Here is a 144,179-nt window from a genome sequence, read left to right as displayed (position 1 = left end):
TTCGATGTTTTCTACATTAGCATTTGCCTCTCGTAGAAATTCAAGTAAGTCTTCCCAGCCATACTCAGCACAGCTCAAAGTGAGGAACCATGTGGGAGTTCCTAAGTTCCTCAGCATACATTTTAAATCACCATGACGACGGTACCAGTACTCATTAGTACCACGCTGACACGCCATGAGATTAATCAGGTGAGAATCCAAAATACTGTCTTGGACATTGACTTTATCCATAAAGTCACTTGCCGAGATGTTTTGCATGTGTATACCACTTTTCAAGATGTGGTTCACTGCATATGACAGTCCAGACAGATCGCTTTCAAACAGGAGATGAAACAAATAAGGAATGCATTGTCGAAACCTAGGATCTCCTGCATACAATCGCAAAGTCCGGTATTCAGAAGCAGGAATTTGATGAGGTCGCTCATCATATCTTCCTCCCTGACCTGTTGGAAAAAGCTGTGGGAAACACTGAGCTTCCAAACTTTCCTCCCAAACACTAATGGGACTCCCTTTCGCTTGTTTCATTTGAAACAACTCAATAGCATTCCCCATGACTTCCTTGGAATGCAAAGGATGAACACTATAATGTTCATATATTTCTTCACTAGTACAGGGTTCTACTTTCTCAATTTGACCAGCACACAAATCGCTATCCTCTTCCTCACTTACTTCCTCTTCTGCAACATATACATTTTTATAGTATTTATTATATTTTTTCAAATACAATGTTGCCCTTTTGACTTTCCTAACATCTACTAAATCTTGCCATATTTTCTTATTCTTTGTCGGAACCCCATTAACTAAGATAACAAGAGGTTCCTCTTCCACTTTTTCTACTCCAATTGTGTTAATGTTTTTCTTCAAATCTAGAGGCAAATAAACAACTCTTCCCTTTAATCCTCTCTGTAAATCTGATGGAGGCAATTTCCCTGTCTTTGGCTCCATTCTTACAATAGCCTGAAAGGGATGGATACTTTGAATCAAAATAGATTCATAAGTATTTAAATCCTTCAATTCAGAAGGAATCTCAACCAATTCCAGATTATTATGAACTGCTCTAGCAGGCATCTGGTTTTGATTTAATTTGTTACAACAATAAGTACACACACGTTGATCCAATCCCAAATCAAAACAATTTTCTACCATCAAGTATGTTGTAAAATCCTTCCATTCACTATTATTTTCCCTTTCACTTTTTGCATATAAATCCACTAACTTAGTCTGATTCTTATAATAAGTGCGTCGACAACACACACAAGTGAAATTTGGCCTCTCACTTGATTTCACCTCAAACGTCGCAATTTCCCTCTGGAAATTATCTGTACTGGAAACCTGTACACTATCTTCCACATTACTCTCTTCTTCTTGGTCAATTTCAACATTCTCCTCTTTACTTCCAAAGTAACAAAACTCAATTTCTTCACATATATTCTTCACATCTATTTCAGAACCATGCAAAAGAGCAGCGCATAATTGTTTAAGCATAATTGCTGGACTCTTAGCATAATACAACATTCTAACTAATTTCCTCACTTTATTATGATGCACTGCTAGCATCCTGAAATGATGAAAAACACTCTGGCATACTCTCCTGGAAAGACAAGCTAGTGAATGACCATGCAAACCTATCACTTCTCTCACTCTGCAAGGATCTAATTCTTGCAACAACTTCATTTTCTGCTTCAAACTTTTCTTATTAAATGACCGTATAAAATCACAAAGCAAATTGATGGAATCCTGTCGTACACTGCAAATACTACTACACTTCCAGGTGTACACAGGACCCTTAGGACGTCTCCCTAAAACCTCATTACCTAACACCTCTTCTATCTCTGTTGTCACAAGTTTTTCTTTTTCAACTGGACAACCATCTTTCACTTCATAACCTCGACCACTGGTGTCAACTGCATGCACCAAATCATTATCCTGGAAATAACTCTCCTCATTAAAAAATGCCTCAGAGCTTGAACTATGCATCCATTCTCCAGAAAAAACTTCACAAAAATTACTACGATTAACTATTCTCTTCCATCTACTATTTCTTTTGAAATCATAAATTGCCTTGTTTAGCTTCCTAATTCTATTGATTGTCAAAATAAATAACTTACGTTTAATTTCAAATGCCTGATCAATAACTTTCTCAACTATTTTTTTTCTCTTATAAAAAACCACTTTCTGTTGACCTTTCTTAATATTTTTTAACAAATTGCCAATTATCCTGTTGCGGAACATTCGTTTACGAATGTCCCTAAACTGTTGTTTCCTTCTACTTTCATGCATAGAGTTATCTCTTACTCTAGCAGTAAAATTTCTCATTGGCCTTTCCTTACCGTTTGAATTGCTTCTCCTTTTCTGGACTGAAACATTTTCTGTAGTAATATTTTTTTTACTAGATATATTTCTTATGAATGTTTTTGTACTCTTACCCGGTGCTTTCTTGGTGACTTGACAAATCTTTTTGTTAGAGGACTGCTGCTTTTTTTCATTCACCTGCTGTCTTTGACGTTTTGCAGCCTTTCTCACTCTTTCTTTGCTTGGCATCCTAAAATCTTGAAATAATCTGCAGTTGAATCTGTGGTAAAATATAATAAAAAATGTTATTAACCACTATTACCCAACAGTAAATTAATAACAGTCATCAAAAACTTAACACACTACTTTACATTTTTACATAGAAGAATTTTTTGTACATGGCAAATTTAGAATACAGAAATAGCAGAAAAGAAATGGAATTTATATTCATTTTACCTGTCCTGTTTTATATATGAATCTGATCTAATTTTATGACCATATTTTAATATTTTATTGAAGACACTACACATAACCTGTTTTTGAAGGTGTCTTTATTTTTAAATTAAACGGTTTACATATTTACTTTTTATTTATTATAAATTTATAAAATAAATGTTTATAGTTCCATAGGCTCAAGCAAGTCAGCTTCCCATCCTATGTCATACAATTCTGACAAATCTGCATCCTCATCACGTTCTTCTTCATCCTCAGGATTGAAATCATCCAAGGGATCAACATCCACTGATGTTTCAATTACGAGTTCAATGATGAGGTCGAAATCAACTGATTGCTGATTGTCGCTCATGTTGATGTTGTCTTTATCTTTAAAGAAAGATAACAACAATGAGATGTTGCACAGTAAGAGACAAATCTCAGAGATTATAATAGTAAAATTGTTTAACAAGAGTAACATTTTGCAGCTATTATTTAACCATGTCCAACGATGCTGAGGAGCAGAGGAGGTGAAGCCTATCTCCAATTTTTCACTGAACAGGACTCATCTCTTCTTAACCTTGGATAAACCTCACCGACTCTGTGTCCCCTGCACATAATTAAATGTAAAGGGGCAGATTTATATTAACTAGCACATCCCCAGGGATGCACCAGTTAACATGCACCGCTGCTCTGCCACCCACGGTGTGCCGCATTTACAATCAGATAGGACAAAGCTACATCAAAACCCTGCGCCTGCTTGAAGCAGGCATAGATCTTGACGCAGGTAGGCTGAAAGCTAAAGCAACAACTAAGTGTCGTGTGCAGAAGTTGCAAAAAAGGAAAAATGGCGTTTAAACCAGTAATGAGCCCATGCTAACTTAACACAGAGTAAAGATATCCAGGATCTACATCAGTTTGGGGTTCACGAACCTGGCAGGTACAAGGCACTGAGGCTTTGCACCGTGCATGTCTCATCCCAAATCATATGTTGTTTGTGAATGAAACAATTTCCCAGACCAAATGCTTTGGATTGGCTACTTCTAAAAAATTAAACACCCCTACTATCCCGGAGTTACAGGAATATGATGCTTGGAGTAATTTTACTCGTTGTCCATTAAAGATTTACAGGCCCTACTCCGTAATTCTTCCTTTAACATTTCCAGTATAAATCCAAAAGGTTGACTGCTTTGGCAACGTGCCTTATCCACGGTTTAATAACGCTGCCTTTTGCTTTATATAAGTTTTCAAATTGTATGAAATATATACCAATAGGTTGTTATTAACCTTTAGGTAGTGGTTTTCTTCATGAGGTCTGGTCGCTTCCATACACATACAGATTTTCAAAGATGATCAAGAAGTTTATCTGAATGGAGAGGAATGCACTGAGACGCCAGATCATTCACTAATGTGTAGGCACATACAGTTACACGGTTCATGCAACAAACACCGACCAAATATGGCTTGCGTGTTGCAAGGCACGCCAGTTCCTGCTATCATCCCCACGTTCAAGTTGTTGGAAAATGGTAGTTATTTGATGCTCAATAATGAAGATTGTTCTGGGTTAATTAAAAGTATTCCTTTTATCGTAACAGTAAGTGAACGGGTTCTTTGCTGCAGAAATGTTCTATTTCCTCCCACACATGAACATATGGAGTTTTCAATCTGGCCACAAATACCAACCTTGGGAGCACATTTCAACGGCATGGCAAGAATAAGAGCTCTTTTGTCTCAGAGAGAGGTGGCCTTGACTTCGGCCCGTGAAACTTTCGTGCTTCACATAGCGAACACCCGTACAGAGGTGCAGACCCTTTTAAATACAGATTCGCCTTTCCATTTCAGCAAGATGGTTCGGACTATCTCTAACGCGTCCTCTACAAAGGGCCTGGCGCACTTTTTTAAAGTTGTTACCAGTGGTCTTGTGACTTCATTTGAAAAAATCTTTGGAATCATCCCTGCTTTCTTTCATTCTATTTTTTCCACTGTGCTTGGTGGATTCCCATTTTTACTTGCATTACTAGCGGACGCTCTTGTGCTTTTTTACATTTTTAAATATGGATGTCCCTCCTGTGCAAGCTCCCGCCCTGCAGCTGCTCACGCTGTTCCGCAATCGCATGCTTGAATATTATGGCACAATGCCGTTGGCGATATTAAGCACGGCATATGGATTATCTTTTCGATTCTCCTACTTCACCTGTGTCCAGCCTGTATTTCACTGCCTGACCTGTGATTTCGATTGGGCCATTGATTTGTGTCTCTGCGGACCGGTTTCTCCTGACGTCGACTTTAATCAGCTGATGAGTCCTATCATTACTCACGAGTTGGTTTGTCCTGGCGAAAGGATTATGGCTGTGGCATTGATCCATGGACTAATTGGTCCCTGGAATTTACTGGCGGCAACACAGTCTTTCTTGGAACAGAGCTTTCTTGAAAACCCACCGAGCTGTCCTCTGATGGTGATAGAGGATCCGGTGCTGGGAGAGCACGTATGTTCTTTTCCGCTTTTAAATTGGATGGCTGAACTCTTTTCGGATGAAGCCGGTGACTTCCTATTAGAGGCTGTTGCAGCTTATTTTGCATACACAGTAATGTCATAGACCTTTTTCATGTTTGATATGCTGAGTACTAGCATTTCATTGACAATTCATTGACTTATCTGTCAAGTTTTTATTATTTAGCTTGCCTATTGGCTTAAGCCTCGATAAAGTAGTTGGCTGTTTTATTTTTCTTTAGCATTAAATTTTCCTAGTTTTTAATGTTTTACCTTGCGGACCGTCCACATATAAAGTTGCAATCTGCTCTCATGAGATGGCACTTCTATTATCTTATTCAGTTCGTTTCCGGATCATGGGGAGGTGTCATGTAGATCCTATATATCTTTACACCGTGTTAAGTTAGCATGGACTCATTACCGGTTTAAACGCCATTTTTCCTTTTTTGCAACTTCTGCACACAACACTTAGTTGTTGCTTTAGCTTTCAACCTAATAGTTCATCGTGATTTACATGAGAATAATATGTTATTGCTCTACTATCTGCTTTACTTGTTAAACTATATCTCTACAGCGAGTGCTGAAGTTTCAAGAACAACACGATACAGAATTGTTATGAGGTCTGATCTCCACGACTTCATACTCATAACATAAGTGCAGCTTCTGCCAATTCTGGGCATGAGGCGGGTTTTATATTGCTTTGCCAAACACACATACACAACACTTGATGCGGTTCACATGAAGAGAGAGCTGGTGTATGCTGATGTGATTCCTTCAAATCTAAGACACTAAAGTATGGGCACGCCCTAAACCAACACAAAGAGACCTTCTTAGCAAATAATATAATATGTGTATTAGGGAGGGTGAGATATAAGCAGCCGCGGGCCGTGGAGGGAGTTACGGTGGGGCAGGGAGGCGGGGAGGGGGAGGGGCAGGGTGGAGCCCTCTCCACCCTGCCCCTCCCCCTCCCCGCCTCCCTGCCCCACCGTAACTCCCTCCACGGCCCGCGGCTGCTTATAAGTGTTGCTAACTCTTATTCATTTACAGCATGTTAACATACTGTCACCATTCGCTTTTTATGTACTAGTAACTATGCTGGTAATTTTGCTACTGATAATATGTGTACTTGTATTATCTAAGATACTATGCCTGAGAAGACGGCATTAGTAAATAAACATTTCAAATACACATGTGTTCTTCTTAACTCCATGTTCTGGTTTCTAAGAAATATATAACGACCGACTGTTCATGAGTTCCACATATCCTGAGGTACTATAAGTTCATATTCTGGATTGTCTAAACATTGAGAGTTTGTTATATCCAATGTGACACTGTACCTAGCTTGCTAAGGGGTTTTTGATTACTAAGGTGAGTTTTGGGGCACCCTAATTCGCCGAGGTTCCAATCCTCTGTCCACAGTTCTGTGTGAGAACAGAAACCCTGCGACAGGGGCACCCCTGAGCCTTGCTGGAGCTTCATCACACTTGCGATACAACTCCAGCAATGCGCCACCTTTACGGCACAGATACGTCACGCATCTGTGCTGTTTTTGCCCCATGATGCGCCGCATTGTAAATGCAGCACACCATAGGTGACGGAACAGCGGCACAGAATGACTAACACATCCCTGGTGATGCGCCAGTCATCATAAATCTATCCCTATGCTTCTTATCTTGTTAGACATGAACCGCCATATGTATCATCAAAGTTTTTTGCATTTCCTAAATAGCGAACTTTAAGGAATAAATAGCGATTCTTTACCATTCCTGGTTTGCGATGAGCTATTTGCTAATTACAAATTACCCATTCATTTCCATGCAGCAGGAGGCCCATAGGAATGAAGGTGCAATTTGCGATTAGCAATTACCTCATCGCAAATTACGAATTTTTCCGAGGGTGCAGGAGTGTCTCAAGAACACCCTGCTGCACCCCTGAAAAAGAAATTTGGGGGCATATGGCGCACATAAATTTTGAAAACATTCCTTTACCTCAAAAACGATTTTCAACTCATAATTTGAAAACACTGCACATGGGGAAATGACTTAAAATGTCCTTAAGACACATAAAAGCGTTTTTTGATTGCCTTTGCAGCATGTTTTAGTCACCTTTAACATACCTATGTAACGCAAACATTCAAAATCTAAATTTGCCATGCACAGGTGGGAGCATATTTACAAGCAATTTGCTCCACAGACAAACTTCTTACATTGAAATGGGAAAAATAACATCAGAGACTCTCAATTACCTTATAAAGAAGCAGACACCATTATGTCCTTCTCATCATTATTAAAACCATTGCTTTTTCTCAAAAACGATTTAGAAGTCATAATTTGAAAACACTCCACAGCTCCTATGCACATAAAAACCCTGTCAGTACTAATACTTCACATTTTCTCCAATTACAATTTCTCAAAGAAACAAAATCTATTTGTAAAACACTTGAGACAAAGCAACATTTGAAAAACACAACTTTCTTCATAATTTTCTCCTTAAAGCACACTATTTTCTATCTAAATTAAAGAAATCTTTTCTCACCTTAGCAAATACTTTGAGTTTCAAAACAGTCTCAGAAACACACCAATTTGTCTTCAGCAGAGCAAAAGGTATGCACTCCAGAGTCTGCAGCTATCAAAAGCACAGAAATGCTGTAATTCCTCACACATATCTCTCATGTCACCCAATCAAAACTCTTCCCTCACTTTTTTTCAAAGCAAAACCCTTCCCCCCTCTGCCCCCTCTCTGCTTTTTCTGCATAGCAACCACCTCTTGCAAGACCTCTGGTGTTTCCAAGTTCACACAACAAAGTTGCAATTGAACTCTGAACTCTCAGTGCACCTGCATATCCAGTGCAATCTTTCATTTAATGATTTTTTCTTCGCCACTCAAAATACATCTTTCAACGAACTCATCCATGCACCCTAACTTTCTGTTTTCAGCAATCAAAATCCACCAATCACTCTTACTGCTTCATTAACACAGAAACTCCTCAGTTTTTTTCATTTTACACTCTCATTTTTTCAACTGCCATTTCATTGCCACACTTCATCTGACTGCAGGAGAACCTTCTCTCGCCATGTTTTCTGTCTGGATTGTTGGACATAGTTACATCTATTGGGCTCAGAGGTACGCTGAAAACAGGAATTTACCTAACCTCAATTTACAAGATGTGGAAATTAAGTGGTTTGGCCACAGAGGATTAAAATGTCACCAATTGATACCATTGGTGAAAACCTTTATGCATTTGCCAAAACCTGACCTATTAATTGTGCACTGTGGAGGTAATGATTTGGGCACTTTGACTGGGGTAGGTCTGGAAATGCTTTTAAAGGACACCTTTGAGCAATTGATGGCACTTTTTCCTCAGACTGCCTTGGTATATTCAAATATATGCCAAAGACAAAAATGGAGGTGGTCGAACCAATTTTGTCCACAAATTGAGAAATCGAGGAAGCATGTAAACAAATCTGTTTCAGCTTACATGAGAGACCATGGAATGGGCTCCCTGTACAACAATAACTTGCGTTACTACATGCAAGATATCTACAGAGGAGATGGAGTTCACTTCTCAGATGAGGGCAACAGAATTTTCACTCTGAATTTAAGACTGTGCATTGGTACCTACTTATAAGTACCTAAATGTACCATAAACCCAAAAGCTCTTCTCAGAGCTACCCTACATCTGATCACTCACAATTATTATTTTACTCTAACTTTTTTCACTAATTTTCAAGAAAGTACGCTCCCCAGAACGCTTCCCGGTTCGCGAACCGGGCGCACTCCACGCAAAAAAACAAAAAAAAGGTATCTTTTTTTTTTGCCCTGCGAGACCCTTTTAAAGCCTCCACATCAAACCTAGGGGGTCAGGGACGATCTACTATGCCCCCTTATGGTCATTTGCCCCTTCGCTTTGGCCTCCTCTTGTCTCTCGATCCTACCGAGAGACAAGATGGCGGCCGCTACGGACTGTTTGGAATGTTTACAGACGCCGAAGAACCAATCAGCTTCGCAAACCTCCGTAACGCGAAAAGTACGCGAAGCGGAGCGCTGTTACAGATATATATCTTTTTTTGAACGTTAATTTCTCAAAATCCACTGGAGCACATATATTGAGACCTAGCAAAGGCACATCGGGCTACCAGTCCCTACAATTTTGCCAAGTTTCGTGCAAATCCATTCAGCCGTTCGATTATTATTATTATTTTTTTTTTTTGCCCCGCGGGGCCCTTTTAAAACCTCCACATCAAACCTAGGGGGTCAGCGAGAATCTACTATGCCCCCTTATGGTCATTTGCCCCTTCGCTTTGGCCTCCTCTTGTCTCTCGATCCTACCGAGAGACAAGATGGCGGCCGCTACGGACTGTTTGGAATGTTGACAGACGCCGGAGAACCAATCAGCTTCGCTTCACAAAGCTCCGTTGCGCGAAAAGTACGCGAACTGGAGCGCTGCCCGGTCCGCTGTTACAGATATATATCTTTTTTTAAACGTTAATTTCTCAAAATCCACTGGAGCACATATATTGAGACCTACAAAAGGCACATCGGGCTACCAGTCCCTACAATTTTGCCAAGTTTCGTGCAAATCCTTTCAGCCGTTCGGGCTAAAAGTGAGGCCAACCGCCCTATGGAAAACTCAATGTTAAAAACACGTTTTGGGACCCCCCTTTTTTCTCGACCCCCCCTGGACGAACCCCCCCCCCAATTTTCAGGGGCTGCTCAGAAACAAAATGTGCCGTTTTCCTGAAAATTTCAGCCAATTCCGTCCACAAACGCCAAAGTTATTAGACATAGAATTTTCAAAAAACCCATAGAGAAAAAATCCTAACTATATATACCTACTGGCGACCGCCAGTAGGTAATATATATATATATATATATATATATATATATATATATATATATATATATATATATATATATTGTTCACCAAGTTGCCACCAGCTTTTACCAAAGCACTCGACATTGCTCTGCCATCCAGCCTTTCTTTCACAAGCATGCCTCCTGCTTCACATAACTTGGTTTGCCTGACGCGTTTCAGGGTCAAAGACCCCGTCTTCAGAGGCTGCAAAAATGACACTTGGAGATCTCTTTACTTTTCATTTCCGGCACTTTAATTAACAAGCCCCCCAGTGGGCGTTGGCTCAGTGCATCGTCAGACTGGTGATTGATGGTACTTGTAGGCCATAAAGAGAAGATTAATTGTTTCTTTCAGTAAGTCCAAGTATGCATTTCATATTATGCTTTAAAAATACCTTAGTAGGCTGTGTCACACGCGGCATGCTGAATTAATGTGGAGCGCTGTGCCATGTAATCAAAATCGTTTTTAGACTCAGGCCTCGCACTGCTGCATACAGTTTTTCTTCCAGCAGGCGATGGTGCTTTGGTCACGACAGGGCTGCCGTGCAGAAATTGTTCACCAAGTTGCCACCAGCTTTTACCAAAGCACTCCACATTGCTCTGCCATCCAGCCTTCCTTTCACAAGCATGCCTCCTGCTTCACATAACTTGGTTTGCCTGACGCGTTTCAGGGTCAAAGACCCCGTCTTCAGAGGCTGCAAAAATGACACTCGGAGATCTCTTTACTTTTCATTTCCGGCACTTTAATTAACAAGCCCCCCAGTGGGCGTTGGCTCAGTGCATCGTCAGACTGGTGATTGATGGGACTTGTAGGCCATAAAGAGAAGATTAATTGTTTCTTTCAGTAAGTCCAAGTATGCATTTCATATTATGCTTTAAAAATACCTTAGTAGGCTGTGTCACACTCGGCATGCTGAATTAATGTGGAGCGCTGTGCCATGTAATCCAAAACCGTTTTTAGACTCAGGCCTCCCACTGCTGCATACAGTTTTTCTTCCAGCAGGCGATGGTGCTTTGGTCATGCCAGGGCTGCCGTGCAGAAATTGTTCACCAAGTTGCCACCAGCTTTTACCAAAGCACTCGACAATGCTCTGCCATCCAGCACAGGGGGGCTTGTTAATTAAAGCGCCGGAAATGAAAAGTAAAGAGATCTCCGAGTGTCATTTTTGCAGCCTCTGAAGACGGGGTCGTTGACCCTGAAACGCGTCAGGCAAACCAAGTTATGTGAAGCAGGAGGCATGCTTGTGAAAGGAAGGCTGGATGGCAGAGCAATGTCTAGTGCTTTGGTAAAAGCTGGTGGCAACTTGGTGAACAATTTCTGCACGGCAGCCCTGGCGTGACCAAAGCACCATCGCCTGCTGGAAGAAAAACTGTATGCAGCAGTGGGAGGCCTGAGTCTAAAAACGGTTTTGGATTACATGGCACAGCGCTCCACATTAATTCAGCATGCCGCGTGTGACACAGCCTACTAAGGTATTTTTAAAGCATAATATGAAATGCATACTTGGACTTACTGAAAGAAACAATTAATCTTCTCTTTATGGCCTACAAGTCCCATCAATCACCAGTCTGACGATGCACTGAGCCAACGCCCACTGGGGGGCTTGTTAATTAAAGCACCGGAAATGAAAAGTAAAGAGATCTCCGAGTGTCATTTTTGCAGCCTCTGAAGACGGGGTCTTTGACCCTGAAACGCGTCAGGCAAACCAAGTTATGTGAAGCAGGAGGCATGCTTGTGAAAGGAAGGCTGGATGGCAGAGCAATGTCGAGTGCTTTGGTAAAAGCTGGTGGCAACTTGGTGAACAATTTTTGCACGGCAGCCCTGTCGTGACCAAAGCACCATCGCCTGCTGGAAGAAAAACTGTATGCAGCAGTGCGAGGCCTGAGTCTAAAAACGATTTTGGATTACATGGCACAGCGCTCCACATTAATTCAGCATGCCGAGTGTGACACAGCCTACTAAGGTATTTTTAAAGCATAATATGAAATGCATACTTGGACTTACTGAAAGAAACAATTAATCTTCTCTTTATGGCCTACAAGTCCCATCAATCACCAGTCTGACGATGCACTGAGCCAACGCCCACTGGGGGTCTTGTTAATTAAAGCGCCGGAAATGAAAAGTAAAGAGATCTCCGAGTGTCATTTTTGCAGCCTCTGAAGACGGGGTCTTTGACCCTGAAACGCGTGAGGCAAACCAAGTTATGTGAAGCAGGAGGCATGCTTGTGAAAGGAAGGCTGGATGGCAGAGCAATGTCGAGTGCTTTGGTAAAAGCTGGTGGCAACTTGGTGAACTATTTCTGCACGGCAGCCCTGTCGTGACCAAAGCACCATCGCCTGCTGGAAGAAAAACTGTATGCAGCAGTGCGAGGCCTGAGTCTAAAAACGATTTTGGATTACATGGCACAGCGCTCCACATTAATTCAGCATGCCGAGTGTGACACAGCCTACTAAGGTATTTTTAAAGCATAATATGAAATGCATACTTGGACTTACTGAAAGAAACAATTAATCTCTTTATGGCCTACAAGTCCCATCAATCACCAGTCTGACGATGCACTGAGCCAACGCCCACTGGGGGGCTTGTTAATTAGAGCGCCGGAAATGAAAAGTAAAGAGATCTCCGAGTGTCATTTTTGCAGCCTCTGAAGACGAGCTCTTTGACCCTGAAACGCGTCAGGCAAACCAAGTTATGTGAAGCAGGAGGCATGCTTGTGAAAGGACAGCTGGATGGCAGAGCAATGTCGAGTGCTTTGGTAAAAGCTGGTGGCAACTTGGTGAACAATATATATATATATATATATATATATATATATATATTCACTGAAAAAACCATAGGTTATAGACCATATATAGTTAGGAATTAGCATTTAAAAAACCTTATTTTACTCACACAAAACCATTGAAATTCCATATATAGTTAGTTGCACTAACTATATATTGCGCACCCGCAATCCACTGCTGATGATGTCACATATTACATCATTCATGACATGGTCAGTGACATCACTGATGACATCACTGATGACATCTCAAATGACATCACTGATGACATCACTGATGACAACATCCAGTGACTATGTTTCTGTAAAGTTAAAATATGTCTTACATATTGAAGAATGAGTGGATGTATAAGTGTCTGGACGAAGGATTTAGTAGGTGCATGACTGAATGTATGAGTGAGTGATTAAATGTGTCTCACTGAGTGCATGGGTTAGTGACTAAACTGTCTTAATTTGTGCATCATTATGTCTGTTGTTCTGTAAACTGCTGCATGTGTTGATCAGTAGCTATATGAGTAACTATATGGGTTATTGATTGATTGCCCAAGTATTTGCATGGGAGACTGAGTGTGTGTGTGGCTGGATGGGAGGTGTGTGACTCTGTACAGATCAATGTGTACTTGTATCAATGATTGTATAAGAGAGTAAGTATGTGTTAGTATATGGTTGAAAACGTAAGGTGCTCTATGTTTAACTGTATAGAGTAGAAAATGGAAGTGTGATTGATTCTTTACAGGACTGACTAGGTGTGTGAGTAACTCCATGGATGAGTGGCAGAGTGTGAGTGTCTGTATAGGTGTATGAGTGCATATGATTGTGTTGTAAACATGAGTGATTGTATGTATGAATGATTGTATGGGTGAATGAGTGAATGTGTGTGTAGACGTAGGAATCAGTGAGTACGTATGTAGTAACTAGTATTGGTGTGTCAATGGTTTCAAAAATTATACTCTGTTTTTAACACTGGGTGAAACAGAGGTTATATTAAAATGTGAGGAGATGCATTGTATTGTCACATGAATGATATCATCAGTGATGTGGTCATTGATGTCAAATGAGATGTCATCAGTGATGTCATCAGTGATGTCATTTGAGATGTCATCAGTGATGTCATCAGTGATGTCACTGACCATGTCATGAATGATGTAATATGTGACATCATCAGCAGTGGATTGCGGGTGCGCAATATATAGTTAGTGCAACTAACTATATATGGAATTTCAATGGTTTTGTGTGAGTAAAATAAGGTTTTTTAAATGCTAATTCCTAACTATATATGGTCTATAACCTATGGTTTTTTCAGTGAATTTTCAAGGTTTTGTAAATGCTAATTCCTAACTATATATGGTCTATAACCTATGGTTTTTTCAGTGAATTTCAATGGTTTTTTAATAGCAAATATCATAAGCTGTCGAATGTCAAGTACGTGGTAAGAATTTTTTTTTTCGTGTTTATGCACACTGATCTGCTTTGATTGCTGCCCCCCACCCCTCATTTCTATTAGGAGTACTCTCTCTTTGCAGATAGTGAAGGGTAGTTAATGCAGCCCTTTCCCCCTTTGTAATCCGTCGTGCCTGCTTCTCTCTCCATTTGATTGATTGTTCTCTTTGGTTCATTCTCTATTTACAAACAAGCACAGAGTCGCAATACTCTGTTTAGTCTTTGCAGATAGCGAAAAATCGTGTAAAAAAACAAAAGGAATCGAGCAAAATCAGTAGGCCACTAATGGGATCTCTTTTGACCTCGCTAAAATAGAAACATTAGGAACAACCTGTTGAAAATAGCAATGCGTATGTATATAAGCGGCGTTCATTTGTGTTCACAGTACCCCTTGTTGATTGTTTCAATCGAGCATTGAATTGTTCGAAGTTAATTCTCTTAACGATCTTCTCTACCTGCAAACGAGGAAGAATAGGAATATTCTATCTCCCTTTGCAGATAGTGAAGGGTAGGTAACGCAAGCCTTTAACACGTCGTACCTATTTCATTCCTCATTGATTGATTGATTGTCCGAACATTGACTGTTTGGGAATTAGTTCTTTTTGGAGGTATTCCCTGTTTGCAAATAAACGTAGGAAAATCTTTGCAAGTAGTGAAAGGGTACATAATGCGGACCGTTCTCCCCCGTTGTAATCTGTCATGCCTATCTACTCCCCACTGATTGATGCACCTTTTTCACCCGGACCATTTACTAGAGATACGTCATCTGGCCCGACCAGAGAGCACCCCTAGTGAAAAGGACATATGCAATAATAACGAAGTGATCACTGTATCCTGTTAACAGAAACTTTACCATGAAACAACCTGGAAAGAAAAAAATAGGAAAACGAAAATCAGTAGGCCACTGATGAACATGAACTTTTATTAAACAACGAACAAAGAAACGATAACATAACGTAATGATAAAACCTATTAATGTCCTAGAAACAAGAAAACGTTAAAATATGCCAGTGGTGAGAGACCAGAAAAACAGTAAGAGAAACCAAATCACCCCTCGCTGTCCCACCGCCTGCCACGCCAAAAAAATCGATAGACTAGGGAAAATGCAAGTCAGTAGAACATCCACCCCCACTCTGGAAACTTCCAAGGTGGGGCAGGGTTCCGGCTACGCCCAGCCGGGAGCAGCCCATATAAGGCAGGTTCTGCTGCCACGCCTCGGCCAGGAGATCCTAACGTAGGGTGTAGCCGGAGGAGAGGCCGAGACCAGCGGGACCCGGCCAGGGGATTGCCTTTACAACGCTGAACAGTTGCAGGGGGGGGGAATGTCTCCTCGACCCTCCCCTCTCTCTCCCAGTCCGGCCGCGGTGGCCCTTGAGAGTTGCAGGTAGTCCCGCCACATGCTCTTCCGGTCCGACCACCAACGGTCGGGGGGCCGAGGCCGACGGGATCCGGCTGCAGCCGATAAACCAAGAAACCCGTTCATGGGGCCAGAGCCAGGGGCGTCCGGCCGACATCCACCGGAAGCCCGGCCCGAAGACGGACGGGACACTTCTTTCTTTTATAATGGCTGCGACAACACTGGAGGGGGATGTCTTGCACATGCCTCCGACCCCCCCTCGTCCTCATCGCCTGGTCCGGCCATAACAAATCTCAAGCGAGACGCCGTGGGGTCACTGGGAGGGAGAGACGGTGCGAACAGGCCTCTCCCGCCTCCCCAGGTGGAGGCTTCCCAGCTGCACCCTCAGCGCTCCAGGCGGTGGCATCCTAACAACTCCAGTGCTGCACAGTTTCGGAACGACCTAGATAACGGTTCTTCCACTGTGGCCATGCTGCAACGTCTCGCCCGGCAGGGTGGAGCCCGTCCGCTCATGTGACCCCGCGATCGCCGGTAGCTGCCGAACTCTCAAAATGGCGGTCGACCTGGCAAGAGCGGGCCCAACATAAAGAAATGGCCCGGTCACTGGTTGACTCCACCACCGTAGTCCTCCACGACCTTGAAGATTCTAGAGGAGCCGCGGGAGTCTCCGACCCCCGATGGGGAATGACTGCCATGATCGCCCGTGGAGTGACGAAACTGTATCCGCGGGACGTCGGCGCTCCCATGCTGGCGCCAGCCTCACTTTGAATTACTACAATCCTGCAGACCTCACTTCCGGTGAAAGCACAGTGTGACCCGGTAGGAAAAATTATTGCACCCCCTCCCCTTTTTGACTGATAGTTCAAACCACCGATCCTTTCCTTTGCCCTTTTAACGGAACTTTGGACTGCCTCCCCCTCTTTTACATTTTCTAGAGAAAACAAAACATTAACCACTACATTAGCATAGCAGTTGACACCAGAACTGTTTTCAAATTGAAAACCAACAACATCTTCAACAGAATCCTTTTTGTTTCTGCTGTGACCCTGCTACAGCACAGGCATTGTCCCCAGCAGTAATTCTGCAATGCCGGTAAGAATAGCTGTGGTGCCTACTGGACTCACTCACCCCCGCGGCGCCCCACGCCGTTATTTGCTGGGCGGCAACTTGCTAGACATCACATTCGTGCCATCTAGATTTCAGCGCGTTCTGCTGCCTTGGAACTATTCGCACAACAGACCGCTACTGACAAGAATATTTCATTATTGGTGCTGTCAATTTCAATAAATCTATTGGATAATTAAAAAGAAATTGCCACGGTCTCTTCGTTGTTTAAATGTTTTTACTGTTTTTGTTTTGTTGTATATATTTATATGTTATTAAAGTTTTATATTCCTACTACTTTGTTGGAGTGCTATATATTTTTAATGTGACACATAATTGTAAAAACTTTGATGTACAAAGAGTCATTCCTGGAATCTTCCGCTTCAGGCTCGGTCCTCTCCCCAATCACAATACAGGATGGTTTTCAGATAGTAGGAACGCGTGTGCTGTGACGGATCACATCGGGTGTGGGCCTTGATCTACTATAACTCCTTTGAAGAGGGGTGATTCTTTACAGCTGGGGCCATAAACTACATCTGCAGGGCTAGCTGATAGCCTAGGACCGGCCTGGACATTCGGACACAGAGGAAGAGGAGTGTCAGAGGGTGCGGTAGTGAATAGGGCGAAAGGGAGGTGTCGGGCGGGCACAGAGTGTGATTCTCAGGGAAGAGCAGCGCAGATGGGGGAAGGTTTATTGCCCATGCATAAGACAGAGAGCGGTGGTGACCAGTGCCTGGGGGAGATGCTTACGAGGGTGAGGAGCCATGCTACGAATCGACAGCGTGCAGAGAGTGGGTCTGGTCAAGACATCTAAAATGGCTGCCGTGCACGACAAAAGTGTGGCATTTCAAAAAAGGCAAGATGGCGCAGACAATGTTTTTCAACACTTCCTCATTTCCTTCGAATCGAACGTTAACAGACGTTGGGGCATATTACCAAAGTTAAGCGATATTTATCGCTAACGATGCTTACCAACCAATTTTTTACCACTAAGCATCGTCAGAAATTATCGAAGATAAACCTTACTATTATCAAGGTTTATCGCAAATGCGATAATAAACGGCCGCAATGCATGAATATCGCTAAAAACTCAGCGATATTCATGCATTACCGAGCTAATACTCTTAGCCATGTTATCCACCTCCCATTGGATAACATGGCTAAGAACTGCTCAGGGCAGGTGTTACTTTTTGGAGATATTCGCGCTTAGCGCGAATATCTCCAAAAGTTGGTAATAGGAGATAGATATCTTGCATGTTGTAATGCAAGTTATTGTGGTATATGGAACTCATACCATAATCTCTCAGGAAAGCAGAAACTGATCCTTTTGGGACCGCCTAAAAAGGCCTAGGGGGTGAGGAGTACTCTACTTTGCCCCCTTTTCACGTTCCGAACTATTTTATTTTACTCTCTTCTGTAATTACACAAAATACCAGCGATAAGATGCATCGGAGACACACAGTGAGAGAAAGGAGGCCGGAGATGAAGAAGACATGTCAAATACACATTGGAGATAATATAGTGGCAGAAGGGAAGTAAATATGAGTAAACTTACCATGTAACATAAAAATGTTGCACTCTATACTATAAGTCTCATTTTATACTACAATCACTTCGCTACAACCTCATAAATTAAAAATAAAAATAAATAATGTCTCAAACAATTTTTGATTTCTAAATATAAATTTATTCTTCAGAATTTTCTAAATTTGAAACAACTACTAACATGTCCTCATCAGTAATTTCCTCTTCAATCATCTCATCTGGAATCTCCTCATTAAAAGTCTGCAATGATGATTCTTGTAACTCTATGGTCTCCAAACACTCGATAAATTCGCCATCAAGAGATTGATCAAAAAAATCATTCAAGTCATCTCCTCCTTCTGACAATATTTCATTATTGGTGCTGTCAATTTCAATCAATGTAGTGGAATCATTCAAGTCATCTCCTTGTGACAATATTTCATTATTGGTGCTCTCAATTTCAATCAATGTAGTGGAATCATTCAAGTCATCTCCTCCTTGTGACAATATTTCATTATTGGTGCTGTCCATTTCAATCAATCTAATGGAATCATACAAGCCATCTCCTCCTTGTGACAATATTTCATTATTGGTGCTCTCAATTTCAATCAATGTAGTGGAATCATTCAAGTCATCTCCTTGTGACAATATTTCATTCTTGGTGCTGTCCATTTCAATCAATCTAATGGAATCATACAAGTCATGTCCTCCTTGTGACAATATTTCATTATTGGTGCTCTCAATTTCAATCAATGTAGTGGACAATTCAAAAGAAATTGCCACGGTCTCTTCATTGTGAGCCATTTTATTTTGAAATTGCTTGCTGTAAATTGCAGAAAAAAATAATCACTTTCATTTATCGTTTTTAGTAATACATAATATAAAACTAACTTCATCAAGTATTTAGTATAACAGAAGGACAGCAAATAAATAACAGAAAACATTTTTCAAATTATCTTCAAGTGTACAACATAGTTCCCCTTACAAATTAACAACTCACCTTTTTAAAAGTAGCAGAAGTGTTAGTACTGTGTAAATCAAACACCAGAAATTCACCACCAAAAATTCCTCACAAATGTACCTCAGACAGTAGTATCACAAAATGGCTGTGGTTTCCTCTCATTTGACATATATACATAACCAATTAACTTTCATCACACACAAATACAAAACCAAAGTAACATTTTAATTGGTTCTAAATTTCAACACTTTCAAATGTGTTTTCCCCATGCAATTTTCCATAGGACATTTACATACGTCTACAGCCTGAATGGCTGAACGGAATTACACCAAACTTGGCAAAATGGTACATCAAACCTAAGAGGTCAGGAAGGATCTACTATGCCCCCTTATGGTCATTTCCCCCTTCGCTTTGGCCTCCTCTTGTCTCTCAATCCTACCGAGGGACAAGATGGCGGCCGCTACGGACTGTTTGGAATGTTGACAGACGCCGGAGAACCAATCAGCTTCGCAAAGCTCCGTAACGCGAAAAGTACGCGAAGCGGAGCGCTGTTACAGATATATATCTTTTTTTCAACGTTAATTTCTCAAAATCCACTGGAGCACATATATTGAGACCTAGCAAAGGCACATCGGGCTACCAGTCCCTAATATTTTGCCAAGTTTCGTGCAAATCCATTCAGCCGTTCGATTATTATTATTTTGGTTTTTTTTTGCCCCGCGGGGCCCTTTTAAAACCTCCACATCAAACCTAGGGGGTCAGCGAGGATCTACTATGCCCCCTTATAGTTATTTCCCCCTTTGTTTTGACCTCCTCTTGTCTCTCAATCCTACCGAGAGACAAGATGGCGGCCGCTACGGACTGTTTGGAATGTTGACAGACGCCGGAGAACCAATCAGCTTCGCTTCACAAAGCTCCGTTGCGCGAAAAGTCCGCGAACCAGAGCGCTAACCGGTCCGCTGTTACAGATATATATCTTTTTTTAAACGTTAATTTCTCAAAATCCACTGGAGCACATATATTGAGACCTACAAAAGGCACATCGGGCTACCAGTCCCTACAATTTTGCCAAGTTTCGTGCAAATCCATTCAGCCGTTCGGGCTAAAAGTGAGGCCAACCGCCCTATGGAAAACTCAATGTTAAAAACACGTTTTGGGACCCCCCTTTTTTCTCGGCCCCCACTGGACGAACCCCCCCCAAATTTTCAAGGGCTGCTCAGAAACAAAATGTGCCATTTTCCTGAAAATTTCAGCCGATTCCGTCCACAAACGCCAAAGTTATTAGACATAGAATTTTCAAAAAACCCATAGAGAAAAAATCCTAACTATATATACCTACTGGCGACCGCCAGTAGGTAATATATATATATATATATAGATATATATATATATATATATATCTATATATATCCTAGCATATTCTGAAAAACGGCATTGTCGGACCACAGAATGACGGACCACCAGGCAGCAAATAAGTATTTCAGGAAGATTTATTAACTCTTCTCACGGTTTTCTTCCGGCATGACGCGTTTCGGTTAACAGGTAACATTGATCACCTCATATATATATATAATTCTTTTTCCACCAACTGCCACTTGGAACTGCCTAACACATTCAAACGAGTGCTTCCGATGTGCGATTGGCCATACACATTATTTTAACCACCAACATTCCACTCAAAGGAAGCGTATCACTCAGGGGTCAATAGAAGTCCTTTTTAATCCCCAACAGATGTGTTTCGGCATCATTGCCTTTTTTCAACGTTCGTACTACGCTCAGAGTCTCATATTAGTGCCCTTAAAAAGGGTTCAGGGCCATCCCCATTGGTTGTTTCGCATCACCTCGGGTTGCCTCTGATTTATTGTTAGGCATGGCAGCCATTACAAAGTATGCATTTTCACTCAGTGCTGTTCCTTTTCAGAGTCCTCATTGCAGATGATATTGCTTCCGGTCCAGGGAAGACATGGCTTGGCAGTTCGGGCTGGACTGTTCCCATGAGGCACAGGGTCAGACTGATTTGCATATGGCCATGTCTGAACTGGGGTGGCGGAGTGAGCTAAAGAATGGTGATGGATTAAACCTAGATCAGTTGACTGGGGATGAGTGTTTGATTTGCTCAAACGCTCCGTCCATCATCCCCTTTTATATCGCTTTGATATTGCTTGAGTAGCAATCATTTCATGGTAACAGCTCTAATTTCTTGCATGCAGACTCGTTGGTTGATATTCGCAATCCGAATGTTAATAGGGAGTGGTCCAGGTTAAGAAAGTTCATACATTTCATGCCCCTCGTTGCTGCATTTACCAATTTCAGTGAGGGGACCTGGCTGCCATGTACAACAAGAAATCAGAGGCAACCCGGGGTGATGTGAAACCAACCAATTGGGATGGTCCTGAACCCTACTTAAAGACACTAATATGAGACTCTGACCCTAGTACCCACATTTTAAAAGGCAATGATGCCGAATCGCATATATATATATATATATATATATATATATATATATATATATATATATATATATATATATATATATATATATACAAGCTCCACTTGCACCTGCCTGTCGCACTCCTTGGCTGATGCCTGCTAGTCGGGGGTGCACCCGACGACAATATCAGCTCCAAAAGATCCTTCCCCGCAATCAAGCGGGAATCAGGAAGCAGCACTCCAGGGTAAATTCACGGTTCAGTTTATTAATTCAAAACGCGCTTTCGGCACTCGGCCTTCGTCACTGACGAAGGCCGAGTGCCGAAAGCGCGTTTTGAATTAATAAACTGAACCGTGAATTTACCCTGGAGTGCTGCTTCCTGATTCCCGCTTGATTGCGGGGAAGGATCTTTTGGAGCTGATATATATATATATATATATTACCTACTGGCGGTCGCCAGTAGGTATATATAGTTAGGATTTTTTCTCTATGGGTTTTTTGAAAATTCTATGTCTAATAACTTTGGCGTTTGTGGACGGAATTGGCTGAAATTTTCAGGAAAATGGCACATTTTGTTTCTGAGCAGCCCCTGAAAATTGGGGGGGTTTCGTCCAGGGGGGGTCGAGAAAAAAGGGGGGTCCCAAAACGTGTTTTTAACATTGAGTTTTCCATAGGGCGGTTGGCCTCACTTTTAGCCCGAACGGCTGAATGGATTTGCACGAAACTTGGCAAAATTGTAGGGACTGGTAGCCCGATGTGCCTTTTGTAGGCCTCAATATATGTGCTACAGTGGATTTTGAGAAATTAACGTTTAAAAAAAGATATATATCTGTAACAGCGGACCGGGCAGCGCTCCAGGACGCGTACTTTTCGCGCAACGGAGCTTTGTGAAGCGAAGCTGATTGGTTCTCCGGCGTCTGTCAACATTCCAAACAGTCCGTAGCGGCCGCCATCTTGTCTCTCGGTAGGATCGAGAGACAAGAGGAGGCCAAAGCGAAGGGGCAAATGACCATAAGGGGGAATAGTAGATCCTCGCTGACCCCCTAGGTTTGATGTGGAGGTTTTAAAAGGGCCCCGCGGGGCAAAAAAAAAAAATAATAATAATAATCGAACGGCTGAATGGATTTGCACGAAACTTGGCAAAATTGTAGGGACTGGTAGCCCGATGTGCCTTTGCTAGGTCTCAATATATGTGCTTCAGTGGATTTTGAGAAATTAACGTTCAAAAAAAGATATATATCTGTAACAGCGCACCGCTTCGCGTACTTTTCGCGTTACGGAGCTTTGCGAAGCGAAGCTGATTGGCTCTCCGGTGTCTGTAAACATTCCAAACAGTACGTAGCGGCCGCCATCTTGTCTCTCGGTAGGATCGAGAGACAAGAGGAGGCCAAAGCGAAGGGGCAAATGACCATAAGGGGGCATAGTAGATCCTCGCTGACCCCCTAGGTTTGATGTGGAGGTTTTAAAAGGGCCCCGCGGGGCAAAAAAAAAAAATAATAATAATAATCGAACGGCTGAATGGATTTGCACGAAACTTGGTAAAATATTAGGGACTGGTAGCCCGATGTGCCTTTGCTAGGTCTCAATATATGTGCTTCAGTGCATTTTGAGAAATTAACGTTCAAAAACAAGATATATATCTGTAACAGCGCTCCGCTTCGCGGAGATAAAATTATATCATTACGCGACAACGCAGGTACAGAATATAGTCAAAATGTCTCCACCAACCAGCGGTCGGAACACAACCCCTTTCAGCAGGCTAAATAGTTCTGTTAAATGACAACAGAAGGGACAGGCAACAAGAACCATCAGTCAAAGAGGGGAGGGCTAGTTCTTCTCTACCGGGTTACATTGGGGCGCTACCGGAACTGATCGAATTGGTAGTCTACAGTGTTTCTGGATGTTTCAGACTGAAGCTGGGGTTAGCATGAGAGCAGCACCATTTCGTAGCTCCGTCGTGGTCATTCCGCAACCAATCATGGCAGCCGTTCTTTATCGTTATTTTGGGCGGGGTGGGTGGCGGAGCCGAGCTGTTTTGCAGCCATCATTGTGTGGAGTTCAGTTCATTTCACTAGTTTTGTATTTGTCATGAGGGGTTGTTCCTAATGTTTCTATTTTAGCGAGGTCAAAAAGAGATCCCATTAGTGGCCTACTGATTTTGCTCGATTCCTTTTCTTTTTTTTTACACGATTTTTCGTTATCTGCAAAGACTAAACAGAGTATTGCGACTCTGTGTTTGTTTGTAAATAGAGAATGAACCAAAGAGAAATAATTCTAAAACAGTAAATACTTGGATAACAATCAATCAAATGGAGAGAGAAGCAGGCACGACGGATTACAACGGGGGCAAAGGCCTGCGTTAACTACCTTTCACTATCTGCAAAGAGAGAGTACTCCTAATAGAAATGAGGGGGGGGGCACCATTCAAAGCAGATCAGTGTGCATAAACACGAAAATGTTTTCACTTACCACGTACTTGACATTCGACAGCTTATGATATTTGCTATTAAAAAACCATTGAAATTCACTGAAAAAACCATAGGTTATAGACCATATATAGTTAGGAATTAGCATTTACAAAACCTTGAAAATTCACTGAAAAAACCATAGGTTATAGACCATATATAGTTAGGAATTAGCATTTAAAAAACCTTATTTTACTCACACAAAACCATTGAAATTCCATATATAGTTAGTTGCACTAACTATATATCGCGCACCCGCAATCCACTGCTGATCATGTCACATATTACATCATTCATGACATGGTCAGTGACATCACTGATGACATCACTGATGACATCTCAAATGACATCACTGATTACATCACTGATGACATCTCATTTGACATCATTCTTGTGCTAATACGATAAACCTCTTCAGACTCTAATATAACCTTAGATACACTCAGTGTATACAGACACTCACACACTGCCACTCATCCATGGAGTTACTCACACACCCAGTCAGTCATGCAAAGAAACAATCTCACCTCCATTTCTTCAACTATACAGTTAAACACACCTTACTTATTGAAACATATACTAACACATATTTACTCTCTTATACAATCCCTGATACAAGTTCACAATGATCGATACAACCACTCACTCATTCAGTGGCTCTCATGCACAGTTATTTATATATGCCAACTCTCACATGTACTGTGTTTTACATATGTACTTACTATGACATGTAGCATTGAGATATCCATTCACTCATCAATACACTCATGCACACAGTCAACTGCCCATGTAGCTGTTTCCACATGCACTCTTGAACTCATACACCTAGTGAATAAACTGCTCACACATCTATGCATAGAGTCACACACCTTCCAGCCACCCCCACACAGACTCAATCTCCCATAGAAATACTTGGGCAACCAATTAATAACACATATAGCCTCTCGTATAGCTAATGATCAACACATGCAGCAGTTTACAGAACAACAGACATAATGATTCACAAATTAAGACAGTTTAGTCACTAACCCATGCATTCAGTGAGACACATTTAATCACACACTCATACAGTAAGTCACGCACCTACTAAATCCTTCATCCAGACACTTATACATCCACTCATTCTTCAATATGTAAGACATATTTTAACTTTACAGAAACATACAGTCACTGGATGTTGTCATCAGTGATGTCATCAGTGATGTCATTTGAGATGTCATCAGTGATGTCATCAGTGATGTCACTGACCATGTCATGAATGATGTAATATGTGACATGATCAGCAGTGGATTGCGGGTGCGCGATATATAGTTAGTGCAACTAACTATATATGGAATTTCAATGGTTTTGTGTGAGTAAAATAAGGTTTTTTAAATGCTAATTCCTAACTATATATGGTCTATAACCTATGGTTTTTTCAGTGAATATATATATATATATATATATATACCGCGTCGTACTGGGAGGCTGTGTGTTTAGCTGCGAGGTCCCTGTGAGGTGATTGCCAAGTGCTACAGATACCCGTTACCTCCTGGGGGCTAGAGGCGGATTTGAGCATTACCGGACTTGAAGTCCCAGAGTCCCTGCTGGCCCACACCTGCATCTGCCACAGAGCTCCGCCCGCCGCCGGTCGGACTGAAAAAATTAACCTAGCCGCACCCGCTTCACGGGTGCCGCGTCGTACTGGAAGGCTGTGCGTTCAGCTGCGAGGTCCCTGTGAGGTGATTGCCAAGTGCTACAGATACCCGTTACCTGCTGGGGGCTAGAGGCGGATTTGAACATTACCGGACTTGAAGTCCCAGAGTCCCTGCTAGCCCACACCTGCATCTGCCACAGAGCTCTGCCCGCCGCCCACGGACTGAATAAATTAACGTAGCCGCGTCGTACTGGAAGGCTATGTGTTTAGCTGCGAGGTCCCTGTGAGGTGATTGCCAAGTGCTACAGATACCCGTTACCTGCTAGGGGCTAGAGGCGGATTTGAACATTACCGGACTCAAAGTCCCAGAGTCCCTGCTGGCCCACACCTGCATCTGCCACAGAGCTCTGCCCGTCGCCCACGGACTGAATAAATTAATGTAGCCGCGTCGTAATGGGAGGCTGTGCGTTTAGCTGCGAGGTCCCTGTGAGGTGATTGCCAAGTGCTACAGATACCCGTTACCTGCTGGGGGCTAGAGGCGGATTTGAACATTACCAGACTCGAAGTCCCAGAGTCCCTGCTGGCCCACACCTGCATCTGCCACAGAGCTCTGCCCGCCGCCCACGGACTGAATAAATTAACCTAGCCCGCTTCGTACTGGGAGGCTGTATGTTTAGCTGTGAGGTCCCTGTGAGGTGATTGCCAAGTGCTACAGATACCCGTTACCTGCTGGGGGCTAGAGGCGGATTTGAACATTACCGGACGCGAAGTCCCAGAGTCCCTGCTGGCCCACACCTGCATCTGCCACAGAGCTCCGCCTACTGCCCAATATTACTACTAAACGAGCTAGTGCACCCGCTGCGCGGGAGCACGCCGGGAGAAGCCCGGGAAAAGGGCAGGACTGTCTGCGGCCGTCTGAGGCCAGACGAGGCTGGGCCACCCCCTGACATGTAACTAGCAAGCAATAAGAACATTTAATACCTGGACTGTTGCAGTTGGCTGCAGGGGGGCTTTGCTTGTGGGTTACTATGCTTTAATTGTATAAGTATTGCATACCTGTAGAATGGATAAAAAGAGAGTGGGGGATAGGGTGGTGGGATCACTTGACACTTTTCTTGATAGAGCAGAATCTGTTTTGATCCATGAAATTGAGGCTACTGAACGTACACTCTCCCTTGATCCCACCTTCCTAAGGAGAGGATCGCTACCATACGCCCAGCTACCAACTACACAGATAGCCCCTGATATTGTTGCTCCTAGCAATTACTCGCTGTTTGGCTCACCTAGTTTGCTTCCACTCAGCCCGGAACATCGTACCTCCCGGCCCCCGAGTAAAGTTAATAGCCCTGCTATGGTCACCACAAGAGGGATGAAGGCCATGGGTGCTACTAGTAAAGAACCTCCATCTTAAAAAATGAAGGGAATAGGAACCAAAGTACTAAATACCCCTCCAGTTTCAAAAGGTGCGTGCGGGGTACATATATTTGGCATTACTAACTCTAACACCTATGTCAAATCCCCCGCTGCCACTGCCACTTCCCCGCTGTCTTCATGTGATATTAGCACTCTACTGAAAGATCAATTGACAGCTCTACTCGAGCCGATCCTTAAAAGGCTAGACTCAGAGGATAATAGACTCTTAAAGATAGAAGAGGCACTCATGAAACTACCCCAAGTAACCCTGTCAAATCCTGGCATACAGGTTCCACCGTGTACGATGCCAGTTAGTATAGGGGTTATCCACAGGGATCAGGGTGGTGCTAATACACATGTTCCAATGGTGGAGGGAGGTAATCACCATGTTGAGAGGTCTAGGAGTCCTATTATGGCAGCAGTAAGTAGGGATAAATCCTTACCCACATGAAGACCATTAGAACAGGAGGGGCGACAGAAGTTGGCAGCTAAGGGTAATGAGGGGTTAAATGGGAAATGCCATTTTCTTAACTTACCCCCGGAAGCTACCCCGTATACAGTAATTCTTGCCAATGTCCCACTGTTAGCACATGGAACTTTTGAACATTGGTCAACCCTAAAAAATAAAGCCCTTCATTATCTGAATAAACAAACTGGGCTGGGGGACGCCCTCTTCCAGGAGTTTAAAATGGTTAGACGTATAGAGTGGGTGGGCCATAGTACTAAGACCATTCCAGGGGACTGTATGGTCGTGAGTTTTAGATCTCCAGGCCTGGTTGGCCACATCTTTGATGTGGCTAGTTATGCTCACTTTGATAAGGTATTCTCCCCCTCGGATTAGCAAATGTTGTCAAAAGATATTAATTCTAGAAGAAACCCTGGAGTGACCACTTTAGTATAAAAGACCGTCACTCCCCCTTACAAAACAGAGGAGAATTCCTTCTAGGCTAGACAGAGACTCTGCAGACTGATCCTGCGCTAAGCCGAGACCTGACATTCCTTGTGGGTTGCCATCCTTGACACAGAGACGGGGTCCTCGTTCAGAACCATCAGGTGAGGTGTTAGCACTTCCCCAGGGGATACTTGGCTCCATTCGGATATATCCAAGCATTTACATACACATGCTTCACCTACATTTCCAAGCTAGGTACATTTAGGTAGGCTACGCATCATAGGAGTACGCCAATGCTATTGTTTTATATAATCTGCTTTTATTCATCTTACTAGCTCTATGGTAAAAATGTATCTGCTATTTACTATATTGATACTTGCGTTCACATTTGCCTGTTTCTGTCTTTTGATTGTCGCAGTGAATTTATTTCACACTAGACTGACACTTGACCAATAAATAATTATTGAAACAGTTCCAATCGTTATTCTATGTGTATTCTGAGAAAAGTAAGCACGAGTGACTGAGCAAAAGCTACCGTATTGTTTTCCATGATACCTGAGGAATCAGGGTTGACATGTTCAGTAGTTGCCAGAAACTTCACACACCACTGTAGAATTCAGGGGGGTGGTAGTGGCACCGTAGAGCAGCTGGTCTATCGGCTGACTCATCCTGTGGGGGTGTCCAGAGTCTGTCTGCACATCAAGCCCTCAGTTTAGGTCATCCAAAACTCGCAGGTGCTGGCGCTTCCTAGGAACTACACAACTCTAGATGGTTGTCCTTCTTTTGTGCAGTGAAACTTGGGTCAGTCAAATTACAACGAGCATGCTCCTGCTTAACCATAGGGTGGAAGCCACACCAAGCTTTACAGAGAATACTATTTTCAACTCAATATCTCTTCTTATGGAAATTTGGAGAGCTGAAGCTGTGGTTGCTGCCATATACAGCTCCGAACTTTGGGGCCATAGCAACGTTGAGCCATTGGGGGTTGCCGAGAATATATTATTGCAGCCACACTATGACTTCCTCAAACTAACCCATTAATAATTTTTTTAATGGATTTGGCCATGCAACCAATATTTGCTAAAAATACGGCTTAAGCCAATTTTGCATTGGTTATGGATGTGGCTAATTGATGAGCTAGAACCCTAATAGTCAGGGCTTAAAACTCCTCTGGCTGAAATACATTAAAATTATAATAAAGAAAGAAATCGTAATACATTAATCTCTTCCATGCTCCTATTGGCCAACGGCCGTCGCAAACACTACCTGGCTAGTTCTGTGCACATCCGTTGGCCGACGTGGCCCCGCCCACTTGTTAAAACCGCCGCACAGTGGCAGAATTCGCGCCGCGGTAAAGTGGTTAAACAGACTCTATTCAGACTGAATTTGCCAGAACTGTGGAAATATCTTGCATTCATCATCAGCTCCTCTACTGAACGAGTGAAGTTGATTTTCGGGGAAAATGAAAGGGGGAAAACTAATCAATCAATGGATCATCCTAGATTGACGGACAAGTTCTTAGAAATAAAGCCTCCATCAATGTTTAAGCTGTTACTTGATGAATTGACCTACCTCACATTCACTAGATCCTTTGACTTAAGATTCAGGCGGGGTCACAATCCCTTGCAATACTCACTAGTGAATGAAGGCTTTCTTCAGAGGGTTGCGCCCTCTGTCTTGTGTACAGGGAGGCAGATGAGTCAGAGGAACTTTTTTTGTTCTTCTGCCCTGCGTACATTAGACAGTGCAGTCATTGGATTGTGTCACTTTGCCAGTTTCTGAGAATTGACAGCACAAGTTGGCTCTAAGAATCTGAAGGTTTGACACCACACAATGTATGGTTTTGTCTAATTCAAAATATCTTGTATCTGTATGACCTATCCTAAGATGCTAACCCAGTTGGGCTTCTCCCCTTCACCCGCACACAAACAGCAGCTGTTTGCCAGCACAGACACCCTTGTGTCATTTTGCAAGGGTGTCTGCACTGAAGGGATGAATGTTTTGCGCAGGAACACCTTCATTGCACAAAAACAATCATTAAAGGCATTTTCCTTTTTCTATGCATGCTTCGGAATGTATCAATCATAGAAATAGGAAAAAACAAGATGAAATCTAATTATTAAGGAGGCTTAGGATTCTGAGGCATTTCCAGGTTCACAAAATGTTGTAAATCTCAGAATGCGTCAAGTTCCATTGAGGCTGCGTGGGAACCCCCACAGCAACTACCATGGAAATCACCCTTCATGCAGAGTTATGCCCGAAAGGTAAACATATTTACACGCCCATGAAAAGTCACACAGGTGGCTTTACATGACCTAGTTATTATGTGGAAGTTAATTGAGCTGCTGGCGCATCAATAAAAGCCTTCCTACTAAAGATATGCATTCACGCCAATGTCTTTTTCTGAAATTCCTCTTTGAGACCCTTCCTAATAAATGACCTTCCACACCAATGTGGTTAGAGTTCTAGCGGCATACTCACATAAACACAATCCTGTCCTTCCACTCTCTTGACACAAGCAGACAGAAAGGTCTCAGCCCATCCCTTATAACACATGGAATATGGGCCAAGAAGGAGCAGCTGGATTACTCATGCACACAGAGGATGACCAAGATGGATATATCTAAGAATATTTCCAAATGTAACATCTCTATTATTGCAATAAGGATTTTGCATCCAGTGTTTAACACTACTGGCCCTTAGAATCTGATTGGGTTTAATACAATTTAAAAGTTAAAACCTTGTCCTATCCTGCTAGCTACGGCACAAGAAGAAGACTTTGGGCCATATGTATCAAGCAAAATTGTGATCGCAAATGCCGAAATTCACAGAATTTCGGCGTTTGAGATCGTAATTTTTCTTTGTGGTTTGTATGAGGCAAATGTGCGTGCAAAATAAGGAATCGCAAAATTTGCGATTCCTTATTTTGCAATCGCATTTAAGGATTCGCACATTTTGCGATTCCTTAAATGCAATGTAAGAAGCACCAAAAAAGTGCAATTTGGCCTTAAGGAATAGCAAATTACCACCAACTTCAAGTTGGTAGTAATTTGTGATTTCTTTGAAAAATTTACTTTTTTGCATTTTTCAAAGTGCAATGTGAAGCACATACATACCCTTAGGGCATGTATGTGCGCCACATGTGCACCCATGCTTATTTCAGGGGTGCAACAGGGTGTCCTTTTGACACCCTTGAAATTTCATTCTCTATTTGCGATTCGCTAATTGCGAATCGCAAATTGAGAATGTCTTCCCATTCTTTCCTATGGGCCTCTAGGCCGATAGGAATGAATGGGGAGGTATTCCTTAATTGCGAATCGCAATTTGAGATTTGCAATTAAGGAATATGTAGGATTCGCCAAATTTATTGCAAATCCTACATACATAGCGTTTTGCAATGCTCAAATAGCGATTCGCAAAAAATCGCTATTTGAGAATCGCAAATGAGGATTTCGATACATATGGGCCAAAGAAAATTGTAAATGAGACATACAAGCAGCACCAAAATAGTATTCAATTAAAACTCCTAAGTAACATTTTCAAACCAATGTAGCAACAAGAAATAAAGAGAAATCTCCATTACAGGCAGATTAGTGAAGGGACATCAATGTGAAGATGATTGTTTTAAGGTCAGAGTCACCAATGCAACTTAAAGCAGACTGGGAAGGTTTCTGACAGAGGGTCTGGACCCTAAATATCGAATCGACAATATCAAATATAAACTATTGACAGGTAAGTAAATCTAGATTTTCCATACATAACTCCACATACATGTATCTATGTGGTATTTATGGAATTGGTAAAGTCATCTAGGACATAGGACAGAAGTCATCTGTCCATAAAACACAGAAGAAGTCCAATGTGTTGAGCCAAAGATGCAAATGATGAGGGTAAATATTGATGTCAGAAAATAATGGTTTAGATCAAATGGACTAATGAATGACCAGCTATGAAAAGGAAGACCTTTTAGAAGGAACAATGACTGTGTTGTGTTCCTGGCAGAACTGTATCTAAGCAGGGGTGCACGTGCAGACATGGGGGATTTCCAGGACCTCCCAGGAGGACAAACCCTATCTCTATATCTCAGTGCAGCAATGCTATTCACAATGGCACTCATCCTAACGGTATAATTAGGCACTACATTCTTCTCTCTTGAGAGCCGGAAATGCGTCACTAAAATGTACAGGAATTTCACGTTTCACCTGCTGAGTTGTTCTGCTTGCCTGCTTATATAAAGCTAGATAATGAAAAAATAACCTAACAATGAAATATTATGGCCTAAAGTTTTCAACTATTTCGATCTCTTATGTGGACCAAGTTTGCCATTGTTGAAAATAATTAGGGGCAGATTTATGTTAACTGGCGCATCCCCAGGGATGCGCCAGTTAATGTGCGCCACAGTGCGCCACAGCTCCGCCACCCATGGTGCGCCGCATTTACAATGCGGCGCACCATGGGGCAAGGCAGGGAAGATGCGTGACGCATCTTCCGGAGTACGGGCGGCGCATTGCTGGAGTCATAAGGAATTGACGTAGAAAGTGACTGAGTGAAATCTCATAGATTTCACTCAGCCACTTTTAGGAGGCGTTCCTGCGCAGGAACGCCCCCCCTGCGCAGGAACGCCCCCCCCTGCGCAGGAACGCCTCCTTATGGCGCAGGGCTTTCCAACGTGACGCATCTCCTAGATGCGTCACGTTGTAAATAGGGCGCATTGTTTGCGCCGCTGTTGCGTCAAATTAAGTGACGCAATTGCGGCGCAGAGAGGCGCAAGGGCCTCATAAATCTGCCCCTTAGCATTTTACACAATTCAAAATGAATGAACATTATTTCTTGTATATTCATATGTGTTTGTTTACATGAAGAACCTAGTCTATGCATGCAAGCCAAAAAATGTATTCTGGGGCAAGGGTGAATCTGCTGAAGGCACATATGTGGAAACGTATTTATTTCTTCAGGAAGGTCCCTTCCACTGCAACCGGTTGGAATGTTTTGCGGCACAGGTGAAGGGGGAAGGTGCAATGCATTCAGGGGAAAAGTATGCCTATTAAATGCATTCAGTATAACAGGAATTCATAGGTAGGGATTTGTGCCAAAAATCTTACGCCGTCTCAAGCCAGGCATAAGAAAGGAAAAAGCTTTAATTTCTGCTCATTTTTCCTGCTTTGCACGTGTGTTGCATAGTACAGCAGACATACACGCCGGTGAAATATTGAAGGATAATGTTTGCATGTGAAGGGTCCTCTTCCAAAAATGATTCCTTAGAGAATGGACAAACCCTTACCCTATGGCGCAAGGGTGGTTGTGTTGGGGTGTGGCTGCCTGAAGTGCACCAGTGCCTGGAGACGAGAAAACAGTGCTATATCTTAGTAGATATGCCCTGCCCTGCCCTCTCCCTCACACACAACACAGAGCAGCAGCATTGGTTGCTGCACTGCGTTGAAAGATCTGTTTCTAAATATGGGTCCAGATCGTTCTTTTTGTAAATATGCCCCCAGATTTTGCAAGAAATAAACAAATCAAAGCTACATGTGTTCATGAGTCCCAACTACTATCATGAGTGTGGTAGCATTCACCGGCACCTCCAAAAAAATCTCCCTAATGTGCAACAAGGCCTCAGTGTTGGACTGGCCTTTCGGGCAGCCTGCAGCCTGGAACTGCCAGATGGGCTAGTTTGAAAGGGCCAATGTGTGTTTTTTTTATTTTTGGTCTCATGGGCCGTGATAGGACCAAAGAGAAAAGACTACAAACTGGCCCTTTTGAGCTGGCCCATCTGTCCGACTGCCCATAAAGCCAACCCAAGCCAGCAAGGCTTGACTAGGCGTGAATGCCTCGCCTGGCTCCAGTCAGACTGTAAGTCCACTAACAGTTGTGGATTCATTTGGGAAGCAAGAATCGTTTCCATCGCCTTTGCCAAGAAAAGGGCCTCTTCAATTGATGGATAACTAGGAAGGTCAGGAAGCCTTCAATCCCATGAGATGTCAGCATTAGAAAGAAGCTGGGCACCACAGGTTCTGTGTGCTCCCTGCTTGGTTCTTCCTCCAGAACTGAAGGATTGCTGGAGCTGGCAGCTTCCCATATCTTTATGACCTTGTTTGAGAATAGCCTTGAATGCAGGAGAATATCTCACTATGTTTTGGCTATTAAAACATTTTGGGCCTCATTTATGAAAAGTGACGCATCGCTGCGTGAAAACAGCGATGCGTCACTTTTCACTGCGCCCTCCTTGCGAGATCAATGATGCGTCATATTTACACTATGACGCATCATGTCGCAAGGAGTTACAGATACGTCAGTATTTCTGACATATCTGTAAGCGCAAAAGTCACGCATTGCTGGAGTGTGTCACAAAAGTGACGCAACTCCAGCAATGCGTCCTTTCACATGGGGAAAGCCCCATGTGAAAGGGCTTGCGTCAGTCTTACGCCTACTGTGAGGCAGGCGCAAGATTTTGACGCAACAGCGTCCTAAAAGTGACGCAGTGAAATCTCATAGATTTCACTGCGTCACTATTACAAGGCTTTTTGCGGGGGAACGCCCCCTCTGCATACATTATACCTGCCGCAGGTATAAGTAGCGCAGGGGTTTACAAAGTGACGCATCTGCTTAGATGCGTCACTTTGTAAATAGTGCACATCAGGAGGCATGTTTTACGCCGCCAATGCGTCACAAAAAGTGACGCATCGGAAGCGCAAAACTCACGCAAGGGTGAGGCCCTTTCACTTTAAGAACTTCCACCAAGGCTCAGGACCACTTTTATACAATCAGAGGGGCAGATTTATGATAACTGGCGCATTCCCAGGGATGCGCCAGTTATCTTGCGCCGCTGCTCCGCCACCCATGGTGCGCCGCATTTACAATGCGGCGCACCATGGGGCAAAAACGGCACAGATGCGTGACGCATCTGTGCCGTTAAGGTGGCGCATTGCTGGAGTTGTGTCGCAAGCACGACGCAGCTCCAGCAAGGCCCGGGGGTGCCCCATCTTTGCAATGCTGCGTCAAGACCTACGCCTGCTTCAAGCAGGCGCAAGGTTTTGACGCAGCATTGGCCTGAAAGTGACTGAGTGAAATCTTATAGATTTCACTCAGCCACTTTTGCGAGACGCACCTTCGCAGGAACGCCCACAAGCGGCGCAGGGCTTTACAACGTGACGCATCTGCCTAGATGCGTCACGTTGTAAATCGGTCGTAGGGATGCGCCACGTTTACGCCGCCTTGCGTGACGCAACAGAGGCGTAAACGTGGCGCAAGGGCCTCATAAATCTGCCCCAGAGTTTTATTACAAGATGGCTTGATCACATCCACTGCCATGCACTGAGTAAACAATTCTCAAACTGGGATGTGAAAATGATGATTTTCTTGTGCTGAGGAAAGGATGCACCTGCAAACATGTGAAAATGATAGGACTGCAGTGATCTGCCATTGAGGACTTTACCCTGATGTTGCAGTGTCCTGGTGATCTGACAATGATGTGCTTGATGATCCCGCAGTGATGTTGCAATGACAATGTTAAAATAAGTCGCAGTGGTCCTTTCTGAAGTACAGGTAAGGCAGGTTCTATAATCTAGAACTGGGGCACTGGCAGAGAGGCGCCAGGAGCTTCAAGTGATGAGAGAAGCATGCACGGTTAACCCAGCACTGGTGACTGCGCCTCCCTCATTACTCTGTACTAATGAATTTAGCGGAGTCCCAGGATGCACCTCTCTACTATCCTGATCCAACAAGTCTTATAGTGAGCTGGGGATGGCTGAGAGAGCTGCACATGTTTTTAAAGAAGGCTTCAGAACGCTAAATGAGAAAGCAGCTTAAAGAATTGATGTACCCACTGGAGAGATATGTGTGTGTGCTCAGAACCTGAAGGTATCCCTCTCTCCCTCTCCCCCGCTCCCTGTGGGACATCGCAGCATACCAAAAGCAGTGTAATGGTATACTGATGTGCTGCCAAGAGTTGCCCGGATGCCTCCTTCCTGGTACACCAGTGCATGGTGCTCATCAAGATGGAGGAGCCTTGGGAGAGGCTCTTGGGTGTCTCTCTTAGTTCACAGGTACCAGAGTTCACTGAACTCAGTGCATAGATGAGCTCTGTGAGCGCTCTTTGCCGTGCGTGTTACTAGGGCGCATATGTACACAGTGTGAGCGCTCCAGCGTGCGTGTTACTAGGGCGCAGATGTGCACTGTGAGCGCTCTTTAGAGAATGTGTTACTAGGGCGCAGAAGTGCACTGTGAGCGCTCTTTAGAGAATGTGTTACTAGGGCGCAGATGTGCACTGTGAGCGCTCTTTAGAGAATGTGTTACTAGGGCGCAGATGTGCACTGTGAGCGCTCTTTAGAGAATGTGTTACTAGGGCGCAGAAGTGCACTGTGAGCGCTCTTTAGAGAATGTGTTACTAGGGCGCAGATGTGCACTGTGAGCGCTCTTTAGAGAATGTGTTACTAGGGCGCAGATGTGCACTGTGAGCGCTCTTTAGAGAATGTGTTACTAGGGCGCAGAAGTGCACTGTGAGCGCTCTTTAGAGAATGTGTTACTAGGGCGCAGATGTGCACTGTGAGCGCTCTTTAGAGAATGTGTTACTAGGGCGCAGATGTGCACTGTGAGCGCTCTTTAGAGAATGTGTTACTAGGGCGCAGAAGTGCACTGTGAGCGCTCTTTAGAGAATGTGTTACTAGGGCGCAGATGTGCACTGTGAGCGCTCTTTAGAGAATGTGTTACTAGGGCGCAGATGTGCACTGTGAGCGCTCTTTAGAGAATGTGTTACTAGGGCGCAGATGTGCACTGTGAGCGCTCTTTAGAGAATGTGTTACTAGGGCGCAGATGTGCACTGTGAGCGCTCTTTAGAGAATGTGTTACTAGGGCGCAGAAGTGCACTGTGAGCGCTCTTTAGAGAATGTGTTACTAGGGCGCAGAAGTGCACTGTGAGCGCTCTTTAGAGAATGTGTTACTAGGGCGCAGATGTGCACTGTGAGCGCTCTTTGGCATACATGTTACTAGGGCGCATATGTGCACTGTAAACGCTCTTTGGCGTGCGTGGTACTAGGGCGCAGATGTGCACTGTGAGCGCTCTTTGGCATACATGTTACTAGGGCGCATATGTGCACTGTAAACGCTCTTTGCCGTGCGTGTTACTAGGGCGCATATGTACACAGTGTGAGCGCTCCAGCGTGCGTGTTACTAGGGCGCAGATGTGCACTGTGAGCGCTCTTTAGAGAATGTGTTACTAGGGCGCAGATGTGCACTGTGAGCGCTCTTTAGAGAATGTGTTACTAGGGCGCAGAAGTGCACTGTGAGCGCTCTTTAGAGAATGTGTTACTAGGGCGCAGATGTGCACTGTGAGCGCTCTTTAGAGAATGTGTTACTAGGGCGCAGATGTGCACTGTGAGCGCTCTTTAGAGAATGTGTTACTAGGGCGCAGAAGTGCACTGTGAGCGCTCTTTAGAGAATGTGTTACTAGGGCGCAGATGTGCACTGTGAGCGCTCTTTAGAGAATGTGTTACTAGGGCGCAGATGTGCACTGTGAGCGCTCTTTAGAGAATGTGTTACTAGGGCGCAGATGTGCACTGTGAGCGCTCTTTAGAGAATGTGTTACTAGGGCGCAGATGTGCACTGTGAGCGCTCTTTAGAGAATGTGTTACTAGGGCGCAGAAGTGCACTGTGAGCGCTCTTTAGAGAATGTGTTACTAGGGCGCAGAAGTGCACTGTGAGCGCTCTTTAGAGAATGTGTTACTAGGGCGCAGATGTACAATGTGAGCGCTCTTTGGCATACATGTTACTAGGGCGCATATGTGCACTGTAAACGCTCTTTGGCGTGCGTGGTACTAGGGCGCATATGTGCACTGTGAGCGCTCATTGGCATGCGTGTTACTAGGGTGCAGATGTACAATGTGAGCGCTCTTTGGCATACATGTTACTAGGGCGCATATGTGCACTGTGAGCGCTCTTTGGCGAACGTGTTACTAGGGTGCAGATGTACACTGTGAGCGCTCTTTGGCATGCGTGTTACTACGGCGTAGAAGTGCACTGGGAGCGCTCTTTGCCGTGCGCGTTACTAGGGTGCAGATGTACACTGTGAGCGCTCATTGGCGTGCGTGTTACTAGGGCGCAGATGTGCACTGTGAGCGCTCATTGGCATGCGTGTTACTAGGGCGCAGATGTACAATGTGAGCGCTCTTTGGCATACATGTTACTAGGGCGCATATGTGCACTGTAAACGCTCTTTGGCGTGCGTGGTACTAGGGCGCATATGTGCACTGTGAGCGCTCTTTGGCGAACGTGTTACTAGGGTGCAGATGTACACTGTGAGCGCTCTTTGGCATGCGTGTTACTAGGGCGCAGATGTGCACTGTGAGTGCTCTTTGGCGTGCGTGTTACTAGGGTGCAGATGTACACTGTGAGCGCTCATTGGCGTGCGTGTTACTAGGGCGCAGATGTACAATGTGAGCGCTCTTTGGCATACATGTTACTAGGGCGCATATGTGCACTGTAAACGCTCTTTGGCGTGCGTGGTACTAGGGCGCATATGTGCACTGTGAGCGCTCTTTGGCGAACGTGTTACTAGGGCGCATATGTGCACTGTGAGCGCTCTTCAGCGTGCGTGTTACTAGGGCGCAGAAGTGCATTGTAAGCTCTCTATAGCATATGTGTTACCAGGGCGTAGGTGTGCACTGTGAGCACTCTTTGGTGTATGTGTTACTAGGGCGCAGATGTACACTGTGAGCGCTCTTTGGCATGCGTGATACTAGGGCGCAGATGTGCACTGTAAGCGCTCTTTGGCGTGCGTGTTAGTAGGGCACAGATGTACATTGTGAGCGCTCTTTGTCATGTCTGTTACTAGGGCGCAGATGTGCACTGTGAGCGCTCTGTCGTGCGTGTTACTAGGGTGCAGATGTGCACTGTGAGCGCTCTTTGTCTTGCGTGTTACTAGGACGCAGATGTGCACTGTGAGCGCTCTTTGGCATGCGTGTTACTAGGGTGCAGATGTACACTGTGAGCGCTCTTTGTCGTGTGTGTTACTAGGGAGCAGATGTGCACTGTGAGCGCTCTTTGTTGTGCATGTTACTAGGGTGCAAATGTGCACTGTGAGCGCTCTTTGTCTTGCGTGTTACTAGGGCGTAGATTGCACTGTGAGCGCTCTTTGGCGTGCGTGTTACTAGGGTGCAGATGTGCACTATGAGCGCTCTTTGGCATGCGTGTTACTACGGCGCAGAAGTGCACTGTGAGCACTCTTTGGCGTGCGTGTTACTAGGGTGCAGATGTGCACTGTGAGCGCTCTTTGGCATGCGTGTTACTAGGGTGCAGATGTGCACTATGAGCGCTCTTTGGCATGCGTGTTACTACGGCGCAGAAGTGCACTGTGAGCACTCTTTGGCGTGCGTGTTACTAGGGTGCAGATGTGTACTGTGAGCGCTCTTTGGCATGCGTGTTACTACGGCGCAGAAGTGCACTGTGAGCGCTATTTGGCATGGGTGTTACTAGGGTGCAGATGTACACTGTGAGCGCTCTTTGTTGTGTGTGTTACTAGGGAGCAGATGTGCACTGTGAGCGTGTGGTATTGTGGTATAGGCCTTACAATACTTTTGTTCAGTTGCAGAGGCATAGCTCCATTGGGGCAGCAGGTGCAGTGGCACTGGGACCAGAGGTCTGAGGGGTCCACTGAGCCCTGTTTATTGTTACTAATAGAATACTACTACTACAATTATTATTATTATTATTATTATTATTATTATTATTATTATTATTATTATTATTATCAGTATTATTATTATTATTATTAATATTAATACTATTATCGGTATTATAACTATTATTATTATTATTATTGGTATAATAATAATTATTATTATTATTATTTTTATTATTACTATTATTATTGTTATTAACAGTATTATTAATATAATATTATAGTGATATATATATTTATTATTATTAGCGTTATGATAATTATTATAATTAATATTGCTATTATTATTATTATTATTATTATTATTATTATTATTATCACTGTTAATATTATTGTTGTTGCTATTAATCTTATATTGCTGTCATCATAACCATTATTATAAGAATGATTATAACTCGTATTGTTGTTGTTATTGTTATTAGTATTATTATTGTTAATATTATTGTTATTATTATCATTATTTTTATTATCATCCTTATAAATATTAATATATTATTATCATTATAGTTGATATTATTGTTATTATCATTTTTATTTATTTATTTATAAGTACGAACATGACCCAAGTGGGTATCAGAGCGCTTTACATAAGTCGTAGAAGAAATAAGCACACAGAAATACATAACAAAGATAAATAGGGAGCAGGCTATGTGGCAGACGATAAATACAAGAAGCATCAAGAACAAAAGGGACATTATGGTAGGCAGCAGTGGGTTGCAATAGGTAATAGTAGGGATATTACAAGTCTTGCGTAAAGTGGAGCAAAGTTGCTAGATCAGTGCACTGTTCATTAGTAGTGCTTTAACTTCCCTTTTGAAGGTAAAAGTGGATGGAATAAGCCTTGTCTCCACTGGCAGGGCATTCCAGATTCTCGGGGCAGTGCCCGAGAATGTACGATTGTAGGTTTTAGCTTATTGAATTTCTTTGGTTTTAGTAGCAAGGTGCCGGTGCTCCTTGTGGGCCGGGAGCCCCCAGAAAGTTCCAGCTTTTTTGCCAGGTAGAGTGGGGTATTGAAGTGAAGAGCTCTATGGGTCATACAAGCAATCTTTAATTGGATCCTTGCCTCAAAAGGAAGCCCGTTGAGAGATTTCAGGTCTGGTGAGATGTGGTTGTTGGAGCCCGTGATGAGTCTAGTAGCCGCATTTAGTGAAGCTCTGATGGGGGCTAGGCTGAGTTTCGGTAATCCGCATAAAGTCGCACTTCCATATTCAAGTCTGGAGATGACTAGTGCTTGCACTGCCGATTTGAAGTCCTCATGGGGCAGGTAGGGTTTGAGTTTTCTTAGGATGGACAGCTGGAAGTTCGCTCCTTTGGTGGAAGCTCTGATGTGATCTTGCATGTTTAGGTTTTCTTCCAGAAGTATTCCCAGTGATTTCGTGGAGTCAATGAGGTGAGGAGTGCACTTGAGCTCAGTGAGATTAGAGAGATATTTCACAACAGTGGGGGTTGGTCTAGTCGGTTCAATGAGGAGGAATTCCGTCTTGAGGGCATTTAGTTTGAGGTGATTGGAGGTAAGCCAGTTTAGGGTTTTGAGCAGGGTATCGTTAAGAGCATTGATGTCTTAAGGGGAGGAAATGTTCATGTATAGTTGGGTATCATCGGCGTACATGTGATATTGGATGTTGGAGACTTTAAGAATTACTGTCAGTGGTTCCAGGAAAAGGTTAAAAAGCATGGGAGAGAGCAAGGACCCTTGCGGAACGCCCAGCATGCAGGGACTGGGGTTGGATAGAGTCTGATTGGATTTGACTCTTTGAGTTCTATTGCTGAGGAAAGAGGCAAACCATTTAAGGACCGTACCTGAAAGACCCATTCTGCATTCAAGGAATTGGAGAAGATAGTCATGCTTGACAGTGTCAAATGCAGATGAGAGATTGAGAAGAATTAGTAGGCAGGGTTCATTCTGGTCCAGTAAAGGGAGAGCATCATCCACTATGTGAGTGATGGCCGTTTTGGTACTGTGGCCAGTGCGGAAACCCGATTGGAATTGGTCAAGAAGCTGGAATTCTTCAATGTGTCTGCGCAGTTGTTCATGAACACATTTCTCCAGAAGTTTAGCCAGGGTAGGAATGTTTGTGATTGGTCTGTAATTATTTAGGTCTTCAGGGACATCCAATGTTTTTTTAAGGATGGGGAGCACTAGGTCCTCCTTCAGGTAGTCGGGGACCTCGTCTTGACCGAGGGAGGCATTTATGATCTTCGCCCAGAGTGTGGCTAAGGAGTCTATCATTTCTTTATAGAAGTTGGGGGGGAGGGGCTCATTGAAGTGGTTTGAGGGTTTAATGGTCGAGAGCGCGTTAAGGATGGTAATGTCATCGAGGGGTGTGAATTGACTCCATGAGGCAATTTTTTGGGAGAGCAGACAGACAGGCAGAGGGGGCATCATCCACTTGGGGGGGGTAGAGGGAGGAGGCAGGAGGGGGGGAGAGAAAGAGTGCAGCAGACCTTAGATCAGATTCGATCTTTTTTTTTTTTTTTTTTTTTGTCCTCATTAGCCACATATTCGTTCGAAGGGCGCTCTAGCCACAAGACCCGATCTCCTCTGTGACTCCGGGGGGCTGATGAGTGATCGCCCTGTGTGTACCAGAGGGCAGATAGGGTATCTCATGAAGAGAAAGAGCCCTGCGCGAGTACTCTCCATTCAAGCCTTTTGTAGGCAGCTGGTCCGTCAACTGTGCGGCGTGGGGTGCCTCCCATCGGACAAGGAGATTTTGGCCTAATCATTGGACCCGGGGGAAAAAAAAGAAAAAACCCGGGTCAGCTTACTGGTCCGTCTCCACTCAGTCAAGAAATCCCAAAATCTCACAGAACGGGGGCTGCATAGTCTGGCTAGGTCTACCTTCGATGTTGTATACAGTGAAGACAACCATTCTGCATGTGTCGGAGAGTTCATACTGACCCAGTTCTTACAAATTTCTCTTCTGGCTAATAAAATGGCAAAAACTAGAAATTCCCGTTCTAATCCCTTGATGTTTCGGTCTAGGCCAAAGATGATTAAAGACCATGACAGGGTGATGTGAATTTTGAGAATTGATTCAAGTGATACTTTAATTTCATTCCAATTGGTAGTAATACTCGGACACTCCCAAAACATGTGTAGATCTGAGGCAGCTGGGAGGGAGCATTTGCTACAACATTTCCCAGGTTGGAATTTTGAAAGTTTCTCAGGGGAGTAGTATGCCCGGTGTAGTGTAAAAAAATGGTTTCTCCGCAGCCATGCTGGTTTTATGATTTTATACATGAGGGTGAAAGAGTCTATCCATATGTCTTCTACCTGGAGATCTCCCTCGCCTCCCCACAGTTTTGCCGGAAGGTTGAGCTTGCGCTCTTCATCCTCAATGATATTCCAATAATAAAGTGCGACTTCCTTCCTTCCGGCGGGTTTCTCCACTAGGTTGTTTTCTAGTGAGCTCTGTTGGCCCAGTATCGTTTTTTTTTTTGTTTGGGTTCGGAGCCAGCTGGCTAATTGTGTATGTACTATCCAGGAAAGTGGAATTGTTGCTCTGGTTTTAAGTAATTCCCAGTCTATATGGGATCCTTCTACCACTGGCTCGCCCCATCGTGTTAGACCAGCGTCCGTGAGGACCTTTTTTAGCGTTTTAGAGTGTTGTAGTGGGAGCCCGGGTAATTCCCAAATCGGTGCATAGTTGGAGAGGTACCCTATCCCGGTTTTAGAACTAATTTGAGTCCATTCTTTAATGGGGCCTAATAGTGACTTTAGCCTGACTTTCTTGAAGAATTTTTGGTGGCCGAACTTGAATAAAAAGCCGTTCAGCGGAAGTTCGGAACCCGTTAGCATTGCCTTAAACATGTTGCCATTTGCATTGTCCAGAGGGATCTATAGTAGCATCCTGGAGTGGGTCAGATGGAACGCCCAGGCATAGTATTCCAGGTCTGGCAAGGCAAGCCCCCCTTTTCCCTTCTTCTTCTCAGTTTCTTCCATGCCAGTCTGCTTGACTTATAACCCCATATAAATGAATTGATGTTTTGTTGACATTTTGCAAGTTGTTTAGTCTCAAAAGTTAGTGGGATGGTATTAAAAACAAAAGTATACTTTGGTAGGATGCTCATTTTAACTAAACTGGTTCTCCCAAAGATGGTAAGCGGGAGGAAAGACCAGGATTTCATCAAAGCTTTAGTCTCACGGAAAATACGATCTAAATTGTTTTGGGACAGAAGGTTTAAGTCTTTGGTAACTGTTATTCCTAGGTATCTTATTGAGGAATTTACCTGGAGATGGAGATTTGTGATATTCCAGGCCATAATTTCGGTCTTCCCGGCATTTATTTCATATCCGGAGAATTTCCCAAATTCCTCCGCCTTCTTTATGATCGTTGGGCATGCCAGGGCCGGGTCCGTTGTGTAAATGAGAATATCGTCGGCATATAGCCCGACTTTCTTCTCCCACCCAGCAAAGGAGAAGTGTGGAATGTTGATGTCCTCTCTTATAGATTGAGCAAATGGTTCTACGTACAGATTGAAGAGGTGGGGGGAGAGGTGGCACCCCTGCCTTGTCCCTCTACTAATTTTGAAAGGGTTTGTTCGTGAGCCATTAACTAGTAGGCAAGCACTGGGGTTATTATATAATAGGCCTATCACTCTACAAAATTTGGGACCAAGTTGAAATTTCTCCATTGCTATATTAAGATATGACCAGTTGACCCTGTCAAAGGCTTTTGTGGCGTCAAGTGTCATGATTGCAAGGGGTAGAGAGAAGGTCGAGGCAATGTCGGCGGCTCCCACTAGGTCATACGTAAATCGGCCAATTGTCGGCCTCCAATAAACCCCTTTTGATCTTTGTGGATAATTGATCCAATCTCGCTACCCAACCGTGCAGCCAAAACTGACGCAAAGATCTTATAGTCGTTGTTGAGTAGCGAGATTGGACGATATGAACCACACTCGACTGGGTCTTTCCCTGCTTTTGGTATTAAGGCTATGTTTGCTTCCCCCCAGGAACTGGGTGGTGTCTCCCCTCTAATTAGTATACTATTAAATAGGGACGTTAAGACAGGGGTAAGAGTGGAGTTAAGTAACCGATATAATTTCCCTGGGAGACCATCTGGCCCTGCGGCCTTACCCTGTTTTAAATGTTTGATGACATTCTCCACTTCTGTTTCTGTTATTTCCTTGTCGAGGTTTTCCCTTTGGAGCCTATTTAATTTTGGGAGTGTTACTTTGTCCAACCATTCGGAGCTTTCCTCAGGTTTAGCCTCAGTGGATTCGGTATAGATATTTTGAAAAAAATCACTGAATGCTTCGCCAATGGCGAGGTCAGTTGTCCTATTGATCGTTTCTCCTGTCACTCTCACTTCTTTTATGTAGTTTCTAGACTGGTCCGTTTTTATTTTCCAGGCTAGAAGTTTCCCGGAAGATTCGCCGTATTCGAAGTGCGAAAGCTTACTTGCCTGCCATTGTTTATTCAGTCTCTCTTGAAGTAGGTTGTCTAATTTTTCTTTTAAATCTTTTTTCTTCTCTTGGTTGACTGAGGGGGCTTGGTCTGCCAAGTCCAATTGAGTCAGTTCTTGCTCTATTTTTGAGATTTCATTTCTGTATTTCTTTTTCCTATAAGAGGCCCTGTTGGTAATGCAACCCCTTATATAGGCTTTCCAGGCCTCCCATACATTTACCATAGAGGCAGAACCCATGTTCCACTCCAGAAAGGAGGTAGTTTCGCATATAAAATAGTCTCTTTCCTCTTCCTCTAAGAGTATAGTCCGATCAAAGGACCATGATGTATGGGCCGGTCTCTGCTCTGATTTTAATGTGAAGAGGATGGCTGAGTGATCTGACAGGTGCAAAGGTAAGTATGTCAAATTTTTGATCTGATCTTTGAGAAAGAAGCTAAAGAGGGCATAATCGATTCGCGATTTGTGCCTGTACTTATAGTTGTGAAAGGAAACCCCCAAAGTTTTCCCAGCTCTTTGTCTCCAGAGGTCGTTTAGCCCCAGGTTTGACATGCAGCTTCTGAGCGTATCTCTCATTTTGCTTTGTACTACTGCCCTAGAGCTGGGAGACTTATCCAACTTTGGGTCTAAGACCAGATTAAAATCTCCCATCCATATTATAGGGTCGGAAACAAGTTATCAAGTGATTCTGTATTACGTTTAAGTATGAAGGATCGTCTTGATTGGGGCCATAATAATTAACAATAGTGAGAGGCCTCGAATGCAGTTGGACATTAATTATCAACCATCTACCACTTGCGTCTGTTTTCAAGTTCATGATATTAGCCCTTACACCTTTCTTAAAGATAAAGGCAGTCCCTCGAATGCTGGCGTTGTGGTCGGTACTTATAAATGTATCTATCCATTTTAATTTTTTGAGGATGCCCGTGATCTCTTGTTTGTTTAAATGTAACGATCGCAATGATCTGCGCGGGTGAATCTCTAAGGTATTGAAATTTTTTTTATCTTCTGGCCCTTACTCGCAGACCATTGACGTTTCAGGATAAAATTCTCATGTCCGTCATCTAAATGTTTCCCACCACTGTCCCACTACTTTTTTTTTTTTGTGTGTTTCCTGCCCACCAATTTCTGTTTTGACGGAGCATTCATTATTTCGCGCCTTCGAATCCAAATTTTTTGAAGTTTAACTTTTGGCATATGAGAACTTTTGCTTTTTGTACTTTCACCCCCCCCCCCCACCCCTGGAAACCCCCACCCCACTTACTCTGGCTGGGTGTCTTGCTAGATTCTCGTCCTCCGACGGGCTCCAATCCGTTGCCCTTATTATTGGCTTTATCGGTCGATAAGCTGATGTTTTGTGTACAGTTAAATTTTGCTTCTTTTTGTATTAGCTGTGGTGAGTATCTTATTCTGCTAGTCCCCCTTTGGATTGCTGAAGAGGAATTGGGCTTGTATCAGAAGTTGGTCTAACAGAAGAGGAGAAGGGGGTATTACATTACTAAGATTGACTTTCCCTTGTTGATAGTTTGCTTTCTAATTTTTTTTTATATATTTTTTTTGTTTTTTTTCCCTTATCTATCTGTTGTCTCCCTTTTTTTTTCTCTTTCTTGTGCCGCTTTTTATGTCTGATTTTGTTTAAAAAAATTTTTTTTATTTTTTTTTTATTTCCCAGATTCTGTTTACTCCCACCCTTTTTTTCCCCTTTATTAGGTTATTTATTTCTTTTCTTTTTTGTTTTTCCCTTTTCCTCCTTGGCTCCGTTACTGTCCCTTAACATCTCGTTATTTAATAGTTGCTGGTAGATATACTGGGATCTTTGCGGATTGGCTAATGGAGGCTATTAGCTCATCAGCCTCGAGAGGTGTCCTGATATTGTACATCTTGTTGTTGTACATTATCTTCAGGAAGGCGGGGAATCTCATCTGTGCAGTGGCTCCCAATTCCTTAAACTTCTCCATTCTCTGACCTAGTTCCCACTGCCTGTCCATTGTGGTCTTGGATAGGTCTGATCTAACTTCAAAATAGAAGTCTGCGGTTTTCAGGGTCTTGTTTTTGAGTGCTAGATTCAGAATTTTTTCTTTTAGTACATATGTTAGGAAGTTTACCAAGATCTTTCTCGGTTTGGTTCTATTTGGGTTAAGGCGAAAGGGGTCGCGGTGCACCCTCTGTATGTCTGATGCCAACTCTGTCACGGACTCTTCTAGATTGAGAGAGTCGTTAAGTATGGTTGCCACGAAGTTCTTCATCTCTCCTCCTTCTTTTCCCTCTGGGATTTTTAGGAGCCTCAAGTTTTTCCTCCTCGAGAAATTTTCAAGAGACTCTACCCTCTCTTTAACCGCGTCCCCCTCTCTTCACAGGGTCTGGATCTTAGTTTCGGCGTAGTTCAGTTTAGCTTGGAGTTCACCGACCGTGTCTTCTAGGCTCCCCGTTCTCAGAGAAAGCCCATCTACTTTGCTCTCCAGATTCTCACACATTGTGCGGATCTCTGATTGATTTATCCTCGATTCTTCAAAGCTTTTTTTTGACTCCTCAAACCCATTCCTGATCTCATTTCTCACGCTAAGGAGTAAGTGTTGGAGGGTGTCACCTTCGTCTTTTTCTTCGACACCTCCTGCACATGTATCCCGGTCTTCCACTCTTTTTCTGTCTCAACTGTCTTGACTGGGGTGGCTATTTGATCGCTGCCAGGAGGCTTCGTGTTTGTCATGGTTGTAACCTGATTTGCTGTGTCACCAATAGTTACATCACCAGCCAGCTCCTCCGGCTCTCCCGTGCTCATAGCCTCGACTATCACCCCAAATTTACTAAGTGTAGGTGCAGGTTTGGGGCAAAAAGTGTCGATAGGGGCAAGTGCTTTATGTGTTTTGTTCAGCTCTGGAGGTTCTTGAGATATATTAAGGACCTGAGGCAAGGCTTTAAAATAGGATTTTAGTGAGGGTGTAATCCGGGGAGCCTTAGTGTTTTTGGAGCTATTTTTGGAGCTGACCTTATTGCGACTCTCCCTGTGGGGTAGTTCCTTCGGGCTGATGTACAGCTGCTGTTTTCTCTTGCCCCTTCCTGATGCTTTTGGGGTGTGGGGTTGTGTTGGGTCTGGGGCAACTTCTGTTTCTGACCATGTGGTAGTTTGTTCTTCTGGACTTCTGACAGGTACTAATAGTTGTTCAATGTCTCTGAGATCAGTCGAGGCTCCTAAATCATTGGGTTTTTTGCACCCCTTCCCTTTTCCCTTTGCCTTCCGTTTCCCCAGTGTTCCAGCGATGATCCCCGTGTTCTCTCCCGGGTTCTCTCCCTGTGGCAGGATTTTAATGTTAGTCTGGGCTAGGGTAGCATGGGGGGAACCCTGCAGGTTTCCCTTAAAGTAAAACAAGTTTGGTTGGTGGACTGGTTGAAACCCTCCTTCAAAACTAAAGTCCTGTAATGCAGGAAAGCAGGTCTTCAAACCATGTTTTGCCTCTCCCTTTGACAAGCCTTCCCCCAGCTGATCCCCCTTACCGCCCTGTGTAGTGATTGCAGGAGAGGTTACTCTCCTGGAAAGAATGCTCCGGCTTCTCCGCAGCTCCACGGCTGCGTCTCTCCAGCGGTAGGCGCAGTGAGAAGGACCCGCCCCAAACACATCGGCTGCCTCGGCTGTAGCGGCTCTGACGCTCCGCTCTGCTCTGACGCTCTAATGGAAACACACACCGCCGCCCACCTCCCGGTCCGATCCGCCACACAGAACCGCCACAGACACCGCCACAGACACCCACAGGCTGCCAGGCGTCCGCTCGGGGCAGGTAAGCGTGACCGATTCGCTTAATTAGTCTTTGCGGGCATATCGGCTGGAGACTCCATCCGGGACAAGCGCGCTGCGTTAGCTAGCGGCCGCCATGTTTTCCTCGATCAGATTCGATCTTGTTAGATTTTTCCAGGAAGAAGTCAGCAACTGCTTCGCCATTTGGCTGCGGGCGTGCTAATTGCTGATATTGGGTGGGTGCGTTGTTGGATTGAGTTTTAATCAGCTCAAAAAGTAGTTTCGGACGATTTCTTGCTTTGTCCAGTTGGGATTTGAAGAAGGAAAGTTTAGTGGATCTGATGAGTTTGTTGTATCTACTTCATTTGAGTCTAAGGATTTTTAGAAGTTCCGTGGAGGGAGCGGATCTCCAAGTGCGTTCAACTAATCTAAGGCTGCGTCTGTCCGCGTTTAGGTTGTCATTGAATCAAGGTTTGGAGTCCTTGACGGGTATTCTTTTTAGTTGTAGTGGGGCAGTAGCATTCAGCGCTGATAGTATGGAATTATTATAGTGGTCGGTGAGGTCGTGCACGCCAGTCCTGTTTGCAGGCGGTGGAAGGGAGTCATTGCAGTCTGTTATTAGATCATTTGCGCCAGTTTTGAGAAGCGATCTTTTCCAGAGTTTTAATTTTAGTGGTTGTGATCTATTAGGGATCCAGCATTCAAGGATAAGGAATTTGATATAGTGATGGTCCGACCAGTTGCAAGGAAGAATAGATTCAAAATGAATGGAGTTGGGGTTGGAAATGATTAGATAAAGTGTCGAGCCTAAGTTGTGTGTTGGGTTGTCACAGAATTGAGATACAGAGAGGTCTGTTAGGAAGTTCTTGAGAGTGTTAACCACCTGATCATGCGGGTCATTCCAGTGGAGGTTGAAGTCACCCAGGAAGATCTGTGGGTAGTGACAGCCCAGATTGGAGGAGATGGTTTCCATAGTTTGTTCAATGAGAGGGAGGTTATCCCCAGAGGGGTGGTAGAAGATGTGAAGGGAGCATAAGGTCTGTGTGCACTAGTGATGAATTCACAGGAAGAGAGATTGGCTGAGGAGGATTGTTTTGCTGTGAGAGAGTTTGCGGAAGATGCAGGCTATGCCACCTCCTATTTTCTTGACGCGGTCTAGTCTGATAATGTTGTGGCTGGGAGGGACTAGTAGGTCGAGGATAGGGCCAGAGGAGTCATTGAGCCAGGTTTCTGTGATGACAAGGAGGTCGAGTACTTGGGCAAGGATGAGATCTGCAAGGACTGCCGCATGTTTAACTGCTGATCTGCAGTTAAGTAGCATGCAGTTCAGGTGCGGTTTGTGCAGGCTATCAGAGAGTGGTGGGAGTGTGAGGGGGATCTGCATGAGATTATTGATGTTTAGGAAATTGGTATTGGGTCTGGGAGCTCTGAAAGGGTTAGGTGTAATGTTTTGAATGGGCTCCGAGGAACAGTGCTTGGGGTCGTTCGAGGTGGGGACAGATAGTGGGACAGTATGTGCTGCTCTAGCCGGGACTGAGGTGAGTGGGTGCTAAAAGGTGTACGAAATGAGCAGGGAAATAATATCTGGTTCAGACAAAAGATTAAGGGACCTGGAGGGTCTAGATGGGGCATTCGGGTAGGGGGTGGTGTTCCAATTCTGGACTGAGAGAGTATCTGGTACTGAGAGAGGAGTTATGTTCCTGGAGGTTCTAGCTGGCGCATTAGGATAAGGGTTGGCATTCCAGTTCTGGACAGGAGGTTTCAGCTGAGTCCTATGCAGGGTCACCTGAAAGATCTTTATGGAGGAGAGATCAAGTGCCAGGTCTTCGGTTGACTCAATAAGTTTTTGAATGACCATTTGGAGAGATAGAAGTACGCGGTTTATTTCCTTGAGTTTTGTAGTAGGCTCTGAATGAGGATTATATGTCACGTGGGGGGAGGAGGATGATTGGACAGTGGGAGGGGCGTGGGGGAGACCCGGGCTGATTGAGGGGAGGAGTCAGCCATTGGGTAGGTATCTTTCTGATGTGTAGGAGTGCAAGAGGAGCGGGCACCGGGATGGCGGGTGGGGGTAGAGGGGTTGTGCGAGTTCCCACTGTGAAGTAGGGGAGTGCCAGAAGAGAGGGCAGTGGTAAGGAGGTTAGGAGATGGGGGTTGGGAGAATTCACAAAGTCATGTAAGGGAATGCTAGGAGAGTGGGTAATGGGAGTGAGGTTTGAAGAAAGGGAGTTGGGGAAGGGCTGTTAGGGGAGAAGAGGTTAAGTGAGGGGAGGTTAGATGAGTTTCTGAAGTGGCGCGGGTGAGCTGGGGAGGGGTGATTAGGGGAAGGGAGGTTAGATGAGATTCTATTGTAGCGGGGGCGAGTCTGGTGTTGTCTGGGGGTGTGAAGAAAGGGGAAATGGTGGGTGCTGGAGGGGTGTCAGAGAGGAAGGTGGTGCAGGGAGTACACTGTGTTCCTGAGTTGGTAGCAGGTGGGAGGTTTGGTTGGAGCTAGTTGGGTAAAGTTATGGCACCTACAGTAGGGGGGTAAGGCCCAGAGTGTGGTGGGTAGTCCTTAGGTTGAGACCCAATGGGGTGGGATCAGTATCGTCTTGAGATGGGGAAAGAGAGAGGGGACGCCAGCTGCTAGGTTGAGTAGGGGTGACATTAGTGACCAGTAAACTTTTAAGTAGGGCAAATCTGTCATCAAAGATGTTAAGAATGTGATCGGAGACCTGAATTAGAATAGTTCCATTGTTGTAGATGGATATTGTAGCATTAGCTTTAAATGTGGGGGAAGTCGTAGCCAAGAGTCGTAGGCCATGAGGGAACTTTTTAGTCGAGGAGATATTGAATGAGTAGTGGAACATAGACCTCCACTGAGCTCTTCTTTTAGTGTAGAAGATCAGGTCGCTAGAGATAGTACCTTTTTTTGGACAGATGTAGGGGTCAGAAATAAGGATTTCTGGATTAGCTTTGAGGAGTCTGTGTTTCAGAGCTTTTGTGGCATGTTTGGAGAGGCTGGTCGGATACTTAATTTTGTAGCTATTGGTGCCAAATTGTTCTAGTGTGGGGTCCATATTTGAGAAGGGCAGGGTGGTCGTGAGGGAGCGCTCTAAGGAGGGGTGTATGTCAGATAGGTAAGGGAAGGGAAGAGGCTAAAGGGCGATCCTCCTTGATGGTGTGTCTAGATAGTGAGCTGTAGATCCGGCGTGGTCAGTGAGGATAGATAGCGGCCATTATAGCGGGTTCTTGAATAATGATAAAGAAGGCTCTGTCCTGCAGTAGGCCCAGTTTGTCGAGACAGGGGCGGAGGATGGCCCTTTCAAGGCATTCAGACTCGCTGGGAAATTGGGGGCAGGCAGTACAAGCGTGTATCAATAGGGACTTACCCTCGCATCCTTAGGTGTAATGCACAGCAACAAGCTGGGCTCAGCAAGAATAGCATCATTCCTCAGAGGGTGAGCTCCATGAAGAAGAGGCACCAGGTGGCGGCCATTTTCAAGGGGTACCTGGATCAGCTATAGTAATAGCAATACTGCCAGTGTAGCGGCCCTTTTAGAGAGGTTCTAGCAAAATGAAGGGCGTGTCCTGCAGTAGGCCAAATTAAGCAAGAAAGGGGCAAAGGGTGGCCATTTCCTGGGGCTCAGACTCGCTGGGAGGTTGATAAGCAGGCAGTCTTTCAGGACGAAAACAAGCGCGTAGAAATGTGCACTTACCCCCGCATCCTTAAGAGTAGTGCACAGCAGCCAGCAGGATTAAACAGCGTCAGTCAGCATCGATCGATCCTCAGACGGTGGAAGAGGAACCAGCCGCAGGGGCGACAGAGGGCAACAGAGACCCCCTGTGCCTACAGCCACTATCAACAGCGGCCTGAAGCAAGCCGGTGTTCTAACGAGCATTGTACCCCTATCGAGCGCTGTACCCCCTACGTCAGACAACGTCACAGGGGGTGCAGCGATTCTCAGAACGAAGCTATCGGCTGTCGTTCCCCCATCGAGCTTTGTACCCCCTACGTCCCGGGGGAGGAGTTATTCATTGTTCGTTGTAGCTTCTGGGAGACGGTCGCTGTGTTTATCCACGCCCGCCATTAGTTTCTAAAAGCGGAATTACGCGTGCAATTATTTCAAATTGATGGAAATAAGTTTTGTAACATGTTAATATGAATATTTGTAAAGTATTTTTGTCTTTCACATATTGTTTTAATCGGTCATTTTTTATTATCTAAATTTTGTTACACCACGTCACGGGGGAGGAGTTGTTCATAGCACGTTGTAGCTTCTGAGAGATGGTCGCTGTGCTTATCCACGCCTGCCATTAGTTTCTAAAAGTGGAATTACGCGCGCAATTATAAGAAATTGATGGAAATAATTTGGGACACATGTTCTTTGCATGTTTAAAGGACATTTTTTTCACATATTGTTCTAATCGTTCTTTTTAATTCTGTAAAGTTTGACAAACATGTTTTTTTCTAAATTGATTTTATAATATATAATTTATAATATTATATTTATCTTTTAATTTCTTATGCAATATATAATAGATGTTATAAAATATAATGATATAATAATTATGAAGAATTAATTATAATTATATAATTATAATTAAAATTTAATATTTTAGATTTTAAATTTTTTGTCAAAAGGGAGCTTATATCGGCCGATTGTAGTTTGCCTGTGTGTGTGTTTACTAGGCTTTGTCTGGCGTTGATGGGTAGCAGGTAGTATTTGTGCTCCCTGTGCTTTTGTATACCCCTTTGGTGAAAAGGGATCTTAAACAGTCCTTTTCTATGTTTTTATTGTGCGTTTGCTAGGGTTTGGCTGGCGTTAATTGTGAGCAGCTTGTATTTCTGCTTACTCTGGTTTTCTGTACCCCCTAAGTCAAAAGGGAGTTTATACAGGCCTGTTCTTGGTTTTTAGTGTGTGTTCACTAGGGATTGGCTGGCGTTCATTGTCAGCAGCTAGTATTTCTGCTCACCATGGTTTTGTGTACCCCCCAAGTCAAAAAGGGTTCTGCTGGTGTTCCTGGTTTTAACTGTGTGTTCACTAGGGTTCGTCTGGCATTCATTGGGGAGCAGGTAGTATTTCTGCTCACCGCGGTTTTCTGTACCCCTAACTCAAAAAGGGAGCTTATACTGGCCTGTTCTAGGTTTTTATTGTACGTTGGCTAGGGTTCGGCTGGCGTTACTGGTGGGCAGGTAGTATTTCTGCGCACCGTGGTTGTGTGTACCCCCAAAGTCATAAAGGGAGCTTATACAGTCCTTTTCTACTTTGCCAGTGTGCGGGGACTAGGGTTTGGCTGGCGTTCATGGGGGGCAGGTAGTATTTCTGCTCACCGTGGTTGTGTGTACCCCCAAAGTCATAAAGGGAGCTTATACAGGCCTTTTCTACTTTGCCAGTGTGCGTGGACGAGGGTTTGGCTGGTGTTGATGGGGAGCGGGTAGTATTTATGCTCACCGTGGTTATTGTGTCCCTCCTAACTCCAAAGGGAGCTTATAGTGGCCTTTTCTACTTTGCCAGTGTGCGTGGACTAGGGTTTGGCTGGCATTCATAGGGGGCAGGTAGTATTTCTGCACACCGTGGTTTTGTGTACCCCCTAAGTCATAAAGGGAGCTTATACAGGCCTTTTCTACTTTGCCAGTGTGCGTGGACTAGGGTTCGGCTGGCGTTACTGGTGAGCAGGTAGTATTTCTGCTCACCGTGGTCATTGTGTCCCTCCTAACTCCAAAGGGAGCTTATACTGGCCTTTTCTACTTTGCCAGTGTGCGTGGACTAGGGTTTGGCTGGTGTTGATGGGAAGCGGGTAGTATTTATGCTCACCTGGTTATTGTGTCCCTCCTAACTCCAACGGGAGCTTATACTGGCCTTTTCTAGTTTGCCAGTGTGCGTTGACTAGGGTTTGGCTGGTGTTGATGGGGAGCGGGTAGTATTTATGCTCACCGTGGTTATTGTGTCCCTCCTAACTCCAAAGGGAGCTTATACTGGCCTTTTATACTTTGCCAGTGTGTGTGGACTAGGGTTTGGCTGGCGTTCATGGGGGGCAGGTAGTATTTCTGCTCACCGTGGTTTTGTGTACCCCCTAAGTCATAAAAGGAGCTTATACAGGCCTTTTCTACTTTGCCAGTGTGCGTGGACTAGGGTTCGGCTGGCGTTACTGGTGAGCAGGTAGTATTTCTGCTCACCGTGGTTGTGTGTACCCCCAAAGTCATAAAGGGAGTTTATACAGGCCTTTTCTACTTTGCAGTGTGCGTGGACTAGGGTTAAGCTGGTGTTGATGGGGAGCGGGTAGTATTTATGCTTATTGTGGTTATTGTGTCCCTCCTAACTCCAAAGGGAGCTTATACTGGCCTTTTATACTTTGCCAGTGTACGTGGACTAGGGTTTGGCTGGCGTTCATGGGGGGCAGGTAGTATTTCTGCTCACCGTGATTTTGTGTACTCCCTAAGTCATAAAGGGAGCTTATACAGGTCTTTTCTACTTTGCCAGTGTGCGTGGACTAGGGTTTGGCTGGTGTTGATGGGGAGCGGGTAGTATTTATGCTCACTGTGGTTATTGTGTACCTCCTAACTCCAAAGGTAGCTTATACTGGTCTTTTATACTTTGCCAGGGTGCGTGGACTAGGGTTCGGCTGGCGTTACTGATGAGCAGGTAGTATTTCTGCTCACCGTGGTTATTGTGTCCCTCCTAACTCCAAAGGGAGCTTATACTGTCCTTTTCTACTTTGCCAGTGTGCGTGGACTAGGGTTTCGTTGGTGTTGATGGGGAGCGGGTAGTATTTATGCTCACCGTGGTTATTGTGTCCCTCCTAACTCCAACAGGAGCTTATACTGGCCTTTTCTAGTTTGCCAGTGTGCGTTGACTAGGGTTTGGCTGGTGTTGATGGGGAGCGGGTAGTATTTATGCTCACCGTGGTTATTGTGTCCCTCCTAACTCCAAAGGGAGCTTAAACTGGCCTTTTATACTTTGCCAGTGTGCGTGGACTAGGGTTTGGCTGGCGTTCATGGGGGGCAGGTAGTATTTCTGCTCACCGTGGTTTTGTGTACCCCCTAAGTCATAAAGGGAGCTTATACAGGCCTTTTCTACTTTGCCAGTGTGTGTGGACTAGGGTTCGGCTGGCGTTACTGGTGAGCAGGTAGTATTTCTGCTCACCGTGGTTGTGTGTACCCCCAAAGTCATAAAGGGAGCTTATACAGGCCTTTTCTACTTTGCCAGTGTGCGTGGACTAGGGTTTGGCTGGCGTTCATGGGGGGCAGGTAGTATTTCTGCTCACCGTGGTTTTGTGTACCCCCTAAGTCATAAAGGGAGATTATACAGGCCTTTTCTACTTTGCCAGTGTGCGTGGACTAGGGTTCGGCTGGCGTTACTGGTGAGCAGGTAGTATTTCTGCTCACCGTGGTTGTGTGTACCCCCAAAGTCATAAAGGGAGCTTATACAGGCCTTTTCTACTTTGCCAGTGTGCATGGACTAGGGTTTGGCTGGTGTTGATGGGGAGCGGGTAGTATTTATGCTCACCATGGTTATTGTGTCCCTCCTAACTCCAAAGGGAGCTTATACTGGCCTTTTATACTTTGCCAGTGTGCGTGGACTAGGGTTTGGCTGGCGTTCATGGGTGGCAGGTAGTAGTTCTGCTCACCGTGGTTTTGTGTACCCCCTAAGTCATAAAGGGAGCTTATACAGGCCTTTTATACTTTGCCAGTGTGCGTGGACTAGGGTTCGGCTGGTGTTGATGGGGAGCGGGTAGTATTTATGCTCACCGTGGTTATTGTGTCTCTCCTAACTCCAAAGGGAGCTTATACTGGCCTTTCATACTTTGCCAGTGTACGTGGACTAGGGTTTGGCTGGTGTTGATGGGGAGCGGGTAGTATTTCTGCTCACCGTGGTTATTGTGTCCCTCCTGACTCCAAAGGGACCTTATACTGGCCCTTTCTACTTTGCCAGTGTGCGTTGATTTGGGTGATAATCTTTGTGCACCTCCTTTCCAGCTCCAGAAACATTCGGACATATAATTTTTTAACTTCATTTTCTGTGTTGTACAACCCAGTGTTACCCCACTGTGTTGGTCATGTATGATATCTTACCTCGCTTTTTCATACTTCCTTTGCACCTCTCATCGCAATCTGTTCCACATTGTGTGTTCCTTGTAGTTTTGTAGCCTTGTTCTTTATCTGATTTTTCACTGTGCGTAGACAATCTACTTTCTTTTTTATGGCGCCTTGCTTTGTATCTTCTTTGCTATATATTACAATGGGTCTTCGGTGCACTATCCAGTGTTCTGATCATAGTAGTTAATTTAGTGACTTTTACTTTACACTGACTTCCTCAAACCTTATTTTTCATTTATGTTGGGGACATAACATAAGGTGCTTTGGTTGTTATAGTGTCTTAAGTAGGAAGGACACAGATTACCAAACTCTGCCTCCACCACCTATGGACCTTCCAGCCCGTTCTTTACTCCTTTTTTTGCAATGCCTTATGCGGTTGTTTCTTATCTATAATTCCAATTTTGTACTAGGGGTATCTTTGTTATAGTCTTAATGTTGTGAATAATCCTGCCCATGTGCGTGTAGTAATCAAAATTACTTTGTTAAGCGGTTATAATTCCAGTCCTGCATAGAGTTCAGATATTTACAAAGACAAACAATGTAGTGTCTTTAGTAGTCTACACTGCCCAGTACTTCCTCTTCAAGTGAAAAGGATAGGCTAATCTATACTACTATAATAAAGGAGAAACTTGCAGTCTTGGAGGCAAGTAAACGCGGGAACCACATTTCGCCAATCTACACACCCGATACACCGTAGAAATCGGCAGGGTGTGTAGATGGTTATAGGCTATATAAACTTTAAAAAAAACCTTATTTAAAAAAATTAATAAAAAAAAAAGTAGTCCCCCGAAAAGTAGCGACGGCCGCGACGTGCGTGCTCACGTCGAGGAGCGGCGTCAGAGCGGCGTCAGAGGACCGGGGACATGGCGCGGGGGAGGAGCTGTCACGTGAGCAGCAGCGGACAGGCCAGCAGCGGTGAGAGACCAGCATCCACAAAGTTACAGAGGCGGTGCTTTCATTATGCCTCCCTTCGCTCGATCCTTTTTCTCCTTTTCTGTATCTACCTCTCCTCGGCTCTTCTCTCCCCCCTCCCTCTTGGCCTCCCCATATCCCTCTTTCCTCGACTTGTCTATTTCCCCCATCTCCTCTCCCTACCCCCAGCCTGCTAACAGCACTTTATAGCTGTCATCAATTAGTGCGGCAAGTGCTGAATTATATCTCACTAATTAAACCGCCTGTTGCCGCGCTCAGCGGCTGCAATTACACCCGAGGAAATAAGCCCGTGCAGAGAACATCAAAGTCTCTCCTTCCCAGTCTGAGCAACACAGCTGCTCGAGGAGGGGGCTTCGGGGGGACTGCACAGCGCTTAGAAGCAACAGGAGGACTGTGCGCAGCCACAGCTACCAGAAGACTCTGTGTCAGAACAGTGTCCGTCCTGTTCTGTCCCTGAACAAAATAAGTCATTCTGGGAATTGTAGTTTTGTGTAAGGTCATCTGCACACTGTGGGCTTAAGTTTGAAACTACAATATGTTGTTAAAGGAACGTCCAGGAGTGGAAATGTAGGGTCCTAGAGAAATTTTACAAAACTATGCGAGGCCTCTACAGGACAGAGGCAAGTTGGGGAAGAGCAACACAGAGGCAGTGTATGATGCGAAGGGTTAATAAGGCAGAGTGCTGAACATGTAGGGGTAAAAAACATAAGACAGCTAGCTGTACGTGGAGTGCATAACACCCAGATGCCCGAGGTGTAATTGTAATTGCATTTATAAAGTGCTTGCTACCCCAGATGAGGCGTTGAGGTTAGTGGTGGCTGATACGGGGCAGTGGTGGTATTTGTGTGTGTGTGGCAGGGAAGTGTTAGAAACAAGCATTTGCAATGCAATTGGTCTCGCATTAGGAAAGTTTGGGCTATTGCTATTGTAATTTACAAATTTTGTATTTATGTTTTGTATTTGAAAATAGCTAAATTAATAGCTTTGTCATTTACAATGCCAATAGTTATACCTTTCGCAAATGTGACACCTGTAATGCAATATGTGTTGTGTTTACGTGACTTACATGTATTGATATTACAAATAAGAATGGCTTTTAATTTCTTTTCAATAATTAATACTTAAATAAAAGTTATTGTAATTTATAATGGCAATAGCTTAACGTTTTGTAAATAACGTTTGTGAAGATTATGTTCAGTGTATTTTATTGTGACGAAAATCCAAGAACAGAAGTGACATATTAATATCTTTTTCTTACATATATTCTACTATAATAAAGGAGAAACTTGCAGGCTTTGAGGCAAGTAAACGCGGGAACCACTTCGCCAATCTACACATCCGATACACCGTAGAAATCGGCAGGGTGTGTAGATGGTTATAGGATATATAAACTTTTAAAAAAACCTTATTAAAAAAATTAATAAAAAAAATAAATAGTCCCCCCAAAGTAGCGCCGGCCGCGACGTGTGTGCTCACGTCGAGGAGCGGCGTCAGAGGACCGGCGGACATGGCGCGGGGGAGGAGTGGTCACGTGAGCAGCAGCGGACAGGCCAGCAGTGGTGAGAGACCAGCGGAGAGGCGGACATGGCGCGGGGGAGGAGCGGCGGCGGACAGGTGGTGAGGAGCAGAGCGGCGAGGACCTGTCAACTCAGGAGCGGAGAATGAGGTAAGCAGGCGGGTGTCGGGCCAGGCGGGGGACGGGGAGTTACTAAAGGCAATGTCGGGGCAGGCGGGGGTCGGGGCAGGATGGGGACGGGGACTAACACCTCCAGGCGAGGGTCGGGCCAGGCGGCAGGCGGGGGACGGGGCGGGCAGGGGCACGGGCTGCTGGGCAATGTCGGGGCAGGCGGGGGTAGAGGCAAGCCTGAAAGCACCCGGAAAAGGTCGGGACGGGCTACAAGTTGAAATATAATTTAAATTTATTTTCATTTTTCACCCATAGACAAACTTCCCTTCACCCGAATGATTGTATAGATGAAGACGAAGGGTTGGACAGAGAAGTTCCCTATATAGCTGTCATGTGTCTTGGAAATTCATACCATTCCTTTTTGCAAATGTTCAGAGATCCTTGGTATTCCAAGGATGCACATACAAAGTCGTTTAACTTTGTTCTTCACAGATACCCAGAGTCCAGAACTGTACTGGTTTGTTAGAAAGTACTCTATCAAAAGTCTTGACTTAACCTGTTACTCTTCCAGTGTTTAATCCTTATAGTCCAAGCATGTACAATTAATCTGCTGTTGCCCTCTTAGTGCATGTTGGATCCAGTACCAGATATTGACCTCTACACACCACCTTGTGTGCACCCACCCTGAAAATGCCTCCACCGGGCATTGTACATGCAAACTTTGGCACACGCTTTTCAAGCATTAGACTAGTGTCATATGTAACCTCCAACCTTCTCGGTTTACATTTTCTGGGAAAGACCTTTGCAACCCTTCCATATAAAAAGTAAGATGGCTGTGAAATAACTTTGTATGCGAGGTCTGCGTCCCATCTTAAAGGCCAAATTATTACATGAAATGCTACGTACTTTTCCGTAATGTGCCTCTGTTGCACAGTCTATTATTGTGTGTATGTGTGCGTCACAACAATTGAAATCGCCATCTTCATGCATATTTCATAATCAAGCATTGGTTTCAATTCTGTGCAAATTTCGAGGGCTGGTTGTTCCTTTTGACAAACATCACATTGTTTGATCTGCAAGTCAAAAAAATACAAATCTGACAAGTACAACTAATAACCATGTCAGAGTGCACAATCTAAAAAACTTGACGCCTTACATCTACAGTGCTAAGGGGGAACAAGAACAAAACATACCCCATAGAGTACTTCATTGAAAAACTGAACATACCATAGTGGAGAGAGAGTGAAATAAAACAAATATACAGGTTCAACTTTTTTGTATTAAAAGAACAGTCGCTAAGGAAAAAACATATATAATACGTTTTTATAAAAACAGGACAAATGGAAACTCACCCATTCATCAATTTGAACTGACATATTTGGCCAAAAATAACGAGTGGAAATGCATTTCAGAGTTTTATTGATACCGGAATGGCCACCAAGAGTAGAATTTATAAGCAGATTCAGCACCAATGACCACTTTAGTCTTCTTAGCTTTAGCAGTATAGAACAAACACCCACCTATTATCAAAAAGAGAAAAAAAAATGAACAGTTACGCAAACTATGCAAGGCAAAAGTGAAAACATTAACAAAAACATGCAATAACACATAAACCGTTAACACATGCCACTTACAAATAAATAATGAGATATACTACCATCAACGGTATAACTTTTAGACATCCGGCGTAATCCATGCTTCTGAACTTTTGTAAAACCATCTGGATAAACATTACGGCGCACATAATCCACAAGCTCATTGTACTTTATGGCATCCATTACTATAAAAAGAGAAAGTTTAAAGAATAATATACAGTCATATATACCATTCAGCCATTTTACATGGTGTCATTCAAATAATTACAAAGACCAATAGTTAACGAAGGTGTAAATATACACCATTACTATACATATCGCCCTTGTCAAGAACACTACGCATTTGGAAGAAGGCCCGAGTTCATAGCACATGGCAGGCCTGTGGGCGTCGGTCATGGGCGTCGGCGCACGTGTTTGCTAACGCACATGGCTGGTTTTCAGAGACATTACATTGGAACTTGGCACACAGCGTAGGCATAAGGGAAAACAATGTACATCATATAAACCAAAAGGATATCATTCAGTGTACCATTGCCCAAGCCTTATAAAGCCCAATGGAGCTACGCATTTGGAATAAGGCCCGAGTTCGTAGCACATGGCAGGCCTGAAGGCGTCGGCGCACGTGTTTGCTAACGCACATGGCTGGTTTTCAGAGACATTACATTGGAACTTGGCACACAGCGTAGGCATAAGGGAAAACAATGTACATCATATAAACCAAAAGGATATCATTCAGCATACCATTGCCCAAGCCTCATAAAGCCCAATGGAGCAACGCATTTGGAATAAGGCCAGAGTTCGTAGCACATGGCAGGCCTGAGGGCGTCGGGCATGGGCGTAGGCGCATGTGTGTGGCTTGCTAACGCACATGGCTGGTTTTCAGAGACATAACATTGGAACTTGGCACACAGCGTAGGCATAAGGGAAAACAATGTACAGCATATAAACCGAAAGGATATCTTTCAGCATACCATTGCCCAAGCCTTATAAAGCCCAATGGAGCAACGCATTTGGAATAAGGCCCGAGTTCGTAGCACATGGCAGGCCTGAGGGCGTCGGCGCACGTGTTTGCTAACGCACATGGCTGGTTTTCAGAGACATTACATTGAAACTTGGCACACAGCATAGGCATAAGGGAAAACAATGTACAGCATATAAACCAAAAGGATATCATTCAGCATACCATTGCCCAAGCCTTATAAAGCCCAATGGAGCAACGCATTTGGAATAAGGCCCGAGTTCGTCGCACATGGCAGGCCTGAGGGCGTCGGGCATGGGCGTAGGCGCACGTGTGTGGCTTGCTAACGCACATGACTGGTTTTCAGAGACATTATATTGGAACTTGGCACACAGAGTAGGCATAAGGGAAAACAATGTACAGCATATAAACCAAAAGGATATCATTCAGCATACCATTGCCCAAGCCTCATAAAGCCCAATGGAGCAAAGCATTTGGATAGAGGCCCGAGTTTGTAGCACATGGCAGGCCTGAGGGCGTCGGGCATGGGCGTAGGCGCACGTGTTTGCGAACGCACATGGCTGGTTTTCAAAGACATTACATTGGAACTTGGCACACAGCGTAGGCATAAGGGAAAATAATGTACAGCATATAAACCAAAAGGATATCATTCAGCATACCATTGCCCAAGCCTTATGAAGCCCAATGGAGCAACACTTTTGGAAGAAGGCCCAAGTTCGTAGCACATGGCAGGCCTGAGGGCGTAGCTCATGGGCGTAGCCGTCTGCCTTTAAACGTCGAGGCAATTTGGTAACGCACATGTCTGCCTTTCAACGTCAGACAAAGGCATTAGCAAAAAAAAGGCACATTGTTGGCTATCAGAAATATTAATTTACATACAACATAACACTGGAGCTCATGGGCGTAGCCGTCTGCCTTTAAACGTCGAGGCAATTTGGTAACGCGCATGTCTGGCTTTCAACGTCGAACAAAGGCATTAGCAAAAAAAAGGCACATTGTTGGCTAACAGAAATATTAATTTACATACAACATAACATTGAAGCTCATGGGCGTAGCCGTCTGCCTTTAAACGTCGAGGCAATTTGGTAACGCACATGTCTGGCTTTCAACGTCGAACAAAGGCATTAGCAAAAAAAAGGCACATTGTTGGCTATCAGAAATATTAATTTACATACGACATAACATTGAAGCTCATGGGCGTAGCCGTCTGCCTTTAAACGTCGAGGCAATTTGGTAACGCACATGTCTGGCTTTCAACGTCGAACAAAGGCATTAGCAAAAAAAAGGCACATTGTTGGCTATCAGACATATTAATTTACATACAACATAACATTGTGAAAGAAATATAAAAAACGCACAACGCTGGTTTGAAATACCAAAAAACGCACATAGCTACACTACTCACCGACTCAAAGCAACAGAGTCAAGCCCAATCGATACAAGGGTTGCAAGTAGACAATGCAAAGGATGTAGTACACACTGCAACACACGGAACTGCAAGCGATGCAGGGATTGCACTACTAAGTTCAGCAGGGCTGTGGGAAAAGTTACAGAAGGTTGGCGATTAATAAATACATAGAAATGCGATGATTGGTTGAAGCTAACAGTTTGGAAGCGATCTATTGGATGAGAAAAAGACTGTGACTTGTGATTGGATGAGAAAAAGAGTGAGACTTCTGATTGGTCAGAGACGAAAGACGAAAAGGGGTACAGCAAATAATGACCCACGTCACGATACGTCATACAACGTCATAGGGGCATAATATGCGCAGGAATGTTGCGCATGCGCAAAACGAGGGGGGGTACAGCGCTCGATGGGGTACAGAGCTCGATAGTACACCCACAGCCTCTGAAGATTTGCGAGAGGCCTGATAAAAATCCGCCAATCAGCGAGACGGTCGAGGGCATCAGCATTGTCGGAGGGGGGTCAGAGAGCAGGGGGAGGATCGAGCATCTCCGCCGCACTGGCAGCCAGCAGGATTCAGTGCAGATATCGCAACTCTCCTGTGAACGAGCTCCGGGAGAAATCAACACCCGGGCTTCCGAGGGCATCAGCAGATTTCCATCCCAACTCTCAGTTGTGGCCCGCAGCAGGTCGATGTCCTCAAGTGACCCGCTCCCGAGTTATCGGATCCTTCTTCAGCGATGTTGGGAGAGGGGGGCCGCGGGCAGGGGGGAGGGTGGAGAACCGGCAAGAGACCCTGTTTACAGCGCTAGCCCCGCCTCTGGCGGGCCTCGGACTCCGTTGAACTCGCGGCAGGAAGGCAACAGGGAGAGTGGCTCATCACCCGGTAGAGGTGAACAGATCCTGTCCATCCAGGGGTGATTCAAGGAGAGGCTCAGTGACCGTTGTGATCCCCACCGACTTTGTTCAATACCAGTAAGGCGGCGGATGAGCCCATCAGCACCTGGGTCATCGGCGGCGCTGATTGAGACCGCCGGCACGCAGGAGAGACTGCCTCCGGTGTAGGGATCACATCAATCGATCTCTCTGTCGTGATCGTATGCGGGACGAAGGCAGTTGATTCTGTGGTGCAGGCCTGACGAAGGCGTCGGGTCAAAGGAGTCACAGCTCTATCAATGCGGTTGAAACGGTTCCAAAGCAGGTAAGAAGCTTCCAATGATCAGTTATATCGCGTTGCATCAGGGAGTTGTCAGAAAGTTGCAGGATGTTGTTGGATGGCAGGTTCAAGCGGGGATATCAGCAGATATGCGATCCCCTAACCGGGAGCTCTAGGAAGGAGCACCTACTCGGAGGCCATCTTGTAATACCATCTATTATTATCATTAGTATTATTATTGTTATTTTTATTATTATTATGGATATGATTGTTCTTAATATTATTACTGTTAATATTAGTGTTCTTATTATTATTATTATTATTAATATTGTTATTATTCTCCTTATTGTTATTATTGATCTTATTAGTATTATTATTGTTGTTCTAATTACTATTATTATTAATACTGTGGTTGTTCTTGTTATTACTACTATTAGTATTATTATATTACTACTGATTATTATCGCTATATTTTGTAACTGTAGCAGCAGTCCGGCGGCTCGTTTCCTTCCTTGCTCTGGAGCCCATGACACGCTGGCTATGGTTCTGTTCAGATGCAGGCCAGAGCATGATCCAAACACAGACAGGTGTGCTGCTAGAAGTCTGTACAAGTCATGATACTTGTTTACTAATGCAGGGTGCAGATCAATATTCAGGTGCATGCTCCTGCTTCCTGTCCTAGTGTGATGCGGTGTGTTGTGGCCCTGATGGCAATAGATAGGTATAATCAGACTCTGTGAATGTGTCAATAGTGTAATATCGGCAGATGGTGGAAGGCAAAATAAATTAGGTCTCTCTGGAGCCCTGATTTATGAAGATTTGTGTTGCCCTTGCGCCATGCAAGGCGAAGCAGGGCGATGCAAAACCTGGAGTGAGATTTAACATGCCACGTCGCTCTCTTGCATTACGCTGTGATGGGAAAGCTTTACATGGGTGGAGAGTGGGTGTTCCAACACATCCATCAATGCATTCTGATGCAATCCCAGAATTACCAACACCAGTAGACCTGGGAATGCATCAGAATTGTACGTCTTTCCGGTAGACGCAAAACAAAGAGAAATATCTCCATTTCTCTTTGTTATTACCTCTCTCTACGTGTGTTGCACAATTTAGAAAAAGAAAAAGTTTCCTGTTTTCATGCAGGAATGTGCCCTTCCTGCACAAAATCAATCCTGCCTGTAACAGAGGCACCTTTGCACCACAGCACAAGGGTGTTCCATTGTAGTTAGGCTGCACTAAATGCACCAGTAAAGAAAAGGATAGGAATGTGCATATCTTAACAGGCTTCTGGTGATGTGCCTAAGTGTCTCCCTTTGAGAACTATTCCAGACCTTCTCACAATGTCCGAAGGACAGATTTGGCATCCATATCCACAGTCATTACACCTGACAGCATGGCTCGTGAGCAGCGAGAATTTATGAATCTCCCCATCTCGAGCGAAATTAAAGAAGTCCTCTCCCAGGCGAGAGCTCCTTCCACGAACAAGACTTACCGCCTCAAATGGAAGAGATTTTGCATTTGGTGCAGGAGAGAGAAAATGTACCCTTTTTCTTCGAAACCTCATCAGCTTCTGCCTTATCTCTTGTCCTTCGCTAAGTCGGGGCTGGCCCATTCATCTATAAAAGTTCATTTGGCGGCAATTTCAAGGTACAGACGGTCTGAGTCTGGACCTTCGTTGTGGTCTTCCAGGATTGTTAAGCAATTTCTAAAAGGCTTGTTCCGGATCTATCCACCAGTGAGGCCTCCGCCTCCTACTTGGCACCTGAATCTGGTCCTCACTCAACTCATGAAAAGCCCATTTGAACCAATTCATCGATCAGACATAAAGTTCCTTTCATGGAAATTGGCTCTCCTTCTTGCCCTCACATCGGCAAGACGTATTGGGGAATTGCAGGCTCTCACAATCCAAGAGCCTTTTCTACAATTCAAAAGGAACACAGTTATCTTAGGAACCATACCCAAAGTACCCTCGGACTTCCACTTGAACGAGCCGGATATTTGTAAGGCTTTCTTTGCTCACCCGGCTGCACCAGCGGAGAGGTCGCTACATTCTCTGGATGTACAACGATGTTTAAAATTCTATTTGGATCGCACCAAAGGATTTTGGAAATCTTCCCAATTATTTGTTGTTTTTGGTGGTCCGAACAAGGGTCTACCTCTGTCAAAGCAGGGGATTGCAAGATGGATTACCAGTGCCATTCTAAATTGCCATACTGTGGCAGGAAAACCACTGACTGGCAGAATTCGAGCACATGCCACAAGATCAGTGGCTTCTTCAACAACCCTCTTCGCGGGTGTGCACATTAAGGACATTTGCAGAGCTGCTACCTGGAGCAGCGTCCACACCTTTACTAAGCATTACTGCTTGAAATCCTTACAAGAAGAAGATACAGCAGTGGGCCAGGCAGTCCTGAGGAACCTCTTCCACTAATTGGTGAGCTTTCCTTTTTATCCCACCTTCCGTTATTCTGCACATTTTGTATCTTTATGTCATGTTGGCTATTGCAATGTATGTTATGACACAAAATGTGTTTTTACTGCTAACTGCTTGCTACTCTGATACAAAGCATGGGAATCTATGAAAGTTCCAATACTGGGGCAAGAAAACAAGTTACTTACTGAAACTTTAGTTCCCCAGTATTGGTAACTTTCATAGATTCCCATGCGCCCACCCACCTACCCAGGAAAGCTCAGCCTTCAGCAGATATGGTGACTGTTACACAACGGCTATGAAAATCTGAGGCTCTGAGGTTCCTTCAGGAGGGTTCTGATTGGCTGATGCCTAGTTTGGTCTCTTTTACACAAAGAGGAGGATATGCTACAAAAGGGGATGAGGCCTAGGCCTTTTCTTTCTCTTTTGAACCTACTGCTATGTTATTTTTGTTACCGAGACTCCCATTCTGACGACGGGGAATGATACAAAAGCATGGGAATCTATGAAAGTTACCAATACTGGGGAACTAAAGTTACAGGTAAGTAACTTGTTTTCTTCTTACACATTCCCAGGTATACAAAACCTTGTAAACCTGGGAATGAGTCACAATCCCTGGGTGATGTGTGGGAACATTAACTCCCACTGAACGCCCCTTTCACACAGAATATTGCGTGAATGGAGGCCACGTTAACAAGGCGATGAAGAGCCACGCAGGGTGGCATCACATGGCCTTGTAAATATGGGCAGGTACACTGTGCCATTCGTGCGTCCCAAAACTTGACACACCAGTGGCGCAATGGACTTGTAAATAGGCCACAAACTGTTTTGGAAGCACATCATGATGATCACTTCAGTACTACACTATCACTGTGCACTGACAGTAAAAGTTTACCTTTTGCCAAAAAAGACAAAACCTTCATTAAACTGATTTGAGAAAGAGTGAGTTATGCTTTTTTACCAACTTAGCTGAACTCTATTCCATGGTAGTATTAAATCAAAGGTGTGCTAAATCAAGGTATGCTTTCTGTTAACCTAAATGAGGGTAAATGAAAGGCATAACTCACACACAGTAGCCATGTGCCAATGAGTGTCATGCATGTAGGTAGCCCGGTGACTTGCGGGATGCTGAGAGAAGTCAGGGGAGGGTAGGGAGACCAATGAGTTTCTGTTCTTGTTCCATAGGCAGCAGTCCTCTCTTTCCCTATTTCCTTGGCATCCCCTAATTCAGCGCTCCCTTCCTTTGGTGCCATCACCAAAGGGCCCCTTTTGGGCCCACATGGACCTAGGGTGATGGTTTTCAGTTAAAGAACTTGCTTGATGCCTGTTTTGCCTCTGTGAGGGTTGTTGTTTGGCTCCCACAGAGGTTTTTGTGGATTTTCCTAGTGGTACCTAGAAGTGAGCTATTGATGCTGTCAGGGTACATTAGCATCCGTCTGGGTGTGGATGACACCACTCCAAATGCCCAGCTCACAGGGATTTGTAAAATTTGGTCCTACATAAAAAACACTACTCGAACTCGAGCTAAACAAGAGAAAAATAAATATGCACACTCTGTCTAGGAGGTGAGTGGAGAAGTGATAGTTAAATAATTTATAAAAAATACAGACGAGAATGCTTATGTTAGAGTCAAAATGTGCACATAATCAGGGCACATTTAGTATATTTTTAAAAGTAAGGACATATCAGCCTTTCTATTTTGCTTCAATATTGCCAGCACGTCTGGAGATGAGTCTTAGATTTTCTGAGAAGTGTAACCATTTATAATTGTAATACATTGTTCATGGATTATTTAACAGACAAGGGAAATAATTAAAATGAACAGTGTCCCTAGCCAATGACTGCTTTTTATTCACTAATCATGTTTAAACAGTTTAAAAGCCTCTTGCTTTTTATTCACTATTCATGTTTACGCATGTTTAGACACTTTAAAACATCTTTGAGAGAGAACGTTATGTATTTACTATTTAACAAAGTCACACTAAGAAACATGCATTCTCTTTGCTTCCAAGACAAAGCTGACATAGAACTTGGGGGCATATCAGCAACAGCCGGCGATAATTATCACTATGCGCGCTTAGCGCGAGAATGATTATTGCTGGCTATCGCTGGATTTTATCGCTGAGATAGCGCGCTATCAGCCGGCGATAATTATCGCTACGCGGGCTTAGCGCGAGGATAATTATCGCCGACTATCACTGGATGTTATCACCGAGATAGCACGCTATCAGCGATGCTTATCTCCAAAGCGATAAAAATCCAAGCGATAGCTGATGAATGTGCAATTATATCTGGAAATCCAGCGATATTCGCACAGCCATTGGCGATAGCTTGGTGATAGGGCAGGGCAGACTTAGCCATAATATCCACCTTCTATTGGATATCATGGCTAAGTCAGATTAAAAGCAGGCGTAAGAAAAGTAGCAATAAGCGCGGTTAGCGCTACTTTTCTTATCGCTCTGCAGGTTAGCGTGTAGCTAGATAATTGGAGAAATGTCGGTTAGCGACATTACTCACATTATTTTGGGGAGGAACGCCCACTTTGCATCTCATTAGAGATGCAAAACTGGGTGTTCAGGAAACAGGCGCTGAGGCATGGATTCACGCAATAGCGTGACCTTGCTGATATTGGGATAACATTATTGCCGCTTTTCGCCTCAAAACAGATGCTAAAGAGGCGATAATTTAATCGCAGCACCTTGATGATATGCCCCTTGGGCTCTACTATTCGACCAAGAGAATGGATTAAACATTTGTGCAGTTGATGTTAGGGGTGAGGCAGACTAAGGGCAGTGGCTGCAGGGGTTGTGACCTTGCAGTCCATGCCGGGGACAAAAGCCAGTAATAATAGCATATTATATTATTATATTATATTATATTATATTATATTATATTATATTATATTATATTATATTATATTATATTATATTATATTATATTATATTATATTATATTATATTATTTTATATTTATTATATTATATGTCATATCCTTGATACCCTCCTGTCATCCCAGTAAAACTCTCCAATGCAGCAGTTCTCGCAACAGGGTGCACAATTTGCAGAAGCACAGGATCTGGGTGGACATTTCGATGGCTACAAAAGCCACCTTTTTTGTAAATATACTATTTTTCCGATATTCGCAATCTATGATTTAATAGTAACTTTATGACAGCAGAAAGTCTGTAGTCGGGCGGAATACTCTACACATATAAAGATAGGCCTATTCTCCTGTCTTTTCAAGTGCAACGTTCTACCACCTCCCACCTTGCAACCCCATCCCTCCCATTTTCAGACTCCCCACATTTGTAAGCTTACCATTAACACTGAGTTGGTATATATAAAAAAAAATAGTAGTGTAAGTTTATCTTTGGATGCTTGAGCCTCCCACCAGGCTCGAACCTGGTTCCCCAGCTTCGGCCCCTTCTAGCCGTTAAGCCATATTCTTATTCCAGCCCATACAAAAATTAGGGAAATCTGCTTAATCTGGTATTTTTTCCACTCATCAGTAACTTTTTTTGAAGATAGAAAGAACTCTCTTTATCATGGATTCTACAGTTCCATAAATGATTACTATTAAAGTATGCAAAGACAGAAAAGCAATGTTATAAATGAATACAGACACGTTTATATACAGTTCAATTTAATTATATTTGCTGGGTCTTTCCAGAGTACTAAACCTTGAACATATGGCCAGGATGTTTCCCTGGGAATGGTGGAAACCCTACCTCTGGAGTCTACCTAACTGCAGATTCCATGTGGAAGGAAGGCATAGGGCTGGTGTGGAGAAGGATGAAGGAATGGAGATATTTGAGTTTGATCTGCTTATTGCACAATTTGTATATGTTTCTTAAAATAGAACACTGTCATGAATCACCTGCATATGGGATTGGCTTCTCTGTGAAAATGATGACTTTTTCAAGAAAAAGATAAGCAAGATATGGACTTTTACAGAAAATGCTCTTAAGTCACGTGTACCAACTAACCCTCCTGAAAATGGCGGGAAACTCTGAGCTATTATAAGGTTAGAGAATTCAAGAACTCCTCGAACCTCTGACTTGCCTGATAAACGTTACAGGCCTGGGAGATGTTGGGTGGACTCAGTGGGTTAACGAAAATTAAGGAGGCCCCCCTGCAAAGTATATAGAGTGAGCCCCCAAACTCTGGACCAAATCAGGTGCTCCCAGTCTGGTGGCCTGCTGCCCATGCACAGTGTCGTAGGGGGCCCCTAGAGTTCAGGGCCCCACCAGCTCCGCAGGGGCTGCGGGAGCAAATGTTACACCACTGCTAATGGCATTGAACATGGAAAGCTATCCGAGTGCAGACCTTGATGGAAGTGTATGCGTGCAAGACTAGAGTCACAAAGTAGCCTGGGACACAATTCAAGCACATGACTGGTGGCATTGACGCAAGTGTTCAGGTGCAGGAATGGAAGGAGTTTCGGGTTCATGACTTTGCTACCTCAGCACGAGAAGAGTGCATGGGTGACATGCCTTGGATTGTAGTGCATCATGTGCAGAACAGGTTTGGCATGTTCATTGAGAACAAGTTTCTATCTGATTGCAGAGAATGAAGCCCTTCAATTATCAGAGATGCAAGGATGATGGTTTGAAGGTAAGGGTGGTCCAGTAATATGTGCTGCCTGTACTACCATTGCTAAATAACTTGACTTCTAACAAGCTCTACAATGGCATACATATACAAGAGGTATCCCCAATTTACATTATCAAACACTTTTCCAAAATTATTGTGGCAGAGTTCATTATTTTTCCTAGTACAATTTACCATGCTTATATTATTCTTCATGTACCTTCCATTCATGAACCCACTTTTGAATGGATGAAGACATAATGGGATAATGCCACTTGGACCCCTTATTTGCTAAGGTTTCACCCACCCACCACACCTCTACCCCCAATACTGAGCCTCTTGTGATGTGTGGAACAGTGCGCACCTAAACCTCCATAACATTTTTTCCTTAAAAGGTTGAGACCAAAAAGTCCTCTGCATGGTACTGGCGTGAACCCATGCCCTGAGTGCCCTAACCGTACTGATGTCTGGATCCCTAATGCTTATTTTTGTTGCCATAGGTAAAAAAAGATCATGCATGTGCTCCATGACACAGGTCTGTCTCATGGATTGCAGTCTTGTTGGACCAATAGGGGCACCCAAAGATCTACACATACTGGTGAAAGGCTACTGACTTCCCCAGGAGTTAAGTACCCTGAGCGATATGGTGGCAGCATACCTTGTAAAATGTAAATGTATGTGTCTTGTAAAGCGCACTGCTGCCCTGAGGCGTCATGGCGCTGTAGACCGCTGGGGAACCCGTCCTGGCTTTCCCTGTGAGATGGTCCCTACTGGGTATCTCCAAGGTGAAACCAGGCATCCCCGGCGAATGTGGGGGGCCATTGTAGAGATGAGGCAAGCTAATGCCCAAAGTTGCCGAGTGTGATCCCTGGTTAGAGTAGGCACCAAGGCGAGAATTATCAAGTCCGCTGACCCTGGTCCACGACCCTGCCGCGTCGGGAATTGAACCCTGGTCCCAGGCTGTTCTCTGCTTCTGGCTCTGCCGCCTCTAACCAGTGAGCCACACCACTCCACAGTAGTGATAAGTAGTAGTGAACATGTCCTTTTTTACTTGTGTCCCTGCAGAGAGGCTTACAGGCTCACTCCTTTAAAGTTCCGCTGCTGTGTGCTTTACTTTCTTATGGCTTACATCAGTTTGGTGTGTAGTGCTGCACAGTGCATGCACTGCATATAAATGCTGGATGTAGATTTGCCTATGAATGGTATAATACAGGACTAATGTGTAACTATGCAATGAGTACATGTTATGTGCCTGTGCTGGGTGTATGTGTGCCTGTGAGTGGTACAGTACATGAATGATGTAGTGCAGTGCTTGAATGCTGTATAATGGTACAGGGCATGTCTGACTCTGGGTACCATTTTGGGGGACGCAATTATGAAACATGAGGAGGTAGAGGAATCCCCCAGACAGATTTATGTATTGCTGCCCTCCAGTAAGCTAGGTGGAACATACAGTGAAGAGGGGAGAGCCACGCTTCCCCTGTACACTTCAAAGGTTGCTCTTTGATTCACTGAGAGGAGCTGGGGCTGATAAGAGAATTATAAAGAGTAGGGCTGAGGGCCTGAGCTATTCTTTTGAGACATATATCACTATGGCTGACATCCAGGTGTGAACTACTAGTCACTCCCATGGTCTGTGTTGTGGGGCTATTAGATTTGAAGTTCCTCCTGCTTCCATAGACTGCTTTCTGGTGGAAGAGTGGAAGAGGGGGCGGAGGAGTGGGCACCAAGCAGACCCCAACCTAAAATTTAAAGACTCAGAATCTAAGTCACAGGCAGTGTCTGGAAAAGGACTTTAAAAAGTGAAGCTTGAGACCCTAAGCATTACCAACAGTTGGGCTGTGTAAGTAGCAGAAGCTCTGTGACCAGGAGTGGGGACCGAGGCCTGCTAGTCTTCTTGCTGGGAGCCACCTGCCCTCGATCCTGGAGTACCAGTACTTATCTGCTGGCCAAGACCAGTGTGCCCCGTGAGGAAGAGGAGAGAGTTGGAGGGAGCCAGCTCCATTGGGGAATCCTGCCACCTGCATTCCCTTAGCAAGGTGAGAGGAAACTGCTGCAGCACCGAGTGGGCCGTTGCCCATGTGCAGGGGAAACTATTGATCCTCATATGCCACAAAATGGCCACCATGAAGTGAGATGTAATTACAGCTGTGGCAAATGGGTCATCACTTGTATCTATTGAGGAACCAGAAACCCCATATGCCAGGATGGGTGCCATGAAGATATTTCTGTTCTGAGGCAGTCATAGCCCTTCTGCGGTGGTGAGCTGGCAACCACATGTTCCAGAAGGAGCTGCCATAAGAAAATCTGCTATACTGAATAGGCCGAAGCCCATGAGTAGCGTGGAGAGACAGTGACCCTGTTGGCCAATTGGGGACACTGGGACCAAGCAGGAAGCATGGCCCCTACAGACCTGCACCATGACGGAGGACCAGTGTTAGGACCTTCACACTACTCCCCCACCCGAAATTGCTATTGAGTGGACCAAAAAAACTTACCCAGCTTGGAGGAACTACAAAGAACCTTTGGTCGCTGCAACTGCATGACTGCGTGTGAGGAACATGAGGGCTTCCAAGTGTGGGCTGTGTGTAAAGAACTCACCAGAGGCAGCCACTGCAGCTCTTATGTCGTTGGAATGGGCTCACTCACAAACTCCAATCACTTCAATAATTCAGGTGCAGTTAAGACTGATTTTGGGCCAGTCAGCCCCAGGGAAACTTACTTGCCATATAGTACTTCAGCTCTGGAGTGTTTTGACTTTAAATACAGAGTCAAAATGAAACTTCTGAAACTCAGACTACTAGGAGACATTACCTGAATGACGCATATGGTGAATAACCACTGACGCTAGAGCAAGGAGGTAGTGGGACTAAGGAAACTGCCTAAAGAAGCACTAGAGCTCTGATCTTAGATGACTGTGAAAGCTGCTATTGAATGTCGTATTTACCTATGTGTTGATAGTTCTAAATAAAGTGCTTTTCTTATGAAAATAAGTATTTGACTGGACAATAATGAATTGCTGCTGTGTCTATTTTGAGTTGTGAGCCAATTTTAAATCCCTGTATCCACCCCCTCAAAAAAGCCTAGCACTATTACTGTCAATCAAGTACTGAAGGGGTACTTAGCCCAGTGGTTTAGGATCCATTGAAGGCTGGACCCCAGAACATCAGGACTAAAAGGCCTTAGCCCCCACAGCTAGGGCCAGTAGCTCCAGCTTGCCCCGTGGCCTTGAAAGGGGTTCTGAAAAAAGGTATCCAGGCCAAAAATTTATCCTTTAATTCCCACAGTTTGAGGACTCTAAGGGTACACAGAGTTTGTGGATTCCCCGTGGAGGGAAGTGGGGAAATAGCCAAAGAATAGCAACATTTATGGGGGGTAAATTAGATTAAAGTCATGTGAAAGAAAGGATGTTTTTCTTTTATAGAAATGTCACCAACAAAACACTTTCTGAGCTAAGATGACCATCTTCACAGCTTTCAGGCTCAAGTAGAGAAAACCACTTTAGACCACAGATTTTGCATTTTCCCAAGTCAAAGTTGTTTATTCCTATTTCTTTTTTTTACTGTAGGAAATTTGATTAGTATTTGGAATTGCTGAGTACACATCTCATGGAATAATCCAAAAACAAAGGATGTACCCTTAAAATCACTAATATAATCTAAGGTCAACCCACTGGGAGCAATGTCATGGAGCAGAAAGGCTTAATTCAGACAAATGTGTAAAGTATATGCATAGTCACAAAGAGTATCCCAAACCGAGTTAGAAAAATAGAGTACAATTGAAAGTCAAAATTACACCAAAAAGATAAAACACCAATGACGCGATGTGAATTTATAGTGATTTAAGTAAAAATAACACAAACAAGCACAAAGTGCCAATGGTAGGCTATAAACCAGGAGCTAGGCAAGATTTGAGGCCACCTACAATGAAGCTCTAGTCAGATATACCAAGTCGAATGATCCTGGTGAAAGTCTGACAGTGAAAAGGTTTAAAAATGCGCAACATATAAAGTGAATTTGTCACCTTCTTGAAGAAAAATATTGACATATCTTCCAAGTTTGAAACAACCACAGGCTTACATTTGCAAGGTCCCCAAAAACTCATGAGAGGGCATTTAGTGACTCTCAGGGTATCAGGTAGAGGCCAATAGCAAAATCCAGTCCAAGTCCAGATGCCACTGGTCATTTGGGCACTTTAGGAAAAAGTTCTCTAAATGCTTGTTGTGCCTCTGTAGTCACACGAGAGGTCAGCCATACTTGCCATTTCTTTGTCCTCAATATAAGATGGAGCAGGTCAAATTCTTCAAGATCCTCTCAGGTTACAGACAGCAGACCGAGTCTATTATGAATCTTTTGCAGATCTAGAAAGTGTTCTAACGAGAGCACCTTGTGGTGCCACATTAATGTCAACAAAATGGCCTAAATCCGATTCTCCAAGTGTATGTGATGATTGTGGGGGTTGTGACGTTTCTCCCCGTCGTATCTACCCTGGAACTGCAGGTGACCTGAGTTCACCTAGTAACCAAGCTGCAGCCTGAATCACAACAGTCTTGGGTCTTTGCTGGTACAGTCCAGTCCAGAAACCCATACGCAACCCCCAAATTAGCGACTCTGCTGTTATAACTGGCCCTGAACACACCCCGAGTTCAGCCCGAGGAGTTCTGAGAAGAGTGAAGGCCCTGCTCTACTGAGTGCCTGTAATGCTTAAGCTCAGGTGTGGTGGAGGCAATCAGAGCCTGGAGCTGTGGTGTTGCTAAGAGTAGAGACTGAGCGTGAGAGACACCCAAGACTCGTAGGGCCAGCTGTCTAATTGCAAAAGCAAAAAGAACAATTGGTGGACAGAATTCAGAGCAATGTCATACATTCAACCCACTACAGAGATCTGGGTCTAAATCCATCATTTTTTTTATCACCATTCCAGTTTTGAACCAACCATATGCAAATCAATCTTGACCATGCACCCAATTGGAACAGTCCAGCCCGAACTGGCAGGCCAGGTCCACCCTGAACTGGAAACAAGCATCCAGGGACCCTCTTCATCCAGGATAGATTGACTCCAGTGGCATGGAGAACACGGGACCCACGTCTGGGCATACCCGTCCCACTCGGGGTGACAAGTGCAAAAAGAACAATTGATGGACAGAATGCAGACCAATGTCATACATTCAACCAAGTACAGAGATCTGGGCCTAAATTGATTGTTTTTTTGCTCATTCAATAAACCAAGAAAGAGAGGGTCTGAGGGATAATTTAACGACCCAACTATACTACTATCCCAGGAACAGTTACTACAACAAAAGGTAGCAAGGGGTCAAAGACAAACACTAACTGAGTTCCATCTGTACACGGTGACTGAAAAGGATAAAGGAAATAAACTACTAATGTGTGGTGCGAATCACACCTAGGGTCTCCTGTCTCTTGAGAGAAGATTCCCATCAGTCACCACTCGGATCCGCCCTTCATCATCTGGGATCCTTCACCCTCTGAGATACCATGTGGGGACCCACAGTGGACTGGCAGTTGTCAAAAGCCTAATCCTACCTGTGGTGTCAGTTGTGAGGGGAACACTAGATGTATGGTGGTGACTGAAAGCAGTGCTGATAAGTGAAGTGCAAAGTGAAGTTGTGAAAAGGACTGTAAAATTAGGTAGGGAAGCGGAAAAATATATTTATTGAGGTTCACTTCAATCCTGAAGTTAAAAAAGAGTGCGCAGTGGTCTAAACAAATAACCGCTGTTGGAAATGGGAGGTCGACATGTTTCTGCAGACTAATAAGATCCACATGGTATCTAGCTGCTTCCTCAGGACCATTGACGCTACTGCTTAACAGGAAATCAGTGCAAAAAGGAAAGAAAGAAATTTCTTATTCTTGGAGACCTCAATTTTCATTTTGAAGATTTTAAATGTAGAGAGGCACAGGCTGTGGTAGAGGCTTTGAATGCATTGTCACTAACACTGCAATCATTATCTCCATCTCATCAACTTGGCCATCTTTTGGACCCTGTGTTTGCTAACTGGGAAGATCTCAAAATGAATACTCCGTTGCAGATCACATGGTCCGATCATTTTGTCATCCCCTTTGAGGTGCAAAATGTTCTACAGGAATGCAGCGTGATTAATTCTAACATGCCCAATTCTAAACCCGTGAAATGGAGAGACTGGAAGAACTTTACAGAGGAAATGTTTGAATCTGCCTTAGGTAGAGAACCTCCTCCCTCCAACGACACCCTGCTTAAGGCATGGGAAGACTATGAAAAATGGATGTCCAGGGCTCTGGATACAGTAGCACCATGGACATTTAAACCCCCTGTCAGAAAGACTCAAACGGCTCCATGGTTCTCCAAAGAACTTAAAGAAGCCAAGGCCAAATGTAAGAACATTGAACGAGGATGGAGAAAAAACTATGACCCAGAGGACAAGTTAAAATATAAAAAGGAATTAAAAATCTATCATAAACTTATTAGAGCAGCTAAAGGTGTGCATTTCAAAGAACGTATTGAAACCGCAAAAAATCCTACTAAGGAACTTTTTTCAATATATAAAGAGCTCACGGTTCCCACTAGACTTGAGGCTCAAGACACATACTCTAATGAGTTATGTGATGAGATTGCGGATTTTTTTGTGAAAAAAGTAGACTTAATACACGCCACTTTCACAGACAGCCCACATGACCATCACTCAATAGTGAGAAATGTTCCCGATACCAAGCCCCAGTTGACAAGCTTCTCAGTCCCTAAGAGATCTGACCTGCTTCCTATTATGAGAGGAATACATTCTGGATCCCCTCTGGATGTAATTCCCCCTAATCGATGTATGGGAGTTCTTGATGGCATGATCGAGCAGATTGAACAACTTATCGCTCTCTCTTTTCAGGAGTGCCATGTGCTGGAGGCTTGGAAAACCGCACAGGTTATACCCCTGAAAAAGAAAGCGAACATTCATATCTCTCAACTGCAAAACCTCCGTCCTATATCCCTCCTCCCCTTCTGTGGGAAAGTTGTGGAGAAGGTTGTGAATAAGCAACTTATGCAATTCATCGAAGAGAACTCTTGCCTCCACTCAACCCAGTCAGGTTTCAGAGCAGGATACTCAACTGAATCCGCGGTCCTCTTTTCCACAGAATGCTTGAGACAACTTGTTGATGGAGGGCGGACAGCAGCGTTGGTGTTATTAGACCTCAGTGCAGCATTTGACACCGTGCTGCACTCAACGCTGCTGTCGCGCCTCTCAGACATGGGAATAGAGGGCCCAGCCCTGGAGTGGATAAGATCCTTTTTGGAAAACAGGAGTTTTCAGGTACACTGCCCTCCTTATAAGTCATCTCCTCGCAAATTGAGGCATGGGGTTCCACAAGGCTCAAGTTTGAGCCCCACGCTGTTTAATATATATATGGAGCCCTTGGCACATATTGTGGAATCCTATGGTGTGGATATCGTCACATACGCTGACGATACCCAATTAATAATTCAACTTGCTAATAACCAGCCTGAGGAAGCCATTAATTTTTCCAATTGTATGCGAGCAGTGGCTGGGTGGATGAACAGCAACTGCCTTCGCCTAAATGGCGATAAAACCGAGTTGCTAGTGGTCGGTAAGTCTCCCTCCACTTGGTCGCAGGACTGGTGGCCGACGGAATTAGGGCCAACCCCCCGCTCAGCAGAGGTTGTAAGAAACTTGGGAATCATGATCGATGCGGAGCTTTCCTTCAAGCAACAAATTAGCAACATCACTGGAAAATGCTTTGGAATATTAAAAACCCTCCGCAAAGTTCTCGACCTGCTCCCCTTTGGTGCCAGGAAGAAACTTATCCACGCCCTAGTCACGCCACATCTGGATTATGGCAACGTCCTTTTCCTTGGCCTGAGCAAAAAAGGCATTCAACAACTTCAGTGTGTCCAAAATGCCGCTGCCCGCTTGGTACTGAACCTTCCACGCAGGGCATCCGGTATAACGGCATTGCGCAAACTTCATTGGCTCCCCATTGTGGAGCGCATCAAATTTAAGGCACTATGTATGGCTCATCGTATTGCCCAGGGAAAAGGCCCAAACTACCTGCAAAGACTCCTTATCATCCATCGTCCTACTCGAAATCTTAGATCCGCTGGAGTGAGGTTATTCAAACTCCCCCGCGTTCACAGGTCCAGAATGGGAGGTAGATCCTTCCGTTTCTTGGCTAGCAAACACTGGAATAGCCTCCCCCTGAACCTTCGGATGGAGCCCTCCGAAACAAGATTCAGACAAACTTTGAAAACCCATCTCTTTCCCAAGTAAATAGTATCCTGATACTTTCTAGGATTTTAGTGTGACTTGGTTTCAGCTTCATCTGGGAGCAGTAGTTTTTCAGCGCGGGGACACACCGTCATAGGTGTAACCAGGCGCTTTAGAAATGGTCTTATTATTATTAAGGGCCCCCTTAGCCCCATCACAAAAGTGACTGTGCAAGCCAAATGGATTAAGGACTGTTGCACAGCACATGGCACTGCAGTTGAGTGGCAGAGCTTAAGCAGAGCATGTTTGTGGTTGCGAGTTGGCCAGGGAGTGAGGCGAAGAGGGAAGCCCGACTAGCATACTTTGAGGGCCTGGGGGAGCGGGTGAAGGAGGATGTAGCTGAGTTGCCTTTCGGCTCTGGTCTTTAACTCCAGGTCCTACTCCCTTTCACCAGCTTCACTAGTTCCTGGCCCCAACTTCAATCTCGGATGAGAAATAAGTGGCCCATTCTCCAAGAGATTGGAGGAGCAATTTAAGGGGCACAAGAGGGCATTGGCAAGGTCCTACAGCTGCACTTCTCACCTAGCAGGAGCGGAAACAACCGGCATTAGGCTGATGCAGATTGCTCCCAATGGGGGAGGGGGGGGGCTGCACGCTGCACTACTCTTTTCAGCCACAACTCTCTATATATTTGGAGTTCACATCTTTGGCGCACCTTCGCTACTGCACCTGCTGTATTCTTACAAAAAGTGCACAGCTTTTCTGTAGTCTTTGCTCAGCCCTCCACCCAGGCCCACCTTTATTTACCTGTTGTAATTTCCTGCCAGCCTTCGAATCAGAATTGAAGTTCCTGAAAGGAACTCCCTCGCAATCACTTCGTTTACTTTTTCCGGTCAATAGAACATCCCGGATTCACTGCTTACTTTATCCAGTCCTTTGTTTAGAGCTGTGTTAAAAAAACTTCGGGAGTGCAATGACCTCAAAAAAATTATGCTCAGTGCGTATGATTTTCTCTTCACCAAGACAACCCTATAAAGCAAGGAGATCACACAGTGGAACTAAACAATTACAGCAACTTCATTATAATTCCCATCCAGTTAACACCGTTTTTTCCCCCAAAGATGACAGAAATGCACCGGAGATGACAGCAGTAATCCCCGATGGACTGGCCCCTACCCCTCAATAATATCGCTCCCTTCCTCGGACTATGTAGATTCTCAGAGGAGTTATTGCATCTCTGTTGGGCACTGGTCTCAGACAAATGAGGGTGCTCATAATGGACTAGCTTGGCAACCTTCTGACTCTACTTTTCCTTTGAATATGGCTATAGAAGCTCCTGTTGCTCTTCAGAACCAGCCCCATATCTCCCCGAACAGATCCAAGAATGACTGTACTTCGCTGTTACATCTGCCTGGGGGACATCTGTAAGGGATTAAGTCAGGATGGTGGTCTTGAACAACCCTTGAGAGAGGACCCTAGCATGGGTGGGAGGGATATGTATGGAATCACAGTCTGGGGAATATTATACACTCCCAGATATCGATATTGAAGCTCAATAGTGGCTTGAGGAGGCCATTCTGATCATTCCCCTGAAGGTGATCTTCCAACTAACAGATCTAATAAAAATTATTCTTCAATCTTAAGTTGTTCTCCTAGGCATCTCTCTATGCCCCCCTTATATTGTAGCTCAAGTCACCTGATTGGCTCTTTTTAGGAATCTGTTCCTGATGTGTTCTTGCCTTATACACAGCCTATGATTGGAAATGATGGGGATGGTATCTCCTCCGAATACCTCTTTGTATTGAAAAGATGTTACATTCCATTTTGTCCCTATTAGAGAAATCTGTATTAAGCTCTGATAATATACTGGAAATTATGTCTGTCATTTTGCTTAAAGGACAGAATGTAAATATGTCTCGCCCCGCTAAACCTATACTTCTCTTCCAGGGGATCCTCATCAATAGTCATAAGCATTAAAATATTCCCGCCCATGTGCGGGACCCCGGAAACACTATATTATATGTGCCCCACATGTATATATACTCATATATATATAAATACATATATATATATATATATATATATAAAAACATGCAATAGCAGCCAAATAAAAAAAACAGAGCTGAAATATGCTGTAAAGAATTTCCACCATACATGAGTAATAAGTATTAGAAACATGAGAAACAACACAAAGTTTGTTTTAGAAACTGTTTTAATGCTTAGAAAGCAGTAGAAATTCTCATAACTCACTAGAAGCATAGAAAGCTCCCAGGCTGCATTGCAAACACACAGTCTAAAAAGACTGAAAAGCTAACCTGTAGCTGCATAGCAATAAACTGACACCGTGCCTTTAAGGCACCCATGACCCCCAGTATCCCATCATGCCTCAGGGGTGACAGTTAGGTCAGTTGTTCTTTCCGGCTCCTTCAGAGAAGGACCCTGGTTACACAGCTCCACTAATTTTCTGTTTTTTGACAGAAAAATACTTCACTTTTAACAACTTTTGCTCTTACTTTGACATTTAACATCTAGTCAAGTAAGATACTGTCTTTTTCAGTCAGTTTAGTGAGCATATTCTTCTGAGAATGCCTTCACTCTTTGACAAATGTCCTTCTTGTGGCAACAAGAAGGCAAAATCAGACAACCACGACGTCTGTATCCTGTGTCTGCCTGAAGATCATGATCCAGACACCTATCCTCACTGTGAACACCTGTCAGGAAGAACTCTTAAAGACAGGGAGAGGATTCGCATTTATGGCCTGGCTCACAGGTCATCTTGAGGAAGATCTCCGGTGAAGAAGGGCTCCAAGAAGGCTCATACATCTTCAAAAAAGAAGTCTTCACACCCTTCAACTTCAGCGTCGGGCTCGGCGCTGAGAAAAGAACCACCGGTGTATCATCTCTCTTCTAAACTACCGTCGACGGCGGGCTCGCCGTCAAAAAGAAGACCAGGTACGTCGACGACATCGAAGGATCCAGTTCCGTCGTTGAAATCCCCTCGCCGGCGTCAACCGGGCGACGACCGACATCGAGGAAGGTGACTCCGCCACCGTCAACCGGGCGACGGTCGGCGTCGAGATCCGAGACCCCTCCGCCGTCGTCATCCAGGCGACGACCGGCGTCGATAAGTGTGACCCCTCCGCCGTCGTCTAAGAAACGACGTTCGGCGGAGACCCCTCCGCCGTCGACAGGAAAAAGTCGATCGGCGTCGAGGAGGCAGTCTCCGTCGGTGTTTCGTCGGAGCTCGGCGTCGAGGGTGTCCAATACCCCTCCGCCATCGTCGCACAGACATTCGACGTCGAGGCAGAGGACTCCGTCGACGGCTGGTCATCGCCGTTCGACGTCGAGGCAGAGAGCTCCGTCGACGACTGGACATCGTCGTTCGACGTCGAGAGAGAAGCCTCCGTCGACGACTGGACATCGTCGTTCGACGTCGAGAGAGAGGGCTCCGTCGACGGCCGGTCATCGCCGTTCGACGTCGAGACAGAGAACTCTGTCGACGGCTGGTCATCGCCGCTCGACGTCGAGAGACCATAGATCCTCGCATAGACAATCAAAGTCGAGATTGTTTGACCCGCCGACTCCCCGAAGGCGTTCGACGGCGAGGGAAGAACGCTCGACGTCAAGGCTTTCAGATGTGGTTATGGTAACGGAGTCAGCTTCCCGTCATTCCACTCCACGGTCCTCTGGCTCCTCAACTGCATCTTCAAAGTCCAGAAGTCCTGTGCGCAAATCTCTTGAGCGTCGGCCAGATCCTTCGGCTGAGAAAGTCAGACTGTCACCTAGATGGTACAGGTCTTTGGACCATTGGAGAGATTCTGGGGCTACCAAACGTATGCAAGCATATGCCAGCCCAAAACACAGGTCTCCTCTTCAAAATCTGGTAGAGGAGATGGACAAGCGTAGTCCTCCCAGGCGCAAATCACCTGTGAGAACACCAACCAGATCTCCCAGAAGGTCCCGTTCTCCCAGAGGAAAACCTCGTTCAGAAGATCGAATCAGATCTCTCTCTCCTAGACGGGTGGAGCGTTCAAAAAGATCACGGGAGAGGAGGCACAGTGCTCACCGTAGACGTCGACGAACTCCGTCTACTTCATCTACCTCTTCTACCAGGTCTTCAAAGAGGGACTACTCCCCTACGTTGACGGACAGTCCTACATCCAGATCCTCCCCAGTGGATGACATTGGCACGCATCTAGATGTCCTGCAAAGAGGAGCTCAGAAGCTGAGCATTGAAATGTCTGTCCCTCAGGTTACAACGACAGTCATTTTTGAGACTTTACACAAAAAAGCTACCTCCCGTCCTCTGCTGCCTTTAGTCCCGGGGATTATGGATCCTGTCAAAGAGGTTTTCCTAACTCCAGCGGCTATCAGAGCGGTGCCAGCCCGCATTCAGAAGAAATACAAACCGGCCTCTTCTGACCCGGTTTTTGTAAAATCTGACCCTCCAGCAGACTCTGTAATTGTGGCAGCGGCGAGGAAGACCCACGCAGTTGCCGGTTCCTCTTCAGTCCCACCAGACAAGGACAGCAAATCTCAAGACTCCTGGGGTCGCAAGGTTTGCAACTCAGCTGCATCCACTCTTAAGGTTTCTAGTGCGGCTGCGCTTCTGGGTCGATACGACAGAGCCTTATGGGACTCCATGGAAAGGTTCAAATCCAAGCTGCCAAAGGAAGACCAGCAGGATTTTGAAGAGACTGTGACAGAAGGATGTCTGGTGGCGAATCAGATGATAAGCACGGCTGCGGATGGTGCTGTCCTTGCGGCACATTCCTATTCACATGGGGTTTGTGCCAGGAGGTCGGCCTGGTTGCGCCTTACAGGTCTGAAGCCGGATGCTCAGCATCGCATCCTTAATCTCCCCTTTTCGGGTTCCGCTCTCTTCGGGGAACATGCTGACGAAGAAATGACCCGAATGAAGACGGAACTGGACACAGTGAAAGCGGTGGGTTTGGAGAAGAAAAAAGAATTTAAACGCCGCTTCAAGACCAACAGGGGGAGAGGGGCTCAACAGAGGGTTCAAACCCCTCAGTGGTCCCAAAATAAGAACAAGGGGAAATCCCAGTTTTGAGGCAATCCCGGCAGAGGTAGAGGAGGTCATCAACAATCCTCTAACACCACAAGAGGAGGAAAGGCCTGAGCAGTGACTTCCTCTGGCGCCGTTACCCACTCCAGTGGGAGGAAGTGCTTCACAACACCTGGCAGAGTGGGTCAGCATCACAAAGGATCAGTGGGAGCTGAATATACTGCGCAATGGATACAGGCTACGTTTCTGTGCGCCTCCGAAGAGCATTCCTCTAAAGAGCTCTTGCCCTCATCAGCTAAGCTTTCTCCGAAGAGAGGTGAAAGTCCTACTGCAAAAAAGAGCGATAGAAGAGGTTCCTCCCGCTCAAAGAGGAAAGGGAGTTTACTCCAGATATTTTCTTGTCGCCAAAAAAGATCAGGAGGACAAGTTCAGACCAATACTCGATCTGCAACTTTTAAACAAAGTCATCGTCAGAGAAAAGTTCCGCATGTTAGCGCTTCACCAAATATGCCCACATCTTCAAGTCGGAGATTGGATGTGTTCGGTGGACCTGCAAGATGCGTATTTTCACATCCCAATTGCTCAACAACATCGCAAGTACTTGAGGTTTGTCGTAGGGAACAAACACTACCAGTACAAAGTGCTACCCTTCGGTCTCAAGTCCGCACCACGAGTCTTCACCAAATGCATGGCAGTGGTGGCGGCTTTTCTTCACAAGAAGGGGCTCTTCATCTACCCATACCTGGACGACTGGCTCCTAAAAGGTCCATCTCCGGTACAGGTAACGCACGATCTACAACTGTGCCTGCACCAGTTGCGCAGGCTTGGCCTCCATGTGAAACTGGAGAAGTCAGTCCAGCGGCCTACACAGTCCATCCAATACCTAGGCTCCGTTCTGGACACAAGAGTGGGAAAAGCGTTTCCTTTGGAGGAGAGACTTTTTTCCATGAGTCAGAAATGTGGGATTCTGCTAGAGTCTCGGCTTCCAACAGCCCGACAAGTAGCATCCCTGCTGGGTTCCATGGCGTCCTGCATTTTTCTCATCCCAAACGCCAGGCTGAGAATGCGTCCTCTACAGCAGGCTCTGGAGGATCAGTGGAACCAAGCGACAGGACGTTGGGAAGATCGTATCACGCTTTCCCAAGCTACGAAAGATGCCATCAAATGGTGGACTCGGAGAAAGAATTTACAGGTGGGGGTACTGTTTCACCAACCTCTCCCATCCCAGTCTATAGTGACGGATTCCTCTCTGCAAGGCTGGGGAGTGCACATGGGTCCGCTTCAAATTCAAGGCCAGTGGTCTGCGCAGGAGCAGACATACCACATCAATATGCTGGAGCTCAGAGCGGTATTCCTGGCTCTCAAAGCTTTCTTTCCAGCGATAGAATCCAACTCAGTCCTAGTTCAGACGGACAATACGACAACCATGTTCTATCTGAACAAACAAGGAGGCACAAGATCTCGCCCACTTTCTCGAGATGCTCAGACAATCTGGCATTGGCTCCTCTCTCGAGGCCTCACAATAGTGGCAGTGCACCTTCCAGGCGAGTTGAACGTAAAAGCAGACGCACTCAGCAGGCACTTCGAAGATCAGCCAGACTGGGTGCTAAACGACGAAGTGGTAGAAGAGCTTTTTCGTTGCTGGGGTCGTCCAACCATAGACTTGTTTGCAGACGACGAAAACTCCAAATGCCACGCCTTCGCGTCCAGGTTCCACTGGCCAGGGACGCAGGGGAATGCTCTACTGATGGATTGGTCAGGGACATTCACTTACGCGTTTCCTCCCCTGGCTCTGATTCCGAGAGTAGTTTCCAAGCTCCGCAGGTGGAACATGGAATGATCCTGATAGCTCCGGATTGGCCGCGGCAGTGGTGGTACCCGGACCTTCTACATCTGTCTGTGTGTCCACACAGACGACTCCCTTGCAGGCCGGACCTGTTGAGCAAGATGAACGGGAGGATAATGCATCCCAACCTCCCATCACTGAACCTAACAGCATGGCTCCTGAGGTTCTGCAATATGGACATTTGAACTTGCCTCCTGCATGCATGAACATTTTAAAAGAGGCTAAGAGGCCTTCCACAAGAGCGTCCTATACGTTCAAGTGGAAAAGGTTTTACTTATGGTGTGGGGATCATCACTTAGATCCGACTAAAGGGCAGGAGGATGTCATGTTGCCATACCTCCTTTCCCTGGCAACTGCTGGTTTAAAGTACACTTCTATTAGGGTACATTTGTCAGCCATAGTAGCATACAGAAAATCACCTGATCAGATTTCTTTCTTTCAGGTTCCAGTGGTTAAGGACTTCCTCCAGGGGCTGAAAAAAGTGTATCCCCCTGTGCGAAACCCTTCTCCTCCATGGGAATTGAACCTGGTTCTATCCAGGTTAATGTCACCTCCTTTTGAGCCCATCCACAAGGCCTCCTTGCAACATCTCTCTTGGAAGGCGGTCTTTTTGGTGGCGATTACCTCTGCGCGCAGAGTAAGCGAGATTCAAGCGTTCTGTGCGAAAGAACCATATACTGTTTTTCATCACAATAGAGTAGTCCTCAGGGCTCATCCATCTTTCTTGCCTAAGGTCATTTATGGTTTTCATATAAATCAGTCCATTTCCCTCCCTTCTTTTTTTCCAAATCCTACGACCCCAGCCGAGCGGTCTCTTCACTCCTTAGATCTTAAGAGTGTGCTCAAGTTCTATTTGGAAATGACCAAAGGGATTAGGAAAACGGATAAACTGTTTGTGAACTATGGTTCAATACGAACAGGTTTTCCAGCGGCCAAGAGGTCCATCGCGAGATGGATTGTCTCTTGCATTAAATTGGCCTATCAGCTTGCAGGCAAGCCTTTGTTGGGGTCACCCAAAGCGCATTCCACTAGAGCGAACGCCGCTACAGTAGCTTTCTTGCACGACATTCCGATGTCAGAGATATGCAAGGCTGCGACATGGAAATCAGTTCATACCTTTACAAGGCATTACTGCCTAGAATCTGATTCCAGGGCCAATACTCAAGTAGGACAAGCCTCTTTGATTAATCTATTTGGGTAGCCTACGGCCTGTACGAGCTTAGTGGTTACTAGGCTGAATATGGTTATTACTGTATTGTTACTCCTTTGCCCGCAGGGAGATGAGGTGAGGCTCGCTATTCTATTCTAATGCTTATGACTGTTGATGAGGATCCCCTGGAAGAGAAGGATTAGTTACTTACCTGTAATCCTAGTTCTCTTCCAGGGGTATCCTCATCAAAGTCATAAGCAACCCTCCCGCCTCCCCGGGCAAAGGACATTCTTTAATAAGGAGATATTGTTAACTTATCTGTTACTGGGTTTATTTTCAGTCTCCGAAAAGAACAACTGACCTAACTGTCACCCCTGAGGCATGATGGGATACTGGGGGTCATGGGTGCCTTAAAGGCACGGTGTCAGTTTATTTCTATGCAGCTACAGGTTAGCTTTTCAGTCTTTTTAGACTGTGTGTTTGCAATGCAGCCTGGGAGCTTTCTATGCTTCCAGTGAGTTATGAGAATTTCTACTGCTTTCTAAGCATTAAAACAGTTTCTAAAACAAACTTTGTGTTGTTTCTCATGTTTCTAATGCTTATTACTCAAGTATGGTGGAAATTCTTTACAGCATATTTCAGCTGTGTTTTTTTTATTTGGCTGCTATTGCATGTTTTTATATATATATATATATGTATTTATATATATATGAGTATATATATATGTGGGGCACATATAATATAGTGTTTCCAGGGTCCCGCACATGGGCGGGAATATTCTAATGCTTATGACTTTGATGAGGATACCCCTGGAAGAGAACTAGGATTACAGGTAAGTAACTAATCCTTACGATACAATTATCTGTGAACAACAGGCCGCTATCATCTGCCCCTCGAGAGACACTTCAGTTAAAGCGGGTACACCTCGTTATCTGCCGTCTTGTTCTGAACCCGTGTGTAACCTCGAAAAGGAAGAGCTTGGTATAAACAAAATTTCGAGGGGATGTAGAAACAGCCACCCCCTCCCGAAAAGCCTAAATGGAAGGAAAACTTTCCCTTTGTTTAACAAGGTTAAAAAAAGGGGTATTGGAGAAGATCGGAGGAGATCGGAACTCATTGGTACTTGTTTTGCAGTTAGGTAGGGGATGGGAGGGGGAGGTCTCAACACCCTCTTCTTCCCACTATCAGTACTTTAGTGTGTCTGGGGCAGGTTGAAGGCAAGGAAGGGGGGCAACCCCACAAGAAATCAAAAGGCGAGATTAAGAAAAGGAGACATGAAAAGACTGGGCGATTGCCAAAAAGAAAAGAAACAAAGTTGTATTTTCCACAAACCTCTGATAGGCAGTGTGATACACAGATAATGAGGGAGGAGGGAGTACTTAATTCTCCATCAGAAGGAGGGATTTCTATGCTGTCTCCCTCACCTCACATGTCAGTAGGGAGGACTGAGGACTGTAGAGCGGCATTTGATGCCCCAGTCCCCCGAATAAGTTTAATTCCCCTTGCTTAATGAGTTGGCTGGCCCCCCAGGAGGGCAAATTAGAATGGAATGTGGAGTTTCCTTGCCTGAGTCAGCGTTTGGGGTTAGGGTGGCCTGAAATTTAGAGGAGTGGGTTCAAGTGCCTAGTGGCAGTCAGGGTGGGCTCAATAGAGTTTATACAATGTTCAATCTATTGCCCAATAGAAACTGGGAGTGCGGTCCACCCGATGTTTTCGTCCCCACTTGAATAGTCAGCCTAACAATGGGGCACTAGATTCTAGCTACAGGGATAGGGTCCCCTCATGGATCCTCTCGAGCTAAGTCATAAAGAAAGCCTGTGTGGCGCAGAATGTTTCACCCCCCCCATTAAGGACTTCACTTGGTTATTTGATAACAAATCCTTTCCTGTAAATAGAGAATTTATTCTCAGCCTCTTCTCTGAGATCGAGGCCTTAAAGTTGATCGCCAGTAGGGATATTTCAAATGTGAAGATTCATTCATTTATTACTTGTTCCTACTCTAGAGTCCCTTTGTGCACGCCGATTGTTGTTAATTTGGTCAAGTAGAACTGCAAGCACTTCCTTTAGCGAGGGATTGATATTACACCTGTTTTAGAACATGAGGAATCTCCCCCTTTGCATCCCATAACTCAGTTCCCGAATGGTCTAAGGGCCACTATATCAGTGGGGTCTGATCTGATGGGTCCCGACTCAGAGTATTTACCCAGTAACCCAAAAGATATTGTGGTCTCTTTGGACCATAGGGGACAATTAACAAATATGATGAAGTGCTCAGAAGCTGATTCTCAGGTTCTGGACATGGATGACAACTTGGCCCAGTGGAGCTGGGTCCCGATAGCCTTGAATAATGCCCAGTCTGCAGTAAAAAGGAGTGATCCTTTGAGATTGCCTAGGGGGTTTACTACTAACATGGAACATGCCGGGATTGGGTCACAACTAGACACAACTGCATTTTTTGAAAACCTTGAACCCCCTAATTATGTGTTTACAAGAAACCTGGGGGCATATTATCAAGGGGATTTATCTCCGCTTTTTGGCTTTAAAAGCCAAGAAAGCGGAGATAAAATTATCTCTCTATTACCTAGCTGTCGCTAACACCAGTTAGCGACAGCTAGTAGGAGATAGCGACCACCTTGGGCCCCACTTTGCATGTCAGTGATATTTATCACTAATGACATGCAAAGTGGGCGTGCCAAGATGTTAGCGACTGGAAACAGTCGCTAACATCGCTATCTCCTATTACCAACATTTGGAGATATTCGCGCTAAGCGCGAATATCTCCAAAAGCTAACACCTGCCCTCAGCAGTTCTTAGCCATGTTATCCAATGGGAGGTGGATAACATGGCTAAGAGCATTAGCTCGGTAATGCATGAATATCGCTGACTTTTCAGCGATATTCATGCATTGCGGCCGTTTTTTTTCGCATTTGCGATAAACCTTGGTAATACCAAGGTTTATCTGCGATAAAAATCGCCGCAGCTCAGCGGTTAAATGTTGTCTCTAACCAAGCAATAGCGATAATTATCGCTATTGCTTGGTAATATGCTTGGAATTGCTTGGAATTGCTGAGTACACATCTCATGGAATAATCCAAAAACAAAGGATGTACCCTTAAAATCACTAATATAATCTAAGGTCAACCCACTGGGAGCAATGTCATGGAGCAGAAAGGCTTAATTCAGACAAATGTGTAAAGTATATGCATAGTCACAAAGAGTATCCCAAACCGAGTTAGAAAAATAGAGTACAATTGAAAGTCAAAATTACACCAAAAAGATAAAACACCAATGACGCGATGTGAATTTATAGTGATTTAAGTAAAAATAACACAAACAAGCACAAAGTGCCAATGGTAGGCTATAAACCAGGAGCTAGGCAAGATTTGAGGCCAACTACAATGAAGCTCTAGTCAGATATACCAAGTCGAATGATCCTGGTGAAAGTCTGACAGTGAAAAGGTTTAAAAATGCGCAACATATAAAGTGAATTTGTCACCTTCTTGAAGAAAAATATTGACATATCTTCCAAGTTTGAAACAACCACAGGCTTACATTTGCAAGGTCCCCAAAAACTCATGAGAGGGCATTTAGTGACTCTCAGGGTATCAGGTAGAGGCCAATAGCAAAATCCAGTCCAAGTCCAGATGCCACTGGTCATTTGGGCACTTTAGGAAAAAGTTCTCTAAATGCTTGTTGTGCCTCTGTAGTCACACGAGAGGTCAGCCATACTTGCCATTTCTTTGTCCTCAATATAAGATGGAGCAGGTCAAATTCTTCAAGATCCTCTCAGGTTACAGACAGCAGACCGAGTCTATTATGAATCTTTTGCAGATCTAGAAAGTGTTCTAACGAGAGCACCTTGTGGTGCCACATTAATGTCAACAAAATGGCCTAAATCCGATTCTCCAAGTGTATGTGATGATTGTGGGGGTTGTGACGTTTCTCCCCGTCGTATCTACCCTGGAACTGCAGGTGACCTGAGTTCACCTAGTAACCAAGCTGCAGCCTGAATCACAACAGTCTTGGGTCTTTGCTGGTACAGTCCAGTCCAGAAACCCATACGCAACCCCCAAATTAGCGACTCTGCTGTTATAACTGGCCCTGAACACACCCCGAGTTCAGCCCGAGGAGTTCTGAGAAGAGTGAAGGCCCTGCTCTACTGAGTGCCTGTAATGCTTAAGCTCAGGTGTGGTGGAGGCAATCAGAGCCTGGAGCTGTGGTGTTGCTAAGAGTAGAGACTGAGCGTGAGAGACACCCAAGACTCGTAGGGCCAGCTGTCTAATTGCAAAAGCAAAAAGAACAATTGGTGGACAGAATTCAGAGCAATGTCATACATTCAACCCACTACAGAGATCTGGGTCTAAATCCATCATTTTTTTTATCACCATTCCAGTTTTGAACCAACCATATGCAAATCAATCTTGACCATGCACCCAATTGGAACAGTCCAGCCCGAACTGGCAGGCCAGGTCCACCCTGAACTGGAAACAAGCATCCAGGGACCCTCTTCATCCAGGATAGATTGACTCCAGTGGCATGGAGAACACGGGACCCACGTCTGGGCATACCCGTCCCACTCGGGGTGACAAGTGCAAAAAGAACAATTGATGGACAGAATGCAGACCAATGTCATACATTCAACCAAGTACAGAGATCTGGGCCTAAATTGATTGTTTTTTTGCTCATTCAATAAACCAAGAAAGAGAGGGTCTGAGGGATAATTTAACGACCCAACTATACTACTATCCCAGGAACAGTTACTACAACAAAAGGTAGCAAGGGGTCAAAGACAAACACTAACTGAGTTCCATCTCTACACGGTGACTGAAAAGGATAAAGGAAATAAACTACTAATGTGTGGTGCGAATCACACCTAGGGTCTCCTGTCTCTTGAGAGAAGATTCCCATCAGTCACCACTCGGATCCGCCCTTCATCATCTGGGATCCTTCACCCTCTGAGATACCATGTGGGGACCCACAGTGGACTGGCAGTTGTCAAAAGCCTAATCCTACCTGTGGTGTCAGTTGTGAGGGGAACACTAGATGTATGGTGGTGACTGAAAGCAGTGCTGATAAGTGAAGTGCAAAGTGAAGTTGTGAAAAGGACTGTAAAATTAGGTAGGGAAGCGGAAAAATATATTTATTGAGGTTCACTTCAATCCTGAAGTTAAAAAAGAGTGCGCAGTGGTCTAAACAAATAACCGCTGTTGGAAATGGGAGGTCGACATGTTTCTGCAGACTAATAAGATCCACATGGTATCTAGCTGCTTCCTCAGGACCATTGACGCTACTGCTTAACAGGAAATCAGTGCAAAAAGGAAAGAAAGAAATTTCTTATTCTGGGAGACCTCAATTTTCATTTTGAAGATTTTAAATGTAGAGAGGCACAGGCTGTGGTAGAGGCTTTGAATGCATTGTCACTAACACTGCAATCATTATCTCCATCTCATCAACTTGGCCATCTTTTGGACCCTGTGTTTGCTAACTGGGAAGATCTCAAAATGAATACTCCGTTGCAGATCACATGGTCCGATCATTTTGTCATCCCCTTTGAGGTGCAAAATGTTCTACAGGAATGCAGCGTGATTAATTCTAACATGCCCAATTCTAAACCCGTGAAACGGAGAGACTGGAAGAACTTTACAGAGGAAATGTTTGAATCTGCCTTAGGTAGAGAACCTCCTCCCTCCAACGACACCCTGCTTAAGGCATGGGAAGACTATGAAAAATGGATGTCCAGGGCTCTGGATACAGTAGCACCATGGACATTTAAACCCCCTGTCAGAAAGACTCAAACGGCTCCATGGTTCTCCAAAGAACTTAAAGAAGCCAAGGCCAAATGTAAGAACATTGAACGAGGATGGAGAAAAAACTATGACCCAGAGGACAAGTTAAAATATAAAAAGGAATTAAAAATCTATCATAAACTTATTAGAGCAGCTAAAGGTGTGCATTTCAAAGAACGTATTGAAACCGCAAAAAATCCTACTAAGGAACTTTTTTCAATATATAAAGAGCTCACGGTTCCCACTAGACTTGAGGCTCAAGACACATACTCTAATGAGTTATGTGATGAGATTGCGGATTTTTTTGTGAAAAAAGTAGACTTAATACACGCCACTTTCACAGACAGCCCACATGACCATCACTCAATAGTGAGAAATGTTCCCGATACCAAGCCCCAGTTGACAAGCTTCTCAGTCCCTAAGAGATCTGACCTGCTTCCTATTATGAGAGGAATACATTCTGGATCCCCTCTGGATGTAATTCCCCCTAATCGATGTATGGGAGTTCTTGATGGCATGATCCAGCAGATTGAACAACTTATCGCTCTCTCTTTTCAGGAGTGCCATGTGCTGGAGGCTTGGAAAACCGCACAGGTTATACCCCTGAAAAAGAAAGCGAACATTCATATCTCTCAACTGCAAAACCTCCGTCCTATATCCCTCCTCCCCTTCTGTGGGAAAGTTGTGGAGAAGGTTGTGAATAAGCAACTTATGCAATTCATCGAAGAGAACTCTTGCCTCCACTCAACCCAGTCAGGTTTCAGAGCAGGATACTCAACTGAATCCGCGGTCCTCTTTTCCACAGAATGCTTGAGACAACTTGTTGATGGAGGGCGGACAGCAGCGTTGGTGTTATTAGACCTCAGTGCAGCATTTGACACCGTGCTGCACTCAACGCTGCTGTCGCGCCTCTCAGACATGGGAATAGAGGGCCCAGCCCTGGAGTGGATAAGATCCTTTTTGGAAAACAGGAGTTTTCAGGTACACTGCCCTCCTTATAAGTCATCTCCTCGCAAATTGAGGCATGGGGTTCCACAAGGCTCAAGTTTGAGCCCCACGCTGTTTAATATATATATGGAGCCCTTGGCACATATTGTGGAATCCTATGGTGTGGATATCGTCACATACGCTGACGATACCCAATTAATAATTCAACTTGCTAATAACCAGCCTGAGGAAGCCATTAATTTTTCCAATTGTATGCGAGCAGTGGCTGGGTGGATGAACAGCAACTGCCTTCGCCTAAATGGCGATAAAACCGAGTTGCTAGTGGTCGGTAAGTCTCCCTCCACTTGGTCGCAGGACTGGTGGCCGACGGAATTAGGGCCAACCCCCCGCTCAGCAGAGGTTGTAAGAAACTTGGGAATCATGATCGATGCGGAGCTTTCCTTCAAGCAACAAATTAGCAACATCACTGGAAAATGCTTTGGAATATTAAAAACCCTCCGCAAAGTTCTCGACCTGCTCCCCTTTGGTGCCAGGAAGAAACTTATCCACGCCCTAGTCACGCCACATCTGGATTATGGCAACGTCCTTTTCCTTGGCCTGAGCAAAAAAGGCATTCAACAACTTCAGTGTGTCCAAAATGCCGCTGCCCGCTTGGTACTGAACCTTCCACGCAGGGCATCCGGTATAACGGCATTGCGCAAACTTCATTGGCTCCCCATTGTGGAGCGCATCAAATTTAAGGCACTATGTATGGCTCATCGTATTGCCCAGGGAAAAGGCCCAAACTACCTGCAAAGACTCCTTATCATCCATCGTCCTACTCGAAATCTTAGATCCGCTGGAGTGAGGTTATTCAAACTCCCCCGCGTTCACAGGTCCAGAATGGGAGGTAGATCCTTCCGTTTCTTGGCTAGCAAACACTGGAATAGCCTCCCCCTGAACCTTCGGATGGAGCCCTCCGAAACAAGATTCAGACAAACTTTGAAAACCCATCTCTTTCCCAAGTAAATAGTATCCTGATACTTTCTAGGATTTTAGTGTGACTTGGTTTCAGCTTCATCTGGGAGCAGTAGTTTTTCAGCGCGGGGACACACCGTCATAGGTGTAACCAGGCGCTTTAGAAATGGTCTTATTATTATTAAGGGCCCCCTTAGCCCCATCACAAAAGTGACTGTGCAAGCCAAATGGATTAAGGACTGTTGCACAGCACATGGCACTGCAGTTGAGTGGCAGAGCTTAAGCAGAGCATGTTTGTGGTTGCGAGTTGGCCAGGGAGTGAGGCGAAGAGGGAAGCCCGACTAGCATACTTTGAGGGCCTGGGGGAGCGGGTGAAGGAGGATGTAGCTGAGTTGCCTTTCGGCTCTGGTCTTTAACTCCAGGTCCTACTCCCTTTCACCAGCTTCACTAGTTCCTGGCCCCAACTTCAATCTCGGATGAGAAATGAGTGGCCCATTCTCCAAGAGATTGGAGGAGCAATTTAAGGGGCACAAGAGGGCATTGGCAAGGTCCTACAGGTGCACTTCTCACCTAGCAGGAGCGGAAACAACCGGCATTAGGCTGATGCAGATTGCTCCCAATGGGGGAGGGGGGGGGGGCTGCACTACTCTTTTCAGCCACAGCTCTCTATATATTTGGAGTTCACATCTTTGGCGCACCTTCGCTACTGCACCTGCTGTATTCTTACAAAAAGTGCACAGCTTTTCTGTAGTCTTTGCTCAGCCCTCCACCCAGGCCCACCTTTATTTACCTGTTGTAATTTCCTGCCAGCCTTCGAATCAGAATTGAAGTGCCTGAAAGGAACTCCCTCGCAATCACTTCGTTTACTTTTTCCGGTCAATAGAACATCCTGGATTCATTGCTTCCTTTATCCAGTCTTTTATTTAGAGCTGTGTTAAAAAAACTTTGGGAGTGCAATGACCTCAAAAAAATTATGCTCAGGGCCTATGATTTTCTCTTCACCAAGACAACCCTATAAAGCAAGGAGATCACACAGTGGGACCAAACAATTACAGCAACTTCATTATAAATCCCATCCAGTTAACACCGGTTTCTTCCGAAAGATGACCAGGAATGCACCGGAGATGACAGCAGTAATCACCGATTAACTGGCCCCTACCCCTCAATAATATCGCTCCCTTCCTCAGACTATGTAGATTCTCAGAGGAGTTATTGCATCTCTGTTGGGCACTGGACTCTACTTTTCCTTTGAATATGGCTATAGAAGCTCCTGTTGCTCTTCAGAACCAGCCCCATATCTCCCCGAACAGATCCAAGAATGACTGTACTTCGCTGTTACATCTGCCCCGGGGGACATCTGTAAGGGATTAAGTCAGGATGGTGGTCTTGAACAAGCCTTGAGAGAGGACCCTAGCATGGGTGGGAGGGATATGTATGGAATCACAGTCCGGGGAATATTATACACTCCCAGATATCGATATTGAAGCTCAAATAGTGGCTTGAGGAGGCCGTTCTGATCATTCCCCTGAAGGTGATCTTCCAACTAACAGATCTAATGAAAAGAATTCTTCAATCTTAAGTTCTTCTCCTAGGCATCTCTCTATACCCCCCCCCCCCCTTATATTGTAGCTCAAGTCACCTGATTGGCTCTTGTTAGGAATCTGTTCCTGATGTTTTCTTGCCTTATACACATCTTATGATTGGAAATGATGGGGATGGTATCCCCTCCGAATACCTCTTTGTATTGAAAAGATTTTATTTTCCATTTTGTCCCTATTAGAGAAATCTGTATCAAGCTCTGATAATATACTGGAAATTATGTCTGTCATTTTGCTTAAAGGACAGAATGTAAATATGTCTCGCCCCGCTAAACCTATACTTACGACACACTCCATTGCAGAATTATCTGTGTACAACAGGCCGCTATCATCTGCCCCCCCTCCCCTGGGAGGGCTGAGAGACACTTCAGTTAAAGCGGGTACACCTCGCTATCTGCTGTCTTCTTCTGAACCCGTGTGTAACCTCGAAAAGGAAGAGCTTTGTATAAAAAATGTTTGCAGGGGATGTAGAAACAGCCACCCCCCCCCCCCCTAAAAGCCTAAATGGAAGGAAAACTTTCCCTTTGTTTAAAAAGGTTACAAAAAGGGGCATTGGAGAAGATCGGAGGAGATCGGAACCCATTGGTACTTGTTTTGCAGTTAGGTAGGGGATGGGAGGGGGAGGTCTCAAAACCCTCTTCTTCCCACTATCAGTACTTTAGTGTGTCTGGGGCAACCCCACAAGAAATCAAAAGGCGAGATTAAGAAAAGGAGACATGAAAAGACAGAGCGATTGCCAAAAAGAAAAGAAACAAAGTTGCATTTTCCACACACCTCTGATAGGCAGTGTGATACACAGATAATGAGGGAGGAGGGAGTACCTAATTCTCCTTCAGAAGGAGGGATTTCTATGCTGTCTCCCTCACCTCACATGTCAGTAGGGAGGACTCAGGACTGTAGAGCGGCATTTGATGTCCCAGTCCCCCGAAGAAGTTTAATTCCCCTTGCTTAATGAGTTGGCTGGCCCCCCAGGAGGGCAAATTAGAATGGAATGTGGGGTTTCCTTGCCTGAGTCAGCGTTTGGGGTTAGGGTGGCCTGAAATTTAGAGGAGTGGGTTCAAGTGCCTAGTGGCAGTCAGGGTGGGCTCAATAGAGTTTATACAATGTTCAATCTATTGCCCAATAGAAACTGGGAGTGCGGTCCACCCGATGTTTTCGTCCCCACTTGAATAGTCAGCCTAACAATGGGGCACTAGATTCTAGCTACAGGGATAGGGTCCCCTCATGGATCCTCTCGAGCTAAGTCATAAAGAAAGCCTGTGTGGTGCAGAATGTTATTATTTGATAACAAATCCTTTCCTGTAAATAGAGAATTTATTCTCAGCCTCTTCTCTGAGATGGAGGCCTTAAAGTTGATCGCCAGTAGGGATATTTCAAATGTGAAGGTTCATTCATTTATTACTTGTCCCTACTCTAGAGTCACTTTGTGCACGCCGATTGTTGTTAATTTGGTCAAGTAGAACTGCAAGCACTTCCTTTAGCGAGGGATTGATATTACACCTGTTTTAGAACATGAGGAATCTCCCCCTTTGCATCCCATAACTCAGTTCCCGAATGGTCTAAGGGCCACTATATCAGTGGGGTCTGATCTGATGGGTCCCGACTCGGAGTATTTACCCAGTAACCCAAAAGATATTGTGGTCTCTTTGGACCATAGGGGACAATTAACAAATATGATGAAGTGTTCAGAAGCTGATACTCAGGTTCTGGACATGGATGACAACTTGGCCCAGTGGAGCTGGGTCCCGATAGCCTTGAATAATGCCCAGTCTGCAGTAAAAAGGAGTGATCCTTTGAGATTGCCTAGGGGGTTTACTACTAACATGGAACATGCCGGGATTGGGTCACAACTAGACACAACTGCATTTTTTGAAAACCTTGAACCCCCTAATTATGTGTTTACAAGAAACCTGGGGGCATATTATCAAGGGGGTTTATCTCCGCTTTTTTGGCTTTAAAAGCCAAGAAAGCGGAGATAAAGTTATCTCCCTATTACCTAGCTGTCGCTAACACCAGTTAGCGACAGCTAGTAGGAGATAGCGACCATCTTGGGCCCGCTTTGCATATCAGTGATATTTATCACTAATGACATGCAAAGAGGGCGTGCCAAGATGTTAGCGACTGGAAACAGTCGCTAACATCGCTATCTCCTATTACCAACTTTTGGAGATATTTGCGCTAAGCGCGAATATCTCCAAAAGCTAACACCTGCCCTGAGCAGTTCTTAGCCATGTTATCCAATGGGAGGTGGATAACATGGCTAAGAGCATTAGCTCGGTAATGCATGAATATCGCGGACTTTTCAGCGATATTCATGCACTGCGGCCGTTTTTTATCGCATTTGCGATAAACCTTGGTAATACCAAGGTTTATCTGTGATAAAAATCGCCGCAGCTCAGCGGTAAAATGTTGTCTCTAACCAAGCAATAGCGATAATTATCGCTATTGCTTGGTAATATGCCCCTTGGTCTTGTAAAAAGTTTGACTGTAGTGGCTATTTTTTGTTCTCTAGTTATGCTCAGTGCTCTGAAAGGGGACATGCTAGTGGGGATAGCTATTAGGCTTAAGCATTTAATCAATTGGAACCAGATGGTATTTTGTCATCCCTCTAATCTTTGCATGTGCTTGAAGTTGGCAGTTTGGGAGATAATAGTTGTTCTTCTCTTTTCCTTTTCTCAAATCTGTACATTCCACCTGGGAGTCACTCTGACTTCTTGGTGAGTGTATTATTTTTCATTTGTTTATGATATAGCTATCAGGGAAGAATGTCCTCTAGTAATAATTGTGGGAGACTTAAATGCCAAAGTCTCCAACTCTGCCTCTGATATTTAAGCTAACATCGATAAAGATGAAATCTGGCATATAGCTGAGAACGTATTACCGGAAAATATAAGAATGGATAAACAAGAGTTCTCCATCCTTGAGACTCTTAGAAGTATAGATTTGATTATTTTAAATGGGAGTGTGCCTGCAGGTCAAGAGTCTCTCTTTTAGTTGTATTCCCCCTCTACCAAAAGTCTTTTAGATGATGTGGTTGTCTATTACAAAATGTTTGGGCTTTGTGACAATTTCTTTATTCTCCCATCTGCAAAGAGTACCCATAGCATAGTAGGCATACCAGCTGCTTTTAATTTACCGTCATTGGATTTATGAGTAATGACGCATCGCTGCGTGAAAGCAGCGATGCGTCACTTCTCAGTGCGCACTCCTTGCGACATGATTGATGCGTCATATTTACAGTATGACGCATCATGTCGCAAGGAGTTACAGATACGTCAGTATTTCTGACGTATCTGTAGGCGCAAAAGTGACGCATTGCTGGAGTGTGTCACAAAAGTGACGCAACTCCAGCAATGCGTCCTTTCACATGGGGCAAGCCCCATGTGAAAGGGCTTGCGTCAGTCTCACGCCTGCTGTGAGGCAGGTGCAAGATTTTGATGCAACGGCGTCCTAACAGTGACGCAGTGAAATCTCATAGATTTCACTGCGTCACTATTACGAGGCTTTTTGCGTGTGAACGCCCCCTTTGCATACATTATACCTGACGCAGGTATAATGTAGCGCAGGGGTTTACAAAGTGGCGCATCTGCTTAGATGCGTCACTTTGTAAATAGTGCGCATCAGGAGGCATGTTTTACGCCGCCGATGTGTCCCAAAAAGTGACGCATCGGAAGCGCAAAACTGATGCAAGGCCTCATAAATGAGGCCCCTGATGTGAATCACGGCTCCGGGAGACGACGACAGCGTGATATTCGGCAATTTGTAGGGTAAAGGTTCAGGTAACATGCTGAGCCTTATTTCACCAGAATGAGGAAAAATTGCAAATGTTTACTGGTTTTAGGCTCGTCCAGTCATTTTTCACGTGTCACTGGGGTTCTCTTAACGAAATATGATGGTGTTATGCCCGTGTCTTTTTTTCTCTAAACGGGTGCTCAGGGTTAGCGAGGAAACTCCCAGCGTAGCCAGTACTGGTATTAACTGGAAGCGTAATTATAAGCGCAGCTTCTATCTCTCTGTAGCACGTTTATCCCTTCAGAGCCCTGAAAACAATACATTTTACCAGAACTTGTGACCTTCTGATCACTGCATTCGTCATCTGAGAGCTTTCACTTCAGGGATCTATTGCACCAAAACAGGGCTAAAGTAAACAAACCGGCGAACAGGGGTTTCTCTAATTAATATTTCATAATTGTTTTGCACCATTGAAACATATGGAACACATATAACTTTGTCTCATTTTAAAATGCGAGGCCTGGCTTGTGGCAAAATCAAGTTGCTTTGACTCAGAAAGGTGTATTCTTTTTTTTAAATCAATTCTTCAACAAAACATGTGTTCTATACAATAATTTCATGATCCGATTAGCAATGTTGTCCATAGTGTAAAACTTTTTTTGAGAGATGGGCTAGAGGAAAATCTTGTTTGCTCCATTTTCTTATAATGTGAACAGCAGAACCGTCCACAAAATAGGATTTTCTCAGGTTGAAGCTTTGGTCCGAAGTTTATATGGCCAGGAACTGCTGGAGGACCCCCACCCTTCTAATAACCAACATAACATTATTAACAGGACGTGAGAGGGCTTTCTTTGGAAGGCGGGGGATCTTTCGACCCCACTGCCGGCTTTATTAAAACATACAAAATAAATCAAAATTGAAATAAATAATATTTACACAATTACGCAGAAAATGTTCAAATTGATATATACAGGTATTCAGATGGCTAACCTTAACATATTTCTAGTACAAGGTATTTCCTATCCAAAAACTAACATATCAATCACATTATACCATCTTCTACGGCAAGGTCAATAAATGGTGTCAGAGCCTTATCACTAAACCACACCCTCCTGAAAGGAGTGCGCATGCGCAGGGAGGCCCATTTACCGTGGGGTTACACGCCCTCCCCGGTTACCCCCCGTACGCCCTATTAATCACGCCCTCCTGTTGGAGTGTGCACGTGCAGAGGGCCCGTTTACCGTGGAGGCACACCCCCTCCCCGGTTACCCCTGTACGCCCTATTAACCACGCCCTTCTGTCGAAGTGCGCATGCGCAGGGTGCCCGCTTACCGTGAGGGTACTTTGGCCCCCCGGTTACCCCCGTATGCTCCATTAACTCCATTAAAGGGGGCCCTTGCATCTCTGCGCCGTTTACTGGCGTCATTGTGCACGTGCGGGGTGGCCACCCAGCCTAGAGAAAGCGTGACTGTCTCCCCCGCACCCATGTACCCAACAGGCTGTACCTGCCCCTGGAGTTCTATGAGAGACCACTTGTTTCTCCCTTTGGGCGACCCCATTCGAGAATGGCCCCGTCCCTAAGGACCTTAAATTAACTGCTCACCAATCATGACCTTACCGCCTGACCAAGGCATAACAATAAATACGACGATTGATGACCTGAAAACGGGAGAAAGTTCTAAGGAACAAAACGTATTAATCAGACACTTTTGTCCTACATAAACACTTTTAACAAAATTGTGAAAACCTTCATAATGCACAATAACAATCATCTGCTTCAGGGGATGGGAACATTAATTACAGCCTCCTAGAGGCTGGAAGGGGCAGCCCGTGGCGCGCAGGAGACAAAGAGGCCGACTCCCGAGCTGCACGGCCTTTTAACCCTTCGCAGGCCAGGCCAGATCTAACCGGCCGGGCCTTTGTTCCCTTCGTGACCCGGAAGTGACTCAATCACTTCCGGGTCACCAGGGGACCTGGGGCGAGTGGGGCCGGTGCGCCCCGCCATAAGTGCGGCGGGCCGATGTCGGCCCGGCCTTTACAAAATAAATGTAATTTCATGGTAAAACCTCAAGGTGTGGTACTGAAATATCATTCTATGTACATTCTCTAGCAAAAATAGTGTGTCGTAAATATTGTTTACAGAAATATTGCCCTTTTGCAATTAATGGAAAATCTATACCAAATGGGATGATATTTTTATAAACAATATTTATGCTAGACGATATTTCTGTCACCGATACTCACACAACTGCATGAAACCCCAATATATCGCCGTCAGAAGGGACAGACAATACTTTTAACAGAGCGTGCTATGCTACTGCAGCTGAGGCCTAATCCTAGGTATAGCTAGGGTAGTGTTCTGCTTAACCGCAGCCAACAAAAAACCCAGGATGGGTGGAATTTGTATACTTTGCTTTTGTGTAATTCCACAAATTTTAGCAATTTGAAGGTACTTTAGACATTTACAGCAGCTGCCCACCATCCCTCTGCATACAAAACACCCCTATGAGTGAGATAACCCCATACCATGCACCACCAGGGAACTTTTCCTATGCCGCCGCCAGCAATCTCCCCTTTCGACCACTGGGAGCGCTGAGACCCCGGTTCCTGGTGGAGGTAAGGAGGTTATTACGTCGGCCTACCTCTTTATGGGTAGCGGCATCACTATTTGACCCTGAAGCACCCAAGGTCCCCTTAACACTGGGATCCTGCTCAAATGCCCACCACTCAGTACTGCTGCTGGGAATGGGGAAGATCTGCGGACTTTGGGACTGTCCCTTCCACCTCTCCTCTCACCACTCCTGACTTGGGAGCGAGCTGGAGCATGAGGTGGACGGCATTTCCCATCAACAACGTGACCAGGGCTCCCGAAGGAAATATGACGATGCCCCCTGGGCAAAAACCATAACTGTCTGTACTTACCGCGGTGCCCGAGCAAGCTTGGCCGATGCCCAGTTGTTAGACCTGGCACCTTGGCGTGGGCCTCCCTTTCATTTTTGCTGTTGCCTCATGTGTTTTTGCTGGTGTTAGATGTTTTGGGCACTGTGCCACTGCTGTCCAGTGCCACAGTGCAAGTGCTCCCTATTGAAAATTAATGTATGAATTAGTGATTCCATGATTGGCTGGTTTGGTTTACTTTTCAGACCCTAGTAGCACAGTGCACTGAGAGTGCCCAGGGCGTGTAAACCAAATGCTGCTAGTGGGCTTGCAGCACTGATTGTGCCACCGAGAGAAGTAGCCTGTAAAAGTGTGTCTCAGGCCTGCCATTGCAGAACCTGTATGCAGTCTGGTACTGCCATGCTGACTGTGCAAGTGCACCCAGTTGCCAGTCCCTAAACCTTCCCTTTTCTTCATATCAGACACCCCTATGGTAGGCCCTATGACAGGGTGCATTGTAAGTATAAGGTAGGACATGCCCTAGTGTGTGTGGCATGTCCTAATAGTGAATTACAGCCATTTTCGTTTTTCACTAAACTAAAAACGTTAGTTAATCTAAACGGGCAGTTAGATTATTAAATTGTATCATCCTAACTGACTTGGGGAACATGGTAGAGATTCGAGTTTAGTGTGCCTGAACTCAGAATGATAAAAAACATATTTTAGTGAAGTTGATTTTAACATTCTGTGTTTGAAAATACCACTTTTAGAAAGTAGGTATTTTCTTGTCTAACTATCCAAGCCTGCCTCTGCTTGGTTGTGTGTTCCTTGTCTGGGTTTGTGAGTGACAGGGCTGGGGGATACTAGGAGATAGGGTGAGTCAGCCCAGTGATGAATAGAGAGATCTGCATATAGATGGGAGGGAGGAGTTGCACCTGGGACCTCAATAGGGTTGTGCCTTCCCTCTACAATGCTGGCTCCACCTCCTGTGGTGCTTCTGATGTCTCTGCCCTGCACTGTGAAAGGAGAGAAGGAATCATGTCAACAGAGTGCCTCAGGGCTGTGCCTTTCCTCCACAATGCTGGCTCCACCTCCTGTGGGGCGTCTGATGTTTCTGCCTTGCACTCTGAAAGGAAGGAAGGAGTCATGTCAACAGAGTGCTCCAGAACTGGTTTGGACTGGGTAAAGGGCCCTCTGCCCTCGTAGGACAAAGAATTTTGGGGTATAAATATTGGGACCCTGATCCCAAGAAAGTAGATCATTTTTGTACATCAAGGAGAAACCTTTGTGAGGAGAGGAACCTGGAGAAACCGAGGAGAGACTATCCCTAAGCAGAAGTGCTGCTAGGGGGTTTGGCCTGCAGTGGTTGCCTGACTGCCAAAGGAAGGAGAAATGAACTTTGTGTACTTAATTTCAACTTGTAAGGATCTCCAAGGAGTTGGAACAGAGCTTGCATCCTGCTGAAGTCTCAGGGACAACACACTTCACCCACCAGCTCCCCAAGAGTCTTCCTGAAGTGCCTACAGTTGTGCTGGACTTTTTGAGGACTTGCGTGTCGAAGGAGCTGGAAGCGCGACTCAAGAACTAGAAGCGTGTTGCCGAACTGCACTGCCACTTCACAACACTAAGTGCCTTGCATCGCCGGAGAAGAGGATCGACGTCGCAGCAGACGCCGCCGCATCACCGGGAAGCGTGTCGCAGGAGAAGAGGATAGAAGTCGCAGCAGGCGCCGCCGCAACTCCGAGAAGCGTGCCCCAGGGCCTGTCGCGGCTCATCGCCAGAGAAGAGGATCGACGTTGCAGCAGGCACCGCCGCATCACCGGGAAGAGAGTCGCAGAGCCTGTCGCAGTTTCATCCTTGTGGAAGCAACTCACATCGCCAGGAGAGAGGATCGACATTGCAGCAGACGCCACCGCATCACTGGGAAGCATGTTGCAGGGCCTGTCGCGTCTCGCATCGTGTAAAGCATCTTGCATCACCGTAGAAGAGGATCGATGTTGCAGCAGATGCCGCCGCATCACCGGAAAGCAAGTCGCAACAAGGAGAAAGCGCCTTCTTTGTTTCTGTGCACCAGATCTTCAACGAATCACCATCCTTGAGTGTAAGGGACTACCGCATCACCTTTCCTGCAACATTTTTGTTGCCCTGCATGTTGCATCTTATGGTGCATTGACTCAAAGTGTCGCATTTTAAGATCTAAAGAGAACTAAGCTAATTCTACCATTTTAAGTATAGTATTGTGGATTTTTGTCGTTTGTGATCTTGTGGTAAGTCTATATAAAGAATACTTATTTTTTATATAAAACCTGTGTGGTGTCCTTCTGTAGTGTTGTCACTTGATTATTGTATATGTTCACAAATGCTTTACACACTGCCTCTGAGATAAGCCTGTCTGCTCGTGCCAAGCTACCAAGGGGGTGAGCAGGGGTTATTTTAGGAGTGTACCCCCTTACCCTGACTAGAGGCAAGGGTCCCTATTTGTCACACGTACCTACCTGTGTCAACTAGAGACCCCTAAATCTAACATTGGTGGTGAGCAGTGAGGATTCTGGACTTGCATTTGTGACTCATGTACAGTAATTGGTGAACACTACTAGTGAGTGCAGACCAAAACACTACCACATACTTTTGGTAGATTTCTTTTTGGGACTTTCTTTTTTTGCAAAGAACTGCCAAGTTTAACTACCATGGCTAAGGCAGCATCCATAGCACCTATTGATCTTGATTGGGAAGAGGAGAGACTAGAATGCTGTACTGTTAACCAGCTCAAGCACTTCTGCAGGAGGATCAAAGTTTCTATGACCAGTATCTCCAGAAAGGAAGATTTCCAAAAGGCGCTGAGGGCCTGGTTTGAAGCAAGGAATACCCCTGAGGATGAGAATGCAGATGGGCAGCTGGAAGGGCCATTGGGTCCAGGAGGGAGGAAAGTAGCCTCCGCAGCAGGTAGCAGTGTTTCTGCCAGAGGACTGTCTCCAGAAGAGCTGGAGGACAGAAAAGAGAGTAGGAAGTATGAAATAGAGCTGACCAAGCTCAAGTTAAACAGGAAGTTGGAATTTGAAATGCAAAGTAGGAAGTTAGCCCTGGAAGAAAATAAATTGTAGTTTGAACATGAACAGGTTTTGAGGGAGTTGGAATTAAAAGCCAAGAGCTTAGAGATTTCTCCCTCTGGTGGCAGCACACCGTCAGTGCCTTTAGAGGCTAGGCTGTATATTCCTAAAGATGTGGTGAAGGAATTTCATAAGAATGATGATATTGGGCAGTGGTTCAGAGTCTATGAAGTAGCCATGTCTTCCCACTTGGTCCCTGAGAGAGATTGAGGAGCGGGTTGTGGGGGCAGTTCCTTAGTGAGGGACGGGACATACTGTTAGGCTTGCCCTCTGAAGACCAAAATTCTCATTGCCACATGAAGGATGCATTAATGTCTAAGCATGGGCGTAAAATCCGTTCCGCTCGCGGAATTTGCAAATTTTTTACAAATTCGCGTTCCGCGAATCGCGCAAATTTGTCAAAAAATTAGCAATTCTCAAGCTTGCGGATTTTTTTGCTTGGTCGCGAGACTTTTTGTCCGCGAGCAAGCAAAAACGGACGCGAACACGCAATTGCACAATGCGAGCATGCAACTAGCCCATGTACGACCGCATGGGTAACCTCGCGGTAGCCGCGCTGAAAAAATGCAGCGAACTCGCAAAAAGCCCCGCGAACACGCAAAAAGCCCCGTGAACACGCAAGAAGCCCCGCGAACCCGAACAAAAAAAAAATTCACGGATTTTGCAAACCGCAAATTCGCTTTCGCGTGAATTTGCGTACCACAAATTCGCACATTTCGCCCATACTTATTAATGTCCAGGTATGGTTTGACCCCTGAATTGTATTGGCAGAGGTTCAGGAATTGTAAGAAGATAGAGGGCAGTACCTGGGTGGAATATTCCACTTTCTTTTACAGAGCATTGGATGGTTGTGTAAAGGGCAGCAAAGTTAATGATTTTCAGGAGCTCATTGATTTGATTGCATGGGAGCACTTGTCTAGTAATTGTTTTCCAGAGCTGCGACATCACCCGATTGATAGTAAGCTGGCTAACCCTAGGAAGCTTGCTAAAGGGGCCGGATCTCTGGGTGAGCACCCGGGTCCACAAGGGTCACGTGGGAGATTCAGCCAAGAGTTGGCAGGGTCCCCAGCAGAAGAGCGGGGAGGACAAGGGTAAACAGAGAGAGTTCCAAAGAAGGCCCCAAAGTAGTCCCCAAGGGAACCAAGGGAAAGGTTATCAGCCTCCCCCCCCAGAAACCGACAGGGGCCCCGACAAGTCCACCTGTTGAATGGGGACCCCTGAAATGTTACAAATGTAGGAACCTGGGTCATAAGGCGAATTACCCCAGGTGTCGCCTATTTGGAAAGACAGCACCCCCTGGTGCTCCACACAGGCAGATGGCGAGTTTAGCCCTGGGGGAGGAGATTGGTGTCCAAGGTGGGTGGGGTCCCACGGAGATGTCCCTTGTCTCTTTAGGAGACTATGAGGTGGTCCCAGGGACCCACCTGCCCAACAACACTAAGAAATATGGGCAGTGGGTGACCATCAATGGCCATAAGGTGGAGGCTCTTAGAGATACAGGAGCCAGTGTGACAGCTGTCAAATGTCACCTGACGTCTCAAGAGCAGATTGTCCCTCATGCATTTTGCCGAGTTGTTGCTGCCGACAACACAGAGAGCCATTGTCCAATGGCTCTGGTTCCCTTTGATTGGGGGGTGTCTGGTACTCTTCAGGTAGCTGTGAGGGCCTCCATGCTTGTTGACTGTTTGTTGGGGAATGATTTGGAGAGCTCACCTTGGGGAAAGGTGGAGCGGAGTACTCACTTGGAGATGGTGGGTCTGCCTCACTTGGCTTGTGTGACCACCCGGTCAATGGCAGCCTGTAGGGGTGCTCCCGAGGACCTGGAGCCTGAGAGGGAGGCCCATGAACCTACCTTAGAGAGAGGAGGCAGGGGGCGCGGGAAACCGGCCCCCGAAGTTTCTATAGTCCAGGATGAGGTAGACCCTGAGGGGGATGCCCAGGAGCCTGCAGGGGAACATGTAGCTGAACTGTGGGACCTGCCAGAGATGACCCATTGGCAGCAGGAAGGAGGCCCCCCCACAGAAGAATTCTGCCAGGAGCAGAAAGAATGCCCTTCTCTCGAAAGTTTGTGGCAATAGGATGCAAGCCAGGTAGCAGGTGATCAGTCTGGGTCACATTGGATCTACTCGGAGAATGGTCTCCTGTATAGCGAGCCTAAGGTACCCCAGCGCTTCCGAGCTTCCTACTGGGGCTGGCTCATGAAATGCCATTGGCTGGACATTTGGGGCAGGACGAGACCTTTGAGAGGCTTGTCACCCACTTTCATTGGCCCCAAATGCGCAAGAGTTCAGACACTCATTGCAGGACACGTCAGACTTGCCAGGCAAGTGGAAAGAGTGGGAGGAAGCACAAGGCTCCTCTCCAGCCATTACCTGTGGTCAGCACCCCCTTTGAGCGAGTGGGTATTGACATTGTGGGGCCACTGGACCCAAGGACAGCCATGGGCAACAGGTTCATCCTGGTCTTGGTGGACCATGCCACCCAGTACCCAGAAGCCAAACCTCTGAGGACAGTGATGGCCCCTGTGGTGGGATGAGAACTGATGGGAATTTTATCCGGAGTAGGATTCCCTCGCGAGGATCTAACCGAGTGGGGTATGTCCCCCGGGCACTGGTTGTGTAGTCCTTGTTAAAAAGGTTTCTCAGATAAACAAGAGTGTTGTGAAAAAAAACTCTTTGTCCTTGAAATAAAGATTGTATTGGAATTGTTACATCACAACTCTTGTGAATATATTTCAATCTTCATACACTTCAATACCCACCTTGCATTTCGATTGATTAGTAGCTTTTGGTAATCCCAATGCATTTCGGCATGATTGCCTTCATCTGGAGATAATCTGTAATGATAACATATGATTCTTCTATAAGTACAAGGCATATATACATGAGAAAAATTATAAAGAATGGCTAAGAAACTTTACCCTCTGATGGTGACACTTAATATGTTAATGTGAGTAAGTGATCTAAGCAAGACGATAAACATTTCCATTGTGCTAGGTGCCGAACATGGTAAACCAAGCTATAAATAACGTGCGCGACGGTGATGCGGATGAAATATATTAGCGGTGTAGTGATGAGTTAGTTTTGATAAAATCCAAAGTTTTTTTTTTAGGTTGATTGAGACGCGAGGTATCGACTCGAGTCGTGTGAACAGCATTTTAAGTGTGCCTGTTAAAAAAGGGTGCAAACAAAGTGAAACACGTATGTGATGCTAACGCTTTTATTCGTGATACATGGAGCATGCAAGTTTGATGACGATTCACATGAGGCATGGAGGAGGTGCGATATTCTTAATCGGTGCCTACTGAGTGTAAAAAACTAAGCGACGCAAGCGTCTCCAGGCTAAGTTTCAATCTCCTGCGGTGTATCCAGGTGCAGTGTTCCTCAATGCTGAAAAGTGGGTGGTTCTTATGACATGCGTAAGTGATTTAGTGAACATGGAAATAGGTTAGCGGGAAGTGTGTGTCTATGAAGCGGTCAATAAAGATGAAGAATAAAAACTAGTACGTCGGAAAGGATATTGGTGTTAAACAATATCAGTGTTAAATAACATGCACGATTATGATACCCCTGAAATTAAAACAATGATAAATCAATAATGAATCGAGACAATGTAGAAACAGTTGGAACAGTCCAAATACAGTTTAGATGTGTTTTTTAGAGGTAACACAAAAACTCCATACTGTCGTTCATGCCAAAAGGCTTCATAGAGCTCAAAAGTTTGATCCAATAATTTTCGCGTTGTAATAAAAAATGATGATTATCTCTTCCCTCTGTGACACGTCTAATGTGTTCTACATGTTAAAGTGCCCTTGCGCCAAAATCTATATCGGACAAACTGAAAGGAAAATAAAAATATGGTTAAATGAGCAGAAATCCAACATTAGAACTAAACAAAGGAAATCTACAGTAGCTCAACATTTTCTAGAAGCCGGACACAACATCAGCCAATTGAAATGTTTTATTTTGGAAAAAATTGACAAACGAGAGACCCCATAACTGTCTGTAATTCTGTGGTGCTTGAGCAACCTTGGCCGATGCCCGGTGGAGCGGTCCTATGCAGCTATAGAGGAGTTTGTCTCTGGTTCACCCCTCGCTGGCATCTTCCCAGCCGGACGTCGGGCATTGTTTTCCTCGCCTCCCCGTTGGGTTTCCTACCTGCAGTCCTTAACTCTCTTTACCATGCCCCCTCTACCTTTTCTGTGTACGCGCTAATAACACACATTATTGTGTAATCTCATGGTTTTTTTCTCCTATGTCTATACTTGGCTATGTAATTATGTAACCTGTAACTCGCTGATCCTCATGTAAAGCACTCTGATACCTCCCGGCCTAGCCAGCGCTATATAAAACTTGGCAAATAAATAAAATAAAATTACACCAGCGTGACAGATATTTGCCAGGGCCAGTCAACCCAGGGAGGTCAGAGGTCGCCCATCTCCAGTCTGAGACCAGGGGGCCACATTCACACACCAGTGCTGGATGTGCAAACACCTCTTCCCAGCCAATCACAGATCTGCATTTCAGACACTGGTCGAGGTTGTCATGGGAGAAGGGCCCAGCTGACTGACTGTCCTCTCAGGGTTTAATTTAGAACTGACTGCTGATGGAGTGGACTCGAAAAATGTGGGCTATTCTGGTTGAGTGACATGTTTCAGGTCACCCGCATCGCATCAATTGTGACAATTCCCGGCGGTGCGATGGCAGTGAACTTGGGGAGGGTTCAAGGTGCTTCGAGGTGTGCGGGGGCGTGCCAGGAGGCAGGGGCGGGACAGACAGACGTGCCAGGGGCATCTTGTGAAGGGTTCACTTCTGAGGGCGGTGCGTCCCTGCCCCAGCCGCTGACTGCCCTGGGACAGTGTGGGGTCTCCTGTGAGCCTGCCCTGGGACAGTGTGGGGTCTTCCTGTGAGCCTGCCCTGGGACAGTGTGGGGTCTTCCTGTGAGCCTGCCCTGGGACAGTGTGGGGTCTTCCTGTGAGCCTGCCCTGGGACAGTGTGGGGTCTCCTGTGAGCCTGCCCTGGGACAGTGTGGGGTCTCCTGTGAGCCTGCCCTGGGATAGTGTGGGGTCTCCTGTGAGCCTGCCCTGGGACAGTGAGGGGTCTTCCTGTGAGCCTGCACTGGGACAGTGAGGGGTCTTCCTGTGAGCCTGCCCTGGGACAGTGAGCGGTCTTCCTGTGGGCCTGCCCTGGGACAGTGTGGGGTCTTCCTGTGAGCCTGCCCTGGGACAGTGTGGGGTCTTCCTGTGAGCCTGCCCTGGGACAGTGTGGGGTCTTCCTGTGAGCCTGCCCTGGGACAGTGTGGGGTCTTCCTGTGAGCCTGCCCTGGGACAGTGTGGGGTCTTCCTGTGAGCCTGCCCTGGGACAGTGTGGGGTCTTCCTGTGAGCCTGCCCTGGGACAGTGAGGGGTCTTCCTGTGAGCCTGCCCTGGGACAGTGTGGGGTCTCCTGTGAGCCTGCCCTGGGACAGTGTGGGGTCTTCCTGTGAGCCTGCTCTGGGACAGTGTGGGGTCTCCTGTGAGCCTGCCCTGGGACAGTGTGGGGTCTCCTGTGAGCCTGCCCTGGGACAGTGTGGGGTCTTCCTGTGAGCCTGCTCTGGGACAGTGTGGGGTCTTCCTGTGAGCCTGCTCTGGGACAGTGTGGGGTCTTCCTGTGAGCCTGCTCTGGGACAGTGTGGGGTCTTCCTGTGAGCCTGTCCTAGGACAGAGTGGGGTCTTCCTGTGAGCCTGCTCTGGGACAGAGTGGGGTCTTCCTGTGAGCCTGCCCTGGACCAGTGAGGGGTCTTCCTGTGAGCCTGCCCTGGGACAGTGAGGAGTCTTCCTGTGAGCCTGCCCTGGGACAGTGAGGCTGCCCCTGGCTGGCAGAGGGGGCCCGTGGGGGCGCAGGGCAGAGATGACGATGAAATGCTGTTTACTTCTTATCTCCATGTTCTCACTGACGTCGATGACGCAAAGTATTAAAGGTAGGAGGCCAGATGCAAGAACCTCGCGCGTGTTAACCCTTTCTGTGATGTTTGTGAAATGCATGTACCCTTCTCTCCGCAAACATGTCTGTGAGTGCTGTCACCAATCAAGGCAAACCATTAATGGACAGCAAAACAGCTCAATGGGCAGAAAGCATCAACTTTGCAATCATTCAGTAACAGAGAAAACATTTCGGGCATGGTTTATGCTGACTGGGGCCTGGTTCTTACACGCACTTTATCGTATCGGTTTCTTAAAATCATTCACTAAAAAGAAGTTGTGAGAAGCACCAAAGGATACAACTAATGGCTTATTTACAAACCCCTTGCGCCACTTCTGCGTCACTTTTAACAAGGGAAAAGTGACGCAAAAGTGGCACAAGGGGCTTGTAAATAGGCCCCTAACATTTTTTTTAAAACAAAACGTGGTGAGGCGGTGCGGTGCGAGTGACCCGTTTGTGTGAAATCTTCACAAGAGAATGTCTGAGCCCTGCCCCCAGTGTCCCTCACTGTCTGAGCCCTCAGGGTCCCTCAGTGTCCGAGCCCTCAGTGTCTGAGCCCTCAGTGTCGGATCCCTCAGTGTCGGATCCCTCAGTGTCCCAGTCCTCAGTGTCAAGCCCTCAGTGCCCAAGCCCTCAGTGTCCGAGCCCTCAGTGTCTGAGCCCTCAGTGTCCGAGCCCTTGGTGTCCGAGCCCTCAGTGTCCCTCAGTGTCCCAGCCCTCAGTGTCCTTTAGTGTCCGAGCCCTCAGTGTCCGAGCCCTCAGTGTCTGAGCCCTCGGTGTCCGAGCCCTTAGTGTCGAGCCCTCAGTGTCCCTCAGTGTCCCAGCCCTCAGTGTCCCTCAGTGTCCCAGCCCTCAGTGTCGCTCAGTGTCTGAGACCTCAGTGTCTGAGCCCTCTGTGTCTGAGCTCTCAGTGCCCGAGCCCTCAGTGTCTGAGCCCTCAGTGTCCCTTAGTGTCTGAGCCATCAGTGTCTGAGCCCTCAGTGTCCCTTAGTGTCTGAGCCCTCAGTGTCTGAGCCCTCAGTGTCCCTTAGTGTCTGAGCCATCAGTGTCTGAGCCATCAGTGTCCCTTAGTGTCTGAGCCATCAGTGTCTGAGCCCTCAGTGTCCCTTAGTGTCTGAGCCATCAGTGTCTGAGCCCTCAGGGTCGGATCCCTCAGTGTCGGATCCCTCAGTGTCCCAGTCCCCAAGCCCTCAGTGTCCGAGCCCTCAGTGTCCGAGCCCTCAGTGTCTGAGCCCTCAGTGTCCGAGCCCTTAGTGTCCGAGCCCTCAGTGTCCCTCAGTGTCCCTCAGTGTCCCAGCCCTCAGTGTCCCAGCCCTCAGTGTCCTTTAGTGTCCGAGCCCTCAGTGTCCCTCAGTGTCCGAGCCCTCAGTGTCTGAGCCCTCGGTGTCCGAGCCCTTAGTGTCGAGCCCTCAGTGTCCCTCAGTGTCCCAGCCCTCAGTGTCCCTCAGTGTCCCAGCCCTCAGTGTCGCTCAGTGTCTGAGACCTCAGTGTCTGAGCCCTCTGTGTCTGAGCTCTCAGTGCCCGAGCCCTCAGTGTCTGAGCCCTCAGTGTCCCAGCCCTTAGTATCCGAGCCCTCAGTGTCTGAGCCATCAGTGTCCCTCTGTGTCTGAGCTCTCAGTGCCCGAGCCCTCAGTGTCTGAGCCCTCAGTGTCCCTTAGTGTCCGAGCCCTCAGTGTCTGAGCCATCAGTGTCCCTCTGTGTCTGAGCTCTCAGTGCCCGAGCCCTCAGTGTCTGAGCCCTCAGTGTCCCTTAGTGTCTGAGCCATCAGTGTCTGAGCCCTCAGTGTCCCTTAGTGTCTGAGCCATCAGTGTCTGAGCCCTCAGTGTCCCTTAGTGTCTGAGCCATCAGTGTCTGAGCCCTCAGTGTCCCTTAGTGTCTGAGCCATCAGTGTCTGAGCCCTCAGTGTCCCTTAGTGTCTGAGCCATCTGTGTCTGAGCCTTCAGTGTCCCTCAGTGTCCGTGCCCTCAGTGTCGGAGCCCTTAGTGTTAAGCCCTCAGTGTCCCTCAGTGTCCGAGCCCTCAGTGTCCGAGCCCTCATTGTCAAGCCCTCAGTGTCCCTCAGTGTCCGAGCTCCCAGTGTCCCTCAGTGTCTGAGCCCTCAGTGTCTGAGCCCTCAGGGCCCAAGCCCTCAGTGTCCCAGCCTTCAGTATCGAGCCCTCAGTGTCCCAGCCCTTAGTGTCCGAGCCCGCAGTGTCTGAGCCATCAGTGTCCCTCAGTGTCCGAGCCCTCAGTGTCTGAGCCCTCAGTGTCCGAGCTCTCAGTGTCCCAGCCCTCAGTGTCCGAGCCCTCAGTTTCGAGCCCTCAATGTCCGAGCCCTCAGTGTCTGAGCCCTCAGTGTCGGAGGCCTCAGTGTCCGAGCTTTCAGTGTCCCAGCCCTCAGTATCCCGAGCCAAAGTGTCCCAGCCCTCAGTGCCCGAGCCCTCAGTGTGTTAGCCCTCAGTGTCCCAGCCCTCAGTGCCCGAGCCCTCAGTGTCCCAGCCCTCAGTGTCCCAGCCCTCAGTGCCCGAGTCCTCAGTGTCCGAGCCTTCAGTGTCCGAGCCTTCAGTGTTTGAGCCCTCAGTGTCCGAGCCCTCAGTGTCCCTCAGTGTCCGAGCCCTCAGTGCCCGAGCCCTCAGTGTGTGAGCCCTCAGTGTCCTCAGTGTCCGAGCTCTTAGTGTCTGAGCCCTCAGTGTGTGAGCCCTCAGTGTCCAAGCCCTCAGTGTGTGAGCCCTCAGTGTACGAGCCCTCAGTGTCCGAGCCCTCATTGTCAAGCCCTTAGTGCCCGAGCCCTCAGTGTCCGAGCCCTCAGTGTCTGAGCCCTCAGTGTCTGAGCCCTCAGTGTCCCTCAGTGTCAAGCCCTCAGTGTTGGATCCCTCAGTGTCCAAGCCCTCAGTGCCGGAGCCCTCAGTGTCCGAGCACTCAGTGTCCAAGCCCTCAGTGTCCGACCCCTCAGTGTCTGAGCCCTCAGTGTATGAGCCCTTAGTGTCGAGCCCTCAGTGTCTGAGCCCTAAGTGTCGGAGCCCTTAGTGTCGAGCCCTCAGTGTCCCTCAGTGCCCGAGCACTCAGTGCCTGAGCCCTCAGTGTCCGAGCCCTCAGTGTCCCTCAGTGTCCCACCTCTCAGTGACCCTCAGTGTCCGAGCCCTCAGTGTCCAAGCCCCCAGTGTCCGAGGTCTCAGTGTCCCAGCCCTCAGTGTCCGAGCCCTCAGTGTCCAAGCCCCCAGTGTCCAAGGTCTCAGTGTCTCAGCCCTCAGTGTCCCAGCCCTCAATGCCGGAGCCTTCAGTGTCCGAGCCCTCAGTGTCCGAGCCATCTGTGTCTGAGCCCTTAGTGTCCCAGCCCTCAGTGTTGGATCCCTCAGTGTCTGAGCCCTCAGTGTCCCTGTCCTCAATCTCAAGCCCTCAGTGTCTGAGCCCTCAGTGTCCGAGCCCTCAGTGTCCGAGCCCTCAGTGTCCGAGCCCTCAGTGTCTGAGCCCTCAGTGTCCCTCAGTGTCCAAGCCCTGAGTGTCCGAGCCCTCAGTGTCCGAGCCCTCAGTGCCGGAGCCCTCAGTGTTCGAGAACTCAGTGTCCGAGCCCTCAGTGTCCGAGCCCTCAGTGTCTGAGCCCTAAGTGTCGGAGCCCTTAGTGTCGAGCCCTCAGTGTTCCTCAGTGTCCGAGCCCTCAGTGTCTGCGCCGTCAGTGTCCGAGCCCTCAGTGTCAAGCCCTCAGTGTCCCTCAGTGTCCCACCCCTCAGTGACCCTCAGTGTCCGAGCCCTCAGTGTCCAAGCCCTCAGTGTCCAAGGTCTCAGTGTCCCAGCCCTCAGTGTCTGAGCCCTCAGTGTCTGAGCCCTCAGTGTCCCAGCCTTCAGTGTCCGAGCCCTCAGTGTCGAGGCCTCTGTGCCCGAGCCCTCAGTGTCCGAGCCCTCAGTGTCCCAACCCGTAGTGTCGACCCCTTAGTGCCCGAGCCCTGTGTCCGAGCCCTCAGTGTCCCAACCCTCAGTGTCCCAACACTCAGTGTCTTAGCCCTCAGTGCCCAAGCCCTCAGTGTCCGAGCTATCAGTGCCGAAACCCTCAGTGTCCGAGCACTCAGTGTCCGAGCCCTCAGTCTCCGAGCCCTCAGTGTCTGAGCCCTAAGTGTCGGAGCCCTTACTGTCCAAGCTCTCAGTGCCGGAGCCCTCAGTGTCCGAGCACTCAGTGTCCAAGCCCTCAGTGTCCGAGCCCTCATTCTCTGAGCCCTAAGTGTCCGAGCCCTTAGTGTCGAGTCCTCAGTGTCCCTCAGTGTCCGAGCCCCCAGTGTCCGAGCCCTCAGTGTCTGAGCCCTCAGTGTCCCTCAGTGTCCGAGCCCTCAGTGTCCGAGCCCTCAGTGCCCTAGCCCTCAGTGTCCAAGCACTCAGTGTCCGAGCCCTCAGTGTCTGAGCCCTAAGTATCGGAGCCCTTAGTGTCAAGCCCTTAGTGTCCCTCAGTTTCCGAGCCCTCAGTGTCCGAGCTCTCAGTGCCGGAGCCCTCAGTGTCCAAGCACTCAGTGTCCGAGCCCTCAGTGTCTGAGCCCTAAGTATCGGAGCCCTTAGTGTCGAGCCCTTAGTGTCCCTCATTTTCCGAGCCCTCAGTGTCTGAGCCCTCAGTGTCTCAGCCCTCAGTGTCAAGCCCTCAGTGTCCCTCAGTGTCCCAACCCTCAGTGACCCTCAGTGTCCGAGCCCTCAGTGTCCGAGCCCTCAGTGTCCGAGCTCTCCGTGTCCCAGCCATCAGTGTCCCAGCCCTCAGTGCATGAGCCCTCAGTGTCTGAGCCCTCAGTGTCCGAGCCCTCAGTGTCTGAGCCCTCAGTGTCTGAGCCCTAAGTGTCTGAGCCCTTAGTGTCGAGTCCTCAGTGTCCCTCAGTGTCCGAGCCCTCAGTGTCCGAGCCATCAGTGTCTGAGCCCTCAGTGTCCCTCAGTGTCCAAGCCCTCACTGTCCGAGCCCTCAGTGTCCGAGCCCTCAGTGCCCTAGCCCTCAGTGTCCGAGCTCTCAGTGCCGGAGCCCTCAGTGTCCAAGCACTCAGTGTCCGAGCCCTCAGTGTCTGAGCCCTAAGTATCGGAGCCCTTAGTGTCGAGCCCTTAGTGTCCCTCAGTTTCCGAGCCCTCAGTGTCTCAGCCCTCAGTGTCAAGCCCTCAGTGTCCCTCAGTGTCCCAGCCCTCAGTGACCCTCAGTGTCCGAGCCCTCAGTGTCCCTCAGTGTCAAAGCCCTCAGTGTCCAAGGTCTCAGTGTCCCAGGCCTCAGTGTCCGAGCCCTCAGTGTCCGAGCTCTCCGTGTCCCAGCCATCAGTGTCCCAGCCCTCAGTGCATGAGCCCTCAGTGTCCGAGCCCTCAGTGTCCGAGCCCTCAGTGTCCGAGCCCTCAGTGTCCGAGCCCTCAGTGTCTGAGCCCTAAGTGTCTGAGCCCTTAGTGTCGAGTCCTCAGTGTCCCTCAGTGTCCGAGCCCTCAGTGTCTGAGCCCTCAGTGTCCGAGCCCTCAGTGTTCGAGCCCTCAGTGTCCGAGCCCTCAGTGTCTGAGCCCTAAGTGTCTGAGCCCTTAGTGTCGAGTCCTCAGTGTCCGAGCCCTCAGTGTCCGAGCCCTCAGTGTCCGAGCCCTCAGTGTCCCTCAGTGTCCAAGCCCTCAGTGTCCGAGCCCTCAGTGTCCGAGCCCTCAGTGTCCAAGCCCTCAGTGTCCCAACCCGTAGTGTCGACCCCTTAGTGCCCGAGCCCTGTGTCCGAGCCCTCAGTGTCCCAACCCTCAGTGTCCCAACCCTCAGTGTCCCAACCCTCAGTGTCTGAGCCCTCAGTGCCCGAGCCCTCAGAGTCCGAGCTCTCAGTGCCGAAACCCTCAGTGTCCGAGCACTCAGTGTCCGAGCCCTCAGTCTCCGAGCCCTCAGTGTCTGAGCCCTAAGTGCCGGAGCCCTTACTGTCCAAGCTATCAGTGCCGGAGCCCTCAGTGTCCGAGCACTCAGTGTCCAAGCCCTCAGTGTCCGAGCCCTCAGTCTCTGAGCCCTAAGTGTCCGAGCCCTTAGTGTCGAGTCCTCAGTGTCCCTCAGTGTCCGAGCCCTCAGTGTCTGAGCCCTCAGTGTCCGAGCCCTCAGTGTTCGAGCCCTCAGTGTCCGAGCCCTCAGTGTCTGAGCCCTAAGTGTCTGAGCCCTTAGTGTCGAGTCCTCAGTGTCCGAGCCCTCAGTGTCCGAGCCCTCAGTGTCCGAGCCCTCAGTGTCCCTCAGTGTCCAAGCCCTCAGTGTCCGAGCCCTCAGTGTCCGAGCCCTCAGTGTCCAAGCCCTCAGTGTCCCAACCCGTAGTGTCGACCCCTTAGTGCCCGAGCCCTGTGTCCGAGTCCTCAGTGTCCCAACCCTCAGTGTCCCAACCCTCAGTGTCCCAACCCTCAGTGTCTGAGCCCTCAGTGCCCGAGCCCTCAGTGTCCGAGCTCTCAGTGCCGAAACCCTCAGTGTCCGAGCACTCAGTGTCCGAGCCCTCAGTCTCCGAGCCCTCAGTGTCTGAGCCCTAAGTGCCGGAGCCCTTACTGTCCAAGCTCTCAGTGCCGGAGCCCTCAGTGTCCGAGCACTCAGTGTCCAAGCCCTCAGTGTCCGAGCCCTCAGTCTCTGAGCCCTAAGTGTCCGAGCCCTTAGTGTCTGAGCCCTCAGTGTCCCTCAGTGTCCGAGCCCTCAGTGTCCGAGCCCTCAGTGCCCTAGCCCTCAGTGTCCAAGCACTCAGTGTCCGAGCCCTCAGTGTCTGAGCCCTAAGTATCGGAGCCCTTAGTGTCGAGCCCTTAGTGTCCCTCAGTTTCCGAGCCCTCAGTGTCCGAGCTCTCAGTGCCGGAGCCCTCAGTGTCCAAGCACTCAGTGTCCGAGCCCTCAGTGTCTGAGCCCTAAGTATCGGAGCCCTTAGTGTCGAGCCCTTAGTGTCCCTCATTTTCCGAGCCCTCAGTGTCTGAGCCCTCAGTGTCTCAGCCCTCAGTGACCCTCAGTGTCCGAGCCCTCAGTGTCCGAGCCCTCAGTGTCCGAGCTCTCCGTGTCCCAGCCATCAGTGTCCCAGCCCTCAGTGCATGAGCCCTCAGTGTCTGAGCCCTCAGTGTCCGAGCCCTCAGTGTCTGAGCCCTCAGTGTCTGAGCCCTAAGTGTCTGAGCCCTTAGTGTCGAGTCCTCAGTGTCCCCCAGTGTCCGAGCCCTCAGTGTCCGAGCCATCAGTGTCTGAGCCCTCAGTGTCCCTCAGTGTCCAAGCCCTCAGTGTCCGAGCCCTCAGTGTCCGAGCCCTCAGTGCCCTAGCCCTCAGTGTCCGAGCTCTCAGTGCCGGAGCCCTCAGTGTCCAAGCACTCAGTGTCCGAGCCCTCAGTGTCTGAGCCCTAAGTATCGGAGCCCTTAGTGTCGAGCCCTTAGTGTCCCTCATTTTCCGAGCCCTCAGTGTCTGAGCCCTCAGTGTCTCAGCCCTCAGTGACCCTCAGTGTCCGAGCCCTCAGTGTCCGAGCCCTCAGTGTCCGAGCTCTCCGTGTCCCAGCCATCAGTGTCCCAGCCCTCAGTGCATGAGCCCTCAGTGTCTGAGCCCTCAGTGTCCGAGCCCTCAGTGTCTGAGCCCTCAGTGTCTGAGCCCTAAGTGTCTGAGCCCTTAGTGTCGAGTCCTCAGTGTCCCCCAGTGTCCGAGCCCTCAGTGTCCGAGCCATCAGTGTCTGAGCCCTCAGTGTCCCTCAGTGTCCAAGCCCTCAGTGTCCGAGCCCTCAGTGTCCGAGCCCTCAGTGCCCTAGCCCTCAGTGTCCGAGCTCTCAGTGCCGGAGCCCTCAGTGTCCAAGCACTCAGTGTCCGAGCCCTCAGTGTCTGAGCCCTAAGTATCGGAGCCCTTAGTGTTGAGCCCTTAGTGTCCCTCAGTTTCCGAGCCCTCAGTGTCTCAGCCCTCAGTGTCAAGCCCTCAGTGTCCCTCAGTGTCCCGGCCGGCCCTCAGTGACCCTCAGTGTCCGAGCCCTCAGTGTCCCTCAGTGTCAAAGCCCTCAGTGTCCCAGGTCTCAGTGTCCCAGGCCTCAGTGTCCGAGCCCTCAGTGTCCGAGCTCTCCGTGTCCCAGCCATCAGTGTCCCAGCCCTCAGTGCATGAGCCCTCAGTGTCTGAGCCCTCAGTGTCCGAGCCCTCAGTGTCCGAGCCCTCAGTGTCCGAGCCCTCAGTGTCTGAGCCCTAAGTGTCTGAGCCCTTAGTGTCGAGTCCTCAGTGTCCCTCAGTGTCCGAGCCCTCAGTGTCTGAGCCCTCAGTGTCCGAGCCCTCAGTGTTCGAGCCCTCAGTGTCCGAGCCCTCAGTGTCTGAGCCCTAAGTGCCGGAGCCCTTACTGTCCAAGCTCTCAGTGCCGGAGCCCTCAGTGTCCGAGCACTCAGTGTCCAAGCCCTCAGTGTCCGAGCCCTCAGTCTCTGAGCCCTAAGTGTCCGAGCCCTTAGTGTCGAGTCCTCAGTGTCCCTCAGTGTCCGAGCCCCCAGTGTCCGAGCCCTCAGTGTCTGAGCCCTCAGTGTCCCTCAGTGTCCGAGCCCTCAGTGTCCGAGCCCTCAGTGTCCGAGCCCTCAGTGCCCTAGCCCTCAGTGTCCAAGCACTCAGTGTCCGAGCCCTCAGTGTCTGAGCCCTAAGTATCGGAGCCCTTAGTGTCGAGCCCTTAGTGTCCCTCAGTTTCTGAGCCCTCAGTGTCCGAGCTCTCAGTGCCGGAGCCCTCAGTGTCCAAGCACTCAGTGTCCGAGCCCTCAGTGTCTGAGCCCTAAGTATCGGAGCCCTTAGTGTCGAGCCCTTAGTGTCCCTCATTTTCCGAGCCCTCAGTGTCTGAGCCCTCAGTGTCTCAGCCCTCAGTGACCCTCAGTGTCCGAGCCCTCAGTGTCCGAGCCCTCAGTGTCCGAGCTCTCCGTGTCCCAGCCATCAGTGTCCCAGCCCTCAGTGCATGAGCCCTCAGTGTCTGAGCCCTCAGTGTCCGAGCCTTCAGTGTCTGAGCCCTCAGTGTCTGAGCCCTAAGTGTCTGAGCCCTTAGTGTCGAGTCCTCAGTGTCCCCCAGTGTCCGAGCCCTCAGTGTCCGAGCCATCAGTGTCTGAGCCCTCAGTGTCCCTCAGTGTCCAAGCCCTCAGTGTCCGAGCCCTCAGTGTCCGAGCCCTCAGTGCCCTAGCCCTCAGTGTCCGAGCTCTCAGTGCCGGAGCCCTCAGTGTCCAAGCACTCAGTGTCCGAGCCCTCAGTGTCTGAGCCCTAAGTATCGGAGCCCTTAGTGTCGAGCCCTTAGTGTCCCTCAGTTTCCGAGCCCTCAGTGTCTCAGCCCTCAGTGTCAAGCCCTCAGTGTCCCTCAGTGTCCCGGCCGGCCCTCAGTGACCCTCAGTGTCCGAGCCCTCAGTGTCCCTCAGTGTCAAAGCCCTCAGTGTCCCAGGTCTCAGTGTCCCAGGCCTCAGTGTCCGAGCCCTCAGTGTCCGAGCTCTCCGTGTCCCAGCCATCAGTGTCCCAGCCCTCAGTGCATGAGCCCTCAGTGTCTGAGCCCTCAGTGTCCGAGCCCTCAGTGTCCGAGCCCTCAGTGTCTGAGCCCTAAGTGTCTGAGCCCTTAGTGTCGAGTCCTCAGTGTCCCTCAGTGTCCGAGCCCTCAGTGTCTGAGCCCTCAGTGTCTGAGCCCTCAGTGTTCGAGCCCTCAGTGTCCGAGCCCTCAGTGTCTGAGCCCTAAGTGTCTGAGCCCTTAGTGTCGAGTCCTCAGTGTCCGAGCCCTCAGTGTCCGAGCCCTCAGTGTCTGAGCCTTCAGTGTCCCTCAGTGTCCAAGCCCTCAGTGTCCGAGCCCTCAGTGTCCGAGCCCTCAGTGTCCAAGCCCTCAGTGTCCGAGCTCTCAGTGCCGGAGCCCTCAGTGTCCAAGTACTCAGTGTGCGAGCCCTCAGTGTCCGAGCCCTCAGTGTCTGAACCCTAATTGTCGGAGCCCTTAGTGTCGAGCCCTCAGTGTCCCTCAGTGTTTGAGCCCTCAGTGTCTGAGCCCTCAGTGTCAAGCCCTCAGTGTCCCTCCGTGTCCCAGCCCTCAGTGACCCTCAGTGTCCGAGCCCTCAATGTCCCTCAGTGTCCAAGCCCTCAGTGTCCGAGCCCTCAGTGTCCGAGCTCTCTGTGTCCCAGCCCTCGGTGTCCCAGCCCTCAGTGTCCCAGCCCTCAGTGTCCGAGCCCTCAGTGTCGAGGCCTCTGTGCCCGAGCCCTCAGTCTCCGAGCCCTCAGTGTCTGAGCCCTAAGTGCCGGAGCCCTTACTGTCCAAGCTCTCAGTGCCGGAGCCCTCAGTGTCCGAGCACTCAGTGTCCAAGCCCTCAGTGTCCGAGCCCTCAGTCTCTGAGCCCTAAGTGTCCGAGCCCTTAGTGTCGAGTCCTCAGTGTCCCTCAGTGTCCGAGCCCCAAGTGTCCAAGCCCTCAGTGTCTGAGCCCTCAGTGTCCCTCAGTGTCCGAGCCCTCAGTGTCCGAGCCCTCAGTGTCCGAGCCCTCAGTGCCCTAGCCCTCAGTGTCCAAGCACTCAGTGTCCGAGCCCTCAGTGTCTGAGCCCTAAGTATCGGAGCCCTTAGTGTCGAGCCCTTAGTGTCCCTCAGTTTCCGAGCCCTCAGTGTCCGAGCTCTCAGTGCCGGAGCCCTCAGTGTCCAAGCACTCAGTGTCCGAGCCCTCGGTGTCTGAGCCCTAAGTATCGGAGCCCTTAGTGTCGAGCCCTTAGTGTCCCTCATTTTCCGAGCCCTCAGTGTCTGAGCCCTCAGTGTCTGAGCCCTCAGTGTCAAGCCCTCAGTGTCCCTCAGTGTCCCAACCCTCAGTGACCCTCAGTGTCCGAGCCCTCAGTGTCCGAGCCCTCAGTGTCCGAGCTCTCCCTGTCCCAGCCATCAGTGTCCCAGCCCTCAGTGCATGAGCCCTCAGTGTCTGAGCCCTCAGTGTCCGAGCCCTCAGTGTCTGAGCCCTCAGTGTCTGAGCCCTAAGTGTCTGAGCCCTTAGTGTCGAGTCCTCAGTGTCCCCCAGTGTCCGAGCCCTCAGTGTCCGAGCCATCAGTGTCTGAGCCCTCAGTGTCCCTCAGTGTCCAAGCCCTCAGTGTCCGAGCCCTCAGTGTCCGAGCCCTCAGTGCCCTAGCCCTCAGTGTCCGAGCTCTCAGTGCCGGAGCCCTCAGTGTCCAAGCACTCAGTGTCCGAGCCCTCAGTGTCTGAGCCCTAAGTATCGGAGCCCTTAGTGTCGAGCCCTTAGTGTCCCTCAGTTTCCGAGCCCTCAGTGTCTCAGCCCTCAGTGTCAAGCCCTCAGTGTCCCTCAGTGTCCCAGCCTGGAGTTCTGGACTTTTTGGTTCCGTCCAGAGGTGTCAGGGACAACACCCGAAGACCCCGGAGTTCAACCTGTCTCGGTGCACAAACAAACAGAAACACGGGCTTCTCGATGGTGGCGTCAAAGACCAAAGGTTTATTACTGCAGGGACACAGAAGTCACAGAAACTACACATGGGCAGTATCTAGGAGCCTGTTCAATTTGTACAAAGAGGGTTGTTCCTTATATACTGAATATTGGGCTTCAGGCAAATTCTTTACATGTTAGCACATTCCAAAACCTTTGTGTCTTGTACAATAAATATTTGGCGTTGCACAGGAATCGTCAACAATATCTGATGTCAAAACATTACGAACGAGGGGTTCCCACTATTCCATCATAATCCCATGTCAACTTCTCATTCAAGACCCGGACCGCCTCATCGTAAATTTCGTTACCTCCCCCTAATAAAGGCCCAGAAGGAAAGGAGCAGAGCCAGGTGCAGAAGATAGAAAAGTAGGATAAGAGATGTTTGTGGGTCGTAAATGGGCACGGCTACCAGCTTCGGCCGCCTAATCATGATCAGACCAATGAACACGAGAACCAGTATAGCAGGACTGGCCTCAGGCTGGGGAGGCAGCTCTTGCCGAGTCATGCTGCCACCGCGTTGCTGGCCTAAGGTGCACGTGTCACTAGCAAGGTGAATTGCCGGCTAAGGCCTACGTGTCCTTAAATGAAAAGAGGTCATTGCGTGTCCATTGACTATGTGAGGGCAAGGAATACAAAATGGCTTCCTTGTTCTAAGATGGATGCCACGGGTAGATCAGAAATGTGTTTGTAACAGGAGTGCTCTTGCTCGTAGTATAGCGAAAACACCAGGATATACTAAATGGATCATTTGCGGTTCACTGATACCAAAATTATGCATTTGCGACAATGTTACAAACACGGGTAAAATCGTCACGGAACCTCAGACCCTCCTTTTGCCCTTACATAGGCAATTACTCAGTCTATGTCAGAATCTAACTCTATGCTCATTAGGTCAGTGACATGTTGTTGCATCATCATCCTGTCTCGTGCCTTTTCTCCTAATGCAGGTGATCTTCTGAAACAGGTTGCAGCACAGAGACTACACAAAGCGGGACCACATTGGATAATAAGGCAGCATGAGAACAGAAATACTAGGATGACACCAATGACCATCAGAACCTTCCATCCCCACGCTGATACCAGAGTCCAAAACCACTCCATGAAGGACCAGTTTCCCTTGTCTACGTGTATAGAGTCGGGAATCTTGTGTAGCTTAGAGATCGCTTCATAGACGGTTGGAGCATTATTGGGAATAAAAACACAGCAGCTGGATTGGATCATTCTGCATACCCCACCTCGATCTGCAAGTATTACGTCAAGAACCATACGGTTCTGCAACGTCATGAGACGATCCGCCTGAAGCTCAGCTGTTAAGTTACTAAGGGCACCAGCAGTTTCTGTAATAGTAGATTCAACTACCCGTGTTAGTTGACGTAGATTTCTACTATTGGCCATAGGCCCCCAAAACGGAAGGAAACCTTTGAAGAAGTCTCCAGCTTCCTGACCAGCGGTATCTTCCTTGCTGAAGACACCCCTTGCTACTCTGGTCTTGTGATAATCAGAGGAAGCAGTGTATGTCGGAGGTAACAATCGAGCAATATAACATGAACCTGAGAAGTCAGCAGGCAGCCATGTATACGCTCTGTCTTGACAGATGAAGTAAGTACCCCTAGCAGTAAGGAAGGCAGGGGAGGAGTTAGACGGAAATACGTAAGTCTCAACGCACTCACTCCTCCCTAGCTGAGCTCTCAGATTTCTCCCATTTCCTTGCAAACAGACCTGACCTCGGTGAGGCACGACCCAGACTGAAGTGGAGCTTTTACGCTTGCTCTCTCCCAAACTAAGGCGATACTCGGTAGAGTTCCAACTCAAATACACCCGTAATTCATCTCTAGGGTAAGATGGAGTATTATTGACGTCTTTAATCATGTCAATAATTCCCTGGACTAAAGCTTTGTTGGCTGAGTTGTATTTAGTGGACCGTGGTGGACGCGGAGGATAGGTCTCAAGGGCATATGAAAAAATGGTCTGAAAGGCCTGAAATGATCCATTGTAGCTAAAAGGCAAGACTAGATAGGGAATGCCTTTATTCATAGTGTGAGGTATCAAGCCACACACCCAGCAGTCTGTAGTATTAACTACCAGTTGGTGTTGATGCAAGAGCTGTACAAATGTATTGTTAATAAATTCTGAGTGTCGAGCTTGTTCGTGTTCAGGAAACGAGTGAAAAGAATGCATAGAAGAAACCGTAGAAGTAGTAGGATCAAGGGGAGGTACTGTAGTTACCGGCATAAAAATCAAATGTACACCAAAGATGATTCCACCCACCAACATTATTAAAACAATTAAAAATGTAACTGCACATTGCATTAGAAAGCATTTGCTGTGAAGTATTCTGTACAGTCTATTTCTGCGCACATAAATTACATTCTTTCGTTGCGGCTCAGGAAGCTCCATCTTCTACAATCCGCTCGTGACCACTGATGATGTGTACGTAGATGAAAATGCCTCTATCAGCCCTGGGAGTTCCCAGAACTAACAGAAAGGTCGACCTTGTGTCTGACCCCCGCAGATTCAACTAGGCACACAGCCACGACCCTACGGCTACCCAGACGGCAAGGCAAAATTTAAAACAATAAAATAATAGCAAACTTCCTGGCTGGAGGCAATGTATAGAAAATTCAAATCTGAAAATAGGCAGTTTCCTGCTTTATTTGTCCATATTGCGAGGTCGCAAGTTGTATCTCAGTTTTGCAGGAGCTGTCTGATCTGGAAATAATATATTTTCAGCCGACGCTGCAATGTTCGCGTTTGCAGATGACAAATGTTCTTTTGGTGCAGATGGCAAGTGTTCAGGGTTCAAAAGAGCAGTTTCAGGAGGAGAGTCAGAGTTTGATGTATCAGTGATCAGTTCTGCATCACTGAAAGGTATGAACCTGGGGACTTGTTCTGTTTCAGAGGCACCGATTCCTTTCTTTACCCAGTTGTCGTAAGGAAGTGGCAGAGGCACACATTTGACATGTGTCGTATGAATCCAGTTCTTCCTTCCGGCCACTCGAATAGCAGTTCTCGTCGCCAATAGGACTTGGAAAGGGCCAACGAATCTGGGCTGAAGATTTTTCGTTCTTGCAAAATTTCTAATGACTACTTGATCCCCAGGTTTCAGCTGATGACCTGGACTCTCCGGTGGCTTTGGCAATGCATCGAAAACCTGTTGGTGAATAAGGCTCAATTTAGCAGTCAAGTCGAAAAGATAATCAATTAACATTGGGTATTCCAGCTGCTTAAATTCTTTCGGTCTAGGTACCCCCCAAACATTTGCAGGACGACCAAAAATTATTTCATATGGACTAAGCCCTACTCTAGAATGTACAGTTGCTCTTGTTGATAACAAAGCCAAAGGCAGTGCATCTGGCCAGGGCAAACCCGTGGATGCTTGTATCTTAGCAAGTTTCAGTTTAAGGGTGCCATTGTAACCCTCAACTAAACCCGCGGACTGGGGGTGATTCGCACTATGAAACTTCTGTCTAATCCCTAGGCCGGCACACACACTCTGCATAACTTTCCCTACGAACTCACTTCCGTTATCTGACCATACAATCCGTGGCATTCCGAATCTGGGGAAGTATTCTTTAAGGAGGATTTTGGCAGTGGACAAAGCAGTATTGTCCTTTAGCGGGTATGCTTCGATCCATCTGGAGAAAGCACAAACTACCACCAGGACGTATTTCAGATTATTACAACGATCCATGTGAATGAAGTCTAGCTGGATCACTTCAAAGGGGCAGGAAGGAGGAGCGAAGTGACCTACAGGTGTGGGGATTCCCTTGCCAGGATTATGCATCAAGCATACCATACAATTTCTCACCACTCTCTCTGCACACTTACTAATCCCATCATTCTTCCAGACCGGAGCAAACATCTTACAAATCCCTTTTGAACTGATGTGCGCTGTTCCATGTGCCATCGTTACTACTGCAAGCACATACGCATCAGGCAACATCCAACGCTGTTGTTCCGACAAGTCAATCCAACACCCACTCGAGTCCAATTTACCCGTGCTCTCTTTCCATGCACGCTTTTCCTCCTCAGTCGCCTCTTTCTGAATTTCTTTCACGCTTTCCACTGTGTCCTCACACATTCCAGACTCAGAAATCCATCTTGCAGACGTTGCAACATACATTCTACTCATCATATTTCTAGCTCTCTGTTTTGCAATCTCTTCAGCAAAAGCATTCCCACGACCAACATCATCCGTGATTGTTTTATGAGCACTGCATTTCACAATCGCAACTTCAGTCGGCAAGTTTAGAGATTCCAACAAGTCATTAACTAGCTGGCCATGTTGAATCTTAGTCCCATGGGACGTAATGAAACCTCTCTCTTTCCACAAACGGCCAAAACTATGGGCCACGCCGAACGCGTACTGACTATCTGTGAACACATTCACTCTCTTTCCCTTAGCTAAAACGCACGCTCTTGTCAGCGCGATCAATTCTGCAGCCTGGGCAGAATTCTGACTCACTCTCGCAGTCTCCACAATCGTACTCAAAGTCGTTACTGCATAGGCAGCAGTCACATCACCATTCTCCAATTTGAAGCAAGACCCGTCAACATACAACGTGCCATCTGGATCTGATAATGGAGTGTCTTTTAAATCAATTCGTCCTTTTGTTTCTTCCTCAGTTTTAAAACAACAGTCGTGTGGTTCGGAATCACTCGACTCTTGGCTAGTCGGCAACAATGTTGCTGGATTCAATACATTGCATCTTTTGATCTGAATATGACTCGCTAACAATGTCAGTTCGTAACCTGATAATCTAGCACTGGTAAGGTGTTGCGTCTTGGTTCGATTCATGAGTGTATCCACAGCATGAGGAACCATAACCACTAGCATGTTGTTCATTACCAAACCAGCCGATTGCCGAATGGAGGCTGCAGCTGCGGCTGTAGCTCTCAAGCAACTAGGCAACGCTCTAGCTACCGGATCTAATGTTGATGAAAAATACGCACAAGGGCGTTGTTTATCACCAAATTTCTGTGTCAAAACACTCAACGCGCAACCTTCTCTCTCATGGACATAGAGCGTGAATGGTTTACTGTAATCGGGTGTACCCAATACAGGAGCTGAACACAGTGCATTTCGTAACTCAGAAAAACTCTCCTGGCATTCGGCAGACCATGGCACTGGACTCGGAACATTTTTCCCAGTCAAAGCTACCAACGGTTTCGCCAAAAGAGAAAAATTTGGGATCCATTGCCTACAATATGAGGTAATACCTAAAAAGGCACGTACTTCTCTCTGCGTGCTAGGAACATTCATCTGTGTAATTGCTTTTATTCTCTCTGGGGTCAACTTCCTTCCCTCCTTTGACAAGAGATGACCTAGGTAGGTCACTTCTTGGCAACAGTATTGCATTTTTGAAGGTGACACCTTGTGATTCAAATTTGACAAATGATGCAATAAAGAAATTGTAGCTGTTTTGCAAGTTTCCTTGTCATCGGCAGCCACTAGAAGATCATCGACATATTGTATTAAAGCAGAACCAGGAGGAAGTACAAATGAGTCTAACTGGCTTTTTAATGCTTGACTGTAGATGGATGGGCTTTCACAATAACCTTGTGGAGCGCGTTTAAACCTGAAGCTTCGTCCTCCTAGAGAGAAACCGAAGATATCTCTGCTTTCCTCGGCTATCGGAATGCTGAAAAAGGCATTTTTCAAGTCGATAACTGAAAACCATGCTGCTGTAGCAGGAATCAACGTTAACAATGCAGTAATGTCTGGAACCACAGGAAACTGTGGAATCACAATTTTATTAACCTCTCTAAGATCAATTACAAATCTATATACTGGAGGTTTTGTTGGGTCAGTTCGTTTCAGAATGGGCAGTACAGGACTATTGCAGACATTACCTCTAGTTTCTTCTATAACGCCTTTCTTGATCAGATCTTGTACTATCAGTAGGAGCGCACGCTCACCTTCACTAGATATTCTGTATTGTGGAATTCGTGGAAATTTTACATTCGCTTTCAAAGTTACTACATATGGTGGAATTTCTAAAAGACCTACATCATTAGGACCAGTCGCCCAAAGAGTATCAGGGAGTGAATGCAGCTCTGGTGGGAGTGCATCCATCGACAAGTACATTGGAGAGATGATTCTTTTACCCAACGTAAGCTGTACTCCTTCTGGAGAGCAGTGCAATGTCGCATATAGGCGTTTTAACAAGTCTAAACCAAGCAGATTTTCATTACAACCTGTCGTCAAAATCAGTGGTGCTTTCAATTGTCGGGGTCCAACAGAAATAGACAAAGGACCAGAAACAGGGTTGTGAACAGGGGCGCCTGAAAAACCTACTGAAACGTTTGTTGAGCCAGACAAAGGTGCGCCAGGGAGTTTCGCATGTATGATAGAACTTTTTGCTGCACCAGTATCCAACAGAAACGGTTCGACTATACCTGATGTTGCTACTGCGACATAAGGCCCACTCTGATCTACTGGAACTGATACTACTCCCTCTCTTTGTCCATGGCTGTCCTAGTACTCCCTTGGCTGACCTTCCTCACTAGCTTCATAGTAATCTTCAACATGATACTGTTGAGACCTATTCTGTTGGGCAGATTGTCCATTTCGTTGGTCGAAATAATTAGAAGGGCGATCACTTGTCTGTGGAGGCATAGCACCTCTTCCTCGACCTCTAGATTTTTGCATATAACCACCACGACCTCTTTGAGCTGCCGCAGCATTATTTTGTGCCCGTACCGGACACTCAGTTTTATAATGGCCTTCCCTTTTGCAATAAGCACACTGATTCCATTGGTACTGTGGCCTCTGAGAATTATACTCCGTTCTTTGATATGACCCTTGCTGTGTATTGGTCTGATTGGTGCGAGGCGGATATGCTTGCTGTAAAAGAACTTTAGTTTTTAACTCTTTCGTCTTTTTATCTGATTTTTCTTTCTCCTCTTTGTCCCTATTTTCATAGTACTGGGCAGTAGCAAGTATTTGCGCAGTCGTAGAGACAGCCCACGCACTTTCAGAATTTTTTAATTTACCACTAAGTTCTGGCAACAGATTGTGCACAAATTTATCAACAAATAATCTCTGGCCTCCTTCTGTGCTCATATCCTGACCACTATGATCCACAAAAGTCTCCTCGAATCTTGTGAAAAAGTCGGAGACGCTTTCGTCTTTCTTCTGTTTGCACGCGGACAATTTGTCCCAGTTAACGCGTAATGCTGGCATTAGGGTCTTCATTAAGTCGATTATTCTACCGGGCAAATTAGCAATTAAGGGTTCAGGTTTAGAACCACCTATTTGTTGACCATCCGCTGCAATTATAGCTGCCCAATCACCACCTAGGGCAACTGGATGATTCTCTTTACGAATTTTAGCCCAAATTGGTTGCGGTACTACATTACCAAATAGCAGATCTATGTCAGCTAGATTTAATACACAAGCGTCAACTGTCTGAGCCAACTCTTTGTAATACCCTGCAGGATTTTTACGCGGATCTGGTAAGGCCTGTTTCACTGCTAATACTTCAGCTCGCTTCCACGGAATATGTATCCATACTCTCTGGAATTGGGCCGGGGCGGCTGCAATACCAAGGTTTACATTAGCTTGCACAGCTTCACGCCAAATTGGTGGAACCTCTCTCATTGGATATTGACGATTTTGTTTCGTACTACGTTTCTCTGACTCCCTCGGAGAACGAAGGGATGGGTCATTCCTATAACTTAAAACCAGTTCCATCGCTTTTTTTATATTTTTTCCAACTATCATACCTGCAGCAAACTCTTTCTGAACATTAATTAATTCTTCTAGATTTGATTCAGGGTCATCCTCTTCCAATTCCTCACGTAGAAGGAAGCACATTTCATCAAACACATATCGTTGTGTCGGTTCGTTCCATTGCATAAACGTATCTAATACATCTTGTACATTATATCTTCCAACTTTCGAAATCCATCTAAGAGCAGTGGAATCTAATATCCCTCTTTCTTCAGTACTGGGAAGCTGACTACGTCTCTGCACAGAGTCAGAGGTAGGAGTCTTAATCAGAGTTTTATAGAAGGGAGATAGAATGTTAGAGACAGAATCAGTGATTCTTCGACGAACAGAAAGTGGGGTCATAATATTAGCAGAAGCAGTAAATAGAGTAGCAGTTGGGACAGATAGATTAGAAACAGTAGGAGTAGCGGGCAAAACAGTTTGTGAACTAGCAGGTGTGAGCGATACAGGCATAGGTAAAGAAGCCGGCAACCCTGAAAGAGGGGGTGCCGAAGGAACATTAATAGTGACCACAGGAGGTACAGGAACTTGATTCAGAGGAGCGGGAACACCAGGTTGTCCAGCAACCGGTAATTGAACATTCGGTATAGGTGGAGCCGTAGCACCCTGTGCATACGGTGGGGGTGATCGTAACAAGTAAGATAACAGGGGATCCTTTTCAGGGTCCTCTACTATCTTAGCTGTACTTGATGGCAAAGCAGGATAGCACTTGTCTATTGCTAAATTATGCTCTCTATTGGCCACCTCCATCGCTTTCTCAGACTCGTTGAGTTGCAGCTGCTTAGCAGACTGTTCTAAAGTCAACTCTTGTTCTTTCTGTTCTTTTTTCAATTTTTTAATTTCTCTCTGTTTAGATTCTTTTCGCCAATAACGGAAAGAATCAAACATTGCCGGCCGGGCTTTCTTCTTGAACAATTTCGTTTCTAAATTATCAAGAACTTGAGGTTCGAAACTACCATGCAGTGGCCAACTAAGGACACCATCTTTCTCTGTGTAGTGGATCCATACCTCGTTATAAGAGATAGGGCCCACACCAAATTTGCAATATAGATCATAAAGGGGAGTTCCAATCGGAGGAACCAAACACGAGTCCTCCAACTGGGAATCACTGTTGCAACTAAAACAAGACAACATACAATTTTTCCGACTTACCATTTTATAACCCGGAACACAAAACAGACGAAACACAAATTAAAGAAAGGTGCGCACTTGAACCAAGAACTTAGGCCTACCAGAACTGACAAACGTATCGATACCCGAACTGAACTGAATGATTATCGTAACCAGAATAACCAGCGACAATCTTATAAAACCGAACCAAACCAAGAACTAAAAGGATTAGCAAAACAGAAACAACCCTTACGAAGGAACCAACTATCAACCACTTAATACTTAACTGAGGCACTGAAGACGTCACCAAGGAGAAACCCGTCACGTCTCGCCGTACTAAGGACTGCACCTCGGGTCCAAGACAGGGCGACGGTCAAGGCAACGAACCACTGCAGCCGTCTGAACGGGAACCCTCGTGGAAGAGAACGTCGGGCCACTTTTGCGATATGCCGGGATCGATGAAGTGGGGCGCCTCCCTCTGAAATCTTCACACGAAGCTTCTCGAACTCTTCAGGCTTTTGGACCGGTACCGAATGACGTCGCCCCACGTTGGGCGCCAATTGGAGTTCTGGACTTTTTGGTTCCGTCCAGAGGTGTCAGGGACAACACCCGAAGACCCCGGAGTTCAACCTGTCTCGGTGCACAAACAAACAGAAACACGGGCTTCTCGATGGTGGCGTCAAAGACCAAAGGTTTATTACTGCAGGGACACAGAAGTCACAGAAACTACACATGGGCAGTATCTAGGAGCCTGTTCAATTTGTACAAAGAGGGTTGTTCCTTATATACTGAATATTGGGCTTCAGGCAAATTCTTTACATGTTAGCACATTCCAAAACCTTTGTGTCTTGTACAATAAATATTTGGCGTTGCACAGGAATCGTCAACAATATCTGATGTCAAAACATTACGAACGAGGGGTTCCCACTATTCCATCATAATCCCATGTCAACTTCTCATTCAAGACCCGGACCGCCTCATCGTAAATTTCGTTACCTCCCCCTAATAAAGGCCCAGAAGGAAAGGAGCAGAGCCAGGTGCAGAAGATAGAAAAGTAGGATAAGAGATGTTTGTGGGTCGTAAATGGGCACGGCTACCAGCTTCGGCCGCCTAATCATGATCAGACCAATGAACACGAGAACCAGTATAGCAGGACTGGCCTCAGGCTGGGGAGGCAGCTCTTGCCGAGTCATGCTGCCACAGCGTTGCTGGCCTAAGGTGCACGTGTCACTAGCAAGGTGAATTGCCGGCTAAGGCCTACGTGTCCTTAAATGAAATGAGGTCATTGCGTGTCCATTGACTATGTGAGGGCAAGGAATCCAAAATGGCTTCCTTGTTCTAAGATGGATGCCACGGGTAGATCAGAAATGTGTTTGTAACAGGAGTGCTCTTGCTCGTAGTATAGCGAAAACACCAGGATATACTAAATGGATCATTTGCGGTTCACTGATACCAAAATTATGCATTTGCGACAATGTTACAAACACGGGTAAAATCGTCACGGAACCTCAAGCCCTCAGTGACCCTCAGTGTCCGAGCCCTCAGTGTCCCTCAGTGTCAAAGCCCTCAGTGTCCCAGGTCTCAGTGTCCCAGGCCTCAGTGTCCGAGCCCTCAGTGTCCGAGCTCTCCGTGTCTCAGCCATCAGTGTCCCAGCCCTCAGTGCATGAGCCCTCAGTGTCTGAGCCCTCAGTGTCCGAGCCCTCAGTTTCCGAGCCCTCAGTGCCCGAGCCCTCAGTGTCTGAGCCCTAAGTGTCTGAGCCCTTAGTGTCGAGTCCTCAGTGTCCCTCAGTGTCCGAGCCCTCAGTGTCTGAGCCCTCAGTGTCCGAGCCCTCAGTGTTCGAGCCCTCAGTGTCCGAGCCCTCAGTGTCTGAGCCCTAAGTGTCTGAGCCCTTAGTGTCGAGTCCTCAGTGTCCGAGCCCTCAGTGTCCGAGCCCTCAGTGTCTGAGCCTTCAGTGTCCCTCAGTGTCCAAGCCCTCAGTGTCCGAGCCCTCAGTGTCCGAGCCCTCAGTGTCCAAGCCCTCAGTGTCCGAGCTCTCAGTGCCGGAGCCCTCAGTGTCCAAGTACTCAGTGTGCGAGCCCTCAGTGTCCGAGCCCTCAGTGTCTGAACCCTAATTGTCGGAGCCCTTAGTGTCGAGCCCTCAGTGTCCCTCAGTGTTTGAGCCCTCAGTGTCTGAGCCCTCAGTGTCAAGCCCTCAGTGTCCCTCCCTGTCCCAGCCCTCAGTGACCCTCAGTGTCCGAGCCCTCAATGTCCCTCAGTGTCCAAGCCCTCAGTGTCCGAGCCCTCAGTGTCCGAGCCCTCAGTGTCCGAGCTCTCTGTGTCCCAGCCCTCGGTGTCCCAGCCCTCAGTGTCCCAGCCCTCAGTGTCCGAGCCCTCAGTGTCAAGGCCTCTGTACCCGAGCCCTCAGTGTCCGAGCCTGCAGTGTCCCTGTCCTCAATCTCAAGCCCTCAGTGTATGAGCCCTCAGTGTCCGAGCCCTCAGTGTCTGAGCCCTCAGTGTCCCTCAGTGTCCAAGCCCTGAGTGTCCGAGCCCTCAGTGTCCGAGCCCTCAGTGTCCGAGCCCTCAGTGCCCGAGCCCTCAGTGTCTGAGTTCTCAGTGCCGGAGCCCTCAGTGTTCGAGAACTCAGTGTCCGAGCCCTCAGTGTCCGAGCCCTCAGTGTCTGAGCCCTAAGTGTCGGAGCCCTTAGTGTCGAGCCCTCAGTGTTCCTCAGTGTCCGAGCCCTCAGTGTCTGTGCGTCAGTGTCCGAGCCCTCAGTGTCAAGCCCTCAGTGTCCCTCAGTGTCCCACCCCTCAGTGACCCTCAGTGTCCGAGCCCTCAGTGTCCCTCAGTGTCCAAGCCCTCAGTGTCCAAGGTCTCAGTGTCCCAGCCCTCAGTGTCGGAGCCCTCAGTGTCCCAGCCCTCGGTGTCCCAGCCCTCTGTGCCCGAGCCTTCAGTGTCCGAGCCCTCAGTGTCGAGGCCTCTGTGCCCGAGCCCTCAGTGTCCCAGCCTTCAGTGTCCGAGCCCTCAGTGTCGAGGCCTCTGTGCCCGAGCCCTCAGTGTCCGAGCCCTCAGTGTCCCAACCCTTAGTGTCGACCCCTCAGTGCCCGAGCCCTGTGTCCCAGCCCTCAGTGTCCCAACCCTCAGTGTCCCAACCCTCAGTGTCTGAGCCCTCAGTGCCTGAGCCCTCAGTGTCCGAGCTCTCAGTGCCGAAACCCTCAGTGTCCGAGCACTCAGTGTCCGAGCCCTCAGTCTCCGAGCCCTCAGTGTCTGAGCCCTAAGTGTCGGAGCCCTTACTGTCCAAGCTCTCAGTGCCGGAGCCCTCAGTGTCCGAGCACTCAGTGTCCAAGCCCTCAGTGTCCGAGCCCTCAGTCTCTGAGCCCTAAGTGTCCGAGCCCTTAGTGTCGAGTCCTCAGTGTCCCTCAGTGTCCGAGCCCCCAGTGTCCGAGTCCTCAGTGTCTGAGCCCTCAGTGTCCCTCAGTGTCCGAGCCCTCAGTGTCCGAGCCCTCAGTGTCCGAGCCCTCAGTGCCCTAGCCCTCAGTGTCCAAGCACTCAGTGTCCGAGCCCTCAGTGTCTGAGCCCTAAGTATCGGAGCCCTTAGTGTCGAGCCCTTAGTGTCCCTCAGTTTCCGAGCCCTCAGTGTCCGAGCTCTCAGTGCCGGAGCCCTCAGTGTCCAAGCACTCAGTGTCCGAGCCCTCAGTGTCTGAGCCCTAAGTATCGGAGCCCTTAGTGTCGAGCCCTTAGTGTCCCTCAGTTTCCGAGCCCTCAGTGTCTGAGCCCTCAGTGTCTCAGCCCTCAGTGTCAAGCCCTCAGTGTCCCTCAGTGTCCCAGCCCTCAGTGACCCTCAGTGTCCCAGCCCTCAGTGTCCGAGCTCTCCGTGTCCCAGCCATCAGTGTCCCAGCCCTCAGTGCATGAGCCCTCAGTGTCTGAGCCCTCAGTGTCCGAGCCCTCAGTGTCCGAGCCCTCAGTGTCTGAGCCCTCAGTGTCTGAGCCCTAAGTGTCTGAGCCCTTAGTGTCGAGTCCTCAGTGTCCCTCAGTGTCCGAGCCCTCAGTGTCCGAGCCATCAGTGTCTGAGCCCTCAGTGTCCCTCAGTGTCCAAGCCCTCAGTGTCCGAGCCCTCAGTGTCCGAGCCCTCAGTGCCCTAGCCCTCAGTGTCCGAGCTCTCAGTGCCGGAGCCCTCAGTGTCCAAGCACTCAGTGTCCGAGCCCTCAGGGTCTGAGCCCTAAGTATCGGAGCCCTTAGTGTCGAGCCCTTAGTGTCCCTCAGTTTCCGAGCCCTCAGTGTCTCAGCCCTCAGTGTCAAGCCCTCAGTGTCCCTCAGTGTCCCAGCCCTCAGTGACCCTCAGTGTCCGAGCCCTCAGTGTCCCTCAGTGTCCAAGCCCTCAGTGTCCCAGGTCTCAGTGTCCCAGGCCTCAGTGTCCGAGCCCTCAGTGTCCGAGCTCTCCGTGTCCCAGCCATCAGTGTCCCAGCCCTCAGTGCATGAGCCCTCAGTGTCTGAGCCCTCAGTGTCCGAGCCCTCAGTGTCCGAGCCCTCAGTGTCCGAGCCCTCAGTGTCTGAGCCCTAAGTGTCTGAGCCCTTAGTGTCGAGTCCTCAGTGTCCCTCAGTGTCCGAGCCCTCAGTGTCTGAGCCCTCAGTGTCCGAGCCCTCAGTGTTCGAGCCCTCAGTGTCCGAGCCCTCAGTGTCTGAGCCCTAAGTGTCTGAGCCCTTAGTGTCGAGTCCTCAGTGTCCCTCAGTGTCCGAGCCCTCAGTGTCCGAGCCCTCAGTGTCTGAGCCTTCAGTGTCCCTCAGTGTCCGAGCCCTCAGTGTCCGAGCCCTCAGTGTCCAAGCCCTCAGTGTCCGAGCTCTCAGTGCCGGAGCCCTCAGTGTCCAAGTACTCAGTGTGCGAGCCCTCAGTGTCCGAGCCCTCAGTGTCTGAACCCTAATTGTCGGAGCCCTTAGTGTCGAGCCCTCAGTGTCCCTCAGTGTTTGAGCCCTCAGTGTCTGAGCCCTCAGTGTCAAGCCCTCAGTGTCCCTCCGTGTCCCAGCCCTCAGTGACCCTCAGTGTCCGAGCCCTCAATGTCCCTCAGTGTCCAAGCCCTCAGTGTCCGAGCCCTCAGTGTCCGAGCTCTCTGTGTCCCAGCCCTCGGTGTCCCAGCCCTCAGTGTCCCAGCCCTCAGTGTCCCAGCCCTCAGTGTCCGAGCCCTCAGTGTCGAGGCCTCTGTGCCCGAGCCCTCAGTGTCCGAGCCCGCAATGTCCCAGCCCTCAGTGTCCCAGCACTTAGTGTCGACCCCTCAGTGCCCGAGCCCTCTGTCCGAGCCCTCAGTGTCCCAACCCTCAGTGTCCCAGCCCTCAGTGTCTGAGCCCTCAGTGTCAAGCCCTCAGTGTCAAGACCTCAGTGTCAAGCCCTCAGTGTCTGAGCCCTCAGTGTCAAGCCCTCAGTGTCCCAACCCTCAGTGCCCGAGTCCTCATTATCCCCACCCTCAGTGTACGAGCATTCAGTGTCCCAGCCCTCAGTGTCTCTGCCCTCAGTTTCCCAGCCCTCAGTGACGGAACCCTCAGTGACCGAGCCCTCAGTGACCGAGCCCTCAGTGCCCAAGCCCTCAGTGTTCGAGCTCTCAGTGTCTGAGCCCTCAGTGTCCGAGCCCTCAGTGTCCCAGCTCTCAGTGTCCGAGCCCTGTGTCCAAGCCCTCAGTGTCTGCCCTCAGTGCCCGAGCCCTCAGTGTCTGAGCCCTCAGTGTCCCAACCCTCAGCCTCAATACCTCACTGTGTCGAGCACTCAGTGTCTGAGCCCTCATTGTCAATCCCTCAGTGTCTGAGCCCTCATTGTCAATCCCTCAGTGTCGAGCCTCAGTGTCCCTCAGTCTCCGAGCCCTCAGTGTCCGAGCCCTCAGTGTCCGAGCCCTCAGTGTCCAAGCCCTCAGTGTCCGAGCTCTCAGTGCCGGAGCCCTCAGTGTCCAAGTACTCAGTGTGCGAGCCCTCAGTGTCCGAGCCCTCAGTGTCTGAACCCTAATTGTCGGAGCCCTTAGTGTCGAGCCCTCAGTGTCCCTCAGTGTTTGAGCCCTCAGTGTCTGAGCCCTCAGTGTCAAGCCCTCAGTGTCCCTCCGTGTCCCAGCCCTCAGTGACCCTCAGTGTCCGAGCCCTCAATGTCCCTCAGTGTCCAAGCCCTCAGTGTCCGAGCCCTCAGTGTCCGAGCTCTCTGTGTCCCAGCCCTCGGTGTCCCAGCCCTCAGTGTCCCAGCCCTCAGTGTCCGAGCCCTCAGTGTCGAGGCCTCTGTGCCCGAGCCCTCAGTCTCCGAGCCCTCAGTGTCTGAGCCCTAAGTGCCGGAGCCCTTACTGTCCAAGCTCTCAGTGTCCAAGGTCTCAGTGTCCCAGCCCTCAGTGTCCCAGCCCTCAGTGTCCAAGCCCTCAGTGTCCTAGCCCTCTGTGCCCGAGCCTTCAGTGTCCGAGCCCTCAGTGTCGAGGCCTCTGTGCCCGAGCCCTCAGTGTCCCAACCCTTAGTGTCAAGCCCTCAGTGTCTGAGCCCTCAATGTCAAGCCCTCAGTTTCCCAACCCTCAGTGCCCGAGTCCTCATTATCCCCGCCCTCAGTGTACGAGCATTCAGTGTCCCAGCCCTCAGTGTCTCAGCCCTCAGTTTCCCAGCCCTCAGTGTCCCAGCACTCAGTGACAGAACCCTCAGTGCCCGAGTCCTCAGTGACCGAGCCCTCAGTGTCCGAGCCCTCAGTGCCCAAGCCCTCAGTGTTCGAGCTCTCAGTGTCTGAGCCCTCAGTGTCAAGCCCTCAGTGTCCCAGCCCTCAGTGTCCGAGCCCTGTGTCCAAGCCCTCATTGTCTGCCCTCAGTGCCCGAGCCCTCAGTGTTTGAGCCCTCAGTGTCCCAGCCCTCAGTCTCAATACCTCACTGTGTCGAGCCCTCTGTCTCTGAGCCCTCGGTCTCTGAGCCCTCAGTGTCGAGCCCTCAGTGTCTGAGCCCTCAGTGTCCGAGCCCTCAGTGTCAATCCCTCAGTGTCGAGCCCTCAGTGTCCCTCAGTGTCCGAGCCCTCAGTGTCCGAGCCCTCAGAGTCCGAGCCCTCAGTGTCGAGTCCTTAGTGTTCGAGCCCTCAGTGTCTGAGCCCTCAGTGTCCATCAGTGTCCAAGCCCTCAGTGCCCGAGCCCTCAGTGTCTGAGCCCTCACTGTCCGAGCCCTCAGTGTCCGAGCTCTCAGTGTCTGAGCCCTCAATGTCTGAGCCCTCAGTGTCAAGCCCTCAGTGTCTGAGCCCTCAGTGTCTGAGCCCTCAGTGTCAGAGCCCTCAGTGTCCGAGGCCTCAGTGTCTGAGCACTCAGTGCCCGAGCCATCAGTGTCCGAGCCCTCAGTGTCCAAGCCCTCAGTGTCCAAGCCCTCAGTGTCCAAGCCCTCAGTGTCTGAGTCCTCAGTGTCCGAGCCCTCAGTGTCTGGGCCCTCAGTGTCGAGCCCTCCGTGTCTGAGCCATCAGTGTCCCTCAGTGTCCCTCAGTGTCTGAGCCCTCAGTGTCGAGCCCTCAGTGTCCGAGCCCTCAGTGTCTGCCCTCAGTGTCCCTCAGTGTCCGAGCCCTCAGTGTTGAGCCCTTAGTGTCTGAGCACTCAGTGTTCTCAGTGACTGAGCCATCAGTGTCCCTCAGTGTCAATCCCTCAGTGTCCGAGCCCTCAGTGTCCCTCAGTTTTCGAGCCCTCAGTGTCCAAGTCCTCAGTGTCTGCCCTCAGTGTCCGAGCACTCAGTGTCTGAGCCCTCAGTGTCCGAGCCCTCAGTGTCTGAGGCCTCAGTGTCCGAGCCCTCAGTGTCGAGCCCTCAGTGTCCCTCAGTGTCCGAGCCATCAGTGTCTGAGCCCTCAGTGTCCGAGCCTTCAGTGTCCCTCATTGTCTGAGCCCTCAGTATAAAATCTTGAATGCCCATTTTAACATACTCCAGTAGATGAAAGGCTGAGCCGGGTATGTGTTATTCAGATCTGTGATGTGAAGAAAGCATAGCGCGTAAAAGTGTTCACGGTGCTGCACTCATGCCTTTAATGACGCAGGCCGGCATGAACTTTGGGGCATATTATCAAGGGGGTTTATCTCCGCTTTTTTGGCTTTAAAAGCCAACAAAGCGGAGATAAAAGTATCTCCCTATTACCTAGCTGACGCTAACACCAGTTAGCGACAGCTAGTAGGAGATAGCGACCATCTTGGGCCCCGCTTTGCATGTCAGTGATATTTATCACTAATGACATGCAAAGTGGGTGTGCCAAGATGTTAGCGACTGGAAACATCGCTATCTCCTATTACCAACTTTTGGAGATTTTCGCGCTAAGCGCGAATATCTCCAAAAGCTAACACCTGCCCTGAGCAATGGGAGGTGGATAACATGGCTAAGAGCATTACCTCAGTAATGCATGAATATCGCTGACTTTTCAGCGATATTCATGCATTTCGGCCGATTTTTATCGCTTAGGAGATAAACCTTGATAATAGCAAGGCTCCTAAGCGATTAAAATCGCCGCAGCTCAGCGGTAAAAATATCGCTGCTAAACTAACATAGCGATAATTATCGCTAGTTGTTGGTAATATGCCCCTTCATGTCTTGCGAATCAGGATATTTGCATTCAGCGCTGTCCCCTATGGAAATGTGCGCATGGATGGGGGGGGTCTTAATTTGAGCAAGCTGTTGCTGGTGGGGGGCACAGATGTTTTCGGAGCACTAGAGGGAGAAGAATATACAGATCGGAAAGAGGGAGGGAGAGGAAAACGGCAAAACCGTCACAAAGGGGGATGCAGGAACCTACAAGAGTGAGGTAAAGGGCAGGGAGTGTCTGGTAATGCATTAAGGAAGCCTGAGGTGGTTTTAAGGCTATCAGTTTGATAGTCGACACACACAATTTGGTTGCACCAACCGCGGGCCACTGAGCAGGGCTTCTACACCGGCACTCTTTGTTTTACAACTTAAGGTTTGAAAGTCAAACCCATTCACTGCTAGGTTTAAGGAATGAGCTTTTTCAATGAACACTAAAATGGAAGTGTTTGGTATTAAGTGAGTCCATTGTAACACATCTCCACGAGATGTTTAGATACAATATGGTGCTGTGAGAAAAACACCTTATTAAAATATATAGCATTTAAATATTTTACACAACTTCCTTTTGAGCCAGTGGACACCGTAGGCTACTGACATCGGGGGTTAGAATGCGACTTATCCACAACAAGCATTGGCATAGCCAATAGGTCTCGCTTTTGGGGCCCTCTACGTATTTAGTTATGCAGCACAATATCCTTAGTGCAACAACATCAACTGTTGCGTGGCTAAACACTTATAAGGTCCCAAAGTCGCGACCTATTGGCTATGCCAATGCTTGTTATTTTTTGTTCTTGGGGGAAACCGGGCTAGTGCCAGGAGGGTCAAGGGTGAGTTTCAGGGAGGTGAGGAGTGAATGCCAGGAGGGACAAAGGTGACTGTCAGGTCATGGGGGTGAAGGGTGAGTGCCAGACAGGAGAGGAGTGAGTGCCAGGGAGATGAGACGTAAGTGTCAGGAGGGTCAAGGGTGAGAGCCAGGGAGGGGAAGGGTGAGTGCCGAGTAGGGGAAGTATGAGTGCCAGGGGTGAGGGGTAGCTGCCAGGCATGGGGGGTGAAGGGCTAGTGCCACGGAGGTGAAGGTTGAGTGCCAGGTCAGGGGGATGAAGGGTGATTGCCATGGAGATGAAGGTTGAGTGCGATGGGGGTGAGACAAAAGAGTCAGGAGGGTCAAGGTTGAATGCCAGGGAGGGGACAGGTGAGTGCAAGGGGTGAAGGGTAGCTTCCAGGCTAGGGGGTGAAGGGGTAGTGCCATGGAGGTGAAGGGCGAGTGCCATGGAGGTGAAGGGCGAGTGCCAAGGAGGTGAGTAGTGAATGCCAGGAGGGGCATGGGTGAGTGTCAGGGAGGTGAAGGATATGTGCCAGGGAGGGGAAGTATGAGTACCCGGAGGGTCAAGGGTGAGTGTCAGGGAGGTGACAGTTGAGTGTCACAGAGAGTCAATGCTGAGTTCCAGAGATGGAGAAGGGTGAGTGCCAGGTGCGAGGAGTGACTGCCAGGCCTGAGGTGTGAAGGGTGAGTGCCAGGGAGGGGAGGGGTGAGTGACAGACTGCAAACAGTAGTGACCTTGGGTCTAGAAGGAGGTGCGGAGATAATCAACCGGTGTGTGCCAGGCTGGGACGCACCAGTTCTAGACCAGACTTGGGTGGATGCAAGAACCTCTGAAAGGCGGGTGCCAGGTCACTCATAACCTTAGTACAGGAGTGGGGTGCACAGGAGAGAGTAACATCTTCAAACAATAAACTATTCAAAATCCTGAAAACTCCACTTTATGGTCTTGCATCCTTATGAGGAAAATAATTAGCAAATGAATGGGCTTCTGTAGCGGACTTGCAGCGTGTTACAACAACTTATTGAGATAAAGTTTGCATTGCAAATAAGCCAAAGCTAACACAATTTGAATTAGTAATGGTAAGATTCACAATGAACCAGAGACAAGTTAAACAAGCATTTGCAATGCAATAGGTCTCGCATTAGTAAAAGTTTGAGCTTTTGGCGTTGCAAATAATAATGCAACACCAATAGCTCTAATTTTCAGTAATGCGAGACCTATTGCATTGCAAATGCTGGCCTCAGCATGGCAGAGTGACCTGCAGGCCTCCATTTTAAGGTGGCATAGCAACATGAAATTAGCAAGGCGGGAGCTGTTTAAGTGAATGATTTACAGATTTCCTAAGAACCGGACTGCAATTTATAGTTCTATTATATTTTCTTGCCTCAGTCTTTTCACGGTAAACGGCAGGGGGTAGGAGGGGGGTGGTAATTTGTAAATATATTTGTAACGTGTTTACGACCCTTGAGGAGGCATTGACGCGCTTTTTCGGCCGGTAGCACGCTACGTAAAAAGCACACATAAAGGTCGGGGTCAACAATTCGGCCGCCAAGCAGCAAGCACTGGCGTGGATCACTGAGCAACGCACTATAAATTAAAGCTGGTTGAGTGGAAGAGCTCCCATATTGCCGAAAGTTCAAAAGTCAAGTTAATTTCATCATTCCGTTTCTAAAGAATACACTGAAGTTTGGACGGGGGAGGGGGGGCGTGTTCGCATCAAACACATCATGTTACGCTCTGCGTTTCTTTCTTCGGAAATGAATGCGGTCTCCCTGGGATATAGCAGACACCAGACAGAAGTAAATGACATTCCAAGCAC

The sequence above is a fragment of the Lissotriton helveticus genome, chromosome 11 (genome assembly GCF_964261635.1).
Source record: "Lissotriton helveticus chromosome 11, aLisHel1.1, whole genome shotgun sequence".
Lineage (NCBI taxonomy): Eukaryota > Metazoa > Chordata > Amphibia > Caudata > Salamandridae > Lissotriton > Lissotriton helveticus.
Note: the sequence above shows the minus strand (reverse complement) of the source record.